At 30.1% G+C, this 144179-nt stretch overlaps 8 protein-coding genes across 19 annotated transcripts; 5 read left to right on the top strand and 3 right to left on the bottom strand.

Annotated features, from left to right (window-relative positions):
* Positions 1–4327: 4327 nt before the first annotated feature.
* On the bottom strand, positions 4328–20844 carry LOC105836596 (allatostatin-A receptor). Of its 2 annotated transcripts, none has more exons than XM_012680742.3 (5): positions 19041–20844; positions 16096–16225; positions 15734–15994; positions 15399–15650; positions 4328–5199 (listed from the first exon to the last, which is right to left on the bottom strand). In XM_012680742.3, exons 1-4 carry the CDS (start codon positions 19463–19465, stop codon positions 15399–15401), a joined length of 1068 nt encoding a protein of 355 aa, XP_012536196.1. In that variant the 5' UTR covers positions 19466–20844; the 3' UTR covers positions 4328–5199. The 2 variants fall into 2 exon arrangements, with proteins under 2 accessions (XP_012536196.1, XP_012536195.1); XM_012680741.3 differs by having other exon boundaries at positions 15734–16012.
* A 4236-nt stretch (positions 20845–25080) lies between these two features.
* Positions 25081–43182, top strand: LOC105836599 (THAP domain-containing protein 1). 2 transcript variants are annotated; one of them, XM_036287009.1, is made up of 7 exons: positions 25081–25236; positions 25392–25549; positions 25627–25755; positions 25819–27212; positions 39956–40261; positions 41497–41550; positions 42790–43182. In XM_036287009.1, the coding sequence occupies exons 2-4, from the start codon at positions 25397–25399 to the stop codon at positions 26500–26502; spliced, it is 966 nt and encodes a 321-aa protein (XP_036142902.1). In that variant the 5' UTR covers positions 25081–25236; positions 25392–25396; the 3' UTR covers positions 26503–27212; positions 39956–40261; positions 41497–41550; positions 42790–43182. The 2 variants fall into 2 exon arrangements, with proteins under 2 accessions (XP_036142902.1, XP_036142903.1); XM_036287010.1 differs by having other exon boundaries at positions 39956–40101.
* A 1172-nt stretch (positions 43183–44354) lies between these two features.
* LOC105836597 (probable cytochrome P450 6a14) lies at positions 44355–63092 on the bottom strand. Of its 4 annotated transcripts, none has more exons than XM_012680745.3 (8): positions 53240–53717; positions 52663–53067; positions 49118–49290; positions 48210–48579; positions 47322–47656; positions 46279–46515; positions 45858–46109; positions 44355–44518 (listed from the first exon to the last, which is right to left on the bottom strand). In XM_012680745.3, the coding sequence occupies exons 3-8, from the start codon at positions 49284–49286 to the stop codon at positions 44355–44357; spliced, it is 1527 nt and encodes a 508-aa protein (XP_012536199.2). In that variant the 5' UTR covers positions 49287–49290; positions 52663–53067; positions 53240–53717. The 4 variants fall into 4 exon arrangements, with proteins under 4 accessions (XP_012536199.2, XP_012536197.2, XP_036143273.1 ...); XM_012680743.3 differs by lacking the exons at positions 52663–53067; positions 53240–53717 and adding exons at positions 49403–49592; positions 49680–50778; XM_036287380.1 differs by lacking the exons at positions 52663–53067; positions 53240–53717 and adding an exon at positions 63074–63092.
* Positions 63093–66910: 3818 nt separating this feature from the next.
* On the top strand, positions 66911–75973 carry LOC105840248 (cytochrome P450 6k1). Of its 2 annotated transcripts, none has more exons than XM_012687132.3 (7): positions 66911–66960; positions 67218–67403; positions 67862–68231; positions 70658–70995; positions 71496–71726; positions 71881–72132; positions 75667–75973. In XM_012687132.3, the coding sequence occupies exons 2-7, from the start codon at positions 67235–67237 to the stop codon at positions 75828–75830; spliced, it is 1524 nt and encodes a 507-aa protein (XP_012542586.1). In that variant the 5' UTR covers positions 66911–66960; positions 67218–67234; the 3' UTR covers positions 75831–75973. The 2 variants fall into 2 exon arrangements, with proteins under 2 accessions (XP_012542586.1, XP_012542585.1); XM_012687131.2 differs by lacking the exon at positions 75667–75973 and adding an exon at positions 73639–74183.
* A 4821-nt stretch (positions 75974–80794) lies between these two features.
* On the top strand, positions 80795–86365 carry LOC105840247 (cytochrome P450 6k1). The gene is made up of 6 exons (XM_036287381.1): positions 80795–81022; positions 81409–81778; positions 82898–83235; positions 83427–83657; positions 83820–84071; positions 85628–86365. The coding sequence occupies exons 1-6, from the start codon at positions 80854–80856 to the stop codon at positions 85789–85791; spliced, it is 1524 nt and encodes a 507-aa protein (XP_036143274.1). The 5' UTR covers positions 80795–80853; the 3' UTR covers positions 85792–86365.
* A 6234-nt stretch (positions 86366–92599) lies between these two features.
* On the bottom strand, positions 92600–129107 carry LOC118645708 (cytochrome P450 4V2-like). 4 transcript variants are annotated; one of them, XR_004963388.1, is made up of 5 exons: positions 127526–129107; positions 125984–126592; positions 125662–125752; positions 107289–107444; positions 92600–92899 (listed from the first exon to the last, which is right to left on the bottom strand). XR_004963388.1 is itself a non-coding variant. In XM_036287383.1 (2 exons), exons 1-2 carry the CDS (start codon positions 126029–126031, stop codon positions 125636–125638), a joined length of 165 nt encoding a protein of 54 aa, XP_036143276.1. In that variant the 5' UTR covers positions 126032–126245; the 3' UTR covers positions 125306–125635. The 4 variants fall into 4 exon arrangements, 1 of the variants encoding a protein (XP_036143276.1); XR_004963389.1 differs by lacking the exon at positions 92600–92899 and adding an exon at positions 104213–104796; XR_004963387.1 differs by lacking the exon at positions 92600–92899 and having other exon boundaries at positions 107021–107444; positions 127526–128475.
* LOC118645706 (probable cytochrome P450 6a14) lies at positions 98874–105599 on the top strand. The gene is made up of 5 exons (XM_036287382.1): positions 98874–99270; positions 102431–102768; positions 103210–103440; positions 103599–103850; positions 105246–105599. Exons 1-5 carry the CDS (start codon positions 98918–98920, stop codon positions 105407–105409), a joined length of 1338 nt encoding a protein of 445 aa, XP_036143275.1. The 5' UTR covers positions 98874–98917; the 3' UTR covers positions 105410–105599.
* A 516-nt stretch (positions 129108–129623) lies between the features above and the next one.
* LOC105831542 (cytochrome P450 6k1) lies at positions 129624–143510 on the top strand. Of its 3 annotated transcripts, none has more exons than XM_012671934.2 (7): positions 129624–129735; positions 138013–138188; positions 138569–138938; positions 140538–140878; positions 141338–141568; positions 141734–141985; positions 143108–143510. In XM_012671934.2, exons 2-7 carry the CDS (start codon positions 138020–138022, stop codon positions 143269–143271), a joined length of 1527 nt encoding a protein of 508 aa, XP_012527388.1. In that variant the 5' UTR covers positions 129624–129735; positions 138013–138019; the 3' UTR covers positions 143272–143510. The 3 variants fall into 3 exon arrangements, with proteins under 3 accessions (XP_012527388.1, XP_012527230.1, XP_012527480.1); XM_012671776.3 differs by lacking the exon at positions 129624–129735 and adding an exon at positions 129775–129975; XM_012672026.3 differs by lacking the exon at positions 129624–129735 and adding an exon at positions 136165–136340.
* Positions 143511–144179: the final 669 nt, after the last annotated feature.

The following is a 144179-nucleotide window of genomic DNA, read 5'->3' on the forward strand; positions in this document are numbered from 1 at the left end:
AAAATTATATTTATTTTGATATATTAATTGTTGAACTGAACATATTATAGTTTATTTTATTTCCGGTTATATATAAATTTATTTCCAGAGATATCTGCTTATTTATTAATTAATAAATTAATATTTTACAAGATGATTCCGATTGTAACTATGTATATTTTCTAAAGTATTTGCATTTTAATATATTTGATAAGAATTTTGATTGTGTATTTTTTTGCTTCTGACGTTATGATCTAAGATAATAATGATAGGCCTTAATTGAAAATAATTTAGACAACAATTAGGCAATATATATTCGCGATGCTCAACTTACAATTATATCTCGTATTTCGAGGAAATAGAAAAGAGCATGCTAATGTCAAATATATGAGATTCCTTTTTTTTTCTCACGGCACCGAGAGTTCCAACAACTTTGCATTTGACTGTACTTTTTTTACAGTTGGAACTTGCACGCTGCAAAATCTAGTTGGATTGTAGTACAACACATGTAACCTTCCGTCGCGAGGTAAGAAACTTCCCCATCAGACGTTCAGGAAAGTTGTCCATAAACTTCAGTCTCAATGGCGATAGGACTGCACACTTTATTCCCAATGCCAAAGCAAAAAAATATTCCGGTCTCAAAGGATTAAGTCGTATCTGGAAGACCTAGCCCAGTCGATCCTTGAAACGTATGTCAAGTTGTATCTAGTCTGCTCCGCTTTTTCATAGTTTACAGGATGAATTTTCTGCCACCGCACGAGCTACCTTTTACTTTATGATGAGCGAGACGTGTAATTTTGTTCGGTCGTCTTCAAACGACGTAATATATATACGCACGCACGCACACATGCGCGCACACATTCTTCCGTACGTAGATAAGCTGATATTTTATGTAGATCGCGTGTTGCACTTACAAAGATCTGTTTAATTTTACGCACACTTGTAAAAAATTTTCTTTAAGCAGCACGCCACTACTCGACGGAATAATTGTATTATTCACGTGTTACTACTATTATCGTACGACGGCGATGAATAATACAAAAGATCTCTTGAGATAAAATAAGATTTAATTGATTTCAAGATAACCGTGCCCGCGACTCAGATCTTTCGCCATCTTTATTCGTATCTTTTTTATTACCTAGAGCAAAATATAGATTAGAATATAGAATTTTTAATAAGGTAAACTCGGATATGATTGCCGTAGTTTTTTAAAATGCAAAAATATATCTTTACTTTCTTATTTTTAATAGCGTTGGTGTATATTACTTTACTGAAGCTTAAAGCACGTATCACAATCGATCTTAAAGAGGAAATACTTAATAAAAATTTTATATTATTAAAATATTAAAACATAAACATTGACCACCTGTCACAATTTTTAGGGAAAAGATGGCTATAATATTACAGAGCATCATATTTTATGCACTTAACATTTATAAAATAAAAAAAGACTTATAATTCTACATATTTAGTTTTATTGCCACGTATTAGCACATATTTAATTTTATTGTTAAACATTTTTAATAATAAATGTTTACATAAGTTTAGCATCTATTTAACCCATTGTCAGTATTAAAAAAAATGTCTATGATATATTAAATTTAAAATATTAGGTGCGCGACTTAATTCTCGTTTTTTTCTTTTGTTAAATATATACATAAACATTTACCCCCAAAAAAGTTATGGACCATCTTACCCAAACTGTGAAAGAAAGTCATTTTTTAAAATAGAAAGAAAATAAAAGATATAATTACACATTACAAATTACATATCTCCGTTATGTGTCTAATGTTTATTGTAACAGCTCAACTGTAATTTATTCGACGTTATGGTAATTTTTTATGAACGGATAAAGAACTTTACAAGTAGTCAAAAGTAAAAACGTGATATAATATCTACAATGTTATTATTTCAAATATTATACGCACAGAAACTACGGTAAATATATTTGAAAATAATTACAAAGACACATTATTTAGCAATTATTGGAAAAATTATAGTTATTGGCCATCTTTTCTTTTTTCCGTATGGCCATTATACCCGAATTTATCCTATTGCAATCTACATAAACCCTGTATTTTTTAAATCTATTCTAGTGTTGGCAGGGGGAGGGTTCACATTATCGTCCCTATTTCTCTTTGATCCATCATGCAGTAACATTTTTATAAATAACATCCTAAGTGTTAAATATTTCATAATTTTGAGTCTAGAATTGATTGCACAATATATTGCAAATGTGTTAAGTTTCCAATTTGAAATATTGACAAAGTTATTGTATAAATTGTAAATAAAGGAGATATAATATTATCTTTTCTCCCGTAACATTTTATATTTTACATTTCAATTAAATAAAATTAAATTACTTTACTCACATTGTAAATCTTTACAAAAATTTAACAATTTTAGCTCTGTGTTGTTATATGTCTCGTTATTGAAACATTTACCTTATTTCTGACGATAGAAAAAATTGCATTACATCCCGGAGAACATTTATCTGGGTTGTACATTTCAAATCTACTTTTTCCTAAAATTTTTCAAGACGAAACAATGGATGATACAGCAGGTTTAAAAAACAAGAAGATTTATTCATAAAGTTCGCAACTGAAGATTGTCTCTGTGAAAAGATTCTTTTCTTCTTTTTGTGAATCCTACGGTTATGAGTGCAACATTTCACGTTGAGTAATCGGTCGAAGAGAGACGGAAACAAGAGGTGAGCTCTGTTATCATCATTGTTCAACGAATGAACGTTTCTCTGATTCATCTGCGCCACTCACCTTTCTGCGACGTAAAACGACTCCTCCTTGAGATGGTCCTCTAAAACTAGTCATCAAGAACCGTGAAAATCCGTGAGCTTTCATGTGTAGGTACTCCATGTGTAGGAATCTATAGAGATCAAAGTGAACTTGAGATCTTGTGAACTACAAGGGATGAAGACATAATCCCCGAGAGCGATCGGCGAGAGCTGGAAGACGGTAAAGCGAGACGGCCGCCCGCGCATCTATTAAAGTTATTAACGCGATTATCGGAAATTCGCTCGAATCCTCGCGAGCGCCGAGACGCTTCCCCACAGATGACACGGTCTTCTTCCAGTACATTGACTTCCGGCGAAGAGATCTGGAGCGATTTGATTCTTCCTCGGTTATTAGACCTCTTAACTTCCATCTACTTAAAGTCACCGCGCGTCTCATTAAACTGCTTGTATCCGCTTGTTAAAGGTGATGTTCTCGCGTTTGCAGTTCGAGCAAGAGAAATTTCATTATACACCGCTATTCGCGACACAGCGAAGAGCTGCAGGGAACTGACGATTATTAGGATCAGCGACGGGAAATGTTGCGCTTTTATCGAATTGCCATAAAATAAACAGCGACAGATTTCTTTCCTCGCGACAAGTAAAGTCGCTACCTTTCACGGGAACACGAGTTTTCTTCTCTCTACGGCGCACCGAGCCAACTTAACAGAATCTGAATTTCACGAATAATAATTAGCAACTGTGAAAAATTTCTAGTCGGCTGCCCCCGTGTACGGGCGGAAAATATATACGGCGGAATATGTGTAAGTAAGATACACCCTTGGGTTAAACCGTAACGCTTTTTTTTTCGTCGACGACTGACCCCATTATTTTTCTCCAATATGCAACGAGAGGAGGAACCCAAACGTTATCCTCTCTTTCTCCTAATAATATCACCCATAAATCTGCCTCTCGCACGCAGCCACTCGATGGAAATATTATTTTGCTTCGTTTGTTTATCGATCCGCGAGGCATAAATCATGCTGCTGTTTCAATGCCGAAGATTGTTTGAGATTTCTCGAATCGCGGCAGTTGGAAAGTTTGAAAAATGACTCATCGCTTTTCATATACTTTATTAGCCATTAAACGATCAATTTCACCGGAGCATTTTTTTATTACCTTTATTATAAAACCGTTTAAAAAAAACGAGCAAAATAATACGTGCCATAAAATTGCATCGAATTTATAATTTCATATTCGGCATACCTTTATTTCAGATCGCATATCCGGTTTTTCCTGTCTAAAAAAATGCATGTAAAGTCGATTGCTCGCATCTCTCGAAATTTATTGTTATCGCTTTTCCGCGATGCCAATTAGTTCTCTCGCTGCGCTTACTTCGTGTTGCGCGAGTTGTCATTGCGATTGAATTTTGACAGCTGACTAATTTGTATAGATATTACCCGTACAATTATCGCTGTAATTAATTTTTAAGAAATAAAAAGTAAAAAGTTAAGTAACGCGCGCGAAGCGCGCGTTTATGGTATCTATAGCCTTATGAAAAAAAAAGAGATGTTCATATTCGCATCTCTTGCGAGTGCTGAAATAATATGAACAAACGGCTTGGATCTCAGTTGTTTTTATTAATACATTTTACAGTATTCGCGGATATAATTTCCCGACGAGCCCTTCGCAACGAGAGCCCTTTCCGAATTAACAACCTCGAACGGGAACGTCGGGAAACGAGAGCGTTCGCTTTTTACATTCATCAAAAAATGATAACACCAGAGATATTACGACATCACAGTAGAAACATTCACAGTAGAGATTCGTGTAGCGCAACCTCGAATCGAAACTGCGAAATTAATCCCGGTGGAGGCGAAGTCAACGGATAAATAATGACCGGAAGCGAAATGGAATCCTTTTTTCCTGTGTGCCTGCAATTAGTTGCATCTCGTCGAGTTTATCGGCGCTTTTCGACTGATTGCTCCGAAATAACCGTTCTGTTTCATTTCGATAAGGAAAAAGAAATAATATGAAAGTTAATGTTTAAACATATAAGATAAAATCGACATTGCATATTTTCTACGTACACGCGCGCGCGGACGCACACACATGTCCCTGATAAAACGGTGAGAGAAGCAGAACGCATATATAGTAGTCTATCCTTTTCTCAGGTCGGATGCGCGACGACGCGGTTGACAGTAAAGGATAGTAAATAACAAATTATAGCTCCCATATTTTACATCTCTCATCGTTTCTGCCGAACTCAATCAAAAGTGCTAGAAAATATATGTGGCATGTAGGGTCTATCTTATATGTTTACGATGTGATGCATATGCATGGCGGTAAGTTAAAGGATCGAGAACATACGTTCGGCGTATTTGCTAGGTGACATCAAACATCGAATATTCTATAGTCCGTAAGCATTCGTTTTAAAACAAATGGGCGAGCAAGGGCATGCCAATCGGCTCCCGTCATCCGTGGATTTGCGTCTGCAACAGTAAACAACAATTAAATGTAAAGTGGCATTTATCTTTCCGCCTTCTGTTTTTCGCTATTTCCCCTCCTCCCCCCCCCCTCCTTCCCCCGCGTTCAATGGAAAAACTGTTTAATGTCTTGTCACGCATGAAACGCGAGGGGATCACAAAAAATGCCATCGCTGCACAAAAGCCTCTTGAATATTCATTTCCCCGTAAACCGCAGGATTTTTATCGGAGAGGCTGAGTTTTTCATCGCTGCCGCTGCGAAAACATTTAAATAATTAGTACGGATTTTATCTTTACAGTTTTAACATTTCTCATGGCATCCCTGGGACTCCCCGGCCTCATCCGGTCGCGATTCGGTTCATCGTTCTGTGATCACTCTATAATTCCCATAGGAGGTGGGCGGCTTCGAAAGTAGGCCACTTCGCGAAATAAGTGGAAGACTTTTCTCGTCGAGACAGCAGAAGAAGCCGGCCGACCGCCATACCCTTCGATCCTTTCGTCGTCTCTTCCTTGCATTCGCTCGTCAGCAGTTATTTCCCTCCTTCTTCCGTTCATCCTTCCTTTGATTTCTGGCCTCTTCCCAACGTCGTCGATCGACCTTCTCATCATCGATCTGCGCGCCCCAATCTCGTCAAATCTGCATATCTCTTACCTTCATCTACGCTCGTTAGTTCGCTGCATACGAAATATCGCATTTCGAAGGCTTAAATGTTAAACATTTTTGGAAACAATCTTTTTTTTAAATTAGTTTTTATATTATGTGTTAATTGACTATAGGCGACATTATTCTCTTGAGGGTAAAAAAATTGATTTTTCTGTTATTTCATGAAAGTACATATTTTTAAGAATCTACTATTAAATTTTCATCGAAAAACTCGGAAAATTACGAAAGTTACAGCTTGTTATTTGAAGCGGCGACGTGCAGATTAAAATCCGAGCGCTCACCCGACCTTTCAGAATTTCAGTACAATGATTATTGTAACAGTTCTACAAATGGTTGTAAATTTTAAAATAATAAAATCTGTTATAGTATGTTTTACACGGTTATGTGTGTGTATGTTTGTCGGTGTATTTACGAGATTACAAAAGAGATTGCTCGTATTTTATGTTTAATGTTTGTTCAAATTTTAGTTTGTATAACGAACATCTCGGATAAAGATGGATGGAAAATATGCAAGGTATAATCGTGTATGTGCAAATCGTCAGCATAAGAAAAAATTTGAAACCAAGTATATATACCTTGGAAGAATCCGAGCACTTTTGTTAGCACGAAAGTTGCACCCGAGCGAATTTACGTTTGTCACTCACGCTACTCATGACTATCGCTTCATCAATTTTATTCTTGTTTTTACAGCAATCTTGTAGATGGCAATCTGTCAGGAGTGTAAAAAAGATGTGCAGTGTTTGGCGAAATTAGAAACCACGGACTTTAAAATTGCGGTCACTTGCAATTACAATGTGAGAACTATAGTTATATTTTAAAATCAACACACTGAGAAAAAAATATTGTTGATTTGACAAAAATTTCCAACTAAATTAAAATTTTGTCAGTTCAAGAATTTATGCATTTAACTTAAATGCACTAAAATTTAAGTATTTATATAGTTAATTGAAATATATAAGTATGTATTTGATTAGACAAAATTGAATTTAGTTGGAAAATTTAATCATTAACATTTTTTCTCGGTGCAGAATTGTCGAGATAAATATATTGCAATTGTAGCATTACAAATTACAATTTTTTTGTATAACAAATAAAATCTTGTGTAATAAATATTTTTTATATTAATAATTGTGTTTTTTTAATAAATATTACAATTTTTGTTTACAATTGTGTTTAGACTACATTTAATTTTTACTAAATTTACATTACAAAATAAATATATTTTTTGAACAGAATAAAAAAACTGATCATAGATTCTTAAAATACGACTCTTCCCCTTTCCATTGATCACTATTTTAATTACTTTATATTTTTTTTCTAATAAATACGGGAGTTTGAAAAAAAGGCAAACTTGTACAAAAATTTTTTGTTCCTTTCTAATTCTTTTCAAAAAATCTTTTTTCCTATAATATCTTCGACTTTTTAGCCAAGCCCATCATAATTCTGAGATTTTTTCCTTTCAATTACAAAAAAGAAGTTAAAATTGATTAAATACATTTGAAGATATAAATTAACGAAAGTTTGGGGTTAGCGTAACCTTTAACATGTGTGTAGGAATCGGGAGACAAATAAGGAGTGTAGACAGAGGGTATATGCAAATACTAGTTTGGACAATTCTAAGTGACAATTTTAATTTAGATTGTAAGACAAAATCAGCCGAAAAATTCAAAGATGAAAAACCAGAAATTTAAAAAAGCTGCTAGATTTATTTGATGTTAGTTAAAGTGTAGTTTCCAAGCTTAAAAGTCCCAGTTCCAAGTTAAAAAATTTTTTTAAATGAAAGTGGATTCTGCATGGATCTGCATGGATTGTCGGAATAAGCTATTCAAACTCATTACATTTGTGTTTCACGGAACAAGAAGCAGTTTTTATATCAAGTTATGACTGGAGATGAAAAGTGGAATACATTATGATAATCTTAATCAAAAAGAAATAATGGGTTGATAATCCAATTATCAACATTGACGCCAAAATGCAATATTCATGAAAAAATTTATGTAGGTATACTACAAGCTACTACAACCAAATAAAAATCTTTTTGGTAATTGCTATTTACAACATTAAGCAAGTTATAACACGCATTAAACAAAAAATGATAACAAATAGCAAACAAAAGACGTGGAGTAATTTTTTTGTATGACAAGACCAAGCCATATCACTAAATCCGTGAAAGCAAAGTTATTAACTTGGATGAGAAGTCTATTCCGCGTATCTCTCTCTCTCTCTCTCTCTCTCTCTCTCTCTCTCTCTCTCTTTCTCTCTCTTCTCTTGATATTGCTTTAACTGACTGTTACTTGTTCAATGCAACACGCTCTTAAAGATACACACTTTTAAAATGTTAAAAGAAAGACAAAAAATAGATTGTGAATGAATTGTTTTAAAAGGGAAATCTTTTTGTTTAACCGTAAAATCCATTTATTGCTAAAAGAAATGAGAAAAAGTTGTAGCAAATAATTTTTTAAAAAGAAAATAATTTGACTAAAATATAACATATTATTTTTTTAATACATCCACTTTTTAATAAAAATACTTCATAATTAAGTATAACACTCAATGTGTGTGATCTAAACATTGTTATCAAACTGCAAAGCAAACAATACATCGAGTTTCGAGATAGCTAACTGCAGTACCGTGCGAATCGTCGAAGTGATAAAGATATTCAGGAAGTTTGAGAAAAAAAAGAAGGATGCAAACTAGTTTTTCGAGATTGCAGAAGGCATGTAGGAGGCTGAAATCGCTGATAGACTGACATTAACAAAAGCACTAAGAATATATGTTTAAACTTAAAAATTGTATTTTAATTAAACGTAAAATTTTAAACGCGTTTTTTTGGAAATTATATTTTTCAAACTGCTTTTTACAATTTCAAACAAATTAAACTGCTCAGTTTCTGTAACTATATATTTGAAATATATCTCTTGTTGAAACCACCGAAATTAATTTTTTTCTTGTTTTTTTAACGTTATACTATTAGTTTTTGAAAGATAATTTTTTAAGTGCAATCTTTACATGCTTTAAAATTAATAAATAAGTTGTTTTTCATTTGTGATTATGATAATGACTAAACATCTGTAGATCAATAATTTTATTTGATTTTTTGTTTTAGTCATCAAGTATTTTTTTTTGTTTTACTCATCAAATATCGAGATTTTATGAGAACTATGAGATTAAACACATCGCGCTCACATTATTCTGTCATAATTATTTTTTTTTACTTGAAAGAAGTATTGATTACTTATTAATAAAATATGCATTATAATGTGCATAACGTTTCATATAATTGGATGTACATTTTCCGGAAAAATTTTTTTAAATATAGCTTTATTTTTATGAATGTAACGTGATAACGTAATACTTATAAAGTAAATGTAAGAAAGAATTATGTTATTATAAAAAAGATATAAATACTACTCATGTACTTTAATTTTTTCAACATATTTCTTAGTTTTCAAATAATCACAGAACACATAGAAAAAGTAGATAGATAAAAAACAGAAATAAATAAAGTTTATTTCATATATTTAGCCCTTTATTACTCTCATTAAACAAACGATCGTTACGATGTTGCCACTTGCCACATAGTTTTCTTACATTACACATGGAGATTATTGAGAAAGATAAATTAATGAAAATAATTAAATTATTAAAATTAATAATAAAATGAATAAAAATTAAATTAATTTAAAGAAATATAAATAATAAATACAATCTGTATTACGTCAACACATTCTTGTTGACAACAGAAAGATGAAGCACCGGATATTCGTCGATCTATCACAGTAAATCATTAAGGTTAGGCAATAGTGAGAATTGCGTTAACTATAAGCGCTACATTCAGATGGCATACGTTAAAACTTTCGGTTAGAAAAAAAATGTACGAAACAAAGTTGAGAAAATAATTATAAAAATATGCTTTAGAAAAAAAAAATTGAAAATGGAAAGTCAGAAAATTCAATTTCTATGCCATATCTATACAATAAAAAAAATTAAATATTAATTCAGCGTTTGTTTTATATAAGAGCGACAAAGGGTTAAACTTGGACATAACATTATTACACATGACAACGTGTATAAATTGTAAACAAAGAAGAAATTATGAATAAGATATAAGTGTGCAATATTTAAAATCAGAAATGTGACAGCAAAATAAGCTTAATCCATTCTTAATCGATTCAGTTTTAAAAATAGATTACGCCCTTCTGGATTGTGCCTCCTAATTATAAAATCAAACCGTGAAAATCGCGTAGGAAAATTTATTTCTTCGATATTAATCTGGGATATCGCGTTTGTGTAATATTAAAATACTTCATGCGTGCGTAACAGCTGAATGTAAATTATCCACGCTGTTTCGACTGCTTTCTGCAGAATTTTTTTTTTATTAGACTCCGTTTTTCATCCCGGATATTTGTCGGAGCTCCAATTCATTTTCACTTTGCTATATTTATTGGGATAAAGACGGTACGAAGCGTTTCTTTTGGCAGACATTCTGCGCACCAATTCATGTAAATGTCAGGCCCTATGATATACATTTTAAAATCTTTGCCAAACAATCCCCATTTGTCACGGCAGCGGCGACAACTTTTTCGGGGTGTCTTTAAAAATTATGGCACTCGGCGTTTTTTTCTCTCTTTTTTGGGGGAGGAAATTGGAACAGCGTGAAAATCGCAAGATACGCGAATCTTGCTGGGTAACTTCTTAAAAACTAATCGCATAAAACAAATGCCAAAAAACGACGAATGCAAAATTCGTCGCGATTCTGAAGACAAAGCGGGAGAAACTATCGCGTCACGTATAAAACTAAAAGTGCTTTTACATTCCATAAATTTATATATTTTCAGTTCATTCATTTAATGTAATCGAAATCTTATATTGGAAAATATAATTATAGCCGCAAATGTCATAATAATAACGCGAGAAACAATTAAAAAATTAGTACCAGAGATGGAGTGTGAAATTTTCAAAGGTCCAAATCCAAAATTATTATTTTACAGACACGAAGATAAAAAACGCCGTCGAAAAGTCGTCTGTATTTATTGGCGGCGATGCTTTCAGCGAAATTTACAAGTTTATGATAAAAGCGATCGGTGGGGTAGCCGTCGCACGATGCTTATAAAAAGCATACTCTCCTCTTAAAATTTGAATGAACAAAACAGGAAGTGGGCGATAAGCTCTCGTGAACGTGCGCAATGTGCAATGTGACGCCAATTCTAATTCTGTGCGAAATAGTTTAGGTGACTCCGTGTTGACAGTAAATCGTCGGTATTGACGCGTAAATAGAGCTGTTAATATCGCACGGAGCTTAGCCGAGAGATCGAATCGGAATAAGGCGACGGCGGGATATCGGATTACCATCTCGTTGCCTCACGGAATACATCTACTTGATTAAGATTTGTTTGCACTAGTCAACGAGCGGCCATTTTTACGAGCGTCCGACGCGCGGCCGTCGTTCCCAAGGCGCCGTCGATTACTCGCTCGCTTATATCCTCTTTTAAGCTCCGTCTCGTCCGTAAAATACGGCGCTTTTGTCTGACTGCACAAGCCAAACAACAACTCGGAACCACTCGTGCGTCTGCCCGTATGACACGACCGCGTTGTGTCATTCCTGTGTCACTGGTGCCGTTCGTGCCCGTGCGTTTCAACTCCGCCGCACATTAGCCGAAATGTTTCTTCGGAACTTGAGATTGGACTTGAGTCGCTTAAAGCTGTTTCGGCTATACAATGCACAGTTAAGAGTAATTGAAATTTAGAGACCACGGACTTTTCAGATTTATCCCTCAAACACTAATTAAAAGTTTATATAACTGTTATATAGTGTTTGCTGGGAGTCTTCTCTTCTTGATCGAAGACAAAAAATTCTAGCCACAAATATTTGAATTTTGGCTCTGAAAACAGCTACAAAGAAACAAAACAGCGAATAAATTGTTTTTTAACGACTTATGCAGCATACATGATTATATTTTACTGTAGTTTTAGATAAATAACTTTTAAACAAATGGATTTAAATGAAAATTTTGTATTTAAATATTTATTAGAAATATATTTATTAGTTTATGTGTATTAAATTTTATTTAACTCATAATATTATGCTAATACATTAAAGCAAACAATTATAAAATGCGATTTTACATAAAAGTTAAAAGCAAACCAAAAATTAACTAATTTTCACATTAATAAGAGAAATTAATGTGTTTAAATTTTACATAAATACTTCAACGTAATTATAAAACAATCTAATATATATATTTTTATTTTTTGTTAATGCTTTGAGGTATAACATGGAGGTATACATTTCAATGATTATTATAAAATATTTAAAATATTAATTTTGTCTCTATTGTCCAATTATTGTCACTCAGTTACTTAAACAATTCATTAAAAACGCATGCATCATGCGCTCGCTTATTTACGCGAAGGGGTTGACACGCACCATTTCTGGTTAAATCTACCTTGGCCTATCTGTTTAACGGACCAAGAAAGCGAATGACGCCTGATAATTTCCGTACCGATAATTCCGAGCAGTTCAAATGCATGCTCACTCTCAAGAATGGCTGCAAAAAAAAGTGAAATTTTGCTCATTTTGGGACCTGCAATTCAAATCGATTTTTGTCGTCACTCTTTGGATCATTGTGGCATAAAAATACTATAATGTTAGTATGTAATTAATTATAATTTATCACATGCAGATTTTAAAAGGCCGTCATCATTATTAAATGTGAACAATAAATGCTGTGTGTTAATAATTAATTTTTTTCCATTTACCCGTCATAGGACGGAAGGAAAAAGTGAAAAAAAGGTGGCCGTCGCGGTAAGAGATCAAAGAGCAAACTGCCACAACGTGTGAAACAATACACGGCGTCGATAACAAAGAATAGTTAATTGAATTTCCGTCTAGCCGTCAATCTCCGGCAATAGGATCGATCTGATTAAGGTTTGCTTACCACCCGATGTGTCGCAATGCGGTTTTCCGACGAAGAAAAAATACTCGATGTCGAGTAAACGATGCAAAACGTCAACGCGACTCAGAAAATAATTAAAATGGAAACACAAGTAAATAAAAAAGAAAGCCTATTACGCGGTCGAGGACGAATGTTGCTGCCTGATATTATTTTATACGTACCTATTATCTCAAATATAATGTACTTCCAATACAAATTAAGCTCTGAATTCTGTCGGACTTGAAACGCAATCATAAATTGAATCTAGAAATATATTTGAGATAATATATACAATATTATATTATCTTAAATATATATATATACATATATATATATATATATATAATAACATTATGTAGATGCAATACATATAAACTACACATAATACATATAAAATAATATTAGGCACCAAGATCGGCAACTTTGATCGTACTATGTATTTTCTTATTTATTTGTGTGTTTACACTTAAATGATCTAAATTATTATTTGCCGAATAAAATAAAATTTTGTTGACGCGTGATATCCGCCAATTTTATAGCGATAAAACATATCTTTTTATTAAATTTCTGAAAAATTTTTATTTATGAAAGGTAATAAAAAAAATGTAAGCTAAATCTAATCATTAACGGAATATAAAAAGAAATTAGCGAGGATTTATCATTTGATTTTACAATAATTCCAGATTTAAACAAAAAAAAGTTTTATATACTAACTTCTTATGATATTCTTGTCTAAAGAGATTATTGAATGTTCCATTTATCAAAATTCTGATATGAACAGATAAATTATAGCCGTCAATCATAAAAAAGTAAAATTAAAATATCTTTAAAGTGTCAAGAGTTTTTCCTCCTGTTGCGTAACAAGAAAGTTGTATAAGGCAAAAAGAATATTACTATATATATGTATACTATTACGCGGCAGCTCGTATTTCTTGTTTCAGTTAATCTCGGGCTTTTCACAACGCATTTCTTTGAGAAACTTTCGTGATTATGTCAGCTCCGATCTTGCTGTCATTCACGCGAGATATTCTTGCGCGACTTGTAGAACGTGATTAAATAAAAATCTTCCGTTCCATTCTTTATCCGCTCCCAGCATTTTTAGTTAACATTAATGGCTTGCGGTTCAGAATTGCGCGTTCACCGTTATATTCACCCGCATCTGTTCCCGTTTCGTCCACTTTACCAATGTCTGCGCGTAGATTGGACAGGCGAAAATGGCAACGAGGGTAAACTGGCTGTGAAAACGTCGTTTTAATGGCAATACACCATGCTGAGTCCAGATACCAGGACCCAGATACCCAGCAGGGGCAGGGGAAGGCGTGAGAAGGAAAAGAGCGAGCAGGGAGGAAAAAGAGGAAAATTCTGTTACGCTCGCAAAACCGAGCCGCATCGAACGGGTAGCTGGTAAGTAAATCGAGTGACGTTGTTAAGTGTCAGCATGATTCCCGCGCTCGTCATCCTCCGTAGAAATTTATATCGCGAAAGAGCAGGAGCGGAGCGGATAACGATGCCGCCGTGATATATTGCACCTATAAAGATTTCCTGAAATCTCGTCTCTCGAGTGTCGAGATCTACCGATTAATCTTAGAAACCTAATTGTGATATTTTCTATCGGTAATATCAGTCGGATGCTCGAACCGTCGTCGCTTTGATCTTCACCATTCCCTTGCTTAAAGATCGTCAGATTTTTATATTAATCTTCAATTCCCCGCAGACGGAGAATAAAAATGAGGCAACGTCGAGAGAGATAAGAAATATTTTCTAAATAAGGAAACTGGGTGTGTGCTTGTTAGGATAATAAGTAAAGGGAAGAGAAATTTAGACGTTCTTTGAATGGCAGGCCAATATTACGTTTCGAGGAGTTGAAGCTGGAGGCTAAAGGAAAGTATGAGATTCGTTGCGCAGAGAAGCAATCACAATATTTGCGATAGCTAAACTTCATGACTGGCATCACAAGATATCCGAAAAGGAAGAGAGCAACTGAGATCGATATGTTTTTTGAAAGCTTACAGTATCTGTGAATAGGGGAGTATAATAGAAAAACTATCGCGCCATATCCCAATATGTCATAGACACATACGCGCGCGCCAACGTACCCCCCTTCCCCTGCGGACCGTCAGTTCGACAGGTTATTAGGCATTTGTGCGCGATAGTTTTTCTATTATAACTCATGTGACAACCTACCCGTGTGACAATCATACCTAGTCTTCTTTATATACATGATGTCGCAGAATGAATCATTCTTATTTTACAGAGTGAAGCAGGGTAAAATTTTTAACTAAAAGTTTCTTTACCAATTTTGACTTGGATTATTATTTACTAAATTATTAATAAATGATCAATCAGACGGCGCCGGAATATGCAAAAACGTAGCGTGCCATGGAACTTCACAGGCTTCACGCGCACGTTACGCTTCTGCATACTCCGGCCGCGCGCCGTCTAATTGATCAATTTCATTTATTAATAATACAATAAATTATAATCTGAGCCAAAATTGGTAAAGGAACTTTTAATTGAAAATTTCACCTTCTTTCACTTTGTAAAATAAGAATAATTTATTCTAAGACATGCTGTAGAAAAAAATATATTATGTGTATTTTTCTCACCTAAAGAATATCGCCGCTACTGGCAGCTCTCGTGGTCCTCGTCGCTGGTCCCAGCCGATTGTTAGGCATCTCCATCCGTGGTCTGCAGTAAATGATCTTTCGGAAGGCTTTGCGGAAGTTGTCGCTTAGGAAAGCGTACAAGAAGGGATTGATGCAACTGTTGGTATAGGCGAGGATATGACTGACTATCTGTACCATTACCGTCTCCGTAGTGAGCGGGTACACGTTCAGGGACTTGCTTACGAGTATCACCTGCAACGTGACGTTACGGACGACATCGTGAATGGATATCAGAACGAAAAAGAAAATAGAAGAATCGTTCCCTCTTTCATCACCTGTATAGGGCACCAGCAGGCGGCAAACACGCCGACGACGACGAAGACGAGCCTGGTGACCCGTCTCCTCCCGCGTCGGCTCTCGGCGCTGACGCGCGCGCCGCGCCACAGCTTGGCCAGCATAGACATGTAAAAAATGCATATCAGTACCAGAGGCAGCACGTAGCTCGTCAGGAAGAAGGACACCTGGAAGGTGCTCCAGTCGTACTCCTGCTCTAGGATCCGGCAGGCCGTGAGATTCTGCGGCGGGGCTTCTACCGCCTGGAACACGTAGCGAATCTACGAACGCGCGATGCATTGGGCGCACGACAGACGAATTCATAGGGCAGGAATCGCCCCGGTGCCGTACGCGGCGTGCTCACCTCGCCGTGGATGACGAGCGCGGGTGTGGACAACACCAAGATTACCACCCACGCGATGCAGATCGCCTGTATGGCGTGATTCTCCGTCCTCCATGTCATCGAGGCGATTGGATGGACTACCGCTAGATACCTGCGGGCAATTCCCTATCTTAACGCGTTACTTCTCTCTGCATGCACAAAAAATGTAGATATTCCTTTAAAAAATGCAAAAATGCCTTAATTCAAGATTATTTTATACTTAAAATAGCGCCGAGTATAAATATTTTTTGATTAAGAATAAATTATTCTTAAGGCAAAATTAAAAATTCTTTTTAACTGAAAATTTGCTTTAATTGAAGAATAAAACTGCATTAGTTCAACACTAAATGTGCTCGTATTAACTATAATTTTTCTTTCGATAAGTTCTTTTATCAACGGTAATAAATTAATTTAATTTAATTTAATTGAAACATGTCATTTTTTTTAAATAAAAGTTTTCACAATTCTGTTCTTCTCATTGTTCTCTTTTTATAGACTAATATATTATAGTGCAGTCAAGTATTACGTGTCGATGGCGAAATCTTCCTTCCGCGCTCTTGGCGAAGCCTTTTCATTCATCTAGAAAGTGCATTTTGTTCACGAGAAGCATGTCACATGGAGGTGAGTAATGAAAATATTACCATCTTAAGAATAAGATACACTCGTCACAAATCTATTTATTATTAATGTAAGTAAACATTTCAAGTAGTGAACAGCATTTCATGCTCATATCAAGGCATATAACGTTCAAGAATAAAAATTTATTTGCAGCAAGGATTTATTTCTTTTGTGTTTAGGATACGATAACTTCAAAAGAGGCACATAAAGTTACAAAAAAATAACTTCTGCCACACTCCACTTTTCTTTCTTAAATTTAGCGTAGAGTTTGGATTAAAGAATCAATTAACAAGTTAACTTAAAAGTGGCGTTTGATCTCTGAAGCTCAATTTATCAACGAAGTACAAATTATATCAAAGTTAATCTTTGCCTCGAGCATCAGCACTTAAAAATCAAAACTTGGAGATAACCCTTGCCTTTTTCTTCACACTATAAGTATGCACTCTCTGAGGAAAGAGTTGAGAAAAAAGGGCTATAGGACGCTTTTTACGACGTAGTTTAGTATACGTTTTGACTAAAAGTAGGATGCAGAAAATCGATTAAAGAGAATCGATTAACTACTTACATGAATTTTTAATAACTTGATGTCGACGAGTAAGACATTAGCGAGAATGTAACAGCTTATGAAAAAAAGGTTGTATATATAGACCTGAGATATTAAAATTATTGAAGGCACTTTTTAATAATGTGTTCCTTTTTATTTGCTCTCGTTTAAATAAGACATCATCGATATCGAATTAATTACAAATATATCATTATTGAACGTAAATTATTTATCGAAACAGCGCAATAGCTTGATCTCGAGAAGTAAGATAATGTGCTATCACAAATAATGTCAGTAATTCATATAATCGCATCTCGTGGAACTGCATCCAAGCCGGCCGGAGATTGAATAATGAAAATTGAAGTCGCTAATTTAATGATCGCGTTCGTACGAGGGAACGTAATGGTTCGTCGGATGAAATATTGCCAGCAGATATTGGAGCTAGGCGACGAATGTCTACAATGGTCTACGTCGCTGAAATTGGCGTGTTTAAATTGCCTGAGATGAACGTATCAAACGACACATATCCCGGCGTACTTCGCAAACTGTACGCATCCCGATTCAACGCGGCAACAATGAATCAAATGTCAAACGAGAAGCCCGGGGCGCTTTACAAAGCTGCAGGAAAGTCCATGCTGAAAGGTTTGCGGACATCCTAAGCAAAGATAACAGGAAAACTTACGAGTATAAAGGATAACAACAATATAAGAAAATTATTACGTGCGCGTTATGATATTGCTTTTTTTGCTGGTTATCATATATCACTGCAAATAGAGAATTTATATCATCTCATCTTTCAGTCAAAATATGTAGAAAACATCTTGTGAATAATTTTTTAAATTGTTCTTTTTTAATTTTTCTTTCAATCAATTACCAATACATAGAAAAGATATTAGAAAATCTCACTTTGAAACAATTTTAATAAAAGTGAATTAATAAAGTAAATTAACTATTAAAAACTAATAGTGAATATATTTAACATTACGATAGAAAAATTATAAGAAAGAAGAATATTTAATTAAATTTCCGCTAAAAACTTACGCTAAAGAAAATTTTCGAAAAGGTGCTCTAAGAAGCACTTAGAATTGATTATTACTTTTGGAATAGATTGCTTTTGTGTGATTCTACAAAATATATAATTTTATATAAAGTCAATTGATTGAGGTTCGGGCGATAGCCATTGTCACACAAATTAAGAATCTTTTTGGTTTTTATTTCTGACCATCCAAAGTAAAAATATTTGTCCCGCTATGAATTTTAAAGCGCTATTTTCAATTGTATATAAATGCATAAAACCATTTTTTTTTATTACAAAAAATTTTATTATAAGCTCGAAAAATTAATTTAAAAAAAATATTTACATATCTACAATGGTTCTTGAGAAAAAAATTCCTAAAAATCGTCCTTTTTTTAAGCCGTCAAAATAGAATGACAGACTTAAAAGATTTATTTCCATTAACTGCCTTCATAAAAATGTAATACTGGATAGTATTAAATTGGCCGGTAATTATATATTTATTTTCAGCATAAATATAAGAATAACAATAGTTATCTCAATAATTAAAATAATTAATTACTGAGATTTAATACCGAGATTTAATACCAATTTAATACCGTCTAGTACAATATGTTCATAACGGTGTTTTATAATAATACCATTTTACAAATAACAGTCTATTACAAACTATATTATAAATAACGAAATCTAATTCTTAAAATGTGTCAAAGCTCGATATCGCAGAAAATAATCTTGATATTTACCAACCTGTCGAGACTCATAAGGACCAGAGTGTAAACGCTTGCGTAAGCGGTGACGATGATTAAATACTGTACGATTTTGCACCAGACGTTGCCGAACGGCCAGTACGGCAGTACAAAATCGGTGGCCGTGAACGGTATACAAAATATGACGAACAGCAGATCAGCTACGGCGAGGTTGATGATGAGGATGTTCGTGGTCGACCTCATTCCGGGATTTGCCGCTACCACTAAGACCACTAGCGAATTCCCGGCGAGACCGAGAATGCCGATTATACCGAAGAACAATGGCACCACCACCACTATGATGCTGTGCACCAGTTCGTACTCGAATTCGCGTGGCCTACAGGCATCGACATCGTCCGCGAGCAAAGTAAATTGCGTGCTGCAGTTTAGGAGCGCGTCGCTCACGTTCGTGAATTCCGGTTTCATGGTCTACTCGCGATCGAACATTTAATCGAGAAGAATCGTGCAAAATCTCCACTGCGTTACAATGAACTTGTTGTTAGGCCAACTCAAGCAAGTTGGATGAAATAGAAACATTATATGTAATGTACATTATAGCGATAATAAAGTTGACGTGGATCGCCTTAGTAAAATTCTAATGTCAACGTAAGGATTTCGCGGTCTCTGCCTGCGCCGAGGATGACGAGAATATTCTTCCTTCCCGCAAAGGTCATTCTTGCAATTGAAGAGCATCGGGAGTTCGCAGTGCCGACGATTCCTGCGTTGTTGCTCTTTTTCTCACGGCGTTATCCTTTATTTCCAATTTTTCTTTGAATATTAAAAAACTTCAAGGATTGAAAGGTCCTGAAAGGTTAAATTTCAAAAGCCGGCTGCATTTATGTTTTTGGGTAAGAAAATGTTAACATATTTTATTTTATTAAAACCTGTTTTCTATTCAAAATAATAAAAATGCAAGTAAAACGTCGGTTCCACGATAATAATCGAGAATGGTTTCGTTTATCGGTTTGATTGCGCAACAGGCATAAAAAGCACACGATGTTGACTTTTTGTCGGATTTTACACTAAATTGGGGAATACTACTACACTGAGAACTTTGATAGAGCAGTAAATCAACGCGGAGTTGCGAATAATTAATCCCTAAATATGTAACTTAGATTGTAAACTTTCCAACATTTGATTATCGCCGCACAAACTTGGTGAACTTAAAGTACGCGCAAATCACGCCATTCATTTTGCCCGCGATTGTCAGCTTTTTCGAATAAATTGTTCGCCCGAATAAAGTGATCGTAACAAACACATTTTTCGGAGCTCTACTCCACATTAAAATAAAGTTTATTTATTAGAACGTCTTTAATGCAACAGATATTGTAGGCCGATTTAGTTCTTAAGTTATATTGTGCTTTTAGTTTCATGTGCTAGCACATTAGAAAACTGTCATAATTTTATATTAAATCTATGAAGTTTTATAAATCCCAAGTACACTGCGTTAAATATTTCAAACACGTATTAAAGTAACACAAAGTTGTTTATCTTTTAAAGGACAATTCCACGTGTATGTGTGTGTCGTATCGCCGAGCATTAAGACGCGCTAAAAATGTGGCGGAACAAATTTGAAAACTTGGTGTACCAAATTCGAAACCGCGTTTCGAAACTTCAATTTTGTTAAAAGTGGTTTTGTCAAAAATGACACTTTTGACGAAGTTTGTCGATAAAAATTTTGGCCGAGTTGTTGGAAATATCCGCGTTCCATCGCTCATCGCGATAAACTAACTCCGCTAACTCCGGGGGTTGGTTTTGTACTGAGGATCCCTGATGGTCGACAGTGTGGCGCGGCCAGGAATGGATGGGGCTGGATACGCACGAACGAACGGGAGAAATTCGCGGCGCCATCTGTCACGTATTTCGATGTCCTGAAATAAGAACAAAACGTACAAAAGAATGCATATAGTGTAACGCAAGATAAGAAATAAAATATTTATTTAGACAAATGATTTTATTATTTAGGTCAGAGCGAAATGATGATTATATTAGAGATGATCATCATGGTTTTTAATATATAATTAAAATTCTCCCTTTTTATTTATTTAAAACTTTAATTACTATATTGATTTTATTTGTTTCATTTGTTACTCTTTTCATATTATCTAATTATTTATAACTTCTATTGGAAACGGATGCTGACTTTCTTGATCCAATATATGTTGAGTTAATTAATTGAGTTAAGTGTTTTTATATTTAATATTTATTATATATTTTGTATGATTTTGTAAATGTGAGAGAACGATAGTGGGAGAATGCAGTTTCTCTACTTTTCTCTGACATAATTGTCAAACACTATACGACCTTACTTTCGTTCATTTGAGATCGAATTCTCTCTTTCTCTTAAGTAAGTTTCTTTGTTTTTTCTTTTTTATATTTCATATAATAGTTATATACATATACCCAGACAGCACTCAACATCCAATGGACGTCTGATTTTAGTCTTTATTTTGTCCAAATATCCATGGATGTAATACAAATGTTTCAAAAACATACAATATTGGACGTTCAAAATATATTCACATTTGAATGTTTTAAAGATGTTTTTTTATGTACGTTTAAAAAAAATTCTTGCCTAAAAAGATTCTTGTCAATATGTAATAATAAAATAATCGTCAATTTTATTTAGCATGTAATAGAAATGATAGCATGTATAAGAAGAACATTTTCTTAAGAATTTACCTAGATCAGATCCAAAATTCTCAAGAGCTCACGAACATTAGCTGTATCATCTCTCCGTTGCCTCGATAAAGTGAGATAAAAAGTAAACAAAAAGGATCAATGCGCCTTTTAATCTTGAATAATAATATAAATGTCGTATTAAAATTATTTAAAATTTTTTTAATAGAATCCCTAATTTTTATTGCACATTCTTGTGGTTTACATTGAAACGTCAAAACAATAATGACATGAATTTTTTTAATCCGTTGTTTTAACAATCAGATTGCTTTTAAAATATGTTGCATATTTAACAAGTAAACAGACTAAAATTGAATCTATTTCGATCATGAGAAAAATTTAAAAAAAGAGGTGTAAGGGGAGTGTTTTTAATAAAACTGTTTTTAATACAACTTGAAGTTAATTTGTTAATAATTCATTAATTACACAAAATGTAACAACAAATTAATATCTGCGCAATGACACTGTAATGATACAAAACTTTAAGATTATTAAAAGTTACAGAATAGCTTTATTAATTTGTTAGTAGACTAACAAATATATATATTTTGTGCAATTAATTAATTGCTAATAAATAAACTTTAATTTGCATTAAAAACAAACACTCCTTTTACACTTATCTTTCTTTTTTATTTCTTAAAGCTTGAAATAAGTCTAGCTTTGGTTAATTTTAGTATTTAAAAATGGACATTTTTCAGATGTCTAAAAAGTAACATGGAACGTTTTTAAAATGTTCTAAACTTTCTAAAGGAATAAGGAACTGATTTGGATGTTTTAAATATGCACGGAACGTCCATTATGTACATTTTTAATATGTTATTAGATATACCTCTTTAAATATGTATCAAATAATTACTTTTTGTTATATAAATAAATAAAATATCTGTGTATAATTAAATAACATATATGTAAATATATCTATTAAGAAATATTTATAAGTAATGTTTATTTTAATTTTTTCTATTCTGTATTTCATAATTTCTAAATTGTTACAAATGCATTAACATTTACTAATATTTGAATATTTTTTACTAAATATTTCACAACTTGTGTTGATTTATTTCTGTTTACAACTATCGTGTTCTTTTATTTTCTTGCTTAATTGTATGTGAAGAATCTCTCGAACAGGCTAAAAGAGAAGCGGAAAAAGGCATAGATATTTTAAACTTGTCACAGTCTGACAAGGACAAAAGTAATGAATAAGGCGCTAACAATTTGTTACTAAAAAATCTAGTCCTCCTTTGAATAAAACATTATAAAATTAACATAAAAATAATATTATAATTGACAATTTGGACAATGATTTTCAATGTACCAACTGTAAGAAACTTAAAAATAGAACGCTGGTTTTATTCTAATTATATTTCTAATACGTTCGATTTTTATTAGTTATATATTGCTATCTAAAGAAACTTTATATCCTGCACATCCCTGTTACATAATGTACTATTATGATCTATATTTGTTGAAGTTCCAGTTTGCATTAACATTTTTTTCTATTTTTATTATTATCAAATATTATATTACGTATCTACATTTAAATAAACTATACCAAGTAGCACAATAATGTCAAAAAATGACATAGTGACGTCAATTTTTAGTCATTTTTGGTTTATGACTAATCATAAACGTTTATAAGACGTCATTTCATAAACTATATAGCTAAAGACATTATTTTAAAATCGTCTTAAAGTCATTTTAAAGTTGTCTTTTTTAAATTATGATTTTCAGAATAATTATGCGCGCATTTTTCCATAATAAATGTTGCTTATATTATAAATACCTCTTAGAAATGTAATACTAAACGGTATTAAATTGGCTAGTTATTATTACTTATTTTGAGCATTTGAAAATACTATAATAACAATATTTTTAATATTTAAAATACGTATTAACTATTCATCTATTTTTGACTTTTTCCTGTGTACATACAGCAAAGGCAGATTTTTTCATAAATTATTCCACATGCTATTTTGCATTTGTGAAAATCTCAACAAAAATTGCAAATTTATAAAAATATTATTTAACTGTATACATATTTCTCTTTTTTTCAAATCTATTATGGTTTGTAACAAATATACATCCATAAACATTAAATATTCATGAATCATCACGAAGTGTCAGTTCAATCTTTGACAGCAAGCAATGTTGACGGTGAATGACAGATGGATGAGTAACCGCTTTTCTGATTGCAGAAGTTTTATGCAATGCTGTAATAAATGTGACTATGGTTTCAGTGACCCGTAGTGATCATCAAACTAAAAAAATAATACGATTTTTTTCAGTCAAAATTAAGTCATATATTAGTTCTATTTTTGTCATTAATAAGACGTTAGAAAATAACGTCTCATGCAGGATGTGACATTTTGACGTCATTTCCAAATTTTATGAGATTTAACTTAGGACATTAATTGGTCATTTTATGACCAAATAAGACGTTATTTTACTATTTGGGTATAAGTAAAATATGTAAATGAATATTTTACATATGTCAGACAGCTTATAAAAATTAATATAATAAAATTAATTTAATTGCATTTTTTACATTACAGTTTTTTTTTTTATTTTTATTTCAATACCTTGCATACAGTAAAAAAATTTATTATAATATAAGAATTACGTGGATATGTTTCTAAAATTTGTAAAACTTTCATGTAGTTTCTACGTCAAATTGATTATCGCATCTATATAGGTTCTAGTACTGTGTCTGGGGCTCTATTCTTAAATTCATTCGTAAGAGAAACGTATTCGCAAATTCTGATCTTACAGAAAAGTTGGAACTTTATTGGTTATCGTATGGCTACTAACCAATAAACTTGCAACTTTTTTGTTAGAGCGAGTACTTGCGTATACGTTTCTCTTGCGAATGAATTCAAGAATCGAGCCCCTGAGCTGATATCTATTCGAATATCCACATCGATGTTATGTTGCCAATCGACATAGCATTAACGTATATATCTTGCACTGTTTTATTTGGGTAAGCCCTGTACTGCTGTTAGTACTTTTAATACTCAAAATAAGTACTGGCCAATTTAATACTGTCCAGTATTACATTAAAGGGCTTTTTTATGTTGACTTCTTATTAAAGGGCTTTTTTATGTTGACGTTTATGACGTCCATTTTCAGCGTCAAAAAACATCATGTGACTAAAAATAAAGATATCAATTTGTCATTTTTATCACGTGACATTTTTTCTGTACTTCTGTGTATTGTGTTGAATAGAAAGAGGCAGTAACTTGAAACTTGAAACTTTTCACGTTTCCGCCCTAGGGGAAAAATTACATGAACGATACCCTGGTAGTGAACTTCGGAACGCAGCTCTTATGTTCTTCCACTTGAAGTCACTAGATCTGACAGCAATTTTGAAACACAGCCTTTACTTCCACCATGTGCCAGTCCATATCTATAAATTCTATAAGGTCTATGGCTCTCAGGCTCTCAGGCTTTTCTGTGGTGTTTATATTGCACGCAAATTTGTTAGGAAATGTGTGTTTAGTTATATTTATTTATTAAAATAGGTAAGTTTTATAATACCATAAGATTTATACTTATTGAATTAAAAGTAATTCTATATAAAACTTAACGTCTCCAAGCACTATAAATAAAAGAATGACATAATCTTTTCGCACATTAATTATTTTATATTTATATGTTAAATATTATCACTTGGTAGGAAAAATGACTGGTTGCTGCGTCCCAGGATGTAACAACAGTAGCAGAAAAGGTTTTTCGTTAAGACGATTTCCATCGAATAATGAACGGAAGGCATTATGGATATTAAAAATAAATCGAAAGAATTGGAAACCTACTGCATACTCACACATTTGTGAAGTATATATTAAATTTAATGCAGCATATATTTATATAAGCATATAAGCATATATAAATAATTTATAATATTGTCTTAGGTCCACTTTGCTAAAGATATGTGGGAAAAACCTCGAATCGATGGTAAAAAGAAATTAAAATATAATGCTGTGCCAACAATTTTTCCTACTGTTCAAACAGTAAATAAAAACAAGGAAATTTCTTATGCAGTACGTTTATTTATTCTTAAAATTATCTTGCATATATAATTTATAAAGATTGTTTCCCAATAGATAAACCATCTCCAAGAACATCATAGTGCAGCAACTTGTGCAGCAACATCCAAGTTGAATGTTCAAGATTTATCAACTTTGAAATCTGCTTTATTGCAAGTAGAAGAATTGAAGGAAAAACTTGAAGAAACAAATGAAAAGCTTCAAAAAGCTTACGCAGTTATCCGTGAAGCTCAAGAAACAAAACAAAACTTGTTGCAACAAATAAGAGAATTGAAAAGCAAAAGGAAACTAAGCTTAGAAAAAAGTTCGTTAAAATCCTTAGAAATATTACGTAAAGTTTTCAATAATGATCAAATTAAATGGCTTCAACAAGATTCTCCTACACAGAAAGTGCATAAATGGTCTGAGGAAACAATTAAAAAAGCGTTTAAATTAAAACTTTGTTGTTCTGAAAATGGCTACAAAGAACTCTTGAATCAAAATATTCCTCTGCCAGCATTGCGTACACTCAGGAGGAATATTAAGGTATTAAACTATCAACTAACATCTGATGAAATCTATGAAATTTTAAATGATAAAATAACACGATTTCAAAATGATAGAGAGAAGGATTGCATGTCAGCACTTGATGAAATTAGTATTATTCCTGATGAACAAAACGATACATCAAACGATACAACAAATTGTAATAAAATAAAAGTTAGGACAATTAATATGATAAATAGAGACGTAATGCGTTAAATTGTTTAGCAGATGAACAAAAGAAAAAAATTCTAAAACAACAGCTTTATTTATAAATATTATTGAAATGGTTTATATTAATTACCTCACAAATTTCATTAGTCGCTTTAGGAAAAAAATACTAAAAATGAAAGATCTATATATATTTAATAAAAGAATTAAGTTTCTAAATTCTGTCATTGATTTGTTTCGAAATATGGAAATTGAGAAAGATGCAAAATTTAAACCTATACAAGTCTATATTATAATAATACAATCTCTTACCTAACCTAACTGATAAAATATTTTTAATATTTTTAGCTTATTTAAATTGTGTACCGACACTCAGTTTTGAAACAGTTACTAGCTAGATATTAATGTTCAAAAACATCTTAGTAAGTAAGTAAGTTTCCTCAAACAACCGTAAATAATTTATTGCGAAAAATAATACCTTAATTTTTTGTTCTTGTTCAAACATGTAAAAAGTAAATACAAATTATTTAATAATTATTTTAATGTTAAAAATATAAGTTTCCTACAATATGAAAATATCGATTAGCAGTTTATAATATATGTATAATCAAAGGTTGTTCTCGCATTGGCGTATTGCTCCCGCGTACAATCGACAAAATTCAGATGTCGCTAGCGATAATTCGATGCTACTTCATTTGACATCGCAAAAATGCTGATATTCTCGCTTGAGACATCAAACCAACAACATTCTCTAATACGTAAGTTTGCAATCTTACTTCTAAATTTTATTTTTATTATTTTAAAATCTTATTTTTAAATTTTTGCTCTTTATAATTTTTTTAAATTTTATTTTTTTAAATTCTAAGATCAGAATAACGATGATCATATTATGTATCGGACAAAAATGTAAAAAGTAAAAATTATTTTAAGTGTAGATTAATATGGAAAATTTTTACTTTTTACGGTTTTGTCCTAGAAACAAAATTATCACTATTCCTGAAGTGATAATTCCCGAAAATGGTAAAACTTAATCATTACGTCACAGAGCAACGGCCGTATTTATAATCTCATACCTTTGGTGATAAATCGTAACAAAATTTTTAATATTTTCAATTTTAAGTGTATACGAGGTGCATAGGTTCCGAATTTATTGATTTATTTATTTTTAAACATACATGTACAAGACACATATGCGATACATGGTCTCTAAAGGATTAAGTTAATAAACGTCAATTTTAAAAATCCGAAAATCTGTGATAAAAAAGCTACGATGCGGTGGAAACTTTCCGATTGCGAATAACAGCATTAGCATTTTAAAGAAATATTTGATGAAAATATTGTATATTTCACTGTTCTACAGATTTATACTTTTTTTGTTCAGCCTTATTCAATGTTGTTAAGCTTTAGCAAATATATCCCGCGCTTTCTTATGTAAATAATCATACATAGGGTTAATTGGAGTAAAATTGTGACGAAAAAATATAATTGGTATTCAACATATATAGTGCTGCTATTTGCTTAATTTTTAATATTTATATTTAATTCTTTTATAAATAATTATTTTAAATCTTCTATTATTAATAAAAAAAGAATAGAAAATCGAAATAATTTCTCATTTACATGTAAAAATCTTCTAATATTTGTTACAATTACCCCAATTAAATAACCCTATTGCGGGATTATGGAGTGATTATGATAGTAATAATTATTGAAATATAAATGAGTATTTTGTGAATAAATAAAATATTAATAATAGTTACAAAATACAAATATGTTTATTTTTTTTTAAATCATCGCTGTACGTTAAAAATATAACGCAAATTGTATCAAAGTAATGTTCAAATTGTATAACTTATGCAAAATTATTGACGCAAAAAATCACTTCTTGTTTAGTAAATTTTATTTTTAATAAATGATATGCATGCCATGAAACATTATAATAACTTCGACACACACACACGCGCGCGTATATATATAATTTGTAACTTTTTTTATGTAGGCTATTTTTAAAATAAGAAAATTTTTCGTTACTTGTGCATTGAAACTGGTCCTTCTCTCACCTGTCAATTCATAAGGACCAACATTTCGACGCACAGATAACAAAAAATACTGTGTACACGTGCTGACCGATTGCCCACACGTGAGGGTGAATGCTTTCGACTCGTGCCTCGATTTCTCGCAATTAGCTGGCTCATCGCACTTGTTGCACAAATAACTATTACTGTGCACAGCGGTTAACAAATAGCAAACATGCATATAAAATGGTATCAATATTGAAGTTATCAAAATTGAACGTGTAAATACATATGTTATATTTAAGTGTCAAAACTTAATTACTTTTACATTCTCATTTCTCTTGACTCCATGATTATTGATTACAAGATTTAACATGGACATAATTTTGTCTAGAAAACATCAAAAGCTTAAATCTTATTATAAACTCATTTTTTAAATCCTGCATAAGCAACAACGATTTTTTAAATTTGCAGTGAGAAGGTACGTATTACCATCCTCGTGTTATGTTGTTTATATTGTTTACATCAGGAAAGTTTTCTATAAATGTAATCTTTAAAATTTATCTTCTGATGGTTTTGATAGTTTTGATTTCTTTTGCACAACAATGCATTAATATTTTGTTTTGATCATTATCTGAGAATATTGACAAAATGAAGATTCTACGTGCTAATCCGCTCTCTCCTCTAAAATATATTTAAATAAATATATTATATATATATCCCGTGGGTTGAGTGCCTAGCGGGCGCGTCTCCGGGTGGCGGATAGGAGGAAGCCCGGGTGAGAAACCTCGGTCCGGGCCTAAACCCCCGCGTGCCGGGGTGGACCGCCCGGGTAGTAACGGTTATAACCTGCCCCGGCGGGCGTAAAACCCTGCCCAGGGGGGGGGGAAAGCCGATACCGCGGACCAACTCGACCCAAGCCAAGCTGGAAGCTATCGTGGCGAGGGCTGCGTGGCACTGGGGGAGCAGTGCCTTGAACGATGCCTCTGGGGAACCAGGCGAAACCCCAGAGTATTTAGCCTTACCCACGCATGCGGGGCTCTGCGTGGGTGGACCGTATGTTTCCCTAGCTGCTCGTGGGAACAAAATGGAAGACGAAATCAAACTTAAACTTAAACTCACTGAGGACACCCCAATGGAGGCTTCGCCCGAGGACTCCGGAAGGGTGGAAGAAGCAGGATCGGGAGCCGAACGGACCCCTGTGGGCACGGGAAGCACCGAGACTGCGGAGGGAGGGGTGGTTTCGAGTGCTGAGCGGGCCCCTAGGGGCACGGGAGGCACCGAAACCGCAACGGACGAACCGGCGAAGGAAGAGGATCTTTGCAAAAAGAAACTCTCCGGAGCCGCGAAGAGGAGGAGGGCTCGGGAGCGGAAGGGGGGGGTTCGGGACCAGGCTCATGCCGGGACTGGGACTGGGCCCTCGCCGGCTGTTCCGGGGACCTCTTCTTCCTCGTCCTTGACTATCCCCCAGACGCCGATTGGGGGGCCTCCGGGGAACTCCGGCAATAAACGCCGGAAGGACCCTGATGGGACCCCGCAGTCGGCAGAAGGGGCGAAAAAGAAGCAGAGGGTCCAGGGGACCCATGCTTACGTCGACGCCGCGGACCCTCTGACGAGGGTGATTGTCGAGGAGGGGTACCCGGATGCTGCGATGACTGCTGAGCAGCTGTCGCAGCTGAGGGGTGCGGTCTTCAAGGAGATCCAGGGGATCCGAGAGGGTACCCTGCCCAGATTTGACAGCACCACTCTGAGAGGGGGGGCTGCGGTGGTGAGGTGCGCGGATGCGGAGTCCCTGAAATGGCTCGAGAGCCGGATCGGGGGCATCGTGCCGTGGGAGGGCGCCAAGCTTGGGGTGGCGGGACTGGAGGTGCTGCAAAAGCAGTACAGGGCTGCGGTGTGGGTCCCGGGACCTCCCGTGGGCGCGGCTGCGGTCCTGGGGCTGCTGGAGCGGCAGAATCCGGGGATCGTTACCTCAGGCTGGCGTGTCTATGCTGAGAATGTGTGGGCTACCTGCGAGGGTAGAAACCTCATTCTCGGCATCCCCCAGTCCAGCGTCAACAAACTTAAGGCGCTGGACTTTAGGCCCCATCTTGGGATGGACCGGGTCACTTTTAAAGTGACCGGTCCATCCCAAGAGGGGGCGGGAAAGGGTAGGGAGGGGCCCGATCCAAAGGTCTCGTCTTCGTAGTGGGCCTGACCGGGGTGGGCTTCACCCAAATCAACTTGCACCACAGCAAAGGAGCCTCGGCCGTTCTTGCCAGGCGCCAAGCTGGGGTGCACACAGCCATATCACTAGTACAAGAACCTTGGCTGGTCCGAGGCTGTATTAGGGGTCTGGCGGGGTGCGGTAGGCTGTTCAGGTCACCGCAAGAGGATCGGCCTAGGGCCTGTGTGGCCGTTAAAGGGCTGGAGAGCCAGCTATTGCCAGATTTCTGTTCCAGGGACTTGGTAGCAGTCGTGATAGAGGACACCAGCGGGACCGGGATCAAGACAAGGATGGTGGTGGCGTCGGGCTACTTCTCACACGAAGAGGACGATCCGCTGCCATCAGACCGGGTTGTACGACTGGTGGAGTTCTGCCAAAAGGAGCAACTCCCCCTCATATTGGGGTGCGATGCGAACGCGCACCACACGGTGTGGGGGAGCACGGACACCAACAGGAGAGGCGAAAAGCTGTTGGAATTTCTGGTGTCCACAGACCTAGAGATTCTCAACAGAGGCAAGGAGCCTACCTTCGTCACGGCAGTGAGAAGGGAGGTTCTGGACCTAACTATCTGTTCAAGACAGATAGCGCGGGAGGTGACCGGCTGGAGGGTCTCTGACGAGCCCTCATTGTCGGATCACAGACAGATCACCTTTAGGTTGGCTAAAGTGCAAGCGAAGGTAAGAACAGTGAGGGACCCGAGGAAGACGGACTGGGACTCGTTTCGAGAGGACCTGGCTGTCGGTCTTAGGGAGTTTCCCAAAAGACATGGGACCCCTCAAGAAATCGAGCTGTGCGTCGAGCATCTGCAGAGGGCTCTCGTCGGCAGCTTTGAGAACAACTGCCCAGAAAGGACAGTGAGAGATACTAAGGAAGTCGCCTGGTGGAACCCCAAGCTACAGGAGCTCAGAAGTGCTGCACGTCGTGCCTGGAACAGGGCCAGGAACACGGGCCGCCAGGCTGAATGGGACCTTCATCGAAGGGCTCAGAAGGCCTATAGAGACTCTGTGGTAAGGGCTAAAAAGGAGAGCTGGAGGAGATTCTGCGAGTCGGTGGAGGGGATACCTGAAGCCGCTAGGCTCGGCAGAGTCTTAGCCAGGGATCGGAACGCGGCTCTGGAGGCCATTCGGCTCGACGATGGGACGATGGCGTCTGGAGAGCGATGCCTGAATCACCTGCTGGAGTCGAACTTTCCGGGCTTCCGCGGAGGCCCGGAGGAAGACGTCCACCAGGGAAACTCAAATCTCCGTAGGGTACGAGGAGAGGACTGGTCTCTTGCGGCAAAAATCGTTGGGCCGAACAAGGTCAAATGGGCCGTAGGAGGTTTCAAGCCCTTTAAGTCGGCTGGGCCGGACCGGGTATTTCCGGCCCTTCTCCAGGAAGGGCTGGAGCAGATCACCGGGCCGCTCACGCGGACGCTAAGGGCTTGTTTGGCACTGGGCTATACACCTAGGGCCTGGAGGCAGGCGAGAGTTGTGTTCATTCCCAAAGCGGGAAGAACGGGCCACAGCTCCGCCAAGGATTTTCGTCCTATCAGCCTAACGTCTTTTCTTCTTAAGACGCTGGAAAGGCTGGTGGATGTCTACATACGCGACGTGGTTCTACTGCAGCACCCGCTGCATGGGAATCAGCACGCGTATCGCACGGGATACTCCACAGAATCGGCGCTTCACTCCGCTGTATCGTTTATCGAGGAGCAACTGGAGAGGAAGGGCTTCGTGGTTGGCACCTTTCTAGATATAGAAGGAGCTTTTAACAACACACCGCACGAGGTGGTGTGTGAGGAAGCTACTCGCAGAGGTGTGCCGGAAAGGATCGTGGATTGGATCAGAGGCATGCTTGGGCGACAGGTAACGGCCTCATTGGGAACAGTGAAGGTCAGTGGATGGGTGAAGAGAGGCTGCCCGCAAGGGGGAGTTCTCTCTCCACTATTATGGTGTCTGGTGGCGGATAGACTGCTCAGGACGCTGAACGAAAGGAGCTTCTTTACATTAGGATATGCGGATGATCTGGCTATCCTGATACGAGGACCCTTTTTGGAGACGCTTCTGGAGCTCACGCAGAGAGCCTTAGAGGTGATCGAGGAGTGGTGCGGCGAGACTGGTCTGGCGGTGAATCCACTGAAGACCGGGCTCGTAATCTTCACTCGCAGGTACAAGGTAGGCCCAGTGGAGGGGCCGGTCCTTGGGGGAACGAGATTAGTTCCAACCGTATCGACTAAATATCTGGGAGTGATCCTAGATAGGAAGCTGACATGGAAGGAACATCTCGAGAACCGTTGCAGGAGTGTGTGCTCCTACTTCTGGATATGCAGAAGGACATTCGGGCAGACCTGGGGTCTCAAACCAAAAATGGTCCACTGGATATACACGGCGATACTCAAACCTAGGCTGCTTTACGCGTCTGTCGTATGGTGGCCAAGGGTTTTGGGAAAGACCGCTAAGTTAGCGCTGGAGCACGTCAGAGCTCTAGTTTTAAGAGGGGCTCTGGGGGCCATGCGGACCACGCCGGTGGTGGCGATGGGAATGCTGCTTGGCGTCGAGCCCCTCGATCGGGTGGTAGTGGCGGCCGCGGCGACGGCGGCCTACCGCTTAAGGTGTGAATCAAGGTGGAAGGCAGGAGCCCTCCACACGAGATTTCCCGAAGGAATCCTATCGGGCACCATTTTTGCAATGGGACAGGATAGGAGGCCGGTGATTCGTACTTTCGAAAGAGGGTACAGGATAAGCTTCCCCGGGCGCTGGGAGTGGAACGGCTCTAAGGGACCGGTTCCTCGGGACGGGGACGTCTGGTTCACGGATGGCTCCAAAACGAGTGCGGGCTCTGGAGCTGGTCTTTACTGTCAGCGCGACCGGGCAGGAATCGTCGTTCCGCTTGGCGAGCACGCTACGGTTTTCCAGGCGGAGGTGTTAGCCATCATGAGATGTGCCCAGAATCTATTAGAGTCTGATAGGGTGAGAAGGCGCATCCGGATTTACTCGGACAGTCAGGCGGCGCTTAAGGCGCTTGAGGGTCCAAGAATTAACTCGCGGCTGGTCTGGGACTGCAAGTGCGTACTGGATGAGTTGGCGGAGAAGAATGATGTCGGCCTAGTATGGGTCCCTGGGCACGCAGGGATCAAGGGCAACGAAATGGCGGACCTGCTTGCTAAGGAGGCGGCCGAAACAAGACTGCTGGGACCTGAACCGGCTGTTGGGATCTCTTTCTGCCTAGGCAGGGGGAGAATCAGGGGCTGGCTCCGGGACCAGCATCTTGAACACTGGAAGAAAGAAACAGAGAGCAAATGCAGACAGGCTAGGGCCATGCTAGGGGAATGCCCTAGCGAGAACCTGGCCAGGAGCATAAGATCTCTAAGTAGGAGGGACGCCAGGCTCGCGACACAACTGCTCACGGGCCATGGGGATCTCAACTATCACCTGCACAAATTGGGCCGTAGTGATACGCCCAGCTGTAGGCTGTGCGGTGAGGAGGAGGAAACTAGCCTCCACATTCTTGGGAATTGCCCAGCACTGGTCGGATCAAGAGCACGCCTGCTGGGCTCAGGTTTTCTAGAACCGTACCAGGTGAGGCAGCTGCCTGTGGGAGATCTGCTCCGCTTTTGGAAGGAAGCGGGGCCCCGCTAGGGCAGCTGACAACGGGGAGGCACAATGGACTCGGTCTAAGTGCCAAAGTGGGCTTCGCAGGAGGACCGCCCCCGTCACTACTATTATTATTACTATTATTATTATTATATATATATATATATATATGATTATATATTGATTACAAGGTTTAACATAGATATGACTTTGACTGAGAAGATATCGAAAGATTAGACATCATTATAAACATCTCATTTTAAGAATTCTGTATATTTTAAACAGTAACTGTTTAAATTTTTAATTTATATAAAAAGGTATTATCATTCCTGTGTGTGTACAAGAAATATAAACGTTGATAGGGTTATAACGTTAAACGATGTATAAATTACGTGACAGTATATGGCTTTGTGTAAAAATAGTTTACCATTTCTTTATATACATTATTAGTGTATATGTTTAAACGTAGTAAACATAGTAAACATAGTTAAGCCACATAAAAACATTAAAAAATCATTTTTAATTTTTTGAGGTCAATTATTACAAAGCATAATAATTTTTGATATAAAACTTTTACCGTGTATGTACTCTAAATAAAAGGCTGAAAATAGAAACACATTATTGCACCTGGATGTTCAAACAGCTGTCCTGCGGAAAATCGATATTATTGATTCGCCGTGATCAGCTGTCAAAAAGAGAGTCATTGCTAGGCAACAGTGTTTAAAGCAGAGGTATCAGATTTGATAAAGTTTCAATTTCGGATGGGCGTCGCGCGTTTCGAGACTTTTTCCCATTTTCTGCAATGATATTTGTGTTCGAATGCAATAAAGCGGTTTCGTTCCTTAAGAGCTTGTTGAGTTTTTTCTCCCCGCGACTGCAACATTTTCGAAGAAAGTCTCTGATCATGTTTGAGTGCTTTATTGCACTTTTATATTCATTTTTATATTAAATTTTTTCTGTGAAATCGAACAATGTGTTTAAAATTTTAATTAAGAGACACGATAGGGACATTAGAGACGCGCCAATAGTAAATGCACAACGCGAGTTTACTATGGATGCATATGTATATTTGAGTCAGTGATGCATAAATCGTCGTGAACATCATTGTGTGGAAGAGAATCTACATTGCCGTAAAAAAATACACGTCCATGAGCAATATAGCATAAATGTTTGGATGAGCATTCTAGAAAAGTTAGACTATATTTTTTCCGGAAAATATGAATATTAATAGTGAAGTATATACATCATCTTTAGATAAAACGTTAAGCAAATTGTTGGAAAGTGTGCTGTTGGATTTATTGATGTAATTTTTCAACAAGGTTATCTTGCCCATACTTCGATCACAATTCGTACTGTGTATTAAAAAAAATTGCACGTTTTCAAATCGATTGGAATACATATTAGCGATCTTCATGAGTGACCACTGCGATCACTGTACCTTACATCACTTGATTTATTTCAATCGGGTTTTGTAATAGAGCAAGTCTATCAAATGGAACAAACCTAAATAAATAAGATTTAATGGTTAAGTTAACTCTGTACCACATGAGTTATCGACTTTCCACGCGATGCAAGGATAATCCCACCCCACACTCCCTGGTGCTTACGGTTCGCGACGAGGCCAACAACTGTTCTATTCCACTTTCCAGTTTTCGACTTTTTCCTAACGAAAGTCTCTGGTTTAAAAAATGCATGTTTTTATCTACAGCAGAAATTTCTTAAAGGTTGCTAACTATCACTCTTGGATTTATAATTATGAAAAACATAAATGTATTGTGAAGTATTTTTGGTTCAAAATATACATTGTTCTTATAAAACTTTTTTGATTATAACTTTTTAACGAAGCATGAGCGACGGCTATACACACAAACACACACACAACGAGATGGTAACTATATATATATATATGCTTTTTAAGGTGTAGGTGTATCATATTTTTCCCGCTAAAGATCAAACGAATAAAAGTTAACAAAAAAAAACAAAAAAAAACCGCCATCAAATTTCTCTCATTAAACGCTACAATATAGAATACCTTTTCTGTCCCTCCAAGAAGGATTTGCATAACCCCAACTGATTTAATTAATCGTATTAAAATTGAAACTGCAAATATATTATCATCGATAAACGTTATACAAAGCACGTGAAAATTTCTTGCGACGCGTTACTTTATGTGCAAAACACAATGGCGCCAAATGGTTGCTTGTGATTTTAAACACCTATGCAAATAAAAATTATCACGTATTTTATATATTTTCATTTTATATTATACTTGTTGTTATTAATGTTTACATTTTTAAAATTTTTTATTATTTCGTTAAACATTTATTAAAATGTAAAATGTAAAACCCTATTTAAATAATTTATTGCTTGTTTATCTTCTTGTACTTTAGTCTCAATTATACCATGATGCATTTCCTTTTGCTATTACATTCGTAAACATTTAATAAACGCAGTATAGCTCAGCTTCTATTATGTGCGAACCCATTACAATCATGATAACCGGGAGCATTCCTTTCTAATTGAACGAAGTATGCATATGATTATATATCGGCAACCCAATTCAGACGTGCGCCCCTGGCATGCAGGCAACCTCTATCGTAAAGAGATATATGTCTATGCAACATTCTGCACAATAATCAAATCCACCCCTTAAAAAAGGCATGAAATCGATAGTCGAATCTATCAAAATGTTGTCACCGCTTTTCTGCGATGCTGATTGGTTCTCTTATAGTATCATCTTCTCCTTTGTTAATTGCTCAAACTTACAAAATAGGTCTTCACACAATTGACGTTACAAATTTTGCAAAATTATCGGGCAACTTCTGCTAGCGAGCGTATTAAGTCGTATATGCATAACTGCGTTAAATGCATATACAAATGCGCGCGTATTAACGAAGAATCTTTCTCGCGTTCATGTTTTCCGCTCCGTTCGCGTATATGAGCGTCGATCGCTGGAATTACGGATAAATTTATATATACAGTCTTTGTAAGTATTATGGCAATTTGTAGTATCTTTATTGTTAAAAAAAAGCATAGTAATTACTCTTGGAAATAATTGTTTAATAGCTATTATGCAGTGGTATTAATAAGCAATAATTAACATTTGTTTTGACAAGAGATTTTTATTTTTAAATATTTCGAAACTTTTTCAGGGTTATTATTATTTTATTATTCATATTTTAGCATGTTATTATTTTTATTTATGTTTTTATGTATTAAATATATATTCAATATGCAAAACAACGCAACTTTCTTTACAAAAACGCATTTTTGCATGATCAGCATTCTACACAATTGACTGTAGTGAGATATTACTCGTAAGAAACTTTGTGCTTGTCGCACGATGATCACATTCCGGCGACGACGCAACGTTCGCGGAATTTCCGCGTTGTCGTTAATCTCATAAATATTGATTCTTCTTTCTGGATAGAATCCCTTGACGTAGCTACGTTTCCGTAGCTATCATGTGTCCTTCACACTTTTGGCGTGATTCAGACGCACGGTACGGAATACGCATATGTCGCTACGCGTCGCTATGCGTAAACGAGGGTGAGAACGGAAGAATTCTTTCGCAAACGCGAGGATCAATGGAAATTGTTAGACTCGCATGAACGTACGTACGTGCGGACTTGTTACATGAATGTGAATGTATAATACTAAACTCTTTAAATCCTCGCAAGGATATAATGCTCACAACAACAACATATTTTCAGATATTTTTTAAATATTATAACTTTAATATGTGTAGAACAAATATCTTAAAATTCTCTTATTTCTTGGAAACTAAATATTTTACTGTATTAATACTGATAAAAATATGCACAGATAATTGAAGAAAATAAAATTTACGATATGTAGATATGTCTTTTTTTCTAAATAAAATTAGTATAAAATGATATCTAACTATAAATCTAATCTAATGTAATTTTTATATATGTACATTAAGAAAAAGAAGTTATTAATTTGACTAAATTTTTTAATTTGATTAAATTTCTTCAATTTAACTATTTATATATTTCAATCAAATATATAAATAGTTAAATTAAAGTTCAAGTATTTTATGTATTTAAGTTAAATATATAAATACTTGAATCTAAGAAATGTAATCAAGTTGAAAAATTTAGTCAAATTAACAACATTTTTTTCTTAGTGTATAATCGCGGTATTATGTTGATATATATAGAAACGTAATAAGAAATGTTTTTTCGCTTTTGCTTTTTATCATATTATCGAGATAAGCTTTATACATAAATTCCAATGTAATGATGAATCATCGGATGTAAAAAGATTTATGTCTCATCTCAGCTTGCCAAGCAACAGGTGTCTTTTAAACTTGTAGGGAGAGTATTAGAAAGCTTGTTTTTCGTGCTGATATTTGATTATGTAATTTCATGCATTTTTCAAAGTTTATTGGACTGTATTTCACAATATTTGATGTAATCGTTTCTCACTTTTAAATTCACTTAATTCTCGTAATCTTGTTTAAGTGTGTATCGCAAGTTTTTCTTATTTTTTATTTATCTAGATCTATTTTAGTGCAGCCAAGTGTATGACTGTATGAGTGTATGAGTGTATGATATAGTACTATTCCTGCTCAAAAAGTTTGACAGAAATTGATAGAAACATATAGAAATTTAATATGATTTTATCTAAATCTATAATTTCTATCAGACACTAGATTTCATACTAGATGGAAAAGTTATAAAATTCCATCGTTTTTTATCGTATCTGAATCAAGCGACTAAAATATTATCTGCAGAATATAAGTGCTTTGCTATGTAATTTTATCTACTTATACTTAATACAAAAATTACGATTCAAAAGCTATAAAATTCTATATAAATTAATCTGAAATTGTATTATACTATACATTTCTATCAAAAATATGTTATTGAAAAATAATCGTTTTTTACCGTTGTGTACATATGTATAATATACTGAGAAAAAAAGTTATTAATTTGACTAAATTTTCCAGCTAAATAAAATTTTGTCTATTCAAGTACTTATATATTTTAATTAACTATGTAAACATTTAAATTAAAATTTATTTATTTAAGTTAAATGCATAAATTCTTAAACTTGACAAAATTTTAATTTAATTGAAAAATTTTGTCAAATCAACAATACTTTTTTCTCAGTCTATTTAAAGGATACAATATAATACAGAAATATAGAAAGTCTATCATATATTTCAGATAAACAATTTAATATTTACGAACCAAAAACACGATTGGACAGAATTTTTTGTTATCTGATTCTATCGATCTTTTAAATAGAGATCCGTCTCGCATGGATTGCTGTTGATATAATAAATTGGTTGACTTATCATAATTCTAATTGGGAATTCTTGTTTGTTTGTCCATCTTGTATACAGTATTTATTGATATGATTTATTCGTGTATTGATGTGATCTATTTATTTATTTATTTATTTATCTTTTGTTGGAGTTAGCAATTTCTTTTGTCTCATTTAATATTTTTATCTGTTTTACGTTTGAATTTCTTTTTTATAATACTATTTCTCTGATATTATATAGTTTACTTACACTCCATATGAAACTCAGATCGCTGCAACGAGTATCCTGTAATGATATACCGGAATTAATTTATCTCGCTAGTATCATTTTACTTGTGAGTTGCAATTCTCACGTGGACATTTCGAATCTCTTTGCACTTTAATTTTTCTACTGCGTGTTTTGTTGCAAGTGCCGCGAGCAACTTTGGGCTATAAAGTGCAAGAGGAAAAAGAAAGAAAAATGTGCTGTAGACCAATGAATCAGCTAATACCGCCGGAGCGATCATCCGTGTCAACCCCTTTTGGACAAGGTAGACTCATTTCGGGCGATCAGGCGGTTAGTATGGCTGGCAGTCAGGCGGCTGATGCGCCTGTCGATCACGATGCTTACGCAGGTGAAGAATCGCCACGGGATAGAAGAGATGTTGCAAGGGATATCGTTATAGTCGATGCTTTAATACGGATTATAATTGAACTGCATGCCCGCAATTTATAGAGTGAGTAAGAGTACTTTAGTTCACTGCATAGTTTTATGGATCTGGTTTATAATCTGTAACTATGTATACGAATTGTCCTTCTGCTTCTTTTTATTGTATAGTTGACATCGAAATCGCTTTTTCGTAATCGTATATAGTCCGGTTCAATTTTCTTGTATTCTTCGCGTCGAAATGTTCCGTCATACACTTAGTACTCAAAGCCTTTACATTTCGTTCCCTTTGTGGTTTTATTGTAATACTCTTTGAGTTTCTCTTCTTTAATAATTTTCTTTATGATTTGATTTGTTGTGCATTAGGCATTTATTATTTTTATGATTTTTTCATTACCGTGATGTTCTTCTGTAGGCATCGTGATATAAACGAAAAAAATTTATCTCTTCTTATCTTTAGTACAGACTCGTGCGTTCTCGCTATCTTCATCGACATTTGCGTGCACACGTCTACTCAATTTAATGATAACATGCATTTTTTCTATCGTATTAATTTTATTTTTTGTTATTTCTAGAAGAGTGATCTTATCGCGTGTAACTCTATTTTATTTCTAAATTTTTTATCTTTCTCGAGAAAAAATGAACTGATGCAATTATATGTATATGGATCATATAATTATACATGTTACTAAATTTGTTTATATCTAATTATATATATATATATATATATATATATATATATTTATATATAATCATATTTTGCCCATTTTTCGCGGATTATTAATGAAATCGTTGCACCGGAGTCAAAAAACATTTGTTTGGTTTTTTTCTTTCTTTTTCTCCTTTTTCCTGCGTATGAGCAGCATGACTAGTCAAGTTCGCTTCCGACACTTCTCATCTTACATACGTCACCTAATCACTTGCTATTCTAATGCATGTACACTGAGAATATGTTGTTAATTCGACTAAATTTTTCAACTTAATTAAATTTGTTTAATTGAAATATTTATGTACTTTAGTCAAATATATAAAGATTGATTTAAAATTCAAATATTTTATGTATTTAAGTTAAATGAATAAATACTTGAATTAAAGAAATCTAATCAAGTTGAAAAATTTAGTCGAATTAACAATATTTTTTTCTCAGTGTAGCGACTTATTCTTACTTTCGTGCACTTCTTCGTCGCTATTGCGATCAGTCTCTGAGTTCTCTCTCTGGGATTGCACGGTTATCTAATATGACAGACTTTGTTGCGTGACTTTATGTGTATAATGCCATTTTTGGCTTTCTACTCTTCTGTGCAGAGGCGACCACGCGATGTTTAGGACAACGGAGACGACTGGGGACCCCATTGCTAGGTAATTGCACAATATCTTTTTGAGCATTCTTTAATGTACTTTTTTTGTACGTTGTATATTATTAACATGCTGCCGTATACACATAAAAAAGTGTTAAATTAACTCTTATATACTCATATAAACGCATTCATCACTTCATATATACGCAACAATATATAATCTTCTCAGAAGAATTAAAAAATCTTGTATTTCAATAATATATTATAGTCTTATTTCAATACTATAATTGTTATTTCAAAAATATAATGTAATTATTTTGATAATTTTATTCTGAGAAAATTAGAATCTCCGATTTGAACGCACAATATTTTTTTCTATTCAACATTTTTATTCTTTCCATTTAAGAAAATTATTCTTAAATAATAAGAATATCATTTTCTTGATTAAACTACATAAAATAATAAATAAATCTTCATTCAAGTTAATTTAACGCAATATAATCTTATTTCAAGATTTTGAAACTAAAGATATTGTCAAGATAACAATTTTTTTTACTGTGTACTTTTTCGTGGAACTTTAATTTACTTGACTTTCCTTCAAATTCTGGAGTCATTCTACGGGCTTTTTCAGTAATAAAAATTCGTAACCTTTTCTACATATCTGTACATCTTTTAACGTGAGATCGAGTGTTTGCGCCTATCATTTCAAGGTGTTCGAATATCGTGAGCTTGTCGATTTAAATTGGTGATTTAGAAGAAACATTCAATATTAGTGTTCGTCTTGATCAATTTTAAATTATTATTGTCCTATTACTTAGAACAAACGAGTTGTATATACTTGATCGCGGGATCTAATTTGCTCTACATAATAAAGCGATTTGCTTATTCGTTGAGTAACTATGATTTATTCGCTGTTGGTTTGAGACATTATTCTTTATCAGCACATACGCAATTTATAATAATAAGATAAAGTCCGTAAAGGCTTGCATGTTCGCTCGCTACCTCGATCAAATTTCGCTGTCGCTACGTCCTTTACACAGCTGCTGATAAGGCTTGGCGAGGATCACTGCCTAGCGAAAATGCGTTGTCGTAGGTCGTGTCTTTGCTTGAATTCCAATGCTCGTTATTTATGTATAGCTGCATGCAGTATGTGTACGTGTGTGTGCGTGCGCTTGAGCTTTGGCATTCTTCTCTGTGTGCATGTTCCTTTCCGCTTATTTCACGTCTGTATAGCATGCGTGCTTTTTTATCTTTCGTTCCTTTCTTGATTTTATTTTACGATTTATTTTGTTTTTTACAGATTAGCTCTTCCGGCAACTTTCCACAGGAATCCTTCCTACTAATCTCACCACTGCCACCAGAAATGTTATGCCTCCGTGAGGGAATCACAAGATCGTGCGTCAGGAGGGTGCAAGAAAATGTGCATCAATACATAATTCCCAGTTTACTTCCCCAGTTGATTATCAATCAAACATTACACAATAAGTGTTAATGCATCTATTAGTAACACGTACAATATGTTAACACTACATTAGCAAACATTGGTTAAACATTAGCTAAATATATATATGTATTTATGTTTTATACATATTGTGCATATACATATTGCGTATATACAGTAGCGTGTAAAAGTTATGAGTAAAAACATTTTTATTACATATTTATTAAACGATAATTATTTAAAAAAGACTTATGTATGTGAACAAAATATATTTATTTATATTTCATTTAGAAACTTTATGAACGTCTAATAATTTTAAATACGTAATTTTTCTGTAATGTTTTCTAAAAAAATGTACAAAACGCGACAAATATTTTTATATGCATAACGTAATAATATATTTGTAAAAAATAACAGAAAATGTTGTTAACTTCTTTAAACTTAATTCTTTGTTGCCACGACTCGCGTCTTTATAAATAATAATCAATGCAGCACAACGACAAGGCATAGGTGCAACTAAATTAAACATGTAATCTTTGGCATTAAGAAAAAAATGTTGTTAATTTGACTAAATTTTCTAACTAAATTAAATTTTGTTTATTCAAGTATTTATATATTTTAATTAAGTATATAAATATCCTAATTAAAATTTGTGAATTTAAGTAAGTTAACCGCATAAATTCTTGAACTGACAAAATTTTAATTTAGTTGGAAAATTTTGTCAAATTAACAACAATTTTTTTTTTTAGTATGGTAAATTTTGCCATTAATTTTACAAATCTTGCCATAATTCTGCCTTATATAAATTCTTTTTATTTTCTATGCGTAGTTTGAGTTCTTGCATAAATGCTCAATAGGATTTAAATCTGGCAATGGCCAGTCAAGAATTCAGATTTTTTTAGCAGTAAAAAATTTTTTAATTATATAATTTTGATGAGTGTGTAAAACCATTATTATATATATATATATACATATAAAAAAAACCAATAAATGAAACAATATTACAGCTTAGACAAATTAATTATAAAATAAGAATTGTAAAGTATGCACGTTGCAATGTTGGACCAACATTGAGGATTTATTCATACCCAATATGTAATAATATTGCATTACTTCTTAATATTGCGCTAATATTTCGTGTTACTATAGGCAAAAATAAACTAGATTTATATATTTTTGGTTTTATTTAAAGTTCCATATGATACAAAAATATTTATGTTTTTATTTGCCTTAATATAGATTAAATCTACGAAGTTTATACACGAATTGTTAATATGTGTTGTATATCATTATTGTATTTAATAATACAACGCAGTATAATGACGTAGAGACAAACCCTTTCTTATAATATTCTTAATCAATATACGTATATGCCATTTTCAATGTTTAATATTTAATGTTATCTAATAAATTCTATTAATCTTTTATCGTGACTCGATAATAAAGTGTACACCGCCTTTTGGCTGTAGAACTAAATAGCTTTCATCGAAAATGAGCGGGATCGGAGTTCGAGGATGAAGTTTAAACTTGTATTTTGATAGGAGACATATTAATCCAATTTTTGTTTGTATGCTGCCAAACCGAGCACCTGAAAATTATAGATACTAATACAGATACTAATTATAGATGCATGACACTTGCAAAACATGTTTGTAACATGCTTTACTTTTGGTTATACAAAGCTTTGTTTTGATAATTATAAAAATGTTTTCAGTACATTATATACGATACGTTCTATATTCAAAGTACGGTTATGGAATTTTCAAATAATATTATGTGTCATTAGAAATTATAATACGATTAGATGTGATGCAAGAGTCTGTACTTTTTTTTCAATTTTCTAACTGGATTACACGACAAAGGTAAGTAGCCCCAATCGTCTATTCTTTCCTCGTATTTCGATTATTACCAGTGAGCATTCCAATGTACTACTTATACTTCAGTGGTGATTACACAATGGATCATACCCAGCAAATACCAATTAATAATTACACTAGGGAACATTTTTTTCTATATGAGTGGAAAGTGACTAAGTGTTTTTGATAGATTTTTTTCAAATTAAACACGAATCTGGTCTCAAAAATTGCGTATCACATTAAGTTTTTGAAACAATTAAAGTCAAAATATCAAAAAACGTGTTTTTGGCTATTTTTGAGAATTTATAGCAGAAGAATCCTATGTGCTAGACACTTCCAAAAGATTTGAAAAAAATGATATATGTATATGATATATATGATGATACACATATAAGAGTTATATAGTTGACTAAAAAATTATAATTACCAGTTATATAACTTAGTTGGTGTTTGCTAGATAAGAAACGGAAAAATTTACCTCTGATTTTAATGAATTTAATATATATATTAATAAAAAATAAATTTGCAAAAATTCGTGTAAAAGAATCTATAATTGGTATTTATTATATTATTTATTATAGGCAAATCTCATATTTAAAATTGTCTTATCATCGACCAATCACATAGCCGTATTAGCATTTTAAAATATTACTTAAGACAGTTTTATAATACGATTTGACTATAAGTGCCAGCTTATGAAGAAATAAAAAACCAATTTCCGTAAGTTGAAAGTGAGGCCAAAAGGCTATAGTGTCTCAAGACAATTTTGAGAAAGATCGATATTATAACATAGTATAGATGTATAATAACTAAAAATTACACATTTCCTGGAATAACATATAAAAAGATATACAATAAATATACAAAAATATACAGTAATAATAAAAATAGTTTATAAGAATAATTTGATAGCCAGTAAAAAATGACTTATCGAAACAACGTCAAATTGACGCGACATCGAATTAAAGTTTTTCTGTCAAAAAAACATCAATTTGCTGCTAATTTGGTCTTATCGATAATCTTACTGGGGTTATAAATTAAATACATTAATAATTTAATTTATATCCTTACCAATGCAATTTCGTGGGCCTTCTCCGAATGGCATATAAGCGTAAGGATGCCGTTCTCTTATTTTGTCTGCGTTGAATCGTTCAGGATCAAATCTATCCGGATTTGGATATATCGATGGATCTCGATGTAATCCAAGTAGTGGTATAGTTATAAAGGTCCCTTTTGGCACGCGAATGTTCACTGTCGGTAGGTCTGTTTCCTGAGTGCAGATGCGATTCAAGACAGGAAGAGGTGGATATTTTCTCAAAGTCTCTGTATGAAATATGTAAAAAAAAAGTATAAAAATAAAACCAATTCTAAAGTACAATTATTTGTACACACATATCAATCAATAACAAGATATTTTTGAGTAACAAAATCTTTCTCCTTCATTAAAAGTTACATTTCTAAATGAATGGGAATATAATACAATGATACTCACCATTTATTATTTTGTTAAGGTATGTCATTTCGTTTACAGCGTCATAAGTTAGACTACCATGTTTTGCTAATATTTCATTGATTTCCTTGTAAACTTTGTCTTGTATGTCATGCTGTTGAGCTAATTCATATAGAGCTAAGGTTGCCGTTGTTGAAGATGTTTCGAAGCCAGCTATGAAGAAGATATAACTTTGCGCAGTAGCTTCTGTCATAGTAAGTTTATGTACTGCTGCTTCAGCTAAATAAAATAAAATAATTTAATGAAGAATTAGGTTGCGTAGAAACATTAAAAACAAATTTTAATTAAATAATATGCTAAATGACCGATAATAATCGCATTATCTTGTAGATAAGTTGAATGGGTTAAAGTAAATAAAAATGTTTTTTATCGTTCTGCAATTTTTTTCAATAATTATAATAAGGAAACCTCTAGGATCTCAGTGCGGAGAAGTACTATCTTCTACACTCAAAAAAATAATCTTGCAACTTCAACAAAAATTGTATGTGTGTGTGTAAAAATTAGCTGAGATAAATAAATAATTAGCAAATACTTTGATAAGTATTGCATTTAACCAATCTAGATTCTAGCTGATAGAATTTTCAAATTCTATACGTGACAGCCAAAATTCTAGCACATACAAAAATTAGCGATACATTTTGGGTGTAATATTAAGAAATCTGTGTATGTTAGCAAAAAAACTTTTTAAGTGTAATATACAATTGATTTCGGACCTCAGTTTATTTTTATGCTTTAATAGCAAAGCATTAAAATTTTCAAAGGATGGCGTATACACATATACTCTTGTATACTGTTAGCATATTTTTTTGCAATATATAATTTTTTGAGTTTTAAAGTGTATTTGCAGATTTTTATTAATTAATTTTTTATTAATTATAAAAGAATTTGTTAAGAAGTAGAAGACTTTTTTATTCGATTTAATTTGCTCTATCTATTCATAAAAGGTGGAATTATTATCGGACACACTATATTTTTATATATGGGGAAGCTATTATAATAAAAACAAATAAAAAATGTATGTTAACATGATACATTAGTCTTCTTATCACCATCAGGCTCAACATAGCCCTTATCCATCAGTTGAATAAGCAGATGCATAAAGTCATGTCTGACAATATTATGAACTTTCCTGTATTCTACACTCTCTCGAAACATATTCATATAAAACTTGGTAACTGATGGGTCAGTGAGGGGAATAGAAAAGAAATCCATAATTTGTGGCACGAACATAAACAGAGCAATCCATAATGGTTTCACAGCAAAAATCTTTTTTCCTTGTATTCTATATTCATTATTTGGCTCTTCAATACACTTAGATTTGATACCAAAAGCAGTTGACATAATTACATCTGTTGTATACCTATTGATAAAATTAACATATAATTTTTAAACTTTTTAAAGAACTTTTTACAGAACAATATAAATACTGAAAAACAACATGAGAATAGATTTATATGAATAAAGTAAGAATAGTAAAACACGGATACTTTAAATGAAAAAATTAGAAAAGATAGTTATAGATGAATGCAGATCAAATACTGTTAAAAATAAAAATCTCTATGATATATTTATATCATGGAGATGCTATGCCATGTTTTCTACAAAAAAGATATTATTTTGAAAAAATTCCAAATGATATTATTAATTACAAATTATTTAAAACGTAGAAAATATGCTAATGTAAATTTTATAATATTTAATAATATGATTTTAAAAAATATATATATATGCATGTACATATATGTCCCTTTAACAACAATAAATGTTAAATTAATAAAAAAATGTTTTTATAAAAAGGACAATTGTTAAAAAAACCTTTGCTTATCCTTTTCTATCTCCAATACTTACGCTAACAATTTTTATTTCAAATTAAATAATTTTATTTAAATAACACTTTCTTAAATACAATTTACCTTGTAAATATATCCTTCATCTCGATAGTATCTTTTACCAGTGCTTTGCTCTCTAGATATTTTGCAAGTTCTTCGCCACATTCCTCTAATATAGGAAACATCTGCTTTATTTTTCCTGAAGTGAAAGTAGGTGTCATCTTGATGCGCAAATTTCGCCATTTTTTTCCAGGCATAAAAAATAAGTGACTAGACAATGGGTCAGTTTTATCATTATAAAACATTCCGCGATCATGGAAACTTCCAAAATCTTTTGTCAATACCGTTCGAATAAGATCGAGATCGGCAATTACTAAGTTTGGTTTATAAAGTGAATACATTCCAAATACGCGATGATCCTTATATTTCATGTAGGCATCATGGAAGAATACGCCTGTTGACAAATCCATTTATTTAATTCTCTTTTCTTGAGACTTTTATTTAAATACAAAATGAATAATACAATAAAAAAGTAACATAAGGGTCGGGCAATCATGAATTATAATTTGTTTGTAGTTTAACGCAATGCAGTGCGTTAAAAGTATAGGATATGTGGAAGCTGATAGCACTGTTTCAAGCATATATAATTGGAACACTGCTATTACTTATAGTTTTAAAGACTCGAAAGAACCGGTTTTTTTTTATTTTGTCTGCGGATTTTTTTCGGTTTCTTTCTCAAGGGTAGAAAAATTTATTTGAAAAAATTGACATGTAACAAAAATTAGCGTTTCGTAAAATCTTGCACATTAGCTTCTGTCAATCTAAATAACTAAGGAATAGTTGTTCCTTTAATATTTTCTAAATTATTGAGCACTGGCATGACTTCTATTATCATGGACCAATAGAATTTATAAAATATATACTATGATATATTTAACATTTAACAAAAAAGAGAGGTAATGTTAATTGTCCGTTTTTTTAGAGATACTTGCCTGTTTGAGTTTTTCCAGTTATAAGAGCTGATATGTTTCCAGTTGGCACAACAGGATCGACGTAGAAAACGCCTCTTTTGTGCCAAAAATTAAATATCACAAACTTATAATAAATGTATACAATCCCCAACACAATGATTAAACCCAGAATAAATTCTTCAATCATCATAAATCTGAAATATAATAAAAGATAAATCGTTTAAACATTAATTTTCTACTTGCAAATGTTGGGTCATTCAAAATCAGATAATAAGCTTATTTTACATGATTAAAAATACACCATACTTCTAAAATAACCAGTGTTTGCTGTTATCTATATAAAATTATCTAATTAATTTTCTAGACTTAGATTATAAGGACTTCTGATCTTTATCTAGATTAGGAGGGAGTCATGTAACTTCGTAGAACTTTTAATTTTTGCTGTATTTATTCCGTGTGGGGTTTATTATTATTCACGCGATTTGTACATGTAACTCTGTACGTGAAAATAACAAATCATTATATGATTAGTATACAAATATTTAAAAAAATTACTGATATTTAATAGCTTTATAAGGATTACCATAATCTTAGAAATACGTGACACCTGTTGACATTTTTCACGTGGACTTTTACGTCATAAACTTCTCGGTAAAAATTTTTTCTAAGACATATGTAAATATACATAGTTATATACATCCTTGAATCATAATATGCTAGAAACATGAAATCAAGAGGTCTAGTTTTGCTGAGAAAACTAAAATTTTAAAACTTTATAATATTAGCTGAGATAAAACTCGGTTTCTCCATCTACGAACACACCCTAACACATTCCCATATATATATAGATTAATTAAACCTTAAGTTAAATATTTTAACAAAATGCGCGAGAATTCACACTTTCTTTCACTAAAATTAGAATAATTTAGGTGAAAACAAGGCGGAGCTAATAGAGCTAATAACAGCTGGTCATCCGAGCGATGAGCTAAAGATAATAATTCCTCCAATAAATGAATTTAATGTTCACCAATCATACAACCTTACTAAAAGCCCATCAATAAAAAGTAAGTGAATTTGCCTGAGCCGCCTATATCCAGACTCTCGTGACAAGTTAATCAATGCATATATAATAATGCATAATCAGAATTAGTAGCACTCTCCTTCTTGAAGTTACATCAAAAGGAGACCACTTAGAAAGCAGTAATCACTAAAGTATAAATCCAAGACTGACAGAAGTAATACTTGTTTTAATTATGTTTTACAAATCATCAACTTAAGGAGTGCACATCTCAAGTACAATATGTGTTGCGTGCATAAATAGGTCTTGATTCTAATTACAATATAGGCACAGATGCAAAGCGTGAAAGAAAATTAAGGAAGTCTGCGGGGAGGCCAATTAATAGTCTTAATAATTACACAATTAAATGTTAATCATAATTGAGCTGTTCAAGACTTATTAAAGCAATTTATTCTAGAAAAAAATATTAACATCTGTGCGATAATGGAACCCAAAAACATACCCAAGACTTTCTCCTTCTAGTTTGACTTACAATTAGTCTGGATGGTAAAGCAGTCTTTAGATGGCAAGCTTATAACTTTAAAGCATCGTGTATTAATATATAAGGAATTTTTTATTTTCAACACAAAGCATTTACATTTCTTCTTTATCTTAAAGATAGTAAATGTATCCTAATCTAATTTTCTAATAAGAAAAATTTTGTTCCATTTATTTTTACTAATAATTGTTTAACAAATAATGAGCAACAACTATTATATATTTCTTGGAGATAACTAAGGCATCATGAACTTGATGACATATGTTAAGGTTATCGGAGATAGCTTTTTTATATTAATTACTGTTGTTTAAAAAGATGAAGAAAGAAACAAAGATAAATTTAATTTGTGATTTATAATAGATATTATTTGAGAAAAAACAAATAATAAGAAATAATAAGAAAATTAATTTTCATAAAAAATTAATTCTTCAAGATGTGTGAAATATATTAACATTTTTAAATAAAATGTTATGTAATTTTTTAAATAAGATAATATAGACCAAACATATGAAAACACAATTAATGAACAATATGTCTTATTCGGTTATATTGAATTTTTATGCTGATATTTACTTGTATGATTTTATATATGTTTCAAATTTCGTAAAGCTGTGCGCCGAATTTTTGATCTTTTAAACACAGCTGTAAAATGAACCAAATTAGTAATATCACAATATTAAATTAATAATTAATTTAATAATAATGATGCTAACAAACATCTGTTTCCCTATTTCCTTCTCAAATATTATCAATACTTTTGTTGCAAAAAAATAACATTGAAAGAGACCGAACATTCTGTTCAGCGCACAGTTCAGTGAACTTTGAAATGTGTATATCATCACACAAGTAAATATCAGAACAAAGATTCAGCTATAAGTAAGGCATATTCCATATTAGTTGTATAGTTTCTTAATATAATATCAATCCTCTAATTATTTTGCATATAACAAATATTAAAAAGTTACTAAAATTTTAGAGTTATCAAAAAATAAAGTTTACCAGATCTTCATACTCTAATTTTGACATATTTTAAGATAAAATACTTCTATAAACTATTTATACTTTGATAATTTTATATCTTAATTCTTTCATACACAAACTAATATAATAAATAAATAATGCGTAAAGAAACACATATTTGCTTCTCAAAAAAGTTATGTAATTTATAATTTACAATTAGCATATTTTTCAAAAACAATTATGTTTTTTTACACTAACTAATTTATTTTATTATTTTATGCATAAAAGTATAATATTAAAATATATGGTTTCTAAAAAATATGACTAGTTTATAAGATATACTTTCTATTTTATATCAAAATATGCTAAAATAAAATATAAAATATCTCATAAACAATTAAATTTTTAGTAATTGGAATTTAGTATTTTTATATGTAAAATAATTAGTGACATTATACTATATAAAATATAAATTAAAATTTATTATGATAATTTACTCGATTTTTTATAATGGATTCTGAACGGATAATCATGTTTTTGCGTTTGTATAAAATAGAAGAAAAATCCTTGTAAATATAGTGACTCTAGAGGACGAAAATTTAGAAAAAAGAAATAAATAAATACTAAATTTAGAAACTAGATATAAATTAATACCGTGTTATTAAATCACGAAAGAATCATAATATTTTTAAATGACAAATTACGAATTGCGAACAGTATGGAATAGATTTACATTAGCGTAATTCTATGAATTATTAAATATATTTTCTACGAATAACAAATAATTACAAACAATAAATTGAAATTCTGAAGAATTGCGTAATTACTGACGTATCAAAAAAATTTTTTTGCGAATGAAAATGTATACATGCATACATATTATATACATATACACATGCATATATGTATATATGTGTACATATTATATTAAAAAAATAAATTATATTTGATAGTCAACTACAATCAAGATTATAATTTTAGAATATATATATATATAATTGATTATCAAATAAAATTAATTTGTAGTGATAAAAATATCTAAATACTAACCAATAAAAATAAATTCCACGATTATAAGGATATAACCACTTAATAATCACAAGCACAATAGAAAATTATTTATTATTCACTAATTTATTTGTTCACCGGAGGTTTTATTGGACAAGACAATCATTTGACAATCAGTATAAAACTTGGGCTTCGTACGTCGCAGGCATAAGTTCCGTACGGAGAATATCGAAATAAGTACGTTCGTTCCACACAGAAGGGTCATCCATATTATCAGAGTACTATCAGAAATTATTGTCCGTTGACACAAACAAACTTGCGAGTAAAATTATTATATTATCGCGAGTTACACGTGTTGAATATGATTTAAAATAATCAGCATTCCTGTGCTTCTGTTCTTACGTAGTAAAAATTTTTCTACGTTATTGTATTAATTGGATACTGTTACTATAAAAAAGTAAGACGAATATATAATGTAATTTTAATATATGTAACTTAATATCAAAAAGATAATATTTTGATGTATTTTATGTATGTATTTTAATAAATTGTATAAAAGATAATACTTTGATGTATTTTATGTATGTACTTTAATAAATTGTATAAAAGATTTACTTACCAATGTACAATATTACCTTAATATTATAATAATTACTTTTTTTTTAAGAAAAACTTTATTGCACAAAATAAAAATACTTTTTTTTCACTTTTCTAAGTTGCTTCTTGTGGCAATATGATTTGTTAACTTTAAATTTTATTTATTAACAATAAAAATTATTATATAGGTATTATTATCTTATGCTGTAAGTTTGTGCGACTCGATCGAAACACATTCAAAATGCGAATAATACATCTGTTAATATTGTAAGTGCTGGAGATTAATTGGAATAATTCCTCACTTACATAATACTTATATAAGTGATATATAATGCTTTACTATGACATTAATTGCAAAACATACTGAATATGTCGAGTCACCTAATAACACATAGATACCAATATATTATAATCTAATTTTAAACTTTCAAGATTGTCTTAAATTATATCTTTAAAATGGTAAAACTATATTGCACTCTGATTGGTGTATTACGCCATAAAATTGTTTGAAAACTGTTTTAAAACATTCTAAAATATAACGAACTGAATCCTAATTACATAAAGAAAAAATACATTTAAAATTAATCAATTTTATTACGTAAACGTATAAGAATTGTAAAAATAGTTGGCTTTGGTTCTCTCATTTTGACTAAGCTTGTAGAAGTATAAAAAGTAATTACATTTAAATGTAAAATATTTTACGCATAAAAAGTATTTAAAAGAACTTTGTCTTCCTGTATAAAACGGATAAACAAAAAAGCAAATTTTCGAAGATTAGAAACAAAAAAATTATTGTAAATAATAATTATGCTAGTAGCAGCATTAAACAATAAATATGAAAATAATAAGTAAAAGGTTAACTTTTTTCTAAAAGATCATAAAGTTGCAAAATAGATTTATTTGAATTTCTGTAATCTACACACATACACGCGCATGCACACGCGCAGAGAGAGACAGAGAGAGACAGAGAGAGAAAGAAAAGATAAATTTTAAAAGTTGCTATCTACATAGTTGATAATTCATTTTGCATTATAAAATGTTAATACATTCTTTTATATATACATCCTCGATGATCTTTTACGATCTCTACGTAACTCAGTAGACCAATTTATATATTTGTATTCCATAGGGGCATAGGCGATAGCGCCCATCATCTGCCCAGCAAGCAAACCGCATTACGAAATGCCATTCGAGCAAGATGATACGATACTGATCGTATAAGAAAGTAACCCACTTTACAAATATTGAAAGATAAAGGGAGAACTTTCTCTGAGAAGAGAGAGAAAAGGCGTGATATTAAAATCACGTTGAAATTTATTGTCTACTTTTTTAGAAAATTTTCTCGAACGCGTTGTAAATATGCTTCATTCTAATTCAAATAAAGAAAGAATATAAGAAAAACATTAAATATAAGAAGTGTTAAAACGTGAAACAACGGTACAAAACGTAGAAAAACGTTAAAATATAAGACATGTTAAACATACATAAAAACGTTATACAAACGTTCAAACAAGCATTAAGCAATGCTAACAAATTCAGAAAAAACGTTAAAACGTTAAAGAAAACGTTAAAAACATGAGAAAACCGTAAGAAGAATTAAACGATCATTAAAACATAAAAAAAGTTGAATGTAAAAAAAACATGTAAAAACGTTATTTAAATACAAAACGACCTCGGAGACGACGCTAACAATATATAAGAATGTTAAAAACGGTATGAAACGATTTACAGTAAGGGGAAAGAGAGACAAGAAATGAAAACATAACATATATAGATAGCGTATGTTTATTCAAGATAATGTTGCACCAATTAAATAGTTTAAAAACATTATGTAATGCGCAATTTGTCGCGTGTTTCCGACAACGTAAGATATGTGTAATATCTAACTTATTTGCAGATTCTATATCTTCGTAATGCGTCTTGATATCTTCGATGTATGTACGTACATATGCATCTCTTATATCATCCAGGAGCAAATCTCGCAGCCAATCTGTCGTATTCCTTGACATATGCGACGGACAGTGTTTCGTTCCTCAGCATTGTTGTAATCAATTTTTTAACTACATTGTATAAAATCATTCCGTTGTGCCACCGTAATCCGTGATGATACATCATCAACTAGAAAGCCTGATTTGTTCGCGTTGGAAAGTCGATGCCACAGTACGGAACTTTAGAAAATGTAGTGCGAGAAGATAAATCCGTCTCCGAGGGTTGTTCAGTACAACCACGCGATCGTATATGATGAAACAATGCGTAGTGGTATTTGCGGGTACATTATCTTTGTATTCAAATTCTATTCATATATCTGTAGTGCCGCTCTTGACGTACTCGTTTGTCGCGAGCAGTCAATAACTTTTAAAGAATAATTCAGAAAATCATACAAAATGACATATCTATGTACGTTTGTCTATTCATCAGCCAATACAGAAAATTATATCAGAACAAAATGTACCTTGAAGATATCTATATCAGAATATCTATCGCATAGCACTATAGTCAAGATATCTTAAAAATATTTCTAAGATATTTCTAAGATACTACGTGTAAATAGTCATGATAATTTTATCTCAGACGTAATATTTGATTTTTATGTTTATTCTTATTTTTAGTTTTTATACTTAAGATAGAGAGTCTAAAGTTTATCTTAAGACATGTTGTATAAATTATCTTCCTGATTATAAAATATGTCTCAAAATAAAGATAAAATAAATTTAAGTAAAATAATAATTTAACTGTAATATACTGACCCATATTATGTGTACTCTGCCCAAATCGCACTAGCGATTGATAATTTTGTTTGCGTCCTTTTACACGTTTAAAGTACGTACACAAATGAACCCGAGGACGATTAGATCAAGACCAAAAATGCGAAAAAAAATTTTAAGTTTATTTGTTTATAAAAAATATTTGCTTTAAAATACAACTTATGTAGCTTATACGTGCAAATAAATGGTACACCACAGTTAAGTTCGGAATAGATTGAAAAATAAGATTATATTCATCAAATTACAATTACAAGCTATTTATAGGATTAAATTTTGTTCATATAGACTGGGTTTGGGGAAACGCTATTACCGCAAAAAGTATCATTCTATCCTGGTTGCTCAGTGAATGTCAAAGAAAGATAGAGCACGCTCACAGCGTGCTTTCCAATCTTAATAAGCGCTTTCACTAAGAAATCTGTAGTGAAAACGCTTAAATGAACAAAATTTATTTGTACGTATAAGCTATTGTATTTTAAAGCAAATATTTTTATAAACAAGGATAAACAAATGACTTTACATTATCGACCTCGATCAAGTTTGACTAACAGTTTAGCATCCCCAATGGTCCGAGCAAAACAGAAATAGCAAAACCAGCATTTTCGTACTTTTGTTATCGACAGACTTTAATGCCTTTATTGGTTTGAATCCAAGTTATTTGACCACAAAACGAATAAAATCCAGCTCCATAACTTAGTTTAACTAGAGTTTAATTAATTCAGTTATTGAATTAATAAATTAATAAACAATTTAACCAATAGGAGAATTTGTTTTATGTCTATAAAATAATAGTCACATAGTTTGGATACAAACCTAGCTAGGAGCAAAGTCTGTCGATAACAAAAGTACGGAAGTGCTGGTCTCCGCCGAACTATTCCTAGACAATATCTATCTATTAATCTGTGGTTCAGATAAAGTTTTATAATTGTTAATTTACAGTGATTGAATATAGCTTTATTGCTAGTCATACTTTTTCTATTAATCTGAAAACAAAAGATGACGTTTTAGTTTTTCCAACTGAGTCGCAGTCTTGATGACGTCTAGCAATGGTTTGTTGTGCTTTGCATCAGAGGGTACTCATACAGATGAAGATCCCAGGAACGAACAACCGTGTTCAAATCATATATATATATATATATATATAAAGTTTTATTGCATATATGATTCAAATATCGTCCGCTTTTAAAACATGCAACATTGACAGCTTAATGACTTTATTCAGCATAACGTGAGGAGGCCTTCGCCACTGTATTTTGAATAATTAATTCAAATGTCGGCTCCGTCGCAGGTTCTCCACGAAGGCATTTGCATCATTGCGTGCTTATATCACAATCAATTCATGACGAGTGTTAATTATCACACATATATAATTCTCGCAAAAAACCCAACATTTTGAGTAATATAAAGAAACTAATCCTTTAGATGAGATTATATAGTAATCAAACAAGTTTATTTCAATATTCAGCTGATTAATATTTATGCCAAAATTGAGACTCACACGTGCAACTCGTACGCCAACACAATGTTCCGGCCCAACGATAAAATAAGAATATTTATAAAATAACAGAATCTGTACACGTGGTCGTCTGAAGTTTTTTACGTTGCAGAAAGATTAATGACGAAAAAACAAATTGAACATACACTACTTATACAGCACGATGTCCGGGTTATAAGATTTTTTGAAAACGTCTAACATACAATCTTTTAGAAATTGACTAAAACATAACTAAAAGATATCTTAAAAATATTTTTTTAATATTTTATATCCCGATTTTGAATATTGTGCTGTATCTGGGTAGTGTTTGAAAATAATTGTGTGGCGCATTATTTTGTTCTCATGTTTCTTTTTGTGCCACATAATTATCGGACATTGTTTATTCTTTTTCTAATTTACTAACTGTAGTATTCTTTTTCAATGTGTAAGCGTAATCTCTAATAAATAATTCATTCTTTGTCTCATTTACCATTGCCTGTCTCTTTTTAATTTATAAATTTTTATTCTCTTTACTCGTTTGTACCAAGATCTATCCAATGGTCCATTTTCTGTAGTTTTTAACTTCTTATCAGAAGCATTGTGATTCCTCAGCGTATTTTTATGATAGGTGCTTTTACAATTTATACAGATATACGGAATTTACAGTTTAAGCGCCGATTTTTAATGGCCAGGTTAAAGGGATTCTTATAGCAAGGTATCCTTTGCGCTATATATTGTCAAGAAATAATAATCAAATAAAAATTAAATGTTTCTGATTGGTCAAATTCGAACCCAAGTGTCCAGCAACAAAACAGACGTAAAGACAGCTTATTGCGCCACGATCACTATCATAATGATATCCTAATTGTAAGTCAAATTGATAACAAATATTTTGGAATTTTTCAAAAAAAAAGGTGATAATGATAATATCCTGAATATTATAAATGAGACAAAAAAGGCAAGTATATTTAGGTGCATCACTGTTAAAATAAACTATAATGATAATTACAGACTTCGTTTTGTATCATAAGCACAGAAGAATGTGGAGTAGACCTCGGTTCGCGTGGATTACACCTTTCATGTGCTTATGGCCTGAAATGAGGCCTATAATTGGGGTTCCACATTGGTTTTCAACTTTACACGTAAAGCAAGATCCACTCCATATCTCCCTACCTCGTGCTTATGGTCCAAAACGAGATTTATAATTGCTTTCAATAGAAAGAGCTTCCGGATACATGCCAGATCTTGGTACCGCACAGTGATGAATTCGAGACAAGTCAAGACAAGAATTTGACGTTCTTATCTTGTCTTGACTTCCTAATATTAAAAATTATTATGTCTTGACCTCGATAGTTAACTTCTTGTCTTGATTCTTGATTCTCGTAAGATTTTTGATACTTTTATACAGTATATCAGGTGTTCTTGTCTTAAAAAATCAAAACAAAACAAGATCTAGAAATTCTTGTTTCGTCGTTTATTACTACCTAAAAAATATATTTTGTACAAGATACTGTCACATTTCCTGAGAATAATATAAGCACAACTATATATTTATTATATTTGATTACAATAATTTTGTATAAAAAACTATAATTAAAATGTGTGTGTGTCAAAAGAACAAAAACGGTTTAATAAGATTTGCGATTTATATTTCAAGACTTATACAATATGTAGATTATTATCTAGAATCATCAATCAAACCAAATAATTATTTTTCTTTTTTTCCGTATTGGAAATATCGTAGTGTCACATTCCTAACAGTTTGTAATTATTAATCATATTTTATAGAATTATACACAGAGAGAACAGTTCTTTGAATATTTTTTTACGTCTCTCTCTCTCTCTCTCTCTCTCTCTCTCTCTCTCTCTCTCTCTTTCTCTCTTTCTTAATGGAATGCCACATTAAAAAAATCATTTTCTCTTATAGAAAATTAGGATTTTGTTTGTAGTTGTGTAGAAATTTTGCTTTTATTTGTAGTTGCACTGTTCAATTTATAGTAAATACTCAAAAAATTAAAATCAAGATTTTTTAAATCCGCATTTTCCAAATATTTTAGAAGTAGTAATGCTTCATTTGTAGTTTGTAGTGTTTTCTTTTTGTTTGTAGTTTTATCATTAAAACATTATAAAAATTTAATTTAATATTTAAAAGTTTAAAATTTAATTTAATATTTAAAAGTTTTTGTTAATTACTAAGTTTTTTCCAATTTATTTTCTTTATGTTTTAGAATTGTTTGTAGTAGTTTTGCTATCGTTTGTAGTTGTACGTTTATGGGATATAATTATTTAAATAATAATTTGTCAAGAGCAAACATTTTATTAATTATGAAGAGTTCTTTAAATTCGCGTTTTCCATGTCATTCAGAATTGTTTGTAGTTGTCTATAATACTTTTCTTTCTGTAGTTGCACCGTTTATGAGTTATAAACATTTATTTAAATATGTAAATTTTTAATTAGTTATTAACATTTTTTAAATAATTCTCTATGTGATAACCTAAAAAAAATTGAATTTAAAATATTAGCCGTATCTCTAAAATACATTTAAATACATTTTCACAAATTTATTAATAATTGTCATAGGAAAGCAATTATTATTTTAAATATTCTTAATTGTTCTAACATTCTCATTGCAAAATCTAAGTCAGAAAGTAAAATTGCATTGTCAATGAAACTAAAAATTATAATAATTTTGTACTTCATGAGATAACTCGAAAAGTAATTAACGTATCTGCCGGACAAGGTAAGTTAAGTTTACAGAACCAGTTAGTGATAAATTTATCCTTGTCTCTCTGATAACTGCGGTATCTAAAAAGTTAATTGAGCGGTTCAATTTAATATCATAAATACACTTTAATCGAGAGTGATAGCTGTTGAAAGTCAAAAGCACTTTATTTATTTTGTTTTTTAGTACAATTGTGAAGATGTCATCAACATATCTATAAAAAAAGTTTTTAAGCTTTTAACATAACTTAATAAAATTTAAATAATTCATTTTATGTTACTAAGTAAAAACTAAAATAATCAATTTGAAAATTAGCTTGCTGTAAGATAGGTAGATTCATATCCAAAATCTTTAATCCTTAAACTAATCGAGAAACTAATGGTATTAGTAGTTGGCTAAACAAAAACGATCCACATATATAGAGTAAAAGTTAATAAAGTTAAAGTAAATTTGGGTAAGATGGCCATAGTTCTTTTTAATGCAAAAAACATACTTTTATTTGTATTATTTTTTAATAGAGTTTGGTATATTACTTCACTAAAGCTTTAAGTATATAAAACTATCGACATTAAAGAGAAAATACTTAATGAAAATTTTTTATTATCAAAATATTGAAACATGAACATTGGCCATCTTTCACAACTTTTAAGGAAAAGATGGCCATAGTATTATAGAACAGTTGGCTATACATTTTTTATGTATTTAACATTTATAAAATAATAAAAAAACTTATAATTTTACATATTTAGTTTTATTGCCACATATTATCACATATTTAATTTTATTTTTAAACATTTTTCATATTAAATGTTCACACAAGTTTAGGATCAATTTAACTCATTTTGTCATTACTAAAAAAACATACATGATATGTAAAATTAAAATATTAGGTGCATAACTTAATTCTCGTCTTTTTTAATAAAATATATACATAAACATTTATCCCGAAATGTCATGGGTTATCTTGCCCAAACTGTGAAAGAAAAATAATTATATAGTATTTATTTAAAAAATAAAAAAGAAAATAAAAAATATAATTACACATTACAATTTAGATACTTTCGTTACGTGGGTAACGTTCATTGCGACAGCACAACTGTAATTTATTCGACATTGTGGCAATTTCTAATGAACACGTGAAAAACTTTGCAAGCAGTCAAAAGTAAAAACGTGATGTGACATCCACAATATCATTATTTCGAATAATATACGCACATAAACTAGAGTAAATATTGATTATTTTTGAAAATAATTACGAGAACACATTAATTAGCAATTATTGAAGAAATTATAGCCATTGGCCATCTTTTCCGTATAGCCATCATACCCGTATAGCTAACTTACCCTACAACAAATAAAAAAATATTTAATTTGATAAACAATTATAATACCTATGAGATGTAACTACAAAAATAAGTCGATATAAATTGTTTTATAGCAAATTGTATAAACAAATATAAATTGATGCAACTACAAATAAAATAAAATATTAGTTACAAACGATTTTTAATAAAGAAAGCGCGGAGGAAACGAATTTTATTTGGAGAAAAAGGAATTTAAAAATCTTAATTATTAATTCGATTAATTATAAAACCGAGTCTTAGATGTTTAAACAAATGTTTATAACTTCTAAACGGTGCAATTACAAACAAACAAAAATTACTATAAATAACTATAATTGATTTTAAAAATAACTATAAATAATTTTAAATAACATGGAAAAAGTATTTAGAAACTATTAATGATTAATAAAATTTATTCATAGATATTTAAACAAATGTTTATAACTTTTGAATAATAGACCTACAAACAAACAAAAAAACATTACAAACAATTTTAAATATACAGAAAAACCAAATTTTAAAAAATTGTCATAATTAATGAAGGTTTTTCTGGGTAAGTTATTGTTTAAATTACAACTCATAACGATACAATAAACTACAAATTGTGAATCACACAAAAAAAGCGTATCTAAAAAATTGTAGTGAATTAACAAAATTCACTTTTGGATATATAACTCTAGAAGGCAAATAAAATTTTTCTACCTTTAAAGACAAAACCAGGATGAAGTTTTATCTCAAACTTCTCAGGTGCCTTAATCCTTTTTATCAGTAGTAAAGTAATAATTAAGTGCATTTTTATAAAGAAAACAATGATATATATATATATATATATATATATATAAATTTGATGATTTTTTAGAAAAGTATTGTAAAATCTATTTAAAGCAAAAAAAAAAAACAAAAAATGTGTTAAAATGCTTTTTTACAAAAACGGTTCTAATTTCTTATTAATAAAGCCAAGTTAATTCCAACGCCATTTTAAATGTGGATAAATGCACTTTAAGATCAAGTAGGGCATTTTAACGTTCTTTTGAAAAATATATTTACTTGAAGAAATAAATGTTACAAATTCTTTAAAAGTGATAAATGGAAAAACCAATTTAAAAAATTGTAAAATTTACATTGTGAATTGTTTGAATTGTTTTAATAAACTTTTTACAAATGTTAAACAAATCTTATTAATAAGGAAACAAATAGAAGAAAATACTTAATTTATGAAAAAATTTAAAAGCTTAGTCTATTGGAAACATAGATGACATTTCTTTAAACACTTTTTCAAAGTTTGTTTTTTCTTTTGAAACAGTATTATCTACTTTCGTTGGCTAATTATCTTGAATACTTTGCACAATGATAGTACAACCACGCGTCTAGTAACATGAGGACTATTTCTCACGTATAACTTATTCTGTAAATGATAACTTAGTCTCTAAATTGGTATAAAATTAGAATGAAATTGTACGAAAATGTTTTCCCATTTAATCTTTAACGTACGAGCAAATCTTTATGTTATTTTTACTTTGTTCTTTTTTACGTAAAAAACCAAAATTTACTAACCTTAATTTCCTACATAAAAAGTAAAATCAGAGTGATTTTGCACCACTAATTTTTTTTCTTGTATTGCTTCTCAGGTACGAAGTACTGCACGCTCTGGTTGACGTAGATCGACTGTCAAAAAGTCGAACTGTATTACCGTATGGGTCCTGTCCCGAAAATTTACCTGCTTCAGGAACGTAGTTTGAATTTTTGTTTAAGGTAATAAAACATCCCGCACTAACTGTTTAAAGTTAAACAAAGTAATAAATTGTGTCAGTTGGACAGATTAATGAGACTCCAGTATATTAATAAATACATTGTACTAATTATAAAAGTCAATTAGATTTATACTAATAGTAACTCAAGTTTGCTTGCGTTAAGAAGGTTCTGCTGGTACGGATAGTCTGTTTCATCATTTTGTGAACTGCTTCAGTCTTTTTGAAATCATCAATAAAATCAGATGTGTGGTTGTTTTTAGTTAAGAAGGTATTCTAGTATAACAGGTACTTTCTCATAGCTTTTTTCAGAATTTTTTTAAAAAAGTAGATAAATAATGTCGTTAACAAAATTTTTTCTTTTTATTATTTATTATTTAAATTTACCTCTAAACAGTTTTCATTAAAAAATACGCAAAATAGATGGCGTTACAGAGTATCAAAGTCGAGGCCTAAAAAAAGGTGTTGGATGGTAGACATGATTCTGTCTCTCCAGATAATCTGAAACAAAAAAATAAAAATAATTTTTAATACTTGTGGCTATATATACCGGAACTAGAATTAAGTAAAAATATTAAAAATTTTCAAAATGGTGAACATTTGAAAATGAAATATCGATTTTTACAACTTTTTTTGTTGGTTTTTGAGCTATAACTTTTGTAAAAATAAATATTTCGATGTAATTCTAATTTGAGTTATAGACATGTGTCCTCTCCCTTACGAACAGAAACTACAGCCAATAAATATTATAGTTGTGTAGTTATCACAGGACTCTCTGTAGTTATCACAGAAAAGATCACAGTAATCTGTAGTTATTACAATTCCTGTAATACGGAATACACATCTAGCCCATAAAGTGTGCAATCCACTACACGTGTAATCTACTACATGTGTAATACATTACTACACGCGTGTAACGCCATCAGCAATCCATGAAATTTAAGATGGCGAGTTTTATCATATAAATTATTTCCATAAATATTGTTTAAAATTTATTAGATTTATTGTATCACTTTTTAACCACATTGAATGTACCAGCCATGAATAATGTACAAATTTCATGCACGTAATTTTTTAATAAATGATTTTTTCCATTATTTTACATTATTTTTTTTTCTATGTATAATTATATTTTATAAATTATTTTCCTGTAATCCCGCTGTGATTTTACAAACTATTATTACAGGCTAGATATTACAAACAAGATGTTACATTTATTTTCCTGTAATCCGAGTATGTAGTGCCAAAATATTACAGAATATTACAATACTTCAGCCTGTAATTTCATGTAATACTTTTATGTAGTTCCTGTAATATAATTTTCTCTAATTTGCAGTAGTTTTCTTTCCGTAAGAGCTGAGAAGATGTGTGCAAATTGGCGACCCCCGATTGGTTCATTATTTTTTCAGATATCATGTCTACCAATCTTAAAAACGTGGTTTAAAAAAAAATGTTTAAAGTTTTAAAAACGTTTCAAGTCAAAATTATTATTGTACTTATGATTATTCTGCTATGAGGAGGCAATACTGGATACTTTTCTCTTCTTATAGCCTCCAGTAAAAAGAGACGGGGAGAGACCGGAAGAGACGGATAGAGACCGTGAGAGACGGGGAGAGACCGGGAGAGACGGGGAGAATCGAGGAGAGACGGGGAAAGACCGGGAGAGACCGGGAGAGACGGGAGAGATCGAGAGAGACCGGGAGAGACGGGGAGAGATAAGGAGAGACGGGGAGAGATAGGGAGAGACGGGGAGAGACAGGGAGAGACCGGGAGAGACGGGGAGGAACCGGGAAAGACCGGGAGAGACGAGGAGAGACCGGGAGAGACCGGGAGAGACCGGGAGAGACCGGGAGAGACCGGGAGAGACGGGGAGAAACGGGGAGAGACCAGGAGAGACGGGGAGAGACCGAGAGAGGCGAAGAATGTTTCTATTGTGTTTAAAATTAAGGTAATAAGAAAAATAAGGATGGCTGTTATTTTATTGCAAAAAAGGAACTTATTTAAATTAGTCTTTTGAATGGATTTCTAAATCCATGGCAGCTTTTAGAAAAAAATAACGAAATATTGATTCATAAAATTAATTAATAATAAATTAAATACATACACTTTAATTCAAAATGCTTAATTTAAAAAAATAGGTATTTTAAAAAGAATTTGGTTTTTTTAATTGAAAATTATTTCAAAGTTTTAATAAAATAAGATTTATATTACTAAAAATATAATTATAATAAAAATACAAAACAATAAATAGAAACAAATTAATTGAATACGGTACAATTGAATACAAAGGCAATAAATAACTGAAGTAAGTTAGAAGTACGTGAATAAATGAATATTAGATTTATTATAGATAAATGCTTATTCAAAAATAAAATAAAAAGAGCAGCAGTAAAGCAAGGCTCTTGAAAGTTAAACAACGAAAGCAAAGAAAATTTGAAAAAACGTAGCATAAGAATAAAGAGCCACAGCAACGCGTGGCAGGGCATAGCTAGTAAATATATAAAAAATTTACATTAGTTTACAAAGCGAAACATAATGTATTAATTTTTTATATACTTAACTCATTTCCCATTTACTTTGTATTTTGATTACCAAATATTGTTTATATTAAATAAAAGTATAAAATATTGAAGATGTACACTTTAGATGACCGGTAAGTATTCCGCAATTCTCCTTTAATTTTTCTATTAATTTAATATTCTTTGGCGCGTAGTTTATATGAGCTAAAAATATTAAATTAATAGAAAAATTATATTTAACACCAAGATCCGTTGCAGACGGAAATAGACGATCTTTATTTTGTCTTTATGTGTTCAAGTAATACTTTGTTTAATGATATAAAAGATTATCGAGTAAAATAAATTTTTGAAAAAAAAAACGAAGAGTGTATTTTATTGAAGTACAGTCGAAATGCGCAAATTTCAGAACATCCTGTATATACTTATGTAAATAAGAGTTTTTTTATATTTCCACATGTTTAAAAGATGGACACATACTATTTTTCATAAAATGCAAAGCACTGTGCTAATTCACGTTTGCATGAAGAAATTTATTTATTTAGTTCTTATTTTGCGCTTATATTTTCAATCTATATAACGAGTTCAATATAAAAATTCTTTTTTAATTAGAGAGAAAATGTCTATGTCATTTATTTACAATAAATACACACACGCGCACATATATAATATACAGGATGTAGCATTTCCTATTAAAGACGTATTCTAGAGATAATTTAGAGGCGAAAATCTAGTACAAATTGCTTGTGTGTGTGTGTGTGTGTGTGTGTGTGTGTGTGTGTGTGTGTGTGTGTGTGTGTGTATAATTGTATATATGTACACTTAATTAGAGTTTTTTATAGTAATATTTCAGATTTAAAATAATACTTGCAGAATTAATTATTTATAGTCCTGAACATGTTTGTATATTTATTATAAATGTATGATAATTTTTGACGCAAAAAGAATATTTTCTTATGTTGAATCCGGTATATCGACTGTAAGTAGGAGGAGACTAAGAATAGATTTATCAGTTTTTCTATTCATTGCGAATGTGAATATATTCAGTACTTTGCATTTAATGAGTATTAATATGTGTCTATCACTTAAACACGGTTACATATTTTTGAGGTACTTAATAAATTATACACAAATGCTGACGCAGTCAGTTCTTATAGTATAGTTGACCGTACAAGATGTAAGATTATCATATTCGAAATTATTATTATATTCGAAATCGGTTTTCTCATAAATGACAAATTTTTGACAAAAATTATATATTAATTATGACTTATGAAATAAAATTATGAATCGTTTAAGAAGTATTGTTTACGAAGTATTGTCCGTGATGTTGTAAACTGTAGAAACAACGAAAAAATTTAAAAATTAATATTTTTATCAAATTTTGCTTAATATTAGCGTGTAAAAAAATATTTATAATTACTTTTTTTATAGTAACATCTTTATTTAAAATGGTACTTGCGATATTAATAGGAGGTTCAATCATTGCTTTGGGTATTGTGTACATTTATTATAAATATGTGATATTTAATTTCTGGAGCAAAAGAGGCGTTTTTTATGTCGAACCTGTTGTACCAATTGGAAATGTAACACCCCTTGTAACTGGGAAAACACAAGTAGGCAAGTATTTTTATTTAATATTAACATTTGTAGAATAAATATATATTTATCTTTTGCGTATATTTTATATTATTTATTAATTTATATATTTAATTAAAATCAGAATTACTAAGGCTAAAATAAAATATTTTAAAAGATATTTAATCAAATCAAATAATATATAATAAGTAAATTATAATTATATATATATATATATATATATATATATATATATATATATATACACATATGTAAAAGTTTGATTAATAATTTATATTTTATCAAATTGTGATTACTAATCATATTTTAGGATTACTATACTTTATTTGTTACTTTATAATTTATTTTTATAAATTTATTTTTATTTATATTAACAGACAGAGAGATAGAGAGAGAGAGAGAGAGAGAAATAATTATTGTTACTATTGTGTTTTTTCTTGATAAATCAGAATTGCATAAAAAGAAAGTTTTTCCAACAGGCGTACACTTCCAAGATGCTTACATGAAATATAAAGATCACCGTGCTTTTGGAATGTATATCTTTTATAAACCTAATTTGGTAATTACTGATCCCGATCTTATTCGGACGGTATTAACAAAGGAATTCAACAGTTTTCATGACCGTGGAATGTTTTGCAACGAAAAGATTGACCCATTGATAAACAATTTGTTTTTTATATCTGGAAAAAAATGGAGAAACATGCGCGTGAAGATGACACCAACATTTACTTCAGGAAAAATGAAGCAAATGTTTTTTATCCTAAAGGAATGTGGCGAAAAACTGGCAAAGCATCTGGAAAGTAAGGCTCAAATAAAAGAGCCTATCGAAGTAAAAGATACATTTGCAAGGTAAATAATTTTTATAGAAATTATTCGAAGGTAACTATTTTAATTACTGTTGTATTTTAAGCACATAATGGCAAGTGATAAGATAACTCCAGTACGTATACTGTCATCTATCAAAAATATAATTTATCAGCAATGTCGCATATATTTTGTTTCTGCAGAACTTATCCTGAAGATAGCTCAAAGAAAGAGACAAAACATCAATATATTCTTGTTTCTAATTCTCTACCAATTTTATGGTTTCCTTTTATAAGTAGAAACATATTTACATTGTTAATATTACATTAAATACAAAACTTTTAAGCTATGAGTTTCTTGATTACATTAAAATACATATACGCACGCATACACACACGCGCGTGCGTGCATTTCATTTTTGGCAATGATATAAAAAAAGTAAAAATTTGTTAAAATTTTTTAAGAAGACATTGTTCTGACCATAAAAAATGTTTTTTCATAAATAATTAGCAATATTCTTATTTACAAAAAAAATTTACATCTCCTGTAGATATGGATCTCACGTCTATATAAAATTTTGAATTTGTCTTCTCGACATTTATTAATAGTTTAATGTTCGATAACGGCTTTGTGACGACAAATCTTTTCATCATCTTTTTTTTGCGATAAACGTGCAGATACATTTGTAGATTGTACATTTGTGTCATTGGAAAATTAAATTTTAAAATTGCGTACAAAGTTTTAATAATTAATTTGTAATAACTTTAATATTTATAAATGCAGAATGTCACAAGAAATCATGTTATATTAAAAAAGTTTGTATAATTTTATTTTTAAAAATAACTTGTACCAAATATTGAAATTGGCTATTTACAAATCAATTAATACCACATATATATATAACCCTGTTAAAATTCTATAATTTTTGTTTGACATTTTCATTAAAATTGAAAACAAAATAGTTAAACAGAGCGTTTCAATCAACATTCTTTGTATTTAATGCAGAATATCTAAATAATAAACAAGAAACGCAAAAAGCGCAAGTCAATTTCGAAGTAGATATTTTGTAGAATATAATAAAATTAGTCTTCTCCAAAAAAACTGTGGAGCCTTGTGGACCATGAGATAAATAGGTAGTTATACGTGCAAAAATCAATGTATTAGGTACATAAATAATTCTGCAATATTTAAACTTTATGAATATATTACAACATTGTACATTCATAATCTTGTTTTTCTCACTTATTTAAATAAAAAAAAGACAATACACAAACTTAAAAATTAGAGATTGTTTTAGATAAAAAAATATTTTACAAAAAGGAGTTAATGATATCAATTATATATTTGGCTTTCTGCTTCTATTAAAAGTAAACCAATTATTTTTCTGACGTTAAATTTAAAAAATAAGTTTCTTAGGTATCTACTTTAAGAATTTCTTAATTTTGTATTAATATTTTCAACTTAGCTTTTTGTCACTTTTAAAGATATTCCAGTCTACTGTGCATTTTTATAATTCTTAATCTAATATTATAATATATATATATATTGAAAAAAGGTGCAATAATTGAGATAATTACCTTATTCAAATTTTTTCAAATAACGAAGATAGAAACTCTATTTAATTTGAAGGTAAAAAATAGTATAAAAATATGAAATGGAAATAGAGTATAAACAACATATTGAATCTAAAAAAAATTTTTCTGTCGATTTATACAGAAAATTGAAGTGTAATAAATCGTATTTAGCTAAACTACTCTATTAGAAAAAATAAGTGACATGATAATGAAAATGTATTATTGCGTAACAAAGATTTTTTGTAAATTTACTGTATCCATGAAAGAAAAAATGTTTACTGACGTTATACATTCTTTAAAAAATTACAAGTAAATAGGTCTTTAGACTATATTTTGTATATCTATGATGATTTTAGTACTTTCCAAATCTCTATTAATGAATGAGATTAATACACGTATTTAAAAACTTTTTTTATTTTTTTATATTTTAATACAGTATTAGACACTTTTAAGTAGTGTTATTAAAAGTTTATAAAATTTAATAATTTAACATGCTAATTTTATTTTTGTATACGTAAATAATATTTAATTAATAAATTATTTAATTAATAAATTACATAATTTCTAAATTTAAAACACAATTTCTAAATTTTTTATCATAGAAAATGTAACACAAAGAGTGCGATAATCCAATTTTCTCAAAGAAACCTTTTTGAATACTTTCAATTTTCATTGCTATTTTAGTATTTTTATACTTTTTAATATTTTAAATGTTACTTGTTGTGCCGTCTTCTTAAAATGATAACATTTTATAAACTAATTTTCTTAATTATTTAATTTCTTATATTAAAAAGTTAATTTATGTACATTTTTGATTTGGTTTAAAATTGATATTTTGCAAATTTGGTAAAATTTGCATAAAATTTTAAATAATTATTTGTCATATTTATCTTATAGATATACAACAGACGTAATTATGTCAGCGGCTTTTGGTATCAAATCTAATTGCATAGAGGAACCAAATAATGAATATCGAATCCAAGGAAACAAAATTTTTTATATAAATTCAATTAAGATTGTCTTAACTTTGTTTGCGCCGCAAATTATGGATTTTTTTTCTATTTCTCTCATGGCACCATCTATTACAAAATTTTATATAAATATGTTTCGAGAGACTGTGGAATATAGACAAACTAATAATATCGTCAGACACGACTTTGTCAATTTGTTCATACAACTAATGGAGAGGGGCTACGTTGATCCTGATGATGACGATAAAACTACCGACAAATCATGTTAATAATTAATGTTTATTTTTGTATTAATATTACTAGTTTCATTTTAATACTAATAGCTTCTTATAAGAATATGTATCTAAATATATTATATTTATAAATCAAATAATAGAAATTTTGGTATTAATGCACAATAAGAGTGAACTCGCCGATTTTAATGACCTTGATATATAGTGTCAGGGTCATTATTCTGAACAACTTTTCTCTATATATGTTATTACCGCTCGGCCTTAGTTTCCAAGTTATACAAAAACATTTTTTCTTAATTTTTTTAGTTAATAAATTTTTGTTAATAAATGTGTACTACTCAGAAACTAAGGACGAGCGGCGGTAACATCTGTAGGGAAAAATTGTTCAGAATAATGACAACATATATCAAGATCATTGAAATCGGTGAGGTTGCCCTTATTGTGCATAATTACGAAAACTCTTTAAAAATTTTTTTTAATTTCTTCTTTTTACATGATGTGATCACTAATTCTTATTTTATTTATCCATAGCAACCATAAATAAATTTACGATGACAGAAGCTGCCGCACAAAGTTTTATCTTCTTCGCAGCTGGCTTTGAAACCTCCGCAACGACGATGACATTCGCCATGTACGAATTATCTCAACATCAAGATATTCAGGATAAACTTCGGAAGGAAATTGATGAAATGTTAGCAAAACATGGTGATCTGACTTACGACGTTGTGAACAATATGTCATACCTTCACAAAGTAATAAGTGGCAAGTATATTATCACATTATACATTTACCTTTCCATTCACGGAACTTTTAATAATGAAGAAAGAGTTTATTATCTCTTTATTTTTATGTACAATTAAATATAAATTACTTGTATTATGGTAGAGATGTTTTTGCCTTTATCTTTTTTTAATAGAAACTTTAAGGAAATATCCACCTCTTCCTATCTTAAATCGCATCTGCACCAAAGAAACAGACCTACCAACAACGAACATACGTGTGCCAAAAGGGACATCAATAACTATACCGCTACTTGGGTTGCATCGAGATCCGTCGATATATCCGAACCCGGATAAATTTGATCCTGAACGCTTCAATGCAAACGAGGTAGAAAAAAGACATCCTTACGCTTACATGCCATTCGGAGAAGGACCACGAAACTGCATTGGTAAGAATATGAATTTATTCATTAATAATAAAGTGTCGAAGTAAAATTACACAAATCTTCTTATAACATCGGCATTTTGCTTCATATTTGTCTTCAACAATTTTGAATATATCGACATTGAAGTAACAGACAGACAACAATGTATGTATATATGTATTGCCAGCAGTTTAACGATAAGTTAGCAATATCAGAATTATTTCACGTTGTCAATTATGTAACGGGATTGGGTGATGAAAATTATTGTAGCAACGTAACACAAAATTTGATAATAACAATTTGAAAGTTGTCGACATGCTAACAAATTGCTATTTAAACCTATCATATCATAAAGAATTAATTTGATGAAAAACGTAAATTCAGTCATTTTTCTGCCATTTTAAACGAAACATGATATAAATATGAGCGACATGTCAAACACAGCAATATAGATACATTGCTGAATAGATGTATCAAGTTATTGATAAATAAAAACTTTTTTTATAGTCGTATTTATACGTCTACACAAAGAATAAATATTGCATTAACAATACTAGTTAATACCACTTAAAAACAATTTTAATAACAGTAATAAAATAAACAATAACAGAATAAGTAACGGCTTTAATTAAACAATGACGTTTTGTTTTATGAATATACTCAAACAAAAAAAGTTACAGCAACTATAAAATATGAATAAATAGCACTTTAACTATTTTTTGTAGGTTATAGAAATTAAACAACTATAATAAAATAAAATATAGAAATATTATTAGGCTGATTAAATAATATGATTAACACTATATAATATTGTAGTAATGTAATTTTATTGTCAAAATTATATTTTTGTATTTTTTATTATAAAAATAATTTAATATTTAAAATAATTTTACGGTAATACAAACAAACAAATTTTATTTCTTAAAACTATATTTTCATTATTAAAACTATTGCAAAACTTGTCTTAAAGAAACAATATTTTTGTAAAAAAAAAGTAATGCAGTGAAGAAATCGAAGAATGTTACATTCATATGACAAAGTCGTAAGATAAAAAAAATAAAAGACAATAAAATATGCATGACAATTACAAATCTTTTATTGCTTTCAAGTTTTTACGAATCATCCTAAAGAAGAAGATAAAATTCTACGAAGAGAAATAGATTTATGCATTTAATTTACAGATAAAATATTAAATATATTTAATAATCTATATTATAATTGTATTGATATTCTAATTTAAATAAATTATAACTATTTAATTTAATATTAATAATGCTTTTCAAAATTAACTTTTAACTTAACTTGAGTTAATTCAATCTTAACTATGTAACTTTAACCAAGTTTTTGTTCATGTAACTATTAACTTAACTAAATTAATTTTATAAGTTATTAATTTTAATTTTATTTAATTAAAAAAATATATTAACCTATTGAATCCTGGTATTTTGCTAATACTTATTATGCTACCTATTTTGTTATTACTTACAAACGTGCAGTTTGACCTATGAAAAAATTAATTAATCTTTGCAGGCGTACAAAGTAAGAAGAAAAATCCATGTAACGTCTCGCTTCTGACATTATCATTCAATATTGCTGCGGCGAGTATTCAAATTGATTCTTATTTGCATGCGGCATTATTTTCTTTCAAACTGTGCCAGATTCAAAACACTTTTAAGCGTTATTCTCTCAACTCGTCATTACTACATTAAAAAAAGGATTTAGCACAAGCGCGTTGACGAAGCGCAGACTGCGGGTCATATACAGCATGCCTGCTTAGCCTGCTCTCTCCGCGCACGCACTCATTGATAATATCGGCATGCGTTTTTATCGCCGAAATGGATAGACAACCCGTTACACTGCACTGTGTTCAAGTGACATGCCGACTCCTCCGGTTCATCTGGAGCACCCTCTGTACATATATTTGTTGTAAATCATTTCAATATAGATGTTGTTAAATGAATGAAACATGTATAGTTAAATTATGTTTTTATAAATAAATATAAAGTTTTACAGTTTTTTACTGATTTTTATATATGCAAAATAGCATGTGAAATAACTTGTGAAAAGATCTGTTTTGAAAAAATAAAAAAAGATTTTATTTCCTATAATATTTTATACTGTTAATATGCCATATTGTTTCGATAAGTGCAATTTTATTTCAATCTTCATTTTCATTATATGTTTGATGTTTAAAATCTACGCTTCTTAGAGGTTTTATTTACACTTTTGTCTCTCTCATTACATATTAGCTTCACTTTCCCTTGATACTTAAAATTATAGTTTATGTTATTTCTCCCATAAAGTTCATGCAATATTTATTTATTAGTTTTCGTAACTATTTACTATTTTAGTTGCAATAACCTTAAAACAGTTCACGGAAAAAAATTGTAGTTTATGCTATTCTTCTCATTAAGTTTTTGTGCGACTATTATTTATTAATTCTCTTAACAATAAATTTAGTTACAACAACAATAAAATAGTTCATTTAATTATATGTAATAATTCTAGGCATATAACTTGTATAGGGGAAAGACGATGACCTTAAGGTTTGTCAAATTTTCCTAATTACTATGATGGTGTAAAAATAATAATCTATTTTTTTTAGATTCACTAAAGCCTTTTGTATCTACCATAAAAATTAAAAGCAGTCAAATACATTAGAATTTTAAGAAATTTTGATTTCTTACAAACGTGTTAATTTTATTATTTTGCCCTCCTATGTGGGTAAGATGACTTTTATTAGCAAAAGGAGTCAAATTAATTGACATTGTAACTTATCTATTATTTATGTGTATAAACATCAATTTTTTTATTTATTTAACAATATATTATATTAATAGTACAACTACTTTGTTTTTTAAAAATAACAAAATCATTAAATTAACAACGATTGTTACAAATTAAAAAATCTTTTTCTTGGACTTATCAGTCTCTCGGCAATCACTCCCTCAATGTCGATCAATTTTTGATGTTATCTTGATTAATATGTGTTGCTTTGGTATGGGGTGGAACCGTGGAAAGTCGAAAGCTACGTGAAATACATGCAACAATTATAGACCTTGTCGCGAACTGTAATCATTGGCCGATGTGGAATGGACTTCGCTTCACGTGGAAAGTCAAAAATCTATGTTGAACAGAACAATTATAAATCTCGTTGCGAGCCAGGGAGTAAGTATCAGAGAGTGGAAGTAGATCTTGGTTCGCATGGAAAGTTGAAAACAGCAAAGCATGGGCGCGTTTCCTCTTTTTCCCTTCGTCGCCACCAATTATCGCTTGATACAATGAGCTTAAGCAGCTCGATCACTTCCCTCGGCGCGTTCTTATTTGTATAATTTTATAAATTAATATCACAATTTTATTGCGATTATTGCAAAATAATAATATAGAACTTTCATGTTCACTTTAAATACTTCTATCTTCCCATGAGCAATTGGACAGTTCTAGAGATACATCCTGTATGTTCTTTAGATTGTAATTAAAAAGAAACTTTATGAAATGATTTATTACATATTTATTTAAATGTTTTGCAAATATTTTATTAATAGTTATTAATTTCAGGTTTGCGATTTGGCTACTTACAAACGAAAGTTGGGCTTGTGAGTATCCTGTCAAAATACAAATTCGAACTTCATTCCCGAACTCCGATCCCGCTTACTTTTAGTGAAAGATCTGTGATTATCACAGCAAAAAGTGGTGTATATCTTATCATCAAGCCACGATAAAATTCTTCTTACGTAAAACTTTTAGGATATTTGAAAAATACAAGACATATCAAAGTAAGGTGTTGGATAATATAACAAATCTACTTAATGTATTATATTTTTTCTTGTTACTACTTAATTTATTTTTTCTTACTTTTTGTTAAATACTGTATTATACTATATTATACTATACTAATAATAATAATAATATATGCTAAAAACGTATTTGTATTGTATTCTTTTTTTAAACAGTATTATTTCTTTATATACCCTTTTTTATTATAAGAATTTAATAAAAATATTTAATAGGTAAAAGTAACATTTTTATAAATTAGTTCTTAAATAAAAAATTGCGCAAGTGTTTTATCAAAATTTTAATAAAATATATTTTTAATTTAGTTATATTTAATTTAAAAATGTTAAAAATTTTTTAAAAGTTTGTAATTTAATTATCGTTTTTTTCTGCCTCTTTCACAAAAATATTTATAAAAATATTTTACTATTAATTTGATTTTGGTACCACATAATGTTTACATTACATAATATTTTTATATATTAAAAAAATCAGTATGTATTCATTAAATTGTTATTAAAAAAACTTTGTAAAATTATTTAAATATTATTAATTTTAAGGTTCGTAACTTGGATATTTGCAAACAAAAGTTGGACTTGTGAGTCTTCTATCGATATACAAGTTCAAGCTTTATTCCCGGACTCCTATCTCGCTTATTTACAGCGGAAGATCTTTCAATGAAAAGTGGCATACCTTTTATTATTAAGCCACGATACAATTATTATCTTTTTGCGTAAAAACTAAAAATATTTTTTCTTAACTCATTCAAAAAGTATAGGGCATATGTGTTAAAAATAAATTATAAATGGCAAAATAAATCTGCGTGATTATATTTTTTGTTAAAATTAAAAAATACTGTACAAAGTATTAGGGTTATTAAAGTAAAAGTACAACGCGGACATTGGTGCGTAAAAATTATTGTTTCCTTCTTGATGAGTGTTTAATATAAGTGATGATTATACAATTTAATAGTCCGGATCCGTTTTGACTACAATTCAAGTCATTATCAACGGAAAAATCGCAAATGTGGGAATATATCAGATAAAATTCAAGATAAAAATAATGTATATAGGTCACACACAAGCAATAGAATTATGCGGTTCCCTGTTGAGTTATTAATTTCCGATTATCCATCTCAGCTTGTCTGCCAAATGGATACTTATAATTTAATTTTAAGAATTATAAAAAGTATTGAGTAAAAATGAATTTGAACTCACCCCCAGTGCTCGCACACTCTTACAACTGGCCTTCTTAAAGAGTGATAACATTAGTATTGTTGTCAAAAATGTTTGGATAGAGATTACAATTAATTTTTAAAGATCCGGAAAATTGATATATTGGCTCCAACTAAAAATTATAGTTGGATTATATATATTTCTCTTAAAATTATAGTTGGATTATATATATTTCTCATAGATGTAAGACATATATAAGCACTCTAGCGTACATGAACACATTCTTATACACACATACATGCAAATATACACACACATACATATACACATTTATAGACAGAAATTATAAAAGAGTTTATACAGATCGATTATGCTTTAAACTGAATCGATATTTTTTATAGTTCATTATAGTTAAATTTTTATGCAATAGAAGTAAACATTTTATTTTACTCGCAAGATGTGAGTAAAAATTTGTAATCTTAAGTATTTATATAGGAATACAATCGAATTAGCAAGTAACTTTTTTGAAGTTGCAACTCTGCTCTTGTGATCTCATGCATGGCTTTTTATATGATTTTGACTAGAATTAAAAAACAAAAAACAAAAACAAACTACAAAAAACAAAATCTATATAAACTCTCTACGTCTAACTTAATTTTGTTGTTTGGAATAGATATGGTGGTCTCCGAAAAATTAATTTTATTACCACCAATTTCAATTGTGAAACATAATCTCGGATGGACCTCACGATCCAAATTCATCGATGTAATGACAAAAATCAGAACATGTCAATTAAACCCATGTTTTAATTTACATAATAAAAATGATATGCCTTCAAAACTAATAAATGTTAATACAAAAAATATTAAAAATGTAATTTTATGACCGGTCCTGGGCATTAGATTGAGATTTTCTACGGTATATTACTACACATAGAAGAACCTTCTATTCTGTGTGTAATGTTTAATATAATATGTTCAAACTACAATTCATTACGAAATGTAATGCGTACGATTATTACGAAATTATGTATACTGCATTTTTTATTATGTAAATCACGCAATTAATTTTCTATGCATTTTTTTATGATACTAACAAATAACAAATCTTAAAAAATCAAAATTACGATACATTTATGACTTATGTATATAAAAAAGAGTGACAAAATGTTCGTTGAAATTTTAATGTATATCTCAATGTATATGTTACGTGGGGCCAGCAGCAAGGCGAGACCTGGTGGGAGCGCCAGGTTCGCGCTCGGAGGTCATTGTTATTACAAATGCTATGGCAACGTTAGTTATTACCTCCCGAAGATGTTCTACATGGTGTCAAAAGTGGATCTCTACAGGGTTTGTGAAGAGTATAGAAGCCATGTGTGGAAGAAGAAGCTGTAATACAAGACGAAATCCGTAAGATAATTTCAACATTTACTAAAATACCCTAAAATGCAGTGCAAACTTCAAACTTGTGTATAATCAACAAAAAACATCGTATCGACATGTTCTTTTTTTTTAAATTGCTTAGAAAAGAATAAACTTTAAGAATTTGGATTAATATTAACAAGATTTTAACGAGAAACTTGTAAAAAATGATAACAAACTTTTATTTTTTTCAAGTAAAAAAAACATGTTTGGTTTTTATGCGATACAAAAGGGTTTAACAAATCAAACTTTCACCTATTTAAAGTAGAGTCTTTGCCCTTTAATTAAAAAAAAAGTTCATGTAATTTGGATGATTTTTCGCAAAGTTGCATTACTTTGAAAATTGCTTAAAAATTTGGTCAAAATTTTGTCTTGTTTTTTTTTGCGCTAGTGTATATGTGCGTTTATGTGGAATTCTAAAGTGTAAAATTGAAAGTGATTACTCATCAATTCTTAAATTTTATTAACGCTTCTCACATTCTAGTCCTTTGAGCCAGATCTTTCCACGCCGGCATTTCTTTTAAAATTTATCACGCAACAATGTAGCACACCTATACCTGCAAAATGGAAGGGTTAATAAAATATGCAGTACAAGCTGGAATATCGTATCGGGCGCACATCAAAAAGCGATTGCGGCATACAATTCGCGTCAGAGTTCCACAACTTTGCAAAGAAATACGACTTTAAACAGACAATTAGTTCTCCTAAATACTCGCAAAGCAACGGTGCTGCAGAAACCACAATAAAAATAGCAAAATTTGTTCTAAAAAAATGTAACGACATAAATCTTGGCTTGTTATAAATAAATATATATGTAGAACCACACCTCTAGAGAACGGATTCACTCCTGCAGAACTGATGTTTTCTAGAAAGATTCGTTCTCGACTACTAATGTTACCGAATAAGTTAGAATTGTTCAAAAAACACAAAATAATTATAGAAAAGGAAAAAAACAAGAAAAATAACCAAGGGAGTAATTACAACAAGAGACATCAGACAAGAAATAAAACTTAGAGTAAACTATGTATGGATAGTAGACATGTGGGTATAAAATTATAAGAATAAATAACAATCCTAATGCGTACATTGTTAAAACAGAAAAAGGCAGCGTCCTGTGACGGAGCCGATGGCATTTAATACCTGATCGACGGGTCAACAATAAACAGGTATGACAACCCTATTTGGATAATTGATACAAATAAACAAATGATAAATAAAAACCACAAAGGAAAGATCGACTCTGTTCAGGAAACAGAGAAAACATCGGAAGATAAAACAGCTAACGCCGAATCGGTCCAAAACGAGACAAGTACACCCTAGCAAAGATCAGGAAATTAGGAAACTCAACTGACGTTTTCGTGACTTCTTCTTACGTTAAACCAGAGAGAGAGAGAGAGAACTAAAGTAATATATACGTAATACACACACATTCTGTATCCGTTTATCTTTATTTTAAATAAAACAGAAAGAGTGTTGCGTGGAGGCAGCAGCAAGGCGAGAGCTGCTGGGAGCTCTGTCAGGTTCGCGCGTGATATGCAGCACAGTTCAGAGATCATTGTTATTACAAATACTCTGACTACGTTTATTACTACCTCAAAGGACAAATACAGTATACTTATGTACACATTAGGTACATTTGGTCCCAACATTTGATAAATCATAAATGTATGCGCGCGCGCGCGCGCGCGTGTGTGTGTGTGTGTGTGTGTGTGTGTGTGTGTACATAAATTTATGTAGATATACTTATTTAGAATACTTTATATTAGTGCTATTTCAGATTCAAAGTGATTCTTGCGAAATTAATTATTTATTGTACTGAACATGTTTGTATAATTATTATATATATGTGATAATTTCTGACGCATAACGAATTTTTTTATGTGAAACACATTATATCAACTGTAAGTATTAGGAGACAAAGAATAGATCAATAAAATTTTCTATGCACTGTGAAAACGTGACTATAAATACATTCAGTACATTACATTTTAGTTGCATTAATAATGTGCCCATTATTTAAACATAGTTTCATATTTTTGCTGTACTTGATAAACAATTCAAAAATGCATACGCAGTTAGTTCTCATAGTATCGTAGACCGTACAAGACGTAAAATCATCATCATCTTCGAAATCAGTTTTCTCATAAACGACGAATTTTTGAAAATATTATATACTAATTAAATTGTGAAAATAAATTATAAATCATAATTTACAAATATGTTTACGAATTATTATTTGTAATGTTATAAAACGTAGAAACAAAGAAAAAATTTAAAAATTAATATTTTTATCAAATTTGCTTAGCGTTTAAAAAAATTCCTTATAATTACATCTTTTTATATTATTTTTTATATTATCACATTTTAAATTCAAAATGGTACTTGCGGTATTAATAGAAGCTTTAATTGTTATTTTAAGTGTCGTATACATTTATTATAAATATGTGATATTTAATTTCTGGCGCAAGAGAAATGTTTTTTACGTTGAACCTGTTGTACCAACTGGAAATGTAACACCTCTCGTAACTGGAAAAACGCAAGTAGGCAAGTATTTTTATTTAATATTAACATTTGCAGTGTGGATATTATATTTATTTTTGCGTATAGAATATTTTATATCTATTATTTATTAATTAATGTTTAATTAAAATTAAAATTACTAAAACCAAAATAAAATATTTTAAAAGATATTTAACCAAATCTAGTAATAAATAATAAATAAATTAAAATCATATATGTAAAATTTCCATTAATTATAATTTATATTTTATCAAATTGTGATTACTAATCATATTTTGGGACTGTTATACTTTATTTGCTATTTTATTTTATTAATTTATTGTTATTTATATTGAGAGAGATATAATTTATGTTATTATTGTATTTTTATAAAAAATTGCAGAATTAAATAAAAGACATTTTTTCAACAGGCGTACTTTATCAAAATGCCTACATGAAATATAAACATCATCGCGCATTTGGAATGTATTCATTTTATAAACCTAATTTAGTAATCGCCGATCCCGATCTTATACGGACGGTATTGACAAAGGAATTCAACAGTTTTCATGACCGTGGAATGTTTTGCAACGAAGAAATTGATCCATTAATTGGCAATTTGTTTTTTATGGCTGGAAAAAGATGGAGAAATATGCGCGCCAAGATGACACCAACATTTACTTCAGGAAAAATTAAGCAAATGTTTTTTATTCTTAAGGAATGTGGCGAAAAACTGGCAAAGCATCTGGAAAGTAAGGCTCAAATAAAAGAGTCTATCGAAGTAAAAGATACATTTGCAAGTTAAGTAATTTTTAAAATAACTATCATATATAAGGTAACTATTCCATTTACTGCTGTTTTTAAGCACATAATGGCAATTGATAAAATAATTATGTGTGCCAATATTCATCTATCAGAAGTATTTATCAGTAATGCGGCATTTCGTACCTACATAACTTTGACTTAAGATAGTTAAAAAACAAGAGATAAAATGTTTAGTCAACATATTCTCGTTTCTAATTTTCAACCAATTCTATAATTTTCTTTTAAAAGTAGAAATATATTTACATTATTACTTACGTTATTAATATTAATATTAACTCTCACAAAATTTTCAAGCTCTGCCTTTGTTGATTACATTAGACTACACACACACACATACACATTCATATACACATACACACGCACACACTCGCAGGCGTGTAAAAAACTTACATCTTCTGTAAGTATAGACCTCACGCGTCTATAAAATTTTTCTCGACGTTTAGTAATATTCTAATCTTTGACAATGACTTTGAGAAAACAAACTTCTCTATCGTTTTTTTAAGTAAGAAACAAACGTGAAGATACATTTGAACTGGAAAATTAAATTTTCAATTTGTTTACGAAGTTTTACACTAATACGCATTACCTTTTTCTTATGTCTTCCTAATTTTTTGCTAATTTTATGTGCGATTTCCCTAAAATATTAACATTTTATAGATTAATTTTATTAATTTTATTAATTATGTATTTTTTTATGTTAAAAAGTTGATTTTTGTATATTTGTGTATTTTCAATATTGTATAGTATCAATATTTCGTAAATTTGATAAAGATTGCTCAAATTGTTTAATATGTAACGGGATGGCCGACAAATAAAAAAAAGGCAAAAGAAAACTTCGTAAATTAATTTCTTCATTGAACACGTCCGTCTGGCATAACGATCCAACATCTGCCCGGCGGCTTCTCTTAACGAACGATTGTCGTTTTGCAACAACTAATTAGCGATGTACTTTTGCAACCCCAAATTTGCATAGTAATACCTCGGAAGTGTTATCAATTAATTAAATTGCGTTTTTTTAATGTAGAAATCGGCTAATTTATACCACATATTACAAATATATTTTACAAATAATTATTTGTCAAATTTTATCTATAGATATACAACGGACGTAATCATGTCAGCAGCTTTTGGTATCAAATCTAATTGTATAGAGGAACCGAATAATGAATATCGAATCCAGGGAGACAAAATTTTCAACATGAATTCAATTACGATTGCCATGGCTATGTATGCGCCGCAAATTATGAAATTCTTTTCTATTCCTTTCACGACACCATCTGTCACGAAATTTTATATAAATATGTTTAAAGAGACTGTAGAATATAGGCAAACTAATAATATCGTTAGACACGACTTTGTCAATTTGCTCATACAACTGATGGAAAGGGGCTACGTCGATCCTGAAGATGACAATAAGACTACCAACAAATCATGTTAATATACATAATTAATGATTATTTTTATATTAATATTACTAGTTTTATTTTAATATTAATAGCTTCTTATAAGAATGTGTATATTGTATCTAAATATACTATGTTTATAAATCAAATAATAAAAACTTTTTTAAAATCTCTTCTTTCTACATGATGTGATCACTAACTATTACTTTATTTACCTATAGCAACCATAAATAAACTTACGATGACAGAAGCTACTGCACAAAGTTATGTCTTCTTCGCAGCTGGCTTTGAAACCTCCGCAACGACGATGACATTTGCCATGTACGAATTATCTCAACATCAAGATATTCAGGATAAACTTCGAAAGGAAATCGATGAAATGTTAGAAAAACATGGTGATCCGACCTATGACGTTGTGAATAATATGTCATACCTTCACAAAGTAATAAGTGGCAAGTATATTATCACATTATATTTTTACTTTTCTATTCACGCAACTTTCAACAATGGAAAAAGAGTTTATCATCTCTTTATTTCTAAGTACATTTAAATATAAATTACTTGTATTATGACAGAGATGTTTCTGCCTTCATCTTTTTTTCTACATGTTTTAGAGACTTTAAGGAAATATCCACCTCTTCCTATTTTGCAACGCATCTGCACTAAAGAAATAGTCTTACCGACAATGAACATTCACGTCCCAAAAGGGACGTTAATAACTATACCTGTACTTGGATTACATCGAGATCCATCGATATATCTAAATCCGGATAAATTTGATCCTGAACGCTTCAACGCAGACGAAGTAAAAAAAAGGCATTCTTACGCTTACATGCCATTCGGGGAAGGACCACGAAACTGCATTGGTGAGAATATGTATTAATCCATTAATAAACAGTTAAAAAAGTGTCGAAATAAAATTACACAAACCTGTGATTGTTTATAACATTAACACTTTGTTTTATATTTGACTTTAATAATTTTGAGTATATATATATATATATATATATATATATATATATATATATATACTCAATATACTATATGTATTCAATAATGTTATGTATGCAATGTGCATGTGTGCAATAGTGTCATGTGTGCAATCCTACTCTTGTACCTTAATTATTGTCGTGTGTGAAGCTGTAGGCAATCGGGATTGTAGACAAACGGGACAATCGAGCAGCTCTGCAAAATTTGTGTGCAAACGAAGCTGTAGACTTAAAGAATTTAAATTTGTTTTTCAAATGTCGTAATTAAATTTAATGTTTGATGTATATATGGATTTGATATGTAAAAGTTATTGCCTGCGTTAAAAATTATGGATCACTTTTGCGAATATCGCGAATTGGGGTCCTATAATCTCTTTGTAATTTGGATATACTTTTATTAGCTATAATTTATTTGTCACAATTTTAGAATATTTCTACATTGCACAAAGTCAGAAGAATCAAAGAGATTTTTGATACTTTTATGAAATATTATTTACAAAATAATGATACTTCCCAGTGAGAAACGATAATGAATTCGACATCAATTTGACGTCGAATCGACATCGAAATGATGATTTCGACGTCGAATCGATGTCGATTCGATGATTTCGACGTCGAATCGATGTCGATTCGATGTACTATTTCTCACTGGGTTTTATGATAATAATGTGCAAGATCTGCCAAAGAGCGTTAATTTTTTACTTTTTAGAAATAAAAGTAAATTTGAGAGTATTTGTTGGTTCGCAATCCCCTCTATAAATTCCATAATTGTAATCTTTTTCCGCTTTCAATAAATTGTTTAAATTATAATGTTTATTATATATACATTCAAAGAACTTTTGCTTATAAAATGATTGATATAATAAAACTTTAAAAGTAACAAAGTTGTACTGACAAAAATTATGACATAAAAATGTTTATCGTATAATTAAAAAAAAACAAAGTGACAACCCCTTTCTCTCCTCTACACAAAGCATAAATAAGTTTAATTTACTTTCTAATTTCTCTTTTTATTAATTGTTTAAAATACTTTTTACCTTTTATTTGATGATTTTATTCATAGTTAGTTCTTGAATAAAAAATTGCCTAAGTGTTTCATCAAAGCTTTAAATAAAATATGTTTTTAATTTAAAATTAGATTTAATTTTAAAATGTTAAAATTTAGTTTAACATTTTATTAAAAGTTTAAAATTTTAAAATGGTTTGTAATTTAATTTTCGTTTTTTGCTCCCTCTTTTTCAAAAATATTTACAAAAATATTAAATTATTAATTTTATTTTTGTATTATATGATGTTTATATTACATAATGTTTTTATATATTATAGTAAAAGAATCAATATGTATTCTTTAAATTGTTATTAAAAGATTTTGTAAAATTATTTACCTAAATGTTTCTCAAACACTACATTATTAATATTTTATTAACTTTCAGGTTTACGATTTGGATACTTACAAACAAAAGTTGGCCTTGTGAGTCTTCTATCGAAATACAAGTTCAAGCTTCATTCCCGGACTCCGGTCCCGCTTACTTATAGTGAAGGATCTGCAATTCTCTCAGCAAAAAGTGGTGTACATCTTATTATTGAGCGACGATAAAATTATTTTTCTTGCGTAAAAATTAAAAATATTTTCTCTTAACTTATTCATGGAATACGGGGCATATGTGTTAAAAATAAATGATAAATAACAGAATGGATCTATTCAAATATATATTTTGTTAAAAATAAAAAATATATAGTACTAAGTATACTGTATTAAGTATCAAGGTTATAAAAGTACAACACGGGTATTGGTGTGTAAAAATTATTTTTCCTTTTTGATGAGTGTTTAATATATGTGATTATACAATTTAAAAGTCCGACCGCGTTTTGACTACAATTCGAGTCAGTATCAACAAAAGTAATCGTAAATGTGAGAATATATCATAAAATTCAAGATAAAAATAGTCTATGTATAGGCCTAGCAGTAGAATTTTGCGATTTCCTGTTGAATTACTGATTTCCGATTATCCATCTTTGTTCATCGAATAGAATAAGCTATAATTTAATTATGAGTTAATTATAATAAGTATGAATTATAATAAGTACTGAGTAAAAATGAATTTTGAACACATTAAATGCTCGCAAACCTGTATATTCTTTAAATTGTAATTAAAAAAAATTGTATGAAATTATTTATTACATATTTATTTAAATGTTTTGCAAATATTTTATTAATAGTCATTAATTTCAAGTTCGCAATTTGGCTACTTGCAAACAAAAATTAGATTTGTGAATCTGCTGTCAAAATACAAATTCGAGCTTTATTTCTGAATTCCGATTCCGCTTTATATATTCAAAAAAAGATCTGGGATGCTTGCAGCAAAAAGTGGTATATTTTATCATCAAGTCACGATAAAATTATATCCTTCTTGCGTAAAACTAAAAATATGTATTGGGTTATTTGAAAATATAAGACATATGTATATTAAAGTAAGATATCGTATAATGAAACAAATCTACTTGATGTGTTACATTTCTTAACTGTTTAATTAAAAAAATGGTTTTATTTTTTATTTTTTATATCTCCGGCTTTTAAGGTTTTTTAAAACAAGGTAGAAAGTACAATACTTGGAAGTAACAATATTTGCTTTAAAAGAAAATAAGTAATTTTTTTTAAGGAGTGTTTTATCTCTTTAACGGGGAAAAAATGTGTGCTTCTTATTTTCATCTCTATTTTAAGTAGAAAAGTCTTTTACCATTTTGTAAAATTGTCGCAATAGTTAAAGAGTTACTAATTCAGAAGGAATAGCCATTTTGCCCAGTCTACCGCCGAATACTGGCAAGTGCGCGGCAGCGCGAGACGAGACCGTCCAGTGAGACGCTGTATATTTGTTTCTCTTACAAAAAATTAAGTGTAAAAAAAATGAAAAAATAATATCGATATTTTAATAATTGAATAAAGATTTGATAATTTTTTTTGTGTATGTAATATATGTATAAAACGCATACTGTATTTTAAAACAATAAATGGGAATAAATATTTATGAATATTTTTTATGAATATCATGTGTTGTCTGAGTAATTATATCTTATGATTAGTCTCAATAAAATAGTGTCGATAGCGTTCTGATAATAAAATTTCACAACGAGAATGTAACGACACTAAAACTTGTTATTGAGTTATAGAATCGCATTGGTGGAGCGTCGACTCTTTTTTATCATATACTTTTATAGAAAGGAGAACCTGATAAGCAGGTTTACTAGTTATGACCCCGACAGGAAAATTTTGCAAACATTGCACAATAATGGCATTAAAGATTATGCTAAGATAATTCGCCGTAACGCAATAGTTTTGTCAAAATATAATTTTTAAATAATATTTGTTAAAGATTAGACAAATATTGAAACATAAATATTTTGCAATTATTTTAGCATTTAAAATTATCACATTATAATCTTTAATATTTTTACAATATAATGCAACAATAATGCAACAATAATAATAATATGCAATATTTACAACATTTAATCTTCAATATTTAATTCAAAATTAATATTAAAAGGTATTACAATAAATTTAACAAATATTGCTTATTCACTAGACATTTCATAAAGATTTAAAAAAAGGCACTTTGTCTGACAGATTAGTTACTCTCCATCGGAGAGTAAGTATCTCATTGATAGTAATAGCAGTCAGAAACTCTTAAATCATTCCTACGTTACAATGCAAAAATATTGAAACATGCAATATTACACATTCCACGTTTCAATATTTGTGCATCATAATTTAGGAATAATTGAGCGATAATTTGGATCTTTTTTGTGCAGAATTATATTTCTAAACGTTTTAAATATGTTAAGACTGAAATATTTTTCTCAATTATTGCACAATTTATTTCTAAATTTGATTTTGCAAATGTGTTGTTAAGATGATTCGCCATATCGCTATTATTATACCAACATATCATTTCAAAATTTAATTGCGTAAACATTTATTAATGTTTTATAATTAATATTTCTACATCTAGTTTCTCAATTATGCCCTTATAATGACGGATTATAAATCTTTTACAATTTTTTTGTCATACAATTTTATAAATCTTTTCCTATCGGGAGAGTAAATAGTACTAAAACTGAAAAAGACATTTGACGAAATAGAAAATGAAATAGAAAGTTTCAATGCAGTCTAGTACAGCAACACACAAAATAGATTTTATATAACAATGTCACTTGTAATTTTTTTTACTAGTCACAAATTTTTGTAAAAATACATCAATTATGCAATGTATGAATATTGTACGTTCAACGTGAAGTACATGTTTTTTTCTCCGTGCAAAATATGTTTTCTTTCCATATTGCCTGTTTTTAAGCCATATTATCTCTCCAACTTGCTCTCTTCTCTTTTAGTAACGCGTTATATTTCTCAGTGCATTCACTCACACACACACGCGCGCGCGCATGTAAACACAAACTTGGTTACTGTTACTTTCTCGCTGTCTCCTTTCAATCCAAGTTTGTTATTCCTAGATAGCACACAAATCTAAAAAATATTTTTGAAATGTCTTTTAAATGTGTTCTCTAGCATGTTGACTCTTTACTCAATCGGAAATAGTTCTCCATGTTTATTAATATCAAAAATTTGTAAAATTTTGTTTAAATTTTATGTGTTTGTTCCGATAAATGTTTTTACTGCAATTTCAATTAATAAGTTTTTCGAGTAGAAAAAGCTTATTGAATCAATTTTTTAAAACAATATTGGAGAAGATAAAATTATATTATATACACTGGTACACGCTAAAAATACTGAAAAATGTATTAATCTTTTATTACATTTTTTATTTACAAAACTTTTTGCTACTTATAAATGTTAAAATTTTGACGTAAATTTCGTATTGATAACTTTTGATTTTTGAAACAACATAGTTTTAAAATACTATATCTCATTGAATGTTTGTATTAAAATTTATTTAATGTAACAGTATAAGCCAGTCTGACAACAAACTTCTTGAAATTTTCCGAAGGAAAAGACGACGATATAATGACAATGTATGTCATAACCTAAATAGAAAACTGTCGGCAATGTGCCAACACATGCACGTGCATTCTGCACATTATTTGCAACAGTTGAGTCGACATGCAGAACGCGAGAGGGTTCCTAACTCTTTATTTAACTGTACATATTTTGAGTCATACAAAATTAAACAATGATATAGAATTTTGCTAATATAGTTATTTAAGCGTTCTGGTAATATGATCACTTTTGAAATTTCCATATCAAGAAAATTCCTCGATAAATCAATTGTCGCTGTAACTTATAATTTACCTTTGTGACATTATGACATGTATGCTTGTGACAAAAAAAAGTCTAACGTCGTTACGTTTAAATGCATATATTATGGAATATTTTATTTTCTTTTATAATTATGCAATGATACAAAATGCGAAAAATCTGGCCAGCAACCTTTTCATGACGTATCGGGTAATGTTAATACTGGTGATAACAGACGTAATAGATTAAAATGCATATGTAATTTTGATATGTCATAACTTCGCTAAAATAATTGTACAAACTTCAATTTTTTTAATTTGTAAAGAAAAGTTTATATTTTATGATAATTTTTATAAAGTTTACGAGATAAATTCATTGCATCCTGTGGAGCACGTCAAAGTATGAAAATTTTTGAACACAAAGCGTTTTTACTTTTGAAGAGATGCCAAAAAGAGAAAAGGAGAGGATCAAAATCCGACAAATGCTCTTTAAAGTAAAGACTTCAATCTTTAAAATAAAAAAAAACTTTCCAATACAATAAGTTTTAGCAAAGTTACGATTATTTAAATTTGAGTGTAATTTTGGTATAAATTTTTATTGCGTACATTTTGTTGCTCGGTATATACATTTAATTTTATATGTAAATAATTATTTAATTTTAATGCACACAAAAAATAGTTATTTAGACAATAACTACATGGGCGCAAAAAAAACAAGACAAAAATTTTGATCGAATTTTTAGGCAATCTTTAAAGTGATGCAACTTTGTAAAAATGCGATCTAGCATGAAAAATAATATCGTGTGCCGAAGGCTTAAGGTTAAAAATAATTTTTAACTTTATTAATTCTAAATTTTTAACTTTAATTAAATATTTTTGAAACACATAAACTTTAACTCGTTAATTTTTTCCTAAAGTTTTAAAAATTTATCTGTGTAAAAAAATTAATAAAAGAAAAAATACATTTTCAAATAATTGACAATATTTTTTGTCATTCTATATAAACTTAATTTAAAAATAAAATGTTGAATTTATTTTATGATTTAATCTAATTACAATTGTTTTAATAATCTAGTTTAAACAAATTATGACTTTCTAATTTAATATAAATATAAATAACGTTTTCCAAAATTAACTTTAAATTTAACTGGAATTAGTTTAACATTTTAACTAAATCAGTTTTTTGTTTATACAATTTTTAATTTAAGAAAATTAATTTTATAATACTATTAACTTTAACTTAATTTTGTTAAAAAAATATATTAACTTACCAACATTAATTTTGTGAAGTTATCGGAGTTGTAAAATTATCGAAGAAACAAAAGTTTTTTAATCTTTTTAATTCTTATGAAAATAAATAATAACTCATATAACAGCGAAGCGCGCGTTACTTAATTAAATAATTACTTAAACAATTTATTTAATTAACCATAAAATATATTCAATATTTTATTTGTAAATTAAATTCACATGGAATAACAAAGAAATATTGTCGTTTATGTGGAAATGTGTCTTTTTTAATAACTGTTTTTTTTAATAATTTTTTCTTTTACACAAATAAATTTTTTAAACTTTGGAAAACCGTTAACAAGTTAAAGTTTATGTGTTTCAAAAATATCTAGTTAAAGTTAAAAATTAAAATTTCAAATTAAAAGAGCTAAAAGTGTTATAATAATAAGTGTTATAAATAATTATTTTTTTAATAAGGCAACGTATTTGTTTCTTTATTTTTGTAGATAACACTTTTACCTATTTTAATTTTACCTATTCTTGTACAAAATAATTTTAATTTAAAATTTTAATTTTACCTTGTTTAAAAAATAATTATTTTTTAAATAAGGCAACGTATTTGTTTCTTTATTTTTGTAGACAATACTTTTAGCTTAATTGATCTAAAATTTTTATTTCACCTTGTTTAAAAAATAATTATTTTTTAAATAAGGTAAAATTAAAATTTAAAATTAAGAAAGTTAAAAGTATTATCTACAAAAATAAAGAAACGAATATGTTATATTCTTAAAAAACTCATTATGACCAGCTCACAAAGTGCTCATTTAGGTGGCGCATAAGATCACAATACGAGCACCTTAACATCTCTTTTGGAAAATTGAGAAACTCATAAAAATTTATGTAATTCATAAAAAGCTACTATAAGATGTCTCCTTGCTGTCTGGGAAGATATCTTGTATAGATCTTTTATTTAGATATCTTTGACATGTCTAAAATTTTTAAGATGTCTTTTAGATATCTATTAGAAATTCTATGAAGATATTTTGAACAAAATGTTTTCTTAGATATCTTTTAGATATCTTTTAGAAATGTCTTGAAGACATCTTGAATGAGATGTTTTTTTGATTTCTACAAGATATCGATGTTTACTGGGTGTAAAAGGATTTTCAATTCTGTAAATTCAATTCGAAACTAAATGGTTGAATAGAATGTCGGTAAAACAAACGACTTTAGGATTTCCTTCACAAATCAAACTTTCGCCTAGGGATTCTGAAAGTAGAGTCTTTACCCTTTAATTTGAAAATAAGTACATGTAATTTGGATTTTTCGCAAAGTTGCATCACTTTAAAGATGCCTAAAAATTCGGTCAAAACTTTTGTCTTGTTTTTTCTTGCGCCAGTGTATTTATTATTCTTTTCTTTACTTTTCTATACAACTAAGATGATCTTTTTTTAAAATGACATTCAATTTAACCGAAATTTATAATGATAAATTACAATACGATCTATGCATGTAAGGTGCATTTATAAAGTAACAATAAAAATAATAATACAATTTGTTATCATTAATGTAAAAATGTAATAACGTTACTGTTACAGACAAGAAAGTAATAGACGTTTTATTTTTAAAATTATGATAACGATGTTACATATAACGCAATAACATTTATTTTACAATTTTTTACAGATGTTATATATAATATGCAAAAGATATATATACAGCAGAAAATATTTTGTATTTATGTTAAAATTTGATTTCTGTAATTCTTTTTATATTAAATTTTTAACATATCTAAATATTAATTTAACATAATATTTTTCTATTTTTCTAATATTTTGTTAAATCTAAAAATTTCTTAAAAATTATTAAAATAATACAATTTATTATAATATAACAAATAACATAAAATAATGTTGTTTTAACACATAAATTTTAAAATTAATAAATAAAATATACATATTAACATATTGTTATGAGCGCGGTGTTCTCGCGCTTATTGTGAACGGCAGCTGTAGTCGGCTGTTGTGGAAATCAATATATCGATCGCCTCGATCAGCTGTGACAGATGAAGTTGGTTGCCATGTGAATGTTGTTCAAAGTCGTGTTGTTGTTGTTCTCGGCACGTCTCTGCGTTCGGACGTGTTTCAAGCTCGTTCTTGTAAACGTTTGGTTGATAAACCTTTCTTGAAACAGTGTCTTCTCTTTTTCGAGCGCGAGGGCGAGTGCTAAGCAGTGAAAGAGTGCAACAATATTATAAATGTCAATTGTATTGAAAAGTTGTTGCTTTATTCTGTTTCCAAATTGTGTCAAATTGTTATATTTTTATACTAATTTTTCACATAATATTTACATTACATTCTAATATATTTATCTTGTGTTAAATTAACATAGCAATTTAAGTAAATTGTCTGAAAGATATTAATTTTACGACATATATTAAATTTAATACAAATTTTTAAAAATGTATTATACAGTGGAACCCCGCGTTAGCGGACTGTTCGGGGCTCTGGTCCGCTAACGCGGGGTTATCTCCTATTGCTTGGTTTCACTCCCACTCCGTGAAATTCAGGGACGTAACGGTATTGCCATGTAACCAGTTAATGTTTACGCTTAAGACTAAATGTATTCGATCATAAAATTGCAAGCAGAGCGTCTCAGATTAAGTCAATCGTATCTATAGCCGTCCGAAAAACTCACATCTCGTACCTCTAAATTATATTCCCGAATATTTTATATTCCCTACACTTCTAATTTATTATTATTTTCTAACATATAATTTATAAATAAAATATTATCAAATTAGAAATCCAGCTTTGATTGCGGTGTTCCTTTTTTATGTGATTACATTTAAACAATTTATTTTAAATTAGTGTTGGCTATTTTATTTACATGTGCGTGAATTTTTCAAATAAAAATTTATATAAAAATATATTTTTATTTATATTACACGAATAATATTTTAAAACAATTTTTTGAGACAATTTTTAATGACCATGTAGACAAAATAATAAATTCTTAAATTTAAAAAAATATTAGCCATTTCTTAGTCTTAAATGAATTAATTACACATTAAAATCTTGCACAAATCTTTAAGAATACGTCGTAACTGCTTACATACTACGTGACTGCATTGCTATCCTCACACACGCTACTCATGTGGACCGAGTGCATATGGAGGGGATAGTTTCCGCTAACGCGGAGTACGCTAACGCGGGGTTCCAGTGTATCTGATTTTCCTTACATTTTGAGATCTACTGCGTATCGTGTTTACATAATGGCGATGTTGCTATTTTATGTATGCCACGTGTTGCATTAAATGCGGCACAAAAAATTGATAAATAAATTCTTCAAGCAATAATAATTAAAACTCTCGGTAATCGACTTAGCTGACAGTTTTATTAAGAATGTCACTGACATTCATTTAAAGTTCCTAGTAAAATTGTCAATTAAATCAACTATTAAGAGTTTTTATTACTATTGCTGTTCATTGCTAGTAGTAATAAGGATTTGGTTTTAAATCGTATCTGGCTCATTAATTCCGTGTTAAACGTTTGACTATCTGAAAAATAGGATAGAATAAAGTATATATTTATATTATATAGGCTTTTTTTACATTAAGTGTAATTATATACATCGTTATTAGATATCTTCAATATCTGCACCTTTGGTAATATCGACAATGATTTGTTTCTATAGAAGTTTGAAAGACAAAACTTCTGAAAGATATATACATACATTATAACGTATATAAAAAAGTATATTTTACGAAAAATAAACTGAGCAAAGACATCTTTTGATAATAATAGTAGATAATGTAAACAAAACTATATACTTATACATTTAATTAATAATAATTCTTTATACTAATCCATAATCAAAATAAGGAGAACAAAAACAATCTAATGAGTGTTGCCATTTCTATCAAACAAAGCTTATGTAACAAAGTGGAATCATCGTTCTACATAGACATAAACAGATGATTCTGTTCTTTTCCTCTATCATCATGACTTGTCATATTCCAAACGTTTCGCAATTAATAATGGAAATTAATGACTTATTACATAAATATAACAACAAATAATATTTTTCACTATCTTTAAATATAAAACTTCGTAAATGCACACAGTAAGTTCTTTTCACAGCATGCTTTAATCATAAATTAATTTTTGAATTTCTTTCTTACATTTATAGTTTACATTACAGACGAGTTATGCATATACTATTTCTAACTTAACACATACATAATTTCCTATTTATAAGAATTTCGGAAATTTGTTACCTTATAAACTTGGTTATCTTGAAGATGATTTTATTTTTACTACGTATTGTTTGTATTTGTTTAAAAATTAACTTTTTAATACCCTTTATGTTTAATTATATGTTTATTTATAGCAGCCTTTTAAATTCAAAATAACACTGGAATTAAACGAAACATTAATAGTTAGTCTGATATAACAGTATTGTGTATATTTACTATAAATGTGTAATATATACAAATTCTCAAAAAGAGGCTCTTGTATGTCGAATCATATTATTATATCAATTAGAAATCTCAAATTAGAAAAAGAGAATAAAATTAAATTAGTAAGGTTTGCGATTTCGTTACGTAACAAAATAGAACTATCGGTAGATAATAAACTTGTTTTTTCTTGTAGTTACATATTTTTCCAGTACTTAAAATGTAAAATATTCACAAATGCGTACGTAGTTAATTTTCATGGTGGCATGCTTACATCATGCAAAATATAAAATCATCTCGAAAATCAGTTTTCTTATAAATGAATTTCTGGAAATCTTATACAAATAGTGAATTGCAAATGTATAAAATACGTTATGTATAAAATACGTTGTATAAATAGTGTTGTAAACTACAGAAGGAAAGAAGAAATTTAATAATTAATCCTTTGACTGTATCTATAAATCCAACACATGTAAGCCAAAGTAATATTGGCTCGTAACTTTAAAAACCGACAAGTTTAGAGGTTTGTTTCCTATTTTAAAGAGAGTAGGCAATGGAGGGGATTAGTCGCAGAATTGTCATCAAGCATCAGACTATAACTAGATGCTGAGAAGACAAAAACTTGCATAGACGCGTAAGACTAATACTTATTGGAGACGTTCTTTTCTGTAAGTACAAAAATTGCGAATTATTTATGAAAAACGTTTCTTTATGATTAGAACAATGTCTTCTTAAAAAATTTTGAGAAAATAGTATTTCTTTCTTTAATTATTATTAAAAATAACAGTTTGCATGGCAGAACAAGTTTATTAATTTTTTAAAATTTTATTAACGTATTTTATACATTTGTAAAAATTTTTTAAATATTAAATACATTCAAGTCAACATATTATTTTATGTTTTAATTCCGATTTATTAATGCTTTTCTTCTCTATGAATACTTTCTAAAAAGTGTCTATTTTGATTCTTTTAAATGATTTAACTTCCTTGCAGATATATTCAGCAACAAATATTATTCTTAAATATTGAATTTTATAGTAAAAAACATAAAAGAACTTCTTGTATAAAATAAAATTATATATTTTTCAAGAAAATTAATTTTCTTTTTATCCGTATTTAAAGTTTATAAAAAAAAAAGAAATATTTAATGAACAATTTTTTTACAAAATACTATGACATTGTTAACTCTATAACGTTGACTGATATTTTGTGAATTTTTCCTAAAATTCTTTTCTTTATTTTAAAATAAAAAAAAGTGTCCGATGTGACAGAATCATAGATACAGTTCAAACAGCAAAATAAATATATGACAGGCCGGAAGATGGAAGATGCCGGGGCAAAGGGGAAGAGTACCTAGGGAAAACGACGAGCGGCGAGGATAAGAGGAAAGACGAGGGACGATGCGGAAGGAAGAGGAAAGGGGAAAGGGAGAAGGAGTGGTGGGTGGAGGGGAGTAAAAGAGGGGAGAGGGAAGGGGGGTCGCAAAGAGAGAGGGGGGGGGGGAGAGGGATAACGGGTGGGGCCTCAACGTGGAAAGTGGAACAGCGCGAGGAAAGGAGAAAAGGGAAAGGGAGAAACAAAGGAGGTGGAAGTGAAGTGAAGAAAGAGGAAGTAGGTGAAAGGGAAGGAAATAAGGAAAACGAAGAGCGAGAGGGACAGGGGGAGAAGGTGGGTGAAGGGGGGGGGAAGGGAGGAATAGGCTAAGGAAAAGGGATTCTAAGGAAACAGCAAAATATCTCGCAACCTCCAAAAACGAGAGAGGATCAGCGACAGAGAGATGAGACGCGTTAAGATGTGCAGTAGTGATGTCAGAGTATGAGGCTCTAGCGAGAGCAGTTGTGCTTAGGATAGGAGCAGCGTAGAGAGTAGTTAGCAAGAGAGAGCGTGGAACGTAAGCCAGTAGTCGAAAGGAGAGGACGTCAGAGGTAGACGATGGCCAGTAGTTAGAGAGTAGAGGAGGTAGGAGAGAGAGAGATTAGAGAGACAGCAGAGGTGACGGGTTCGGTACGAATTGACGCGCAAGCAGAGTGAGTATGCGGTAGAACGAGCAGCAGCTGATTTGATAGCCGGTTCCCGTAGGTAGAGGGTCGGTAAGCGCTTAAGTTATGCAGAAAGGGAGAGCATGATAGGACGAGCAAGCATGAGACTGAGAGAGAGGGCAGGAAGTATAATTTATAGTTTCAACGTAGACAGGCTTCTGAGAGATGGGAGGGAGTAAGTAGTAAGAGATAGGGCTTGAGGATGATGTGATTGTAGAGAGAGATGTTGTCTTTGAGTTAGAGTGAAGATAGAAGAAGAGAGAGAGAGAGAGACGGAGAGAGAGGAGTGAGAGAGAGGAGAGATAGGAGGAGAGAGTAGAAGGGTAGGGCGAGATGAGAGGGGCGAGAGAGAGAGGAAGCTCTAGCTGAGGAGTAGTCGTAGAGAGAGGAGCGAGATCCAGAGAGAGAGAGCAAATCGAGACGCGAGATGAGCTAGATGAAGAGAGAGAGGAGACGAAGAGAGAGTCGATTAAGCGAGAGGAGTGTTCCGAGGTAGGAGAGAGATGGATAGTCGAGAGAGAGGTGAGAGCGGGGTAGCTTCGACGCGAAGAGACGTAGGAGTGAGAGGAGAGCAAGAAGTATGTTGAGAGAGAGAGAGAGAGAGAAGAGAGGAGGAGAGATGAGAGTGAAGAGAGAGAGAGATTGAGAGTGAGAGAGTAGAGAGTAGAGAGGAGAGAGAGACGAGAGAGAGGAGAGAGAGAGAGATGAGAGAGAGGAGATGATGCGCAGAGCGAGAGAGAGAGAGAGTCGAGACGAGAGAGAGAGAGAGATGAGGAGAGGAGCGCAGAGAAGATGAGAGGAGCGAGAGAGAGAGAGAGAGAGAGAGAGAGAGAGAGAGACGAGAGCGAGAGAGCGAGAGAAGCGAGAGATAGACGAGCGAGAGAGAGAGAGAGAGAGCGCCAGAGATGACAGAAGACGAGGAGATGAGAGAGCATAGAGCGATGAGGAATGGAGCGATAGAGTAGAGAGAGAGAGTTGAGAAGGAGAGTAGAGAGTGGAGAGCAGAGAGAGCGAGAAGAGAGAGAGAGAGAGAGAGAGAGAGAGAGAGAGAGAGAGAAGAGAGAGAGAGAGAGAAGAGAGAGAGCGAGAGAGGAGAGAGCTAGAGCGAGAGACGGGAGTGAGCGAGAGCGAGAGAGAGATGAGAGAAGAGAGAGCAGAGAGAGAGAGAGAGAGAAGGAGGAGAGAGCGGCGAGCTAGAGAGAGAGAGAGAGAGAGGAGAAGAGAGAAGGAGCGAGAGAGGAGGAGAGAGAGAGAGGCTAGAGATGCAGAGCGAGCGCTCTATCTCTCGATATCTCTACTCGCTCTATCTCGCGCTCTCTCTCTCTATCCGCTCTCGCTCCTCTCCCTCTCTCTTCTCTCTTCTCTTCTCTCTCTCTCTCTCTCTCTACTCTCTCTCTCTCTATCTCTCTCTCTCTCTCTCTCTCTCTCCTCTCTCTCTCTCCCTCTCTCTCTCTCTCCTCTCTTCTCTCTCTCTCTCTCTCTCTCTGTCTCTCTCTCTGTCTGTCTTGTCTCTCTGTTGTGTGTGTGTGTGTGTGTGTGTTGTGTGTGTGTGTGTGTGTGTGTGTGTGTGTGTGTGTGCGCGCGCGCGCGCGCGCCGCGCGCGCGGTGCTGTATATACTATATTTATTGCTTTATATTATAGTTATTATGCTGTTTATGTACATAATATAGTGTTGTTTTAAATATAAGAGATCGCAGAATAAAATAAAATAAAAATTTCATCAACAGGCGTATATTTCAAAAATATGTACCTGAAATATAAAGATCATCGTGCTATTGGAATGTATACACTTTTTAAACCAAATTTGCTAATCGCTGATCTCGATCTTATTCGGACGGTACTGACAAAGGAATTTAAGAGTTTTCATGACCGTGGAATGTTTTGCAACGAAAAAATTGACCCATTAACCGGCAATTTGTTCCTTATGCCTGGAAAAAGATGGAGAAATATGCGCGTCAAAATGACACCTACATTTACTTCAGGAAAAATGAAGCAAATGTTTTTTGTCCTGAAGGAATGTAGCGAAGAACTCACAAAGCATTTGGAAAGAATCGCTCAAATAAAAGAGCCTATCGAAGTAAAAGATACATTTGCAAGGTAAATTATTTGTAAAAAAGTCGTTTTAAAGTGTTTTGAAGGAATAAGAACATCCTTATAAGATAAACATGATACAACAACATTGAAAAAGGAAGTAGAATAAACAGCGTACTCTTTTTTAATACAGATTTCCATCAATTTATAGAAAGAATCTTTCCATAGAAAAAAAGTTGTTTTTTTATTAGATAGCTATAAATATACGGTTTTCTTTGAAACATTTTGTATCTAAATATAAAAAATATAAAGAATATTTGCAATAAAAGTATATAAGTGCAAAAAAATAATGAAATTTTCTAATGGATTAATTTATTTTAGTTAATCCAAAACATTAACCACACTCGTATGTGTAGAGCAATTAATTTCATAGAAAAAATTAACAGATATATCAAATTATTTAGTTTATAATACTTATTACTTATTAATTGATTGCAACTGTTTGGTTTAGAATCTTTAGAAATTTTATTTCAATTTTTGTTCAAAAATATATTAATAATTCAGTTTATATTAGTATTATAACAGCTAAAAAAACTAACAAGGAAATCTCGCAGACACAAAAATTCAGATTTTGTCAAAACTTGTAATAAATGTATGAAGAGAATAAATATATAAATGTATAAAGAGAATAAATACACGAAATTATAAATTTTTAGTAGCGGCCCAAAAACGGTTTAAAGGAGTGAAACCAATTTTCAAACTTTTTGACTTTTTTCGGAATATTTCATAAACCAAACTCTCATAAACTAAATATTAAAAAATGTACTAGGCGACAGTGCGTTTTGTAATAATAGTATTTATATTTAAAAGTGTTATTTGTTTACAAAAAACAATTATTTTTAAAAATTTACCGCTTTCGTACTTTTTATATGTCTAATATAAAATAATATTACTATAAAGTTAAGGTATTTTATTCAATATGTATTCACATGTTCCATGTATTCATAACTAGTTTATACAAATCGTAAAACTATTTAACAGAAAATAATAACTTTACAGAGTTCACGAGTGTATGCACGTAAACGTTGCACATAAATGTTGGTGGAATATTCGTGATTCGGAAAAAGATAATTAACATATTATAAGAACATTTACAACATTTATTTTTATTATTATCCTCCGATTTATCAAAAGCTATTTTTATTATTTGGCAAAATAATTTAAAATGACTTTTGTTCTATAATTAATTCTTAGAATTACTGTTTTGTACTGAAAATATGCGTATCATTCATATATTATCTTTTCATAATAGCATACTAATAAAAACATTGTACGTAACACATATATTAACATAAAACGTAATATCAGAATACAAATTATATTGCACTCTACATAATTATTCATACAGTTGCCACAAATTGTAGTGCAATAGATTTGTTATATAAAAAATATAAAAACTAAATTTTTTAATACATTTAAAAAAATATTTAACTAATGGGATAAATCTCCTTTTTCTCATTAAAAAAATGTTTATTTTACATTAAAAAAATTTTTTTTATTATTTAATAAATAGTATTTAACGTTTAAACAAATTCTTTTTTAAATAGATATACTTACTCCAGATGTCATTTTTTATAAATTTTGAGTATTCATAATATGCCATATTGTTTCGATAAGTGCAATAAACATATTGTCTTAATCTCCACTTTCTTTATATTCCGATGTTTCAATTTGTATCTCTTAAAAGTTTCATTTATATGCTTTTAACACCCTCATTATATAGACTTACTGTTTCTTTACACTTGATTTACGCTCCATAATTAGTAAAGCTTCCTAACCAGGAGTCAAATATTATTTAAAATAATATTTTAAACTTTTTAAATGTAAAATAATTATTACATAAACATTAAATAAATGTTACGTAAATACTATCTTAAACAATTTATTAAAATGTTAAGTTAATATTATGAAAACATCAATTAAATATTATATAAATATTTGTCCTACATCATTATTTTAAATGATTAATTATTGTAACATAAATATTAAATTAATATTAAATAAATTTTTTTTTTAATATTGTTTTAAATGATTTTTTTATGTAAAATAAATATTACATAAATATTAAATAAATACTACTTAAATAATTTTCTTAAAGCATTATTTTTAATAAAAAGTTAATAATTAATTTATAAATATTAAGTAAACGTTAAAAAAAACGTTTTATAAATATTTTTTTAATTTATTATTTAAAATAAATAATTAATATAAAACAAATGTTTAACAAATATTAAATAAATATTACTTGTACAATAAATGCTAATAATGTAAAAATAAATAAAAATAAATATTTAAAAGACGTTTAAAAAATATTGTGTGCTCATTGGGTATTTAGAAAAGAATATTTTTATTGTAACACTTTTATATAAGACATTTTTTATATTTTATTTAATTTACAAAATATTTCGAAAAAGTCGAAAAGCTTTCTATCTCTTTGAATGATTTTATCTCTTTAAACCGTTTTTAGACCACTAATAAAAAATTATGAATTTATGTATTTACTCTTCTTTTCTGTGCTTATGCCAAGTTGCACTAAAATCTAAATTCCCGGGTTTGCGAGATTTTTTCGTAAGTAGATTTTTTCATAAAATGTATTAATTTTATCCATACATCATTATTTAAACTCTCAAATGTATTACATAAAAATATTTTTCACATGTATTACGTGAAAATGATCTCTCTTTACTATGTAAAATTGTAGATATTTTAAATACATTAAATTTAGCGTTAAACAAATTATTTACTTAGTTTTCTTCAGATTTTTCTACTGTTTACTATTGTATTGTACATTTTCAAGTCATATTTTAAATGTATGTGTACGTAAATAATATTCAATTAATAATCTATACATATCTCAAAATTTTAGTACATAATACTTAAATCTTCTTTATCAGAAAAATTTTTTTATTGTATAACACAAAAATAATATTTTGATAGCTTTTTAATAACTCTCTTAAAAAATTTTTAATATTTTACTGTCATCATTTTTAAATCTTTTCAATCTTACTTGATGCCTGATACGTTAATATTTCAATATTTCAATTTTAGTTACCCTAATATTTTTTTATGCATAAAGTTTATTTCTGTACAAATTGTTAATATTGATATTTTGTAAATTCTACAAATTTGCTTAAATTTATTAATAATTTATTAATTTTACCTATAGGTATACAACAAACGTAATCATGTCAGCAGCTTTTGGTATCAAATCTAATTGCATGGAGGAACCGAATAACGAATATCGAGTCCAAGGAAACAAAATTTTCGATGCAAATTCACTTAAGCTTGCCTGTACTATATTTGCACCGCAAATTATGGATTTCTTTTCTATTCCTTTCACGGCATCATCTATCACGAAATTTTATATGAATATGTTTCGAGAGACTGTGGAATATAGGAAAACTCATAATATCGTCAGACACGATTTTGTCAATTTGCTCATACAACTGATGGAGAGGGGTTATGTTGATCCTGAAGATGACAATAAAACTACCAACGAATCATGTTAATATACACAATTAATGCTTATTCTTATATTAATATTATACATTAATATTAATAGCTTTACATAATAACGTGTAGATATATTATCTCATATTTATAGCTCAAATAATAAAAACTTTTTTTAATCCTTACTCAATACACTTCAGTAGAATTTCATAATCGGTACCCCGGGGTCTGTTGGGACCCCAAAAAGGCTTGCCTTGCAAAAAGGATATTAATATTAGTAATTTGAAAAGATTACACGTTATCTTTTAAATATTTTACTTTAAAACAAAATAGTTGTTTTAATTAAAATTTAATTTTAAGTAAATAAAAAAATTTTCATGGCTTTAATAAATTTTCGATAGTTATTTGAAAGTGAATTTTATTTGGGATCAGAGTACATGGGTTAAATCTCTTCTATATGATGTAATGACTAACTTTTATTTTGTTTACCCACAGCAAACGTAAATAAACTTACGATGACAGAAGCTACCGCACAAAGTTTTGCCTTCTTCGCAGCTGGCTTTGAAACCTCCGCAACGACGATGACATTCACCATGTACGAATTATCACAACATCAAGATATTCAGGATAAACTTCGGAAAGAAATCGATGAAATGTTAGCAAAACATGATGATCTGACTTACGACGTTGTGAACAATATGACATACCTTCACAAAGTAATAAGTGGCAAGTATACTATTATTATATTTTTATCTTTCTATTTAGGCAACTTTCAACAATGGAGAAACAGTTTGTTATCTCTTTATTTCTATATACAATTTAATATAAATTACGTGTATTATGGTATTATGTTTTTGCCTTTATCTTTTTTTAACATGTTTTAGAGACTCTAAGGAAATATCCACCTCTTCCCATTTTGAATCGCATCTGCACCAAAGAAATAGACCTACCAACAACAAATATTTGCGTGCCAAAAGGAACATTAATAACTATACCGCTACTTGGATTGCATCGAGATCCATCGATATATCCAAACCCAGATAAATTTGATCCTGAACGCTTCAACGCAGACGAGATACAAAAAAGGCATCCTTACGCTTATATGCCATTCGGGGAAGGGCCACGAAACTGCATTGGTGAGAATATGAATTAATCCGTTAATAAATAACTAAAAGTGTCGAAGTAAAATTACATAAATCTGCGATTTCTTATAACGATTGGTACTTTGCCTTATATTTAAGTTAAACTTTTGAGTACGTATACATAGACATTAATCCAGGTAGCAAGGTGTCATATAATTGACAGCATTTTTTGGTCATTTTTATGACGAAGTAAACATCATAAGATGACGTCCAAATGTCGTAAAACTGACGTACATTTGTCTCATCTTAATGACGTCATATATTGACGTCAAAAATATATAATTATTTTTGTATTATTGACGTCATTTTCAAGAAGCTAGTGTCGTACATTTGATGGCATTTTATTGTTATTTTTATGACAAAACATAGATTTTTAGATTACATCTACGGCTGTGTTTCAAAATTGCTGTCAGTACTAAACGTCTATAGCATACGTAACGTTAACTATAGATTTTTAGTACGCAGAGAGAAAAGTTTCTTTGGATATAATAAATTTTTTTTAAGTCAAACAAATTTGATTATTGGTACACGCCAATGAAACTGATGTTTCAACTAACAAATACAATTGTTTGGACTTTTAAACAAAGTAATTGTTTCTTTTAAATAAAATATTTTTGAAAGAATTTAATTTTTGTTGATTTAAATTATAATGTTATTAAACAATAAAACAATATTTGAGCACATATTTTTCTTCCTAAGAGACAGAAACTCGTGACCAAACACGTGATTACCACTATGGTGTAAAGATACAAGGTGAATCATTGATGCCATGCCATTAATGTACGTCACGTATAAGTGAGCCAATAAAAAAAGGCCCAGAATACAAACGCGAAATTGAAATTTGAATTAATTGCGTATTATTTGCATATACTTACAGGTCTTAAGTGTTTTTTATGTGACTTGTGACTTTGCTTACGAGACTATCGCACACAAGAACACTCTGAAATATATACATATATATAGACGCTTAATCTCTCGCTACATACATCTTATACAATAACACAGCTATATTTTTTATAAAATCACTTGCAGTATGTTTTTAATGTTGCTTGTAGTTTTGATTTTATTTAACGCAGACTATCGCACAGGAACACTCTGATTATCGCATAAAAATCTGAGGCACAAATTGAAACATTGGAACATAAAAAAAGTGGAGATTAAAACAATATAATTATTGCTTTTTTCTCCTTTTTTCACAAAAATATTTATAAAAATATTTAATTATTAATTTGACTTTTGTATTACATAATGTTAATATTACACAATGTCTTTATATATTTATTAAAAGATCAGTATGTTTTTTAAATTATTATTAAAGAAACTTTAAAAAACTATTTATCTAAATATTTTTCAAACATCATATCATTAATATTATTAATTAACTTTCAGGTTCCCGATTTGGATACTTGCAAACAAAAGTTGGACTTGTGAGTCTTTTGTCGAAATACAAGTTCAAGCTTCATTCTCGGACTCCGGTCCCGCTTACTTACAGTGAAAGATCTGTTATTCTTGCAGCAAAAAGTGGTGTACATCTTATTATTGAGCCACGATAAAATTATTTCTTTCTTGTGTAAAAACATTTTTTATTGACACATTCTGACCTCAGGAGAATCTGAGACATTTGTATTAAAAATTAAGAATTAATAACAGAACAGATCTGATTGATTTCTTTTGTTACTAACTTTACTCGTTTTATTTCTTGTTAATATCAAATGTTAATATTAAATTATATTTTACTGTTAATTGTAATTGTATTAATTATAATAATAATATATATTAAAACCCTATACATTTATCTTTTTTTGATTGAAATTTAAGAAGTTCCGATATAAATTATTAAAATAATTTTCAAATTTCATTTTTATTACGAGTTCTAAATAATTTAGATCTGTTCACATCTAACCATATCTATAGAAATTTAATGTCAATAAAATATAATCATGGGCATGATCCGATCTGGGCAGATATGGATAGATCCGAGTCGTCAAAAATTAAATTTAATGTCGGATGATTTGTATACCTACATAAAACACATCCAAATAACACGCATGTCTAAAAAAATATCGAAAAACCGTCTTAAAAGCACATTTTTGAAACATTACTAAAGTGTTTGATTACTTTTAGTTTCAGAGGTATTTTTTTTTAACATTTGAAACAATAAGCTATAATTTAGCCAGCAATATGACGTTTATACTAGAATAAAGTCATTCTTTTATTAACTTACAATAAAAATAATAAATACTTTGCGGTATTGTCGATAATGTCGGGTATCAGTGTTTGTTGGTTTACTTGGTTTCTTTTCGAAATAACTACGTACTTCGATATTATGAATTAAATATTTTTGTGAAAAAAAATTTGTTAATACATTTTTATTATAAAAGTAGAGCTAACGTTGGTTACAGTTACTTCGAATAATAGTTGTAATAAACGTGACAAAACAATTTTTTTGTGAAATATTTGACCAATATTTTTAAATTAGTATTTTATTACTTTGAAGATCTAAAACATTTTTTATTAGAATAAAAAAGGTTTTATATTTTTTTCTATATTAATCATAATAATAAAATAAACATTTTTAATTATAATTCATATCTTTTACAATAATATTTATGTCAACAAACGTTAATTGTACATGCCAATAATATTACGTTTGCAAGATTTTTTTATTTCTTAAAGATCTCTCATTGACTTTACTTTTCATGCTGCAAATTTTACTTATTACTCAAAATAATGAACTTTTTGGAACTAAACCCCTGTAAAAATTACCTTGCTAGTCGCCATAATACTTGCTAGCGCCATTGAAGCTTTCATTATTAATTTTTCTTCTGGATATGAGATCTATCTAGATATTTTGAAAAAGTTCTTGGAGAATCTTAATATAATAAAATAAGGTAAAAAACAGAATAATGGGGTACCATATAGATTGCTCTATTCCCAACAGTTTCCATACTACTTTTATTTAATTCTATTTGATAGCTTGTATCTGTGACAAGTAAATTTCGATTTAAAATCTTTAAGTACATATTTTAAAGACGTTAACTTTTTTAAAAATTTGTAAAGAAAGAATATTGAATTTTTTCTACTTTCCAACAGAGTAAACTTCCTTCTAAAAACATTTTTTAATTTGTATTCTTTCGGTTGTCTTTTTATTGTTTTTTTTTTTATTATTTAGCCAAATCGCCCGCGATTAATCAGTCTATCTTTACTTATGCAAATTTAATTTTACGTTCTTTTTTAACAATATTAGGTATTCGACGGTCAAAAATTTTTAAAAACGTAATATAAAACATATATAAAAACATTTAAATATATATATATTATATTATAAAACAATAAATTATAAACTTTCAATACTGTCAATAAAATAACTTTGAAGATACATATATTCATTTAGACGAAATGTTGCATAATTAATAAAGTGAACGAACTTACCTTAAGTAAAGTTTAATTATAATTATAATTATGTTGTCTTGTCCGGATGGAATATTCTCTCCTCCTCTTCTCATTAATCAGATTTGTTTGCTTTAAAAGAATGAAAATACGAGCCGCCGCTCACATAGCCGAAGAAGACGATATTCCTTCAAATTTCTGTTTAAACATTAAGAAAAAACAATGCAGAATACGAGAACTGTGGAGAATTGTCGCCAGATATCTAAAAACTATCCAGCACGACAATTAAAATTAAATTTCGTGCTGATTTCAGTATCTTAAAATTGTGTACACAAGTTAGAACGTTAGAACTCTGTTTAAACATTAAGAAAAAACAATGCAGAATACGAGAACTGTGGAGAATTGTTGCCAGATATCTAAAAACTATCCAGCACGACAATTAAAATTAAATTTCGTGCTGATTTCAGTATCTTAAAATTGTGTACACAAGTTAGAACGTTAGAACTCTGTTTAAACATTAAGAAAAAACAATGCAGAATACGAGAACTGTGGAAAATTGTCGTCTGATATCTAAAAACTATCCAGCACGACAATTAAAATTAATTTTCGTGCTGATTTCAGTATCTTAAAATTGTGTACACAAGTTAGAACGTTAGAACTCTATTTAAACTTTAAGAAAAAACAATGCAGAATACGAGAACTGTCGAGAATTGTCGCCAGATATCTAAAAACAATCCAGCACGACAATGAAAATTAATTTTCGGGCTGATTTCAGCTTTTTAAAATTGTGTACACAAGTTAAAACGATAAAACTCTGATTAAAAATTAAGAAAAAACAATGCAGAATACGAGAACTGTGGAGAATTGTCGCCAGATATCTAAAAACTATCCAGCACGACAATTAAAATTAATTTTTGTGCTGATTTCAGTTTCTTAAAATTGTGTACACAAGTTAGAACGTTAGAACTCTGTTTAGATATTAAGAAAAAACAATGCAGAATACGAGAACTGTGGAGAATTGTCGCCAGATATGTAAAAACTATCCAGCACGACAATTAAAATTAATTTTCGTGCTGATTTCAGCCTTTTAAAATTGTGTACACAAGTTAAAACGATAGAACTCTGATTAAAAATTAAGAAAAAACAATGCAGAATACGAGAACTGTGGAGAATTGTCGCCAGATATCTAAAAACTATGCAGCACGACAATTAAAATTAATTTTCGTGCTGATTTCAGTTTCTTAAAATTGTGTACACAAGTTAGAACGTTAGAACTCTGTTTAAACATTAAGAAAAAACAATGCAGAATACGAGAACTGTCGAGAATTGTCGCCAGATATCTAAAAACTATCCAGCACGACAATTAAAATTAATTTTCGTGCTGATTTCAACTTCTTAAAATTGTGTACACAAGTTAGAACGTTAGAACTCTGTTTAAACATTAAGAAAAAACAATGCAGAATACGAGAACTGTCGAGAATTGTCGCCAGATATCTAAAAACTATCCAGCACGACAATTAAAATTAATTTTCGTGCTGATTTCAACTTCTTAAAATTGTGTACACAAGTTAGAACGTTAGAACTCTGTTTAAACTTTAAGAAAAAACAATGCAGGATACGAGAACTGTCGAGAATTGTCGCCAGATATCTAAAAACCATCCAGCACGACAATGAAAATTAATTTTCGGGCTGATTTCAGCCTTTTAAAATTGTGTACACAAGTTAAAACGATAGAACTCTGATTAAAAATTAAGAAAAAACAATGCAGAATACGAGAACTGTCGAGAATTGTCGCCAGATACGTAAAAACTATCCAGCACGACAATTAAAATTAATTTTCGGGCTGATTTCAGCTTCTTAAAATTGTGTACACAAGTTTAAACGTTAGAACTCTGTTTAAATATTATAGAAAAATACACCAGAGTACGAGAACTGTCGAGAATTGTCGCCAGATATCTAAAAACCATCCAGCAAGACAATGAAAATTAATTTTCGTGCTGATTTTAGCATTTTAAAATTATGTACACAAGTTTAAACGTTAGAACTCTGTTTGAATATTATAGAAAAATACACTAGAAGACGAGAACTGTCGAGAATTGTCGCCAGATACGTAAAAACTATCCAGCACGACAATTAAAATTAATTTTCGGGCTGATTTCAGCTTCTTAAAATTGTGTACACAAGTTAGAACGTTAGAACTCTGTTTAAACATTAAGAAAAAACAATGCAGAATAAGAGAACTGCCGAGAATTGTCGCCAGATACGTAAAAACTATCCAGCACGACAATTAAAATTAATTTGAGTGCTGATTTTAGCCTTTTAAAATTGTGTACACAAGTTTAAACGTTAGAACTCTGTTTAAATATTATAGAAAAATACACCAGAATACGAGAACTGTGGAGAATTGTCGCCAGATATGTAAAAACTATCCAGCACGACAATTAAAATTAATTTGAGTGCTGATTTTAGCCTTTTAAAATTGTGTACACAAGTTAGAACGTTAGAACTCTGTTTAAACATTAAGAAAAAACAATGCAGAATACGAGAACTGTGGAGAATTGTCGCCAGATATGTAAAAACTATCCAGCACGACAATTAAAATTAATTTTCGTGCTGATTTCAGCCTTTTAAAATTGTGTACACAAGTTAAAACGATAGAACTCTGATTAAAAATTAAGAAAAAACAATGCAGAATACGAGAACTGTGGAGAATTGTCGCCAGATATCTAAAAACTATGCAGCACGACAATTAAAATTAATTTTCGTGCTGATTTCAGTTTCTTAAAATTGTGTACACAAGTTAGAACGTTAGAACTCTGTTTAAACATTAAGAAAAAACAATGCAGAATACGAGAACTGTCGAGAATTGTCGCCAGATATCTAAAAACTATCCAGCACGACAATTAAAATTAATTTTCGTGCTGATTTCAACTTCTTAAAATTGTGTACACAAGTTAGAACGTTAGAACTCTGTTTAAACATTAAGAAAAAACAATGCAGAATACGAGAACTGTCGAGAATTGTCGCCAGATATCTAAAAACTATCCAGCACGACAATTAAAATTAATTTTCGTGCTGATTTCAACTTCTTAAAATTGTGTACACAAGTTAGAACGTTAGAACTCTGTTTAAACTTTAAGAAAAAACAATGCAGGATACGAGAACTGTCGAGAATTGTCGCCAGATATCTAAAAACCATCCAGCACGACAATGAAAATTAATTTTCGGGCTGATTTCAGCCTTTTAAAATTGTGTACACAAGTTAAAACGATAGAACTCTGATTAAAAATTAAGAAAAAACAATGCAGAATACGAGAACTGTCGAGAATTGTCGCCAGATACGTAAAAACTATCCAGCACGACAATTAAAATTAATTTTCGGGCTGATTTCAGCTTCTTAAAATTGTGTACACAAGTTTAAACGTTAGAACTCTGTTTAAATATTATAGAAAAATACACCAGAGTACGAGAACTGTCGAGAATTGTCGCCAGATATCTAAAAACCATCCAGCAAGACAATGAAAATTAATTTTCGTGCTGATTTTAGCATTTTAAAATTATGTACACAAGTTTAAACGTTAGAACTCTGTTTAAATATTATAGAAAAATACACCAGAGTACGAGAACTGTCGAGAATTGTCGCCAGATATCTAAAAACCATCCAGCACGACAATTAAAATTAATTTTCGGGCTGATTTCAGCTTCTTAAAATTGTGTACACAAGTTAGAACGTTAGAACTCTGTTTAAACATTAAGAAAAAACAATGCAGAATACGAGAACTGTCGAGAATTGTTGCCAGATATCTAAAAACCATCCAGCACGACAATGAAAATTAATTTTCGTGCTGATTTTAGCATTTTAAAATTATGTACACAAGTTTAAACGTTAGAACTCTGTTTAAATATTATAGAAAAATACACCAGAATACGAGAACTGTCGAGAATTGTCGACAGATATCTAAAAACTATCCAGCACGACAATTAAAATTAATTTTCGTGCTGATTTCAGCTTCTTAAAATTGTGTACACAAGTTAGAACGTTAGAACTCTGTTTAAACATTAAGAAAAAACAATGCAGAATACGAGAACTGTGGAGAATTGTCGCCAGATATGTAAAAACTATCCAGCACGACAATTAAAATTAATTTTCGTGCTGATTTCAGCCTTTTAAAATTGTGTACACAAGTTAAAACGATAGAACTCTGATTAAAAATTAAGAAAAAACAATGCAGAATACGAGAACTGTGGAGAATTGTCGCCAGATATCTAAAAACTATGCAGCACGACAATTAAAATTAATTTTCGTGCTGATTTCAGTTTCTTAAAATTGTGTACACAAGTTAGAACGTTAGAACTCTGTTTAAACATTAAGAAAAAACAATGCAGAATACGAGAACTGTCGAGAATTGTCGCCAGATATCTAAAAACTATCCAGCACGACAATTAAAATTAATTTTCGTGCTGATTTCAACTTCTTAAAATTGTGTACACAAGTTAGAACGTTAGAACTCTGTTTAAACATTAAGAAAAAACAATGCAGAATACGAGAACTGTCGAGAATTGTCGCCAGATATCTAAAAACTATCCAGCACGACAATTAAAATTAATTTTCGTGCTGATTTCAACTTCTTAAAATTGTGTACACAAGTTAGAACGTTAGAACTCTGTTTAAACTTTAAGAAAAAACAATGCAGGATACGAGAACTGTCGAGAATTGTCGCCAGATATCTAAAAACCATCCAGCACGACAATGAAAATTAATTTTCGGGCTGATTTCAGCCTTTTAAAATTGTGTACACAAGTTAAAACGATAGAACTCTGATTAAAAATTAAGAAAAAACAATGCAGAATACGAGAACTGTCGAGAATTGTCGCCAGATACGTAAAAACTATCCAGCACGACAATTAAAATTAATTTTCGGGCTGATTTCAGCTTCTTAAAATTGTGTACACAAGTTTAAACGTTAGAACTCTGTTTAAATATTATAGAAAAATACACCAGAGTACGAGAACTGTCGAGAATTGTCGCCAGATATCTAAAAACCATCCAGCAAGACAATGAAAATTAATTTTCGTGCTGATTTTAGCATTTTAAAATTATGTACACAAGTTTAAACGTTAGAACTCTGTTTGAATATTATAGAAAAATACACTAGAAGACGAGAACTGTCGAGAATTGTCGCCAGATACGTAAAAACTATCCAGCACGACAATTAAAATTAATTTTCGTGCTGATTTCAGCTTCTTAAAATTGTGTACACAAGTTAGAACGTTAGAACTCTGTTTAAACATTAAGAAAAAACAATGCAGAATAAGAGAACTGCCGAGAATTGTCGCCAGATACGTAAAAACTATCCAGCACGACAATTAAAATTAATTTGAGTGCTGATTTTAGCCTTTTAAAATTGTGTACACAAGTTTAAACGTTAGAACTCTGTTTAAATATTATAGAAAAATACACCAGAATACGAGAACTGTGGAGAATTGTCGCCAGATATGTAAAAACTATCCAGCACGACAATTAAAATTAATTTGAGTGCTGATTTTAGCCTTTTAAAATTGTGTACACAAGTTAGAACGTTAGAACTCTGTTTAAACATTAAGAAAAAACAATGCAGAATACGAGAACTGTGGAGAATTGTCGCCAGATATCTAAAAACTATCCAGCACGACAATTAAAATTAATTTTCGTGCTGATTTCAGTTTCTTAAAATTGTGTACACAAGTTAGAACGTTAGAACTCTGTTTAAATATTATAGAAAAATACACCAGAATACGAGAACTGTCGAGAATTGTCGCCAGATACGTAAAAACTATCCAGCACGACAATTAAAATTAATTTTCGTGCTGATTTCAGCTTCTTAAAATTGTGTACACAAGTTTAAACGTTAGAACTCTGTTTAAATATTATAGAAAAATACACCAGAGTACGAGAACTGTCGAGAATTGTCGCCAGATATCTAAAAACCATCCAGCAAGACAATGAAAATTAATTTTCGTGCTGATTTTAGCATTTTAAAATTATGTACACAAGTTTAAACGTTAGAACTCTGTTTGAATATTATAGAAAAATACACTAGAAGACGAGAACTGTCGAGAATTGTCGCCAGATACGTAAAAACTATCCAGCACGACAATTAAAATTAATTTTCGGGCTGATTTCAGCTTCTTAAAATTGTGTACACAAGTTAGAACGTTAGAACTCTGTTTAAACATTAAGAAAAAACAATGCAGAATACGAGAACTGTCGAGAATTGTTGCCAGATATCTAAAAACCATCCAGCACGACAATGAAAATTAATTTTCGTGCTGATTTTAGCATTTTAAAATTATGTACACAAGTTTAAACGTTAGAACTCTGTTTAAATATTATAGAAAAATACACCAGAATACGAGAACTGTCGAGAATTGTCGACAGATATCTAAAAACTATCCAGCACGACAATTAAAATTAATTTTCGTGCTGATTTCAGCTTCTTAAAATTGTGTACACAAGTTAGAACGTTAGAACTCTGTTTAAACATTAAGAAAAAACAATGCAGAATACGAGAACTGTGGAGAATTGTCGCCAGATATGTAAAAACTATCCAGCACGACAATTAAAATTAATTTTCGTGCTGATTTCAGTTTCTTAAAATTGTGTACACAAGTTAGAACGTTAGAACTCTGTTTAAACATTAAGAAAAAACAATGCAGAATACGAGAACTGTCGAGAATTGTCGCCAGATATCTAAAAACTATCCAGCACGACAATTAAAATTAATTTTCGTGCTGATTTCAACTTCTTAAAATTGTGTACACAAGTTAGAACGTTAGAACTCTGTTTAAACATTAAGAAAAAACAATGCAGAATACGAGAACTGTCGAGAATTGTCGCCAGATATCTAAAAACTATCCAGCACGACAATTAAAATTAATTTTCGTGCTGATTTCAACTTCTTAAAATTGTGTACACAAGTTAGAACGTTAGAACTCTGTTTAAACTTTAAGAAAAAACAATGCAGGATACGAGAACTGTCGAGAATTGTCGCCAGATATCTAAAAACCATCCAGCACGACAATGAAAATTAATTTTCGGGCTGATTTCAGCCTTTTAAAATTGTGTACACAAGTTAAAACGATTAGAACTCTGATTAAAAATTAAGAAAAACAATGCAGAATACGAGAACTGTCGAGAATTGTCGCCAGATATCTAAAAACCATCCAGCACGACAATGAAAATTAATTTTCGTGCTGATTTTAGCATTTTAATATTATGTACACAAGTTTAAACGTTAGAACTCTGTTTAAATATTATAGAAAAATACACCAGAATACGAGAACTGTCGAGAATTGTCGCCAGATATCTAAAAACCATCCAGCACGACAATTAAAATTAATTTTCGGGCTGATTTCAGCTTCTTAAAATTGTGTACACAAGTTAGAACGTTAGAACTCTGTTTAAACATTAAGAAAAAACAATGCAGAATACGAGAACTGTCGAGAATTGTCGCCAGATATCTAAAAACTATCCAGCACGACAATTAAAATTAATTTTTGTGCTTATTTCAGCTTCTTAAAATTGTGTACACAAGTTAGAAAGTTAGAACTCTGTTTAAACATTAAGAAAAAACAATGCAGAGTACGAGAACTATCGAGAATTGTCGCCAGATATCTAAAAACTATCCAGCACGACAATTAAAATTAATTTTCGTGTGTTTTTAGCATTTTTAAATTATGTACACAAGTTTAAACGTTAGAACTCTGTTTAAATATTATAGAAAAATACACCAGAATACGAGAACTGTGGAGAATTGTCGCCAGATACGTAAAAACTATCCAGCACGACAATTAAAATTAATTTTCGTGCTGATTTCAGCTTCTTAAAATTGTGTACACAAGTTAAAACGTTAGTACTCTGTTTAAACATTAAGAAAAAACAATGCAGAATACGAGAACTGTCGAGAATTGTCGCCAGATATGTAAAAACTATCCAGCACGACAATTAAAATTAATTTTCGTGCTGATTTCAACTTCTTAAAATTGTGTACACAAGTTAGAACGTTAGAACTCTGTTTAAACATTAAGAAAAAACAATGCAGAATACGAGAACTGTCGAGAATTGTCGCCAGATATCTAAAAACTATCCAGCACGACAATTAAAATTAATTTTCGTGCTGATTTCAACTTCTTAAAATTGTGTACACAAGTTAGAACGTTAGAACTCTGTTTAAACTTTAAGAAAAAACAATGCAGGATACGAGAACTGTCGAGAATTGTCGCCAGATATCTAAAAACCATCCAGCACGACAATGAAAATTAATTTTCGGGCTGATTTCAGCCTTTTAAAATTGTGTACACAAGTTAAAACGATAGAACTCTGATTAAAAATTAAGAAAAAACAATGCAGAATACGAGAACTGTCGAGAATTGTCGCCAGATACGTAAAAACTATCCAGCACGACAATTAAAATTAATTTTCGGGCTGATTTCAGCTTCTTAAAATTGTGTACACAAGTTTAAACGTTAGAACTCTGTTTAAATATTATAGAAAATACACCAGAGTACGAGAACTGTCGAGAATTGTCGCCAGATATCTAAAAACCATCCAGCAAGACAATGAAAATTAATTTTCGTGCTGATTTTAGCATTTTAAAATTATGTACACAAGTTTAAACGTTAGAACTCTGTTTGAATATTATAGAAAAATACACTAGAAGACGAGAACTGTCGAGAATTGTCGCCAGATACGTAAAAACTATCCAGCACGACAATTAAAATTAATTTTCGGGCTGATTTCAGCTTCTTAAAATTGTGTACACAAGTTTAAACGTTAGAACTCTGTTTAAATATTATAGAAAAATACACCAGAGTACGAGAACTGTCGAGAATTGTCGCCAGATATCTAAAAACCATCCAGCAAGACAATGAAAATTAATTTTCGTGCTGATTTTAGCATTTTAAAATTATGTACACAAGTTTAAACGTTAGAACTCTGTTTGAATATTATAGAAAAATACACTAGAAGACGAGAACTGTCGAGAATTGTCGCCAGATACGTAAAAACTATCCAGCACGACAATTAAAATTAATTTTCGGGCTGATTTCAGCTTCTTAAAATTGTGTACACAAGTTAGAACGTTAGAACTCTGTTTAAACATTAAGAAAAAACAATGCAGAATACGAGAACTGTCGAGAATTGTTGCCAGATATCTAAAAACCATCCAGCACGACAATGAAAATTAATTTTCGTGCTGATTTTAGCATTTTAAAATTATGTACACAAGTTTAAACGTTAGAACTCTGTTTAAATATTATAGAAAAATACACCAGAATACGAGAACTGTCGAGAATTGTCGACAGATATCTAAAAACTATCCAGCACGACAATTAAAATTAATTTTCGTGCTGATTTCAGCTTCTTAAAATTGTGTACACAAGTTAGAACGTTAGAACTCTGTTTAAACATTAAGAAAAAACAATGCAGAATACGAGAACTGTGGAGAATTGTCGCCAGATATGTAAAAACTATCCAGCACGACAATTAAAATTAATTTTCGTGCTGATTTCAGCCTTTTAAAATTGTGTACACAAGTTAAAACGATAGAACTCTGATTAAAAATTAAGAAAAAACAATGCAGAATACGAGAACTGTGGAGAATTGTCGCCAGATATCTAAAAACTATGCAGCACGACAATTAAAATTAATTTTCGTGCTGATTTCAGTTTCTTAAAATTGTGTACACAAGTTAGAACGTTAGAACTCTGTTTAAACATTAAGAAAAAACAATGCAGAATACGAGAACTGTCGAGAATTGTCGCCAGATATCTAAAAACTATCCAGCACGACAATTAAAATTAATTTTCGTGCTGATTTCAACTTCTTAAAATTGTGTACACAAGTTAGAACGTTAGAACTCTGTTTAAACATTAAGAAAAAACAATGCAGAATACGAGAACTGTCGAGAATTGTCGCCAGATATGTAAAAACTATCCAGCACGACAATTAAAATTAATTTTCGTGCTGATTTCAACTTCTTAAAATTGTGTACACAAGTTAGAACGTTAGAACTCTGTTTAAACTTTAAGAAAAAACAATGCAGGATACGAGAACTGTCGAGAATTGTCGCCAGATATCTAAAAACCATCCAGCACGACAATGAAAATTAATTTTCGGGCTGATTTCAGCCTTTTAAAATTGTGTACACAAGTTAAAACGATAGAACTCTGATTAAAAATTAAGAAAAAACAATGCAGAATACGAGAACTGTCGAGAATTGTCGCCAGATACGTAAAAACTATCCAGCACGACAATTAAAATTAATTTTCGGGCTGATTTCAGCTTCTTAAAATTGTGTACACAAGTTTAAACGTTAGAACTCTGTTTAAATATTATAGAAAAATACACCAGAGTACGAGAACTGTCGAGAATTGTCGCCAGATATCTAAAAACCATCCAGCAAGACAATGAAAATTAATTTTCGTGCTGATTTTAGCATTTTAAAATTATGTACACAAGTTTAAACGTTAGAACTCTGTTTAAACTTTATAGAAAAAACACTGCAGGATACGAGAACTGTCGAGAATTGTCGCCAGATATCTAAAAACTATCCAGCACGACAATTAAAATTAATTTTCGTGCTGATTTCAGTTTCTTAAAATTGTGTACACAAGTTAGAACGTTAGAACTCTGTTTAAACATTAAGAAAAAACAATGCAGAATAAGAGAACTGCCGAGAATTGTCGCCAGATACGTAAAAACTATCCAGCACGACAATTAAAATTAATTTGAGTGCTGATTTTAGCCTTTTAAAATTGTGTACACAAGTTTAAACGTTAGAACTCTGTTTAAATATTATAGAAAAATACACCAGAATACGAGAACTGTGGAGAATTGTCGCCAGATATGTAAAAACTATCCAGCACGACAATTAAAATTAATTTGAGTGCTGATTTTAGCCTTTTAAAATTGTGTACACAAGTTAGAACGTTAGAACTCTGTTTAAACATTAAGAAAAAACAATGCAGAATACGAGAACTGTGGAGAATTGTCGCCAGATATCTAAAAACTATCCAGCACGACAATTAAAATTAATTTTCGTGCTGATTTCAGTTTCTTAAAATTGTGTACACAAGTTAGAACGTTAGAACTCTGTTTAAATATTATAGAAAAATACACCAGAATACGAGAACTGTCGAGAATTGTCGCCAGATACGTAAAAACTATCCAGCACGACAATTAAAATTAATTTTCGTGCTGATTTCAGCTTCTTAAAATTGTGTACACAAGTTTAAACGTTAGAACTCTGTTTAAATATTATAGAAAAATACACCAGAGTACGAGAACTGTCGAGAATTGTCGCCAGATATCTAAAAACCATCCAGCAAGACAATGAAAATTAATTTTCGTGCTGATTTTAGCATTTTAAAATTATGTACACAAGTTTAAACGTTAGAACTCTGTTTGAATATTATAGAAAAATACACTAGAAGACGAGAACTGTCGAGAATTGTCGCCAGATACGTAAAAACTATCCAGCACGACAATTAAAATTAATTTTCGGGCTGATTTCAGCTTCTTAAAATTGTGTACACAAGTTAGAACGTTAGAACTCTGTTTAAACATTAAGAAAAAACAATGCAGAATACGAGAACTGTCGAGAATTGTTGCCAGATATCTAAAAACCATCCAGCACGACAATGAAAATTAATTTTCGTGCTGATTTTAGCATTTTAAAATTATGTACACAAGTTTAAACGTTAGAACTCTGTTTAAATATTATAGAAAAATACACCAGAATACGAGAACTGTCGAGAATTGTCGACAGATATCTAAAAACTATCCAGCACGACAATTAAAATTAATTTTCGTGCTGATTTCAGCTTCTTAAAATTGTGTACACAAGTTAGAACGTTAGAACTCTGTTTAAACATTAAGAAAAAACAATGCAGAATACGAGAACTGTGGAGAATTGTCGCCAGATATGTAAAAACTATCCAGCACGACAATTAAAATTAATTTTCGTGCTGATTTCAGCCTTTTAAAATTGTGTACACAAGTTAAAACGATAGAACTCTGATTAAAAATTAAGAAAAAACAATGCAGAATACGAGAACTGTGGAGAATTGTCGCCAGATATCTAAAAACTATGCAGCACGACAATTAAAATTAATTTTCGTGCTGATTTCAGTTTCTTAAAATTGTGTACACAAGTTAGAACGTTAGAACTCTGTTTAAACATTAAGAAAAAACAATGCAGAATACGAGAACTGTCGAGAATTGTCGCCAGATATCTAAAAACTATCCAGCACGACAATTAAAATTAATTTTCGTGCTGATTTCAACTTCTTAAAATTGTGTACACAAGTTAGAACGTTAGAACTCTGTTTAAACATTAAGAAAAAACAATGCAGAATACGAGAACTGTCGAGAATTGTCGCCAGATATCTAAAAACTATCCAGCACGACAATTAAAATTAATTTTCGTGCTGATTTCAACTTCTTAAAATTGTGTACACAAGTTAGAACGTTAGAACTCTGTTTAAACTTTAAGAAAAAACAATGCAGGATACGAGAACTGTCGAGAATTGTCGCCAGATATCTAAAAACCATCCAGCACGACAATGAAAATTAATTTTCGGGCTGATTTCAGCCTTTTAAAATTGTGTACACAAGTTAAAACGATAGAACTCTGATTAAAAATTAAGAAAAAACAATGCAGAATACGAGAACTGTCGAGAATTGTCGCCAGATATCTAAAAACCATCCAGCACGACAATGAAAATTAATTTTCGTGCTGATTTTAGCATTTTAATATTATGTACACAAGTTTAAACGTTAGAACTCTGTTTAAATATTATAGAAAAATACACCAGAATACGAGAACTGTCGAGAATTGTCGCCAGATATCTAAAAACCATCCAGCACGACAATTAAAATTAATTTTCGGGCTGATTTCAGCTTCTTAAAATTGTGTACACAAGTTAGAACGTTAGAACTCTGTTTAAATATTATAGAAAAATACACCAGAGTACGAGAACTGTCGAGAATTGTCGCCAGATATCTAAAAACCATCCAGCAAGACAATGAAAATTAATTTTCGTGCTGATTTTAGCATTTTAAAATTATGTACACAAGTTTAAACGTTAGAACTCTGTTTAAACTTTAAGAAAAAACAATGCAGGATACGAGAACTGTCGAGAATTGTCGCCAGATATCTAAAAACTATCCAGCACGACAATTAAAATTAATTTTCGTGCTGATTTCAGTTTCTTAAAATTGTGTACACAAGTTAGAACGTTAGAACTCTGTTTAAACATTAAGAAAAAACAATGCAGAATAAGAGAACTGCCGAGAATTGTCGCCAGATACGTAAAAACTATCCAGCACGACAATTAAAATTAATTTGAGTGCTGATTTTAGCCTTTTAAAATTGTGTACACAAGTTTAAACGTTAGAACTCTGTTTAAATATTATAGAAAAATACACCAGAATACGAGAACTGTGGAGAATTGTCGCCAGATATGTAAAAACTATCCAGCACGACAATTAAAATTAATTTGAGTGCTGATTTTAGCCTTTTAAAATTGTGTACACAAGTTAGAACGTTAGAACTCTGTTTAAACATTAAGAAAAAACAATGCAGAATACGAGAACTGTGGAGAATTGTCGCCAGATATCTAAAAACTATCCAGCACGACAATTAAAATTAATTTTCGTGCTGATTTCAGTTTCTTAAAATTGTGTACACAAGTTAGAACGTTAGAACTCTGTTTAAATATTATAGAAAAATACACCAGAATACGAGAACTGTCGAGAATTGTCGCCAGATACGTAAAAACTATCCAGCACGACAATTAAAATTAATTTTCGTGCTGATTTCAGCTTCTTAAAATTGTGTACACAAGTTTAAACGTTAGAACTCTGTTTAAATATTATAGAAAAATACACCAGAGTACGAGAACTGTCGAGAATTGTCGCCAGATATCTAAAAACCATCCAGCAAGACAATGAAAATTAATTTTCGTGCTGATTTTAGCATTTTAAAATTATGTACACAAGTTTAAACGTTAGAACTCTGTTTGAATATTATAGAAAAATACACTAGAAGACGAGAACTGTCGAGAATTGTCGCCAGATACGTAAAAACTATCCAGCACGACAATTAAAATTAATTTTCGGGCTGATTTCAGCTTCTTAAAATTGTGTACACAAGTTAGAACGTTAGAACTCTGTTTAAACATTAAGAAAAAACAATGCAGAATACGAGAACTGTCGAGAATTGTTGCCAGATATCTAAAAACCATCCAGCACGACAATGAAAATTAATTTTCGTGCTGATTTTAGCATTTTAAAATTATGTACACAAGTTTAAACGTTAGAACTCTGTTTAAATATTATAGAAAAATACACCAGAATACGAGAACTGTCGAGAATTGTCGACAGATATCTAAAAACTATCCAGCACGACAATTAAAATTAATTTTCGTGCTGATTTCAGCTTCTTAAAATTGTGTACACAAGTTAGAACGTTAGAACTCTGTTTAAACATTAAGAAAAAACAATGCAGAATACGAGAACTGTGGAGAATTGTCGCCAGATATGTAAAAACTATCCAGCACGACAATTAAAATTAATTTTCGTGCTGATTTCAGCCTTTTAAAATTGTGTACACAAGTTAAAACGATAGAACTCTGATTAAAAATTAAGAAAAAACAATGCAGAATACGAGAACTGTGGAGAATTGTCGCCAGATATCTAAAAACTATGCAGCACGACAATTAAAATTAATTTTCGTGCTGATTTCAGTTTCTTAAAATTGTGTACACAAGTTAGAACGTTAGAACTCTGTTTAAACATTAAGAAAAAACAATGCAGAATACGAGAACTGTCGAGAATTGTCGCCAGATATCTAAAAACTATCCAGCACGACAATTAAAATTAATTTTCGTGCTGATTTCAACTTCTTAAAATTGTGTACACAAGTTAGAACGTTAGAACTCTGTTTAAACATTAAGAAAAAACAATGCAGAATACGAGAACTGTCGAGAATTGTCGCCAGATATCTAAAAACTATCCAGCACGACAATTAAAATTAATTTTCGTGCTGATTTCAACTTCTTAAAATTGTGTACACAAGTTAGAACGTTAGAACTCTGTTTAAACTTTAAGAAAAAACAATGCAGGATACGAGAACTGTCGAGAATTGTCGCCAGATATCTAAAAACCATCCAGCACGACAATGAAAATTAATTTTCGGGCTGATTTCAGCCTTTTAAAATTGTGTACACAAGTTAAAACGATAGAACTCTGATTAAAAATTAAGAAAAAACAATGCAGAATACGAGAACTGTCGAGAATTGTCGCCAGATATCTAAAAACCATCCAGCACGACAATGAAAATTAATTTTCGTGCTGATTTTAGCATTTTAATATTATGTACACAAGTTTAAACGTTAGAACTCTGTTTAAATATTATAGAAAAATACACCAGAATACGAGAACTGTCGAGAATTGTCGCCAGATATCTAAAAACCATCCAGCACGACAATTAAAATTAATTTTCGGGCTGATTTCAGCTTCTTAAAATTGTGTACACAAGTTAGAACGTTAGAACTCTGTTTAAACATTAAGAAAAAACAATGCAGAATACGAGAACTGTCGAGAATTGTCGCCAGATATCTAAAAACTATCCAGCACGACAATTAAAATTAATTTTTGTGCTTATTTCAGCTTCTTAAAATTGTGTACACAAGTTAGAAAGTTAGAACTCTGTTTAAACATTAAGAAAAAACAATGCAGAGTACGAGAACTATCGAGAATTGTCGCCAGATATCTAAAAACTATCCAGCACGACAATTAAAATTAATTTTCGTGTGTTTTTAGCATTTTTAAATTATGTACACAAGTTTAAACGTTAGAACTCTGTTTAAATATTATAGAAAAATACACCAGAATACGAGAACTGTGGAGAATTGTCGCCAGATACGTAAAAACTATCCAGCACGACAATTAAAATTAATTTTCGTGCTGATTTCAGCTTCTTAAAATTGTGTACACAAGTTAAAACGTTAGTACTCTGTTTAAACATTAAGAAAAAACAATGCAGAATACGAGAACTGTCGAGAATTGTCGCCAGATATGTAAAAACTATCCAGCACGACAATTAAAATTAATTTTCGTGCTGATTTCAGCTTCTTAAAATTGTGTACACAAGTTAGAACGTTAGAACTCTGTTTAGACATTAAGAAAAAACAATGCAGAATACGAAAACTGTCAAGAATTGTCGCCAGATATCTAAAAACCATCCAGCACGACAATGAAAATTAATTTTCGGGCTGATTTCAGCTTCTTAAAATTGTGTACACAAGTTTAAACGTTAGAACTCTGTTTAAAAATTATTTTTTCTTAATTTTTAAACAAACTTCTATCTTTTAAACTTGTGTACACAGTTTTAAGAGGTTGAAATCAGCACGAAATTTAATTTTAATTGTCGTGCTGGATAGTTTTTAGATATCCGGCGACAATTCCCGACAGTTCTCGTATACTGCATTGTTTTTCCTTAATTTTTAAACAGAGTTCTAACGTTTTAACTTGTGTACACAATTTTAAAAGGCTGAAATCAGCACGAAATTTAATTTTAATTGTCGTGCTTGATAGTTTTTAGATATCTAGCGACAATTCCCGACAGTTCTCGTATACTGCATTGTTTTTCCTTAATTTTTAAACAGAGTTCTAACGTTTTAACTTGTGTACACAATTTTAAAAGGCTGAAATCAGCACAAAATTTAATTATAATTGTCGTGCTGGATAGTTTTTAGATATCTGGCGACAATTCCCGACAGTTCTCGTATACTGCATTGTTTTTCCTTAATTTTTAAACAGAGTTCTAACGTTTTAACTTGTGTACACAATTTTAAAAGGCTGAAATCAGCACGAAATTTAATTTTAATTGTCGTGCTGGATAGTTTTTACATATCTGGCGACAATTCCCGACAGTTCTCGTATACTGCATTGTTTTTCCTTAATTTTTAAACAGAGTTCTAACGTTTTAACTTGTGTACACAATTTTAAAAGGCTGAAATCAGCACGAAATTTAATTTTAATTGTCGTGCTGGATAGTTTTTAGATATTTGGCGACAATTCTCGACAGTTTTCGTGTACTGCATTGTTTTTTCTTAATTTTTAAACAGAGTTCTATCGTTTAAACTTGTGTACACAATTTTAAATGGCTAAAATCAGCACAAAACTTCAATTTAATTGTCGTGTGATTTGATACACATGTATGTACATACGTTACGATTGTTATGCATAATTGAGTGATCACAATTCTATACAATTGAGCAATTATTGAGTAAATATGGAGAAACAGTTTTTGAATAATAAGGTTTATAATTGATCTAGAAATGACAATTTTACAAATACAATAATTGGTTTATATTTGGACAAAAAAGTGACTTTTTTTTAAAAAAACAATTATTGTTCAAAATGTGTCGAGGTGTTATAGAGTTAAGGATGTATCGGACATACAATTTTAGACAAAAATGCATGAAATTTGAAATACTTAAATATCTACGCCTAACGCATTGTAAATCTAAATGTAAGAAACTTGATCGATAGTTGGAATCTTATTTTTATTTTTACAAAGGTATTTTATACGTATTTGCGATTTTTTTCATTTATGAGTTTAAACTTTTGACAGTAAAAATGCACAATTATCTCAAATTATATTTTATTTCTTTAAAACGGTGTAGTGAAGATAATTGAAACTTGGCAGATATTTTTATCTATTCACATACTAGATGTACAAAAAAATTCAAAACATTAGTACTATTTCTTCTATATTTTTTTAGCTGTTTTATCCGTCAAGATCATCCTTTTCCATAAGATAGAAAAGGATACCATGTAAAATCAGTGAAAATTAAAATAGTTATAACTCAGCAATCGTTTAATGGATGCGTTTTCAATTTTTTGCAGTACATTAAAGAAACTAAAAGAACAATTTCACAAATTTTTAGCAACTTTGTACCATTTTGAACTTCAGTCCGATACATCCTTAATAATTGATCATTGATAATTTAAATTTTAGATTTCATTTATTGATCAATAACTAAAAATTTGTGTGGTGTTGGTCAGATTTGATTAAAAATTTATCATGTTGTTTTCCATGTCATGAAGTGAACGTAAAATTGCCGTTTCTCCACGATGCTATCCGGACAATAATGTTGTATATTTATTACTGTACTTTTTTTTTAGCACTGAAGTGGCGTGCAAATTAAATATGAAAATATTATAACACACTAAAGTAATCGTTATGAAAAAGATTTGTTGCAAATAAGGTAACAATGACAGCGTTACAAATAAAGTATTATTTTCAATCTGGTTTATTATTATAAAATATGTACTCTTTTTATTTATAGATTAATATTACGTTACCTCCACTAGTAAGAAGACCCATTCCTAACCAAGGATGTAATACTTCATACAATCGACTCTTATCGATGTCTTTTGTACTACTTAGTATTATCTAGTAAATTATGAAAAGTATTATGATAAATACTATAACTTAATAATCTTAATAATGATAATCAATTTTTTTGAAATATTTTAACACATCACTACATTTAAACTATTGGTTTTCTTATAATTATAAAGATTTTCTTGTAAAATATTTTTTGTAAATAATAAAAAAATTTTTTAATCTTTAGTTTGTACAGAAATAATGGATATCGAATTTAATTTTTTTATATTTTATTACCTCCAAGTCATCAGGATGTCGAATAGATACAAGACCATAAAAAAACATCCACACTTTAAAAATAGGATAATATTGAGTAGAAAAAATAATTAAATTTTTCCAAAACTTCTCTGAAAATTTGTACAAGTATATCAAATATTAAGAATAAAGAAAAATTGCAATTAGTTTAATTTAGAATTTTACATGTACTTTAAACTGATTTGTTTGCATTCTGGTTGGACCGAAAACAAAACAAACACAATTAACCAGAAAATAAAAATGAATAAAAAATATTGTAAAACTCTCTCTTTCTTATATAATTATTAAAAATATTATGCACAAAGGAACATTAATATTTACATAATTTGAAAAATTTGTTTACTTATAAAAATATGTTGAAAGTTTTAACTTACCTCGTGAACATAGCGCTAAAAATAAATTACCAATAATTGGATAACCTGACGGTCCTGGTATTTTATGGAATAATCGTCCACATGGTCCATTGTGCACGTAATAATGACACGCCAAATATACCACAGGAATAAATAATAATAATATAATAATAAACATTCTTGTAGTAATAACTGTTTTATTCGGGTTTAATTTCCTACAGTCTCGTATTTCTTCAGTCTGGAGATTGCACGTAAAAAGTATTTTATATCTATTTACGATAAATAAAATAAATATGATATGAATCTTATGATAGTTATCTTGATAAGATTGATAAATTTATGTGTAAACACATTTGAAAATACTGTCCAATTCATTAAATTCTGACCTGGACTAGATAATTCTTATATATTTTTTTTCGTTAAAAAAGTATCGTAAATAAAATTGCCCTTTTTTTAATTTGATCTTATAAGTGCCAATAATAGAGAAGTTATTGTCTTAATGAACTTAATAAGTTTATCTAAACACATTTGACAAGCAATTACTTGTGTTTTAAAACACAACAACATCAAAATACGTTAATTAAGAAGATATAAAAATATAGTAAATATACTCTTTTTATTTCTAAAGTAAAAAGTGTATGAATCACTAAAAATTATATACATTTTACAAAAAATCTAATTGTCCTTTTTCTCAATTAAAAGAATTTGTTAATTTTATGAAGCAGTTAACATTATATAAAATGTGTTTGAAGTATTTATTAATTGTTATGTAATATATTTATTAAGTGTTATGTAATTACGTTTCGTTAATTTATAATTAATTTGGATAAATATTCCCAATAAATATATTCTTTACTATGCAAAGTTTTGTGACAAACTGCTTTCTCAAATGCATTCGCTTATATTTTAAAATATCTGTTTACATGTTTTTTTTTTTTTTTGCAATTCTGTTGATAACCATTAAACCTATGGGCTGCCGCACAGACTTCTACATAACACGAAATGCTTAATGCATAAAAAAATTAACCAATCAGAGGTTTTTATTTCTATCCTAGGGAGGAAAATAGACAACTCTGATTAATTAATTCTCTTATGCGTCATGTACTATGTGTTATGCAAAAGTCTATGCGGGAGCCCTATCAGTTGGTGTGATCTTGAGATATATACATACCATCAACCACTTCATCGACGTAAAGCATGGACTGTGTAATCTCTACAAAAAGCTCTTGAAAAGTGTCCGGCAGAAAAACAAAGAGAAGATATGGTCCGGGTCAATTTCTATCTTTGTCTAGCGCTCACTGTGCTACTGGTTAAACAGAGACAGCGCTTGACCCAGACCAATCGCTGGTCTTCCTCTTTTGGTTGGACATGTTTTCTCTGCCATTGCGAAGTTCATCCACTTAATCACACTAACACATGAATGTAGCCTATTCGGGCGCAGAAGCGATTGTCTGTTAATTTCAATGTTCACGGCAATTCTGTCAGTATAATTACATCGATAGTCGATAGTGGGGATTCCAAGATCTGTCTCACATTGCCATTTAAATTAAAAACTCATGATAATGTTTTTCTTGTTTTACTACTTGAACTTTTTTCGCGATAAATAGTAATGAATACAAGTCCATCTTAAGATACAAGTTTTAAGTTCACATATTTAGAATTTTTGAATTTTATATCAGCTACGGTCGCTATTTATAACTGAATCTTATTTCAAGTCTCAACTAATAACTGAATCCTTTTGTATCGTCGGTTTTCCCAGAGAAAATGCGTTTTACATGGAAACGGTTTTTGGAGATGTTAATTGATTCAAAATCAAGTATCAAAATTAAAATTTAAAAGGGTAAATTTAGGATAGCGGTCTCATAAAATACTAAAATATCGATAAATTTCAAATATGAGCCCGGATTAAGGTTTGTGATTACTAATTACAAACCAAAGGCAAGAAGTATAATTCAAAATAGCATATTTAGAAAAATAAAAGTATTACGGAAGTCTAAAAGACATTGTTGCTTGCGCATACTTTGAATACAATAAAAACTATTACAATATTTATTACAATAAAATTTTAATCTTTTTTTATTTCTTTTACAATTAAATAAGACTTTAACTAAAAAGTCAATTTAATAAAAATTTGACATAATACATGATTATTCTTTACTACCAAAAAGATGAATTTTTTGCAAAGTTTACATTATATCTTTTTGAATACGCAAGATTTCAAAGTGTGCAATAATTTATACGTGTAGATTAAACTTTCCTTTTTAAAACAACAAAAATAAAAGTCGATAAGATAATTTCTTTAAAAGTTATGATAATTTCTGTAAGAGAAGCATATATTCCAGACGTACAAAAGAATTAAGATGCTAATACGGCTTTGTAATTGATGATATCTTAAAATAATACTTAATTTTTAATATAAGACTTGACTATAATGGGTGTCAAAGTTTTGAATTGAAAAAAAAATTCATAATTTTTTAATCTTTTCCGTGCTATGACAAATAACTAATTTTTTATTTTTAAATAATAAGGACATGTTATACATATAAGTGAATCATATACATGTTTTATAAATGAATGTACAAAAAAAATTCATTTTGTTTATTTTGTAACACGCCTTAATTGCTCGAGGCGAACATAGTCAGGCTGACCAAATATTGTAGAGTGTCTATATTTTATGGTATGAAGCGCCTTCCCAGGACGATAGAGAGAGAAGATGATTATGGCGTACACCGTGATAAGAGAGAAATTTCTCGTAACATAAGTTTAAGAAATATATATATATGTGCGTGCGTGCGTGCGTGTGTGTGTGTGTGTGTGTGTGTGTGTGTGTGTGTGTGTGTGTGTGTGTGTGTGTGTGTGTGTGTGTGTGTGTGTGTGTGTGTGTGTGTGTGTGTGTGTGTGTGTGTGTGTGTGTAAATGTCCATATTTGTTTGTTTTTCTTAAAAAAAATTAAGTACAAAGAAATAAAATTTAAAAATATCGATATTTCAATAATTGAATTAAGATTTGATTTTTTTTTTCTTGACGTATACAAAATACGTATAAAACCCATAGAATATTTTAAAAAAATAAATGGAAATAAACAGTTATATATATTTATCATAAATATCGTGTGTTGTCTGGATGAACATGTTTGTCTCAATAAAACCGTGTCGGTATTATTTGATAATAAAATTGCGCAACGACAATAACGATACTAACACTTCCTATTGAGTTATAGACTCACATTACTGGAATCTCAATCCCTTCTACCATGTACTTTTTAGAGAGGGGAGTCAGATAGACAAGTTTACTAGTTACGAGTAGATGTTACTTTGCGTCGGACGCCGTAGATCGCCGATTCACATATTTGTTCGGATATTTAATTAATTAAATTATTAGGTCTGTTTTTTATACTTGATTAGTGTACACTTATCATACTTAAAATGAAGTAGACATATACATTTGAAGTTTGACGAAATAGCCAAAATGAAATAGAAAGTTTCAGTGCAATCTAGTACAGCAACATACAAAATAGATCTTATATAACAATCATGTGTATTTTTTTTGTTGCTACATTCACGTATTTTTGTAAAAGTATATCAACTGTGCAATGTATAAATGTGATACGTTCAACGTGAAGTATGTTTTTTTCTCAGTGCATAATGTGTTTTCTTTTCATATTGCCTGTTTTTAAGCCATCTATCTAACTTGCTCTTTTCTCTTTTAATACGTAACGCGTAATATTTCTCATTGTCAGTTTATTCTCTCGCGCACACACGTATGCGCGCGTGCCCACGCACACACGCACGCACGCATATACACACACAAACTTGGTGCTCGTTGCTCCTTTCAAAGTCCAAGGTTTTTATTCCTAGACAGCACACTAGTCTAAAAAATATCAACAAAATATTTCAAAAATGTCTTTCAGTCATACACTAACATGTTAACGCTTTACCCAGTCAAAAATAGTTCTCTTTTTGTTTCAATAAATTTTTTTACTTTGATTTTAATTAATTTTTAAGTAAAAGATTATTGAAACAATATTGCAAAACAATATTAAAGAAGATCAAATTATATAATATGCACATGTATACATTAAAAAATAATAAAAAATGTATTAACCTTTTATTACATTCTTTTATACACGAAACTTTTTGCTGCCTATGAACATTAAATTTTTGCCACAAATTTTGTATTGACAACTTTTGATCTTTGAAACGACAATGTTTTGACGTATTATTTCTCACTGAATGTTTGTTTGTTTAAAAATTTATTTAATGTAACAGTAAGCCAGTCCGACAACAAACTTTTTGAAATTTGCCATAGGAAAAAACGACGATAATAACAATGTATACGTATATCATAACCCAAATAGCGAACTATTGGCAATATGCCAACACATTCACCTATAATACATTCTGCGCATTACTTGTAACAGTTGAGTTGCCATGTAGAACGCATGTCCAGCACTCTTTGTTAATATAATTCTTTTCATTATCTTAAAGTTTGATTTTAAGAATTCTCTTATACAAAATTATATTATTAGAATATGAATGAAAAATCTAATAATACTGTGTCTTTTGTTTTATTCTACAATTTTTTATTTACAAAATGGCAACGTAGGTCAAACTATGCACGTGAAAAAGAGTTAAAGAGCTGGATCATTGTAAATCATCAAGTAAATGTTCTATTCCGCGAAACAATTTGTTTCAGCTTCATTTACCTTTTTCATATGTAGATGAATAAATTTGAGAAACAAATGATAAAAGAAAGAGAACTAAAACTAATAGAGGAAAAAGTAATTGTATAGCCACTGCTAATAATATAACCACTCATATTATCTTCGTTATTAGCTAACAAATTGTAGTAATTATTTATGGTATCATTTTGTTTAGTAGCCTGTCGTTATATAGTGATGCTAATATGACAAAACATAACAGTTTGTTATAAGACATTTTTATCCAGGGGTTTCGAGATTTTTTTATGGTACATAACATAAAATTATTTCATTACTTTGAATCTAAAATCTAATAAGCAACACTTTGACAAATATAGTCATTAAATTTTAATTTAAAATATTGATTATTAATAAAGTTAATAAGGTAAAATATAAATGTGATATATTAATAAGATGTGATATATTAATAAGATAAAATATAAATGTGTGGCCATATTCCACCTTTTCTATAAGTACAATGTATAAAGTTCCAATAATAAATTATCAGAATTTTAATAAATAGGAGGTCAAAAAGCCAATGTTTTGTGTAGAAATTGTATTATCTCGAATCGTATAACAAAATAGAATAAATGTTTCGATTTATTATCAGATTAATATTACATATACAATATGACGCGCAAATTACATCATTTGCAATGCTGTTAAACGCATTGTTAGTTGATTGCAGCAGTGTATTATCATTGGTTTGAAATCCATTAAGTGGTTTACATTGAGTCAAATCCCTAAAACGCGTCAAGATTAAAAATTATTAATGTCTTGCATAATTTGCTTGTTACAATTTTCATTGTAATGTGAAAAAAAATAGTGTGACCATTGTTGGTAGTGTTCGAGAAGAAGCTGTAGAGCTAGTACGCCTACTCTTAACAATAGTGTCGATATCGTTATGTTGTTGTTGGGCGCATATTATTTATGACAAAAAAGCTGCGCAACGACAATATAACGATACTGAACTGTCGTTAAGAGTTACAGAATAGGCCCACAGATGAGACCAATAAATAAAATAAAGATTAGTATACTTGTCGATATCTATTGTAAGAGCAAACTTAATTTAAATATACAAATATATAAATATATTAGTTTACTTATTTAATAAATATAAATATATTAATTTATTTATTTTAAAAATATCACTGATTCTATATCATCTCTTAATTATAATGAAATTAGAGTGGGATTCTTTATATGTATAATCTGTTTTAAATTTTACTTTTTCCTTAATTAATATACAAACTGGAAGAAAGAGTACATATGAAAAGTGTAACATTGATAATATCGTTCTACATTGTTGTAAATTTTTTGTAAAGTTATAAAATAAGTAAATTGTATTCGATTTCAACCTTTTTTTTAGAGAGTCACAAATTATTATATCAGAGAAAAAAACTGTAACAAGCACTATCTAAAACTCACTGATAAAAAACTTGAATGAAATATACAAGATGTCTAGTAATACATACAATTTTTTTTTAAATACGTTTATTTGCAGATTTTTTAAATTGATATATAATACTTTATTAATTATTTTAAAGTTTGCAAAATGATAAAAGACTTTTCTTATCAGTAATATGCTTTATCTGTTCACAAAAGTTGATGCAAATATTAATAATACTTTGTATAATATAATACGTTATATTAATAAAAATAAATTTTTTTTAATTTAAATAAAAAAGTAATAATAAAAATAATGAAAAATAAAAAGAAATTGATACAAGTATCCGTTTAGCAAAAATTATAAAAACTCTTGATACTTAGTCGATCCAACAGTTTTATTAAGAATGTTACTGACATTTATTTGAAGTTCCTAATAAAATTGCCAGTTAAATCGACTATTAAAAGTTCTTATTATTATTGCTGTTTGTTACTAATGGTAATAAGGATTTGGTTTTAAATCTGACATGGCTTATCAATTCTATGTTAAACGTTTCACTATCTGAAAAATGAGACAGAATAAAACATATATTTAAATATCTTTTTTCCATATAATATTAAGTGTAATTATGTACATTATTATTAGATATCAAAAAAATTTATCTTCAATATTTGCATCTTTTGGTAATATCGATTTAAGGAAATAAGTTTTTTGTAAAACAACCCAACTAGCCACATTTTATTACGATTGACCCGAAAAATAAAAAAGATCGTATTTTCACAGTCTTAGAAGTCATAAAATATAAAAGATAATAGTTGTAAGTTTCCAGAAAATTGTGTCGACAAAATTAGAAATTTAATATCAAATTGGATACATAAATTTTTAAGCAAAAACAAACATGTCCATAGACAATATAGACAAATTTGTTTTTGGTAAATTTAAAAAATGTAAAAAGTTTCTACGCGAGAATGATATTTAATAATAAATTAATTACAAATTAGTATTGCAAGCCAATGTTCTCGGGCCGTTACATAAACTTTTTCTCAAACCTGTTAAAATATAAACTCAATTCTATATACACTCTTGTTTACCGAGCTGTTTCTTTGTCGGATAAAAGAGTTCATGTTGAAAACATAGAAATCGTCAGGAATACATCTGCACATAATCACTCGGCACTAAGTAGACACAGATTATTCTATGACCATAAATTTAATTGTCAACGCCGGAGATTCTACATAAAGAAAAACGTATAAGAAAAAGGGAGATTGCCGAAATGTTTTTTATTAAAAAATATAAAGACACTATAAACATGAAGAAACACACCGAAAATTTGAATTCGATTTATGACAGAATCATTAAATACTCGTAGCCTGTTTGTCCTAATTTTCTATCTCTCTCTCTGCTTATGTTACATGATTTTTATCTTATATATGATCAGTTGTGTTTCTGCTTTTCTAAAGACTAGAAGTATATAATGTGCTCGTCTATTTAAATTTATATTTATAATATGACTATTATTATTATTTATTAATTTATATTGTAACGCTGCTTTTACAAAGACATTTCACTTTGATTGACACGTTTTGTTAATTTTATCAACTTAACACAAGTTTTTGTTATACGTAATAATTTTATTTTTTATTTATTGTAAATGTCAGCCGTTGTCTTTATCATAGAATTGCTTATAGCTTGTCATTTGAGAAAGGCCTAAATTCCAGGCCGAAATATCGTGAGATAATAAAGTGTGGCCAGTTTGATCGTTTTACAAAAAACTTATTTCCTTGAATATTTTTCTGGCGAAACAAAGAATTATACCTATTGTTACTATCCGAAGCAATCGATTTAGTATAAAAAAACAATTATTTGTTTCTAAAAAAGTTTAAAAGACGAAACTTCTGAAAAATATATACATAATGTATGTACATAAAAGAGTATATTTTGCGAAAAATAAACTCAGCGTAAGACATCTCTTGATAATAATAGTAAATAATATAAGCAAAACTATATATTTATTACATTTGATTGACGATTAATGCTTCATACAAATGCATAATCAAAATAAAGAGAACAAAAACAGTTCAATGAGTATTGTTATTTTTATCAAAGTTACGTAACAAAGTAGAATCATCGTTCTAAACATAAATAAAAAATTCTGTTTTTTTCCTTTATCATCATGATTTGTCATATTCCAAGCGTTTCACAATTAATAACCAATGGATATCAATGATTCGTTATATAACAATAAATAACATTTTCTAGTATTTTTAAATATAAAACTTTGCAAATGCACATAGTAATTTTTTTCCACAGCGTGCTTTAATCATAAATTAATTTTTGAATTTCTTCCGTACATTCATAACATTACAGACGAGTACTCTTTCTAACTTATAATACATAATTCTCTATTTATAAGAATTTCGGAAATTTCTCACCTTATAGACTCAATTATCTTAAATATGATTTTTTTTTTACTAAATCTTGTATTTGTATTTATTTAAAAATTAACTTTTTAATTCCATATATATTTAATTAAAAGATTATTTATAATAACATTTTAAATTCAAAATAACAAATTCTTGTGGAATTAAACAAGACATTTACCGTTAGTCTGATATAATAGTATTGCACAGTATAAAACATTTTGTATTTACATCCTTGTTAAAATTTTTATGTCAATATTTAACACATTTGCTTGTTAGTTAAACGTATTACTGTTGTGTTAATTTAAGTAAAATATTAAATTATTAAAATTGCTGAAAAAAGGCGTAAAAGTAACACAATGTGCATGAGTTTTCAATTTTACACAAAAAATATGTTCCTTGTTATCAGTGACAGAATTTATCTGTTGAAATTGATTAAAAAATGTTAAGTTTATTCTATAACATAAGAATGTTATTTCTTGACGTGATTTCGTAGTACATGTTACATTAATATTATAATAGCGTTAAAGTAACATGTTACACGTACTGATATGACATTATTTTTTTATTAATGTTACATCAAAATTATGTCAAATTATAAACTTTACATGTATTTTATGCTTAAATATAACATAATAATGTCGTAAAAATTATGTTGCTATTTAACATGTGCTTAATATGTTAAATTAACAAAAAATTTTTTGTGAAGCATTTGGAACAAGCAACATCTATTAAATTTAACTCAAATTTTTGTACTATGTGTGTATATTTATTATAAATTTGTGATATTTAAATTCTGACTCAAAAAGAGTCCCCTGTATGTTGAATCATATTATACCAACTAGAAATATAAAATTACAAAAGGTAATAAAATGAACTTAATGAGTTTTGCAATTTTATTACGTAACAAAATAGAACTATTAATAATAGACTTGTTCTTTTTTATACAAACGTAAGTTGTCACATTCATAGTCATGCTTAGCATAAATAATTTTATTTAATTAGCATAAATATCTATCATTTAAATATGATTACAAATTTTCTCAGTACTTAATACAAGATTTATAAATGCATAAGCAGTTAGTATTCATAGTGGCGTATTTAGATCATGCAAGATATAAAATCATCTCTGAAGCAATCGAGTTTTCTATAAATTATGAATTTCCGAAAATCTTATACAAATAGTGAATTGCTAATAAGTAGTGTTGTAAACTACAGAAACAAAGAAGAAATTTAAAAATTAACTCTCCGACTGTGTGTGTGTCTGTGAGCCAAATGCATTTGAGCCGAAATAATATTTACTTGTAACTTTAAAACCGGCCTACATATTTGTTTCCTATTTTAAAAAAGAGTAGGCAGTAGAGAGGATTAGTCGTCGCAGAATCGTAATCAAATATCAGATTGTAACTAAATGCCGAACAGGCAAAATCTTGCATAGACGCGTGAAACTCATACTTATAGGAGACGTTTCTTTCTCTAAGTATGTTGCGAACACTAAGAAAAATATCTGGATTGATTAATCAGAATTCTGGTTACACGATTATTCATTGCACGGTTTAGCTGAATCTGAATTCTGGTGAGATTATCTGAATTTTGGTGAGATTAACCAGAATTCTAGCTACACTGAAAAAAAAATCTGGTGAGATTAACCAGAAATCTGATCACACAATTATTCAGAACCAGAATTCTGGTTAATTTCACAGACACCAGATACTTTTCTCAGTAAATTAATTATGAAAAACGTTTTTTTAAAGGCAGAACAATGTCTTCTCAAAAGATTTTGACAAAATAAGTATTATTTTATTTCTTTAATTGTTATTAAAAATGAAAGTTGTATGGCAGAACAAATTTATAAAATTTTGTTAAATATTAAGTATATTTGAGTCTGCATATTATTTTATGCTTTAATTTTGATTTATTAATGTTTTTTTACTAAAAATTGTTTATTTTGATTCTTCTGAATAATTTAATTTTTTTACAGATATCAAGCAACAATATGTTTATTAAACATTGAATCTTGAATTAAAAAATCTTAAAAGGACTTCTTATCTGTATAAAAAAGTTATATATTCTTTAAAAAAAAATTGTTTTTTATTATTTACTTTTATTACTTGTTTTTATTTAAAATTTATAAGAAAAAAAAATTTAATAAACAGTTTTGTACAAAATACTATAACGTTGTTAACTGCATAATGTTAAGTGATATTTTGTGAATCCTTCCTAAAAATTTTTTCTCTATTTTAAAATAAAGAAAATAGCTTAATTGTTCCATCCAAAGTGTTTTATGTCCAGTGCGTTTTTACCGTTATTAATAATTTCAAAAAATTTACGAAAATGTTTATAATCTCTTTGTACCTTTGATTAAAAATTAATGTAAAAATAATTTAGAAATTATTTGCGTGAATATTTTTTATAACAATTATTTGTTGACAAATGCACTTATTTTCTTTAAAAAATTATAACTTACAAATCAATATAAAATATGGAGTTCAAGGGTGCAAATTAAAGCTAAATGTAGTGCAAATAAGAAAGAAATATAAGATAGTTAATTAAATAGAAATACTTAATTTTGCGGCATTAAGTTTAGTAATTTTTAAACGATACAGTAGAAATTTCAGGTTGCTAGAAACAAATTTGTAAATAACAAAAAAACAAGTTTGTATTCTCAAAATTACTATTAAAAAAAAGTTCTTTAAATAATTCGAAAAAAAGCTCGAAAAATACTCCAAAATTTATCTACTACCCTTTGCGCCATTATAAACCTCTGGACAATGTCAAATTTTTTTTAATGATAAAAATATTTAAAGTACATTTTAATTATGCAGAAAAAAACATTTTTATAAGACAATTTTTTTTACTTATCTACACAAGGCTAATGTAGACCTTCAACCAGGATCTTTTAGTTTCGTACACAATTTCAATGCCTTGCCGTTTTAAAACTAAATGAGCTAAGGCTTTAGAATTTTTACCTCAAGTTCCTTACCACAAGACCTTACCTAAAGAGTGGGAAGAATTATCCCATGACTGCTGGCTTTTCGAAACTAGCGATTGTTAGAAATAGGGAGGACATGAATTTGGTTGGGGAAATTAGAGTTAATATTGACATTTAAAAAAACTTTGTATTTATTATTTGTATTTATTATTAATTACAGATTTGAGATGGTACTAGCGGAATTAATAGGAACTTTTATCGTTATCCTGACCATTGTGTACATTTATTATAAATATGTGATATTTAATTTTTGGCGCAAGAGAGGTGTTTTTTACATCGAACCGGTTGTACCAATTGGAAATATAACACCTCTCATAACTGGAAAAGCTCAAGTAGGTAAGTATTTCTACCAAATATAATATTAACATATACAAGGGAGTATTGCTTTATATTATATTTACATTTTTATACAGCTTTTAATATTATTTTTTAATTTATACATTTTATTAAAATTAAAATTACAAATAAAAATGATATTTAACAAACTATTTAACTAAGTCTGGTAATAAATAATAAATAAATAGCGCGTGCGCGCTATTTATTGCAATTATGTTATTTATATTATATTTACTATTATATATATATATATATATATTTATTACTATTATTCTATTTATATTATAACTATTATGCTGTATATATTTTTGTATATAACACAGTATTGTTTAAAATATAAAAAATCGCAGAATAAAATAAAACAAAAATTTTGTCAACAGGCGTACATTTTCAAAATGTCTATATGAAATATAAAGATCATCGTGCTATTGGAATGTATATACTTTTTAAACCAAATTTGCTAATCACTGACCTCGAGCTTATTCGGACGGTATTGACAAAAGAATTTAAGAGTTTTCATGACCGTGGAATGTTTTGCAACGAAATAGTTGACCCATTAAGCGGCAATTTGTTTTTTATGTCTGGAAAAAGATGGAAAAATATGCGTGTCAAAATGACACCTACATTTACCTCAGGAAAAATTAAGCAAATGTTTTCTATCCTGAAGGAATGTGGCGAAGAACTCGCAAAGCATCTGGAAAGTAAAGCTCAAATAAAAGAGCCTATCGAAGTAAAAGAGACATTTGCAAGGTAAATCATTTGTAAAAAAACCGTTTTGAAGTTTTTCGAAAAAATAGAAACTTACTTATGTCATAAAAATGATACTATAAATATTGAAGTAAAAAAATATTAAAAATTGAAGTAGAAAAAACAGCGTACTTTTTTTTATAATAAAGCTTTTCATCGATTTATAGAGAGAATATTTTGTAGAAAAAAAATTGTGTTCTTATTAGATAGTTAAAAAAATATTTAGTTGTCTTCGAAACATTTTGTATCTAAATATTAAAAAAAATATAAAAAATATTTGCAATAAAAATATATAAGTGCATAAAGAAATTTTTTCTAATGACTTAATTGATTTTAGTTAATCAAAACATTAACCACGGTCGCATGTGCAAAGTAATTAATTCCATGAAAAACATCCACATGTGTATTAAATTATTCAGTTTATATTACTTATTACTTTTTAACTGGTTGCAAATGTTTGATTTAGAATTTTCAGAAATATCTAAATTATACTTAAATTCTCGTTTTTAAATGAGTTTATTCAGTTTATATTAGGTATTATCATAACAGCTGATGAAGACTAACAAGAAAACCTCGTACATCCAAAATTCAGATTTTTATGAATCTTGACATATATGTATAAAGGAAGTAAATAATAGATCTGTTATATAAAAAGAAAAAGGAGTAAATTAAAAAAAAATTTAACAGCATATTTAGAAATAGATTACTGTACAACTTTTATATAAAACATTTTTTGATATTTTATTTAATTTATAAGACATTTCGCAGAAAATCGAAAAGCTCTCTATCTTTGAAGGATTTTACTTCTTTAAATTGTTTTTAGGCCGCTAATAAAAATTTATAAATTTATGTATTTACTCTCCTTTTCTATGTATATGCCAAGTTTCATTAAAATCTAAATTGCTAGATTTGCAAAGTTTCTTTGTAAGTCAAAATGTTCTGTCGATAATGTTGTAATTTATTCTTCTAAAGAATTTCAAAAAATTTTAATAAGTTTCTTATTAAAAATGCTCGTTATTTAGCCTTTTTAAAATTAATTAATTTTATCCATACAACATTATTTAAATTCAAATGTATTACATGAAAAGATTTTTTCACATATATTACATAAAAATGTTCTTTTTTATATGTAGATATTTTAAATGCATTAATTTCAATGGTAAACAAATTATGTTACTTAGTTTTCTTCAGATTTTTCTACAATTTACTATTGTATTGCACATTTTTAAGTTATATTTTAAGTGTTTTTGTATATAAATGATATCTAATTGATAATCTATACATCTCTAATTTTGGTACATAATTCTTAAAATTTTTTATCAGAGAAATTTTTTTATCGTATAACACAGAATTAGTATTTTGATATCTTCTTTTAATTCCCTTTGGAAATTTTCCATTTTTCACTGCCACTACTTCTGAATCTTTCAAATCTCAGTTGATTTGATACATTTTCATAATATGTTAACAATTCATCGATTAATTTCATTAATATTTTCTTATGCCAAAAAGTTTATTTCTGTGTATATATTGTCAATTTAGTTTAATATTACGTAAGTTTTATAAATTTGATCTTTATTAATAATTTATTAATTTTATGAATAGATATACAACAGACGTAATTATGTCAACGGCTTTTGGCATCAAATCTAATTGTATGGAGGAACCAAATAATGAATATCGGGTCCAGGGAAACAAAGTTTTTGATCTAAATACATTTAAGATTACCTGTACTATGTTTGCGCCGCAAATTATGGACTTCTTTTCTATTCCTTTCACGGCACCATCTCTTACGAAATTTTATATGAATATGTTTCGAGAGACTGTGGAATATAGGAAAGCTCATAATATTGTCAGACATGACTTTATGAATTTGCTCATACAATTGATGGAGAGGGGCTACGTTGATCCTGAAGATGACGATAAAACTACCACCAACAAATCATGTTAATATACACAATTAATGTTTATTTTTATATTAATATTATTATATATTAATATTAATAGTTTCGTATAAGAATGTGTACATATTTTATCTTATATTTATAAATCAAATAATAAAAACTTTTTTAATCCTTACCCAGTACACTTCAGTGGTATTTCACAACCGGTATCTCGGGGTCTGTTAAGATCCCAACAAATAGGCTTGTCACAAAAAACGTATTGATATTAGTGACTTGAAAAAAATTATACATCATTTTTGAAACATTTTACTTTGATACGAAATAGTTGTTTTAATTAAAATGGTTAATTTAATTTTGAGTAGATAAAAAAATGTTCATGGTTTTAATAAATTTTCGATAATTATTTGAAAGTGAAATTCAGTTTGGGTGAGACCTCACAGTACCGGGTAAGGGTTAAATCTCTTCTACCTGATGACTAACTGTTATTTTGTTTACCCACAGCAAACATAAATAAACTTACGATGACAGAAGCTACTGCACAAAGTTTTGTCTTCTTCGCAGCTGGCTTTGAAACCTCCGCAACGACGATGACATTCACCATGTACGAATTATCACAACATCAAGATATTCAGGATAAACTTCGGAAAGAAATCGATGAAATGTTAGCAAAACATGATGATCTGACTTACGACGTTGTGAACAATATGACATACCTTCACAAAGTAATAAGTGGTAAATGTATTATCGTTTTATATTTTTACCTTTCTATTCACGCAACTTTCAACAATGAAAAAAAAGTTTTTAATCTTTTTAATTTTATGTACGTTTAATTACAATCTACTTGCATTATAGACATTATGGTAGAGATGCCTTCATTCTTTTTTTGACATATTTTAGAGACTTTAAGAAAATATCCACCTCTTCCTATCTTGAATCGCATCTGCACCAAGGAAATAGACCTACCGACAACGAACGTTCGCGTACCAAAAGGGACATTAATAACTATACCGCTACTTGGATTGCATCGAGATCCGTCGATATATCCAAATCCGGATAAATTTGATCCTGAACGCTTCAACGCAGACGAGATAAAAAAAAGACATCCTTACGCTTATATGCCATTCGGGGAAGGACCACGATACTGCATTGGTGAGAATATAAATTAGTCCATTAGTAAACAGTTAAGTAAGCATCGATGTAAAATTATACAAACCTGTGATTGTTTATAACGTTGGCATTTTAACTTTCATAATTTTGAGTTTATATATAGACATTAAAACAACCAACAATGTGTATTGCCAGCAACAAGATTGCAGTATCAAAATTATCTCCTATTGTTGATTTATAACAGCATTATGTGATCATGTAAATTATTACATCAACCTAACACAAACTTTAATAATAATGATTTTGTCGGCATATTTGTCGGCTTGGAAAATTGCTATCCGAAATTGTCATATCATGAAGGCATCAAATTACTAACAAATGTGAATCCAATTGCTGCAATCGATAGCACATGATATGATTGTGATTAACATGCCAGCAATAATATGTTAAATAAACCGTTTCAATAATAATATTTTAAAATTTTCTTTATTTATTTAGAAAAAAAACATTTTATTTATATCTGATTGAAATGAATCAACCAGTATCTACAATAATATACAAATCATTATATTTAACAATTTGACGAGCCGCTTATTAACGTTTTATAAAAAGACTAAAATTATCTCAGCCAAGTTGTAAAATATTTAACATTTAACTATAATTTAAGAATATGGGTTGCACTTTGAAACACTTAAACAATTTTTATAAAAAGATGGGATTTTATAATCCGGCTACGACATATACATATGGACATTATTTTTCAATATAGTTGTTCAATTTCGTAAAAATTTGTTATTAACAATTCATAAGTTTTTAGCTACGTTCCAAAATTGCCAGTACTGAAAATCTGTACCAAAATAACGCAAAAAGTATTATATATTAAGCGAGAAGACAAAGATAGTATTTTTTCGTTTGTCGACAAAAAAAAACGTAGAATCTAATTTAATTATCATTCCAGTATTTTAATTTAAATATTGTTTTTTATACTCTTTTTTTTACAAAAAAAATTTATAAAAATATTTAATTATTTAATTTTGTATTACATAATGTTTTATATATATAAAAAATTACTATGCATTATTTAAATTGTTATTAAAGAAACTTTGTAACTATATTTATCTAAATAATCACAAATATTTTATTAATAATATTATTAACTTTCAGGTTCCCGATTTGGATACTTACAAACAAAAGTTGGACTTGTGAGTCTTTTATCGAAATACAAGTTCAGGCTTCATTCTCGGACTCCGGACCAGCTTACTTACAATGAAAAATCTGCGGTTCTTGCAGCAAAAGGTGGCGTACATCTTATTATTGAGCCACGATAAAATTATTTCCTTCTTACGTAAAAATTAAAAACATTTTTTATTGTCTCATTCTTGACCCCAGGAGAATCTGAGACATTTGTGTTAAAAATTAAGAATGAATAACAGAACAAATCTGATTGATTTTTTTGGTTACTAACTTTACTTGTTTTATTTCTTGTTAATATTAAATGTTAATATTAAATAATGTTTTACTGTTAATTGCAATTGTATTAATTACGATAATATATATTAAAAACATACATATTTTTCTTTTGTTAATTTAATGTATGTGTAATTTAATTATTATAATTATTATATTTATACACACAAATTAATTTTTCTACAAAAATAATGATATGTAAATATTTTGCGCCAATTAAGAATAAACACTACAAAATAAGAATATTAAGTTTTTTCTCTACAAAAATAATGATATAAAGAAATATGCGCTAATCTATAATAATAGATGTTTATTCTTTGGCTGGCATTCATAGTTTAATTTTTTATTAAGCTTGTATCAGACTAGACATTGATATTGGGATTGAATTGAAATGTAACCAATTCAATACACAACAAAATCAATATTCTTTAACTTTGCTTTGAATGGTCAAATTCCAATTCAATCTCAATCTCAATCTCAATCTCAAATACAAGATCAAATAAAAAACAATTGTCAGGAAGCATATTAGCAAAAAATAAAGGACATAATGTTAATCTGGCAAATCAGTATTTTAATACAAATAAATTACAAATATTACAAATAAATATTTTAATACAAATAAATATTTTATTACAAAAACTTGAATTTGATCAAAAGTTTTATCTTGGATTTGTGAATTTTTTCGTTATAAAAAAATATCACTTAGATTGAATTTATCAAAAGTATTCTTGGATTTTATAATTTTTTTCCTTAAAGGAAAACCACACAC

Source organism: Monomorium pharaonis, chromosome 5 (assembly GCF_013373865.1).
Source record: "Monomorium pharaonis isolate MP-MQ-018 chromosome 5, ASM1337386v2, whole genome shotgun sequence".
NCBI classification, from domain to species: domain Eukaryota; kingdom Metazoa; phylum Arthropoda; class Insecta; order Hymenoptera; family Formicidae; genus Monomorium; species Monomorium pharaonis.

What these genes read in the sequence shown, in the direction of transcription:
- LOC105836596 (XM_012680741.3), bottom strand. Translation starts at nt 19,465, where the DNA reads ATGAAACCGGAATTCACGAACGTGAGCGACGCGCTCCTAAACTGCAGC. An exon ending in GTCCTTATGAGTCTCGACAG is followed by an intron (nt 16,226 to 19,040) that starts GTTGGTAAATAT and finishes AATTGCCCGCAG; the next exon opens with GTATCTAGCGGTAGTCCATC. An exon ending in CGCTCGTCATCCACGGCGAG is followed by an intron (nt 16,013 to 16,095) that starts GTGAGCACGCCG and finishes GCGCGTTCGTAG; the next exon opens with ATTCGCTACGTGTTCCAGGC.
- LOC105836599 (XM_036287009.1), top strand. Translation starts at nt 25,397, where the DNA reads ATGACTGGTTGCTGCGTCCCAGGATGTAACAACAGTAGCAGAAAAGGT. An exon ending in CATACTCACACATTTGTGAA is followed by an intron (nt 25,550 to 25,626) that starts GTATATATTAAA and finishes ATATTGTCTTAG; the next exon opens with GTCCACTTTGCTAAAGATAT. An exon ending in ACAAGGAAATTTCTTATGCA is followed by an intron (nt 25,756 to 25,818) that starts GTACGTTTATTT and finishes GTTTCCCAATAG; the next exon opens with ATAAACCATCTCCAAGAACA.
- LOC105836597 (XM_036287380.1), bottom strand. Translation starts at nt 49,286, where the DNA reads ATGATGATTGAAGAATTTATTCTGGGTTTAATCATTGTGTTGGGGATT. An exon ending in ATGAAGGATATATTTACAAG is followed by an intron (nt 47,657 to 48,209) that starts GTAAATTGTATT and finishes TTTTATCAATAG; the next exon opens with GTATACAACAGATGTAATTA. An exon ending in TAAGAAGACTAATGTATCAT is followed by an intron (nt 46,516 to 47,321) that starts GTTAACATACAT and finishes TATTTTATTTAG; the next exon opens with CTGAAGCAGCAGTACATAAA.
- LOC105840248 (XM_012687131.2), top strand. Translation starts at nt 67,235, where the DNA reads ATGGTACTTGCGATATTAATAGGAGGTTCAATCATTGCTTTGGGTATT. An exon ending in AACTGGGAAAACACAAGTAG is followed by an intron (nt 67,404 to 67,861) that starts GCAAGTATTTTT and finishes TTTTTCCAACAG; the next exon opens with GCGTACACTTCCAAGATGCT. An exon ending in AGGACCACGAAACTGCATTG is followed by an intron (nt 72,133 to 73,638) that starts GTAAGAATATGA and finishes TAATCTTTGCAG; the next exon opens with GCGTACAAAGTAAGAAGAAA.
- LOC105840247 (XM_036287381.1), top strand. Translation starts at nt 80,854, where the DNA reads ATGGTACTTGCGGTATTAATAGAAGCTTTAATTGTTATTTTAAGTGTC. An exon ending in AACTGGAAAAACGCAAGTAG is followed by an intron (nt 81,023 to 81,408) that starts GCAAGTATTTTT and finishes TTTTTTCAACAG; the next exon opens with GCGTACTTTATCAAAATGCC. An exon ending in TAAGACTACCAACAAATCAT is followed by an intron (nt 83,236 to 83,426) that starts GTTAATATACAT and finishes ATTTACCTATAG; the next exon opens with CAACCATAAATAAACTTACG.
- LOC118645706 (XM_036287382.1), top strand. Translation starts at nt 98,918, where the DNA reads ATGTACCTGAAATATAAAGATCATCGTGCTATTGGAATGTATACACTT. An exon ending in CCTTCACAAAGTAATAAGTG is followed by an intron (nt 103,441 to 103,598) that starts GCAAGTATACTA and finishes AACATGTTTTAG; the next exon opens with AGACTCTAAGGAAATATCCA. An exon ending in AGGGCCACGAAACTGCATTG is followed by an intron (nt 103,851 to 105,245) that starts GTGAGAATATGA and finishes ATTAACTTTCAG; the next exon opens with GTTCCCGATTTGGATACTTG.
- LOC118645708 (XM_036287383.1), bottom strand. Translation starts at nt 126,031, where the DNA reads ATGTTTTTTTATGGTCTTGTATCTATTCGACATCCTGATGACTTGGAG. An exon ending in GACATCCTGATGACTTGGAG is followed by an intron (nt 125,753 to 125,983) that starts GTAATAAAATAT and finishes ATAATTTACTAG; the next exon opens with ATAATACTAAGTAGTACAAA.
- LOC105831542 (XM_012671776.3), top strand. Translation starts at nt 129,947, where the DNA reads ATGTATAAATGTGATACGTTCAACGTGAA. An exon ending in TGTGATACGTTCAACGTGAA is followed by an intron (nt 129,976 to 138,012) that starts GTATGTTTTTTT and finishes TATTAATTACAG; the next exon opens with ATTTGAGATGGTACTAGCGG. An exon ending in AGGACCACGATACTGCATTG is followed by an intron (nt 141,986 to 143,107) that starts GTGAGAATATAA and finishes ATTAACTTTCAG; the next exon opens with GTTCCCGATTTGGATACTTA.